The following is a 121,896-nucleotide window of genomic DNA, read 5'->3' as shown; positions in this document are numbered from 1 at the left end:
GGATGCCCTCTATCCCCTCTGTTATTCATTTTCACTTCGGAAGTTTTAAATCGAAATATAAGACAAGATACAGAAATTAGAGGGTTGGGGATAAAGAGTGAAACATATAAATTACAAGCATTTGCTGATGATTTATTATTTATTTTGGAAGATCCCTTAGAGATGATTCCAAAATTGTGGGGGAAATTAGAACAATATGGTGAAGTAGCGGGACTAAAAATTAATAAAGAAAAAACTAAGATAATAGTTAAAAATCTTACGGATAAGCAAAAAATGTCAGAAGTGCCAGAGGTACAGATAGTGAAAAAGGTAAAATATTTGGGTATATATTTATCAGCTAAGTGCTCAATATTAAAAGAAGATAACTACACAAGATTATTGAAACAAATATAGACCTGGAAAAGTGGAAGAAATTAAAACTGTCATTATTAGGAACAATAGCTACAGTTAAAATGAATATATTGCCTAAGTTTTTATTTCTGTTTCAGACAATTCCGATAAAACTTGGGGAAAATTTTTTTCAAGAGTTGAATTCATTAGTTTTGAAGTTTGTATGGCAAGGAAAGAAAGCTAGAATAAAGATGAAAACCTTGCAAGATACTAAGGAAAATGGAGGCTTTGGCCTACCTGAGTGGGCTTTGTATTGTCAAGCGTCTGTATTAACATGGGTGAAAGAATGGATAATGCTTAGGAATAAAAGGTTGTTATATTTGGAGGGACATGACTTACAGTTGGGGTGGCACGCTTTTTTGTGGTATGGGGGAAAAAATCCATGGGTATTTTCAAAATCACTGTATTAGAAATGCTTTGATAACAGTATGGGAAAAAATTAAAATGAAAATATACCGGTATGTAAAAATTCCAGGGTAGTTATCAACAATTGGAGCTTTCTCACACACAAATTTGTTAGATTTTGAAAAAACTTGGACATATAGAGATATTTTAAATATTGATGGGACATTAAAATTGAAACAAGAGCTGGAACATCAGGGCATCAACATGTCATGGTGGGTACGCTTACAAATACAAAATAGATATGAAAAAGATATGAAATTGGATTTTATAAAGAACAAAATGTATTTGATAAGATATTATTAACTTCAGATGAGAAATTAATTAAGAAAATGTATAATTTTTTGTTAACTTTAGAGATGGAAAGTGAACAAATTAAAGGGACAATGATAAGGTGGGCGGAAAACTTTGGTTATAATATAGAATTAGAAAAATGGCAAAAGTTGTGGGAGACAAATTATAAACTGACAATGTCAACTGCGTATAAAGAAAATTTGTATAAAATGTTTTATAGATGGCACTTACCTCCAGCAAAACTAGCAAAAATGTTTAAAAATGTATCAGGTAAATGTTGGAAATGTAAACATAACTTAGGTACATATTATCATATCTGGTGGACATGTGACAAGGTGAAGGCTTATTGGAAAAAAAATACATGCTTGGCTAGAAAAAAATATTAGGAGAACATGTAGTATTTAATCCTGAATTTTTTTTATTAGGTATAGTACCAGAAAAGATTAATAAGCAAAAATTATACTTGGTTTTACATATTGTAACCGCAGCAAGAATAAGTTATGCGCAATGTTGGAAAAATGAACAAATACCTTCAGAAGAGGAGGTAATAAAAAAGATACTGGAATGCGCAGAGATGGATAGACTAACTATGAGGCTGAAAGATAAAGAAGAAACAGAATATTACCAAAGCTGGAATTTATTCTACAAATGGTTAGAAGAGAGAACCAAAGAATAGGACTTGATTATGTATTAGCGTTTTATGAATCCAGATCGCACCCTGTTTGAAAAACTAACATATGTATGTAGAAGTTAAAAAACAATAAAAAACTTTATAACAAAAAACCCCCAAAAGACCAAGAAGAATGAAGGGCAAACTCACCATGGAGTCCATGGAATCAGCACCTGCACAGCTATTCTCCAATCCCACTAAAGCAGACATGTTAAACACAAGGCCCGGGGGCCGGATCCGGCCCGCGAAGTGGTTTCATGTGGCCCGCGAAGCCATCCTGGAAACAGTGAGGAAACGGCCCCCACTGCCTTGGCCCTGGCCCAGAGACCCTCCTTCTGCCAGAGACCCTCAGATCTGTCCCACTCCTGCCCAGGCCCCCATAGGCACCCTTGATGCGAATGATGTAGAGCTGACCACGCCCACCCAGTCAGCCATACGCACTCTAGCCACGCCCACCCAGTAGGCCACGCCCACCCTGGCCATACCCACCCGGCCCCCTGAGGGCAACCGCAATTCTGATGCGACCCTCAATGAAATTGAGTTTGACACCCCTGCACTAAAGAGTTCTCAAATCAGCCCCTATCTTCACTGTTGTCTGTGAATGTTGAATGCAGGATAGGGAATGCAGTACTGTGTTGTGAGCTGACCAAAGCTCCCTCTAGTGGTGCTATAAGAGACTTGCAAATACCTGCCTTGAGTTAAAGCAGGTCCCTACAATATCTAAACATCCCTAAATGTTTAATGTCTAATATACTATCCACCGCTTTATTTTTCAAAATACAAATTGCATTAAAGGGCATCACACCATCCAGTTTTACTGAAAAACAGAAGGTGGAAAGAAGAATAGCAAAACAAAGCACTGTGACTTTTACCAGAAAGTAAAAGAGGCAAAGGAAGCAGAAGGTACCCGATGCACATCAGTTTATGTATGTATGCATTTATTTGTATCCCTTTCTTATTTTCACAAATAACACAAGGTGGTGAACATACACACCTTCCTCCTCCTCCTCCTTTCCCAACAACAACCCTGGGAGGTGAATTGGGCTGAGAGAGAATTACCCAAGGTCACCCACCTGGTGTTCATGGGTAAAGGTGGGACCAGTTTTCAGTAAAACTGGATGGTGTGATGCCCTTTAATGCAATTTGTATTTTGAAAAATAAAGCGGTGGATAGTATATTAGACATTGTGTAGAGAGAGTTTCCTCCTTTAAATTTCTGGGAGTCTACCTCTGTGAAGATCTGACCTGGAAAGTTAACACAACCCAGGTGGCTAGAAAGGCCCAACAGAAGCTTCACTTTCTTAGGATCTTGCGGAAGAACAGGGTAGAACAACAGCTAATGACCCTCTTTTACCGGTCTACCATAGAGAGCGTCCTCTCGTATGGTATTGTGGTTTGGTATGCTGGTCTGACAGCCGCGGATAGGAAAGTATTACAGAGGGTAGTGAGCACAGCAGAAGACATTGTGGGCTGTTCCCTGACACCACTGGATGACATCGCCAGGGCTCGCTGCCTTGGAAGAGTGAGGAAGATTCTCAGGGATGACTCACACCCTGGACGGTATCTCTTTACTCTCCTACCATCCGGTAGGAGATATAGGAATATAGCCAGCCGTACCAACAGGCTGAAAAATAGCTTTTATCCGTGGGCTGTTAGGCTTTTAAATGGGACATAATCTTATGCAGAATTGACTTGGGAGGCCGGTGTGTGGTGTAGTTGGTTCACATAGTGTGGTGGGATGGAGGGTTTGTTGTCACTGTGTGTTGGGGGGAGAGAGCACAGGGGGAGGCTCAGCTAATCTCAATGTACACATGTTGTACTTTGACAATAAAGGTTTATTTATTTAACTCACGTCTCCTGGTTTCTAGTCTGATTTCTAGCAGGCTAGCTAGATCTTTTTTTCCAGTCAAGGGATGTTGGGGGGGGGGGAAAGCGAGACGAACCTCCCCCCCCCCCCAAAAAAACCCGCAATTTTTTGCTAGGAGCTGAGGGGACAGAAAGATTATCCCACTGATCCTTCAGCCATTTCACAGTCTGCCAGCCGTTCTGTCTCGGCTGGGCCAAAGGGCTGGCTTTGAATGGGCGGAGGATGACCCTCGGAAGAGGGGCAGCGCTGCCCTCTGCCTTGGCCTATAATTGGCCGTTCTTCCTTTCCCGCCCTCCCTGGTAGAGCCTGGATAGAGACCCAAAGCAGGCGCCAGGAGGAGCCGACAGTTATTGCTGCTAGCCCGCCTCCTCCGCTCTTTTCCTAGAGAAGAGACGGGCCTCTCCTCGCCTCGGACTCCGCCGCTCCACCAACCAGGGACGGACGCAGACTAGAGTTGCTGGGACCCGGGTACGAGCGGTGGGTGTTTCCGCTTTTTGAGGTGGGGGGGGGGGAGGTGAAGAATCGCGCGCGCGCAGACCCAAACAGCCCGCCATTGTTTGCAAGCATAGAAAAGTTCCCAGCTCCGGAGGAGCTCCGGAGCCCCTAATTCAGGGGTCTTCAAACTTGGCCCTTTTAGGACTTGTGGACTTCAACTCCCAGAATTCCTCAGCCAGCCATGCTGGCTGAGGAATTCTGGGAGTTGAAGTCCACAAGTCCTAAAAGGGCCAAGTTTGAAGACCCCTGCGCCTAATTCATCCGTCATCCGTAGCCCCGCTCGCTGCCACACCGGTGGGAGTATCATTCTCAGCCCGGAGACCCTCTCGGGCAACTCCGCGAACGCGCACAAACGCGGAACTTTGCAAAATGCTTGGCCGGGCCACTAATTACTGGGGTTTCCAAAAGGCTGTCCTTCTGCGATTGCTGGGGCGGCCGTCCTTGTTTTGATAACATGTTGGAAGGGCGAGCACCGGAGACCCGCTGGGAGTTGAGTTTCAATTGGAACCAACGATTCTACCAAATTGTCACCAGCTCTGATCGTGCAGAGCCGACCCAGGGTCCCTCGTGTCTAATTTGAAGGCTGGCTCCACAAGCACCCTAATCCTGGGTTAATAAATGTAGTTGCTGTATCCACTGCACATGGTCTTTCCAAAGCAGTTAACTACATGATGTGATAATCTGAGTCTTCGGAGAAGGGCGGGATATAAATGTAATAAAAATAAATAAAATAAATAAAAATAATCTGAACCATGCTGGCCGTTTTAACCAAGTTGTGGGAACCCACTCAAGATTTTGGAGCAGGACAAAGTTTTGCAGAATCAGTCTGGTGCGTGACTGGGGAGATGGGACTGTTCAAAGGAATTAACTGATACAGCACATAGAGTAATAGACAGGTGAATTTAGTCTAATGGGTAGCCTCCTGAGCTAAATAATTCAGAATGCTTTGTAGTTGCTGGCTGTTGAGCTCTCAAAATCTGTAACTCAGAACCAGTTGGGGAACTCACTCTGGTCTCGCTGTTTTTCCACTGTCCATCTGTTCTTAAAGAGAAGCACTTTTGCTCTGAGGCTATTATTGCCCGACTTCAGCTGTCAAAGGCCCAGTGTATACAGGTAGTCCTTGACTTACAACAGTTCATTTAGTGACAGTTCAAAGTTACAACAGTGCCCAAAAAAGGGACTTATGACCACTTTTCACACTTACAACTTTGCAGCATCCCTGTAGTCATGTGATCAAACTTCAGGGGCAACTGGTTCATATTTATGTCGGTTGCAGTGTCCTAGAGTCATGTGGTCACCTTTTCCAACCTTTTGGCAAGCAAAATCAATGGGGTATCAGACTCACTTAACAACCGTGTTACTAAATTAACAATTGCAGTGATTCACTTAACAATTGTGGCAAGAAAGATCGTCAAATGGAGCAAAATTCACTTAACAAATGTTTCACTTAGCAACCAAAATTTTGGGCGCTATTGTGGTTGTATGCCAAGAACTATTTGTACTTCTGAGCCCAGCCAGTCGATTTATCCCTTTGATTAAAAAGAAATTAGTCCTGAGCTTGCAAAGAGCTGTTCCAGGCAAGAAGTTGATAAGCTAATATTATAGAAACTCTAATTGTCAAGCATTCTCAAAGACCAATCTATCAATGTCAGTCGTGTGTCATCACAGATGGGCTTATACATTATGCTTAAATTGGCTACTGAAGTAATTCATTTTCTGAGTTTATGTGTTGAAACATAACTGGATAGACGGAGTTTGCATAACAGACTGAGTTACCCTAAAAGCTAATCAAAATTAACAGTAATCAAGCTTTCCTTACTGTGTGCTTGCAACTGTAAGGTCTTTATCTTTAACTGAGCCAATCATGAATGTTGTGCAAACTCAGCCAGAGATTATTGCGCTGTTCATTTCAATGATGTTTGGGAAAATAAGCAAAAGGATGAGTCCTTGCCAAGCTTACAGGGAAAAGGAGCACAATATGGACAATGTTAGTGGTGACTAACATTGGCTTGGCTTCAGGACGAAGTGAGAGGTAAGGTTAAGCCAAGCCATGCCACCTCAGTGGGATGAAGACCGTGATGCTCAGCCTAGGCCAGCTTTTCTTAGCCTTGGCAGCTTGAAGATCTGTGGATTTCAACTCCCAGAATTCCCCAGCCAGCAAACCTGGAAAGTCTCAAAATCAACTGTAAGAGTTTATTTGATTTCTCACTGCCTACAGTGTACCGAATGGAGGAATTCTCAGGCTACAACTGAAAATTGCTTACAGAGGATAATTTTATCTTTTATTTCAGTTTCTTGCTCTTATGGTCTTTCCCCAGTTTTTCCCTTGCAGTTTTATTGGTGAAAGGAACAAAGTCAAAGGGGAGAGGAAAAGAATAAAGTCAAAGAGAAAAGCAAGTAAACATGACTAGGCATGTCCAGTTAATCCACAAGCTAATTATTTAATCATCACTATGTTGGTTTGTCCCTTTCAGAAACAAGGTACAAAGGCCAATGGTAATGTAGCTAGGTGAAGGGGATTGGATGCAAGCCCTACAACCCTAAACACAGTTACCTGTTGGAGGAGGTTGGCTTTATGTGCTTACGTGGCAAATGTATATTCAGAGGTGAAACTCTGAAGCATTTTTTATGTGCCCCAGCAATGGAGCTATTGGACTGATGCTTTGCATCTTGCTTTTTGTGTACCTTTCTGAGATTAAATGCCAATACTCATTCCTAGGAACACTACAGCCTAGTGTTTCTAGCCCTGATTAATTTTATTTATTTGCTTTATAGAAAAATGAAACAGACACTTTCCTTAATTTTTGTCACATGCATCTGACAGAGAATTCTGAGTTTATTAATCTTACATTTTAGTTAAATACAACCAAGCAGACTTCTGGTGCCTGTATATTGTATATTCCAATCATTCAAAATGATTATTGTCTCAGAAATAGCAACATAGTTGGGTCTAGGGCTCCATGCTTTGAGATCTTGTCTATTTCTGGCAATGTGACCTCTTGCTATCCCTATGCTCAAATATCTCATTTATTTCTCCCCTCCAGTTATTCCAATGATGATCTTCTGGACTTTGAGTGTCGTGACTGTTCTGTCTTATCCCTTGGAGTCAAAGGGAAGACTGCCTTGCAGGCTTCTTCAATCAACATAACTGGAGGGCTCATTTGCAATGCTTATTGTAGGTATCTCCTACTTTTCCCCTGCAGACCCTTCTGCAAAATGGTACCAACGAAGCTACGTGTGGCGGTAATTGGGGCAGGAGCGGCAGGACTGTGCGCCGCCCGGCACATCCTTGCCTCTTCTGAGACTTTTGCTCCGCCGGTGGTGTTTGAGGCCTCAGATCGCTTGGGAGGCACCTGGATTTACACAGAGGAGAAAGAAGATGCCATGGGAAGAACCATCCACTCCAGCATGTATCGTGACCTCAGGTAGTCACCCAAGGGTGCTGCAGCCTCTCTGCACTTTGGGATGGGTTCTTTATGCCCTTCTCTACCAGTGTACTAGACAGCCTAGGAAGAGGCCTCAGGCAGCTGTTCTTTAAATGCAAAAAAGAATGGAATCTGGGCAGGGGAGAGGAGTGGAATGCAGTGCGGAAAGTGTGCTTTATCCTGCTTCTGCTCCTAGGACCAACCTGCCCAAGGAATCAATGGCCTTTCCAGATTTCCCCTTTGACCCATCACTGCCTTCATTCCTGCACCACTCGGATGTTCTGGCCTACCTGGATAGCTATGCAGAGCAGTCTGGAGTCTGTGACCATATCAGGGTGAGAGATGATTGGGCTGTTAAAAGCAGGGCATGGCAGAGCAAAAAGAGGCACGTGCACCCTGGGGGAGGATGGGAGCACAATAAGTTGCCACGGTTTGTTTCTAGATCTTTCAATGCAATACAGATTAAATGCTGCACCTCTTCATATTATTATCACGGTTGGTTGCACAGTGAGCCAGATGTTTAGAAGGGATTTGGCATTTTTATATGCTTATCAAGCCCTTCCCAAAGAGCTGAAATTATTATTTTTATCCTGAGATTGATGATAGATAGATAGATGATAGATAGATAGATAGATAGATAGATGATAGATAGATAGATAGATAGATAGATAGATAGATAGATAGATAGATAGATAGATGAGAGCGAGCGAGAGAGTCAAGAGAGTTAAGGCAGCAAACATATGTGATACACCTGCCTCCTATTTTCCCCACAATAACACCCCTCTGAGATGGACTGGGCTGAGAGAGAGTAAATGGACCAAGTCATCCAGTTGGCTTTCATGTCTAAGGGAGGCATATAATTCACAGCATCCTGGTTTCTGCCCCAGCGCCTTCACCACTACACCATTAGTTTTGCCGCAGAATATTCAGAGCCTTACAGATCCAGAGCTAGCTGGTTTCTGGGAACTCACCTGTTCTCTTCCATTTTTTCTTCACTAGTTCCAATGGCAAGTGGAGGAGGTCAGGCCTGTTGAGAGGGATGCAGGCAGCCTAAGTGGCTGGGAAGTCACAGCAACAGTGCAGCACCCAGAGTCAACTCAGCAAGTCAAAGAGCACTTTGATGCCGTCATGGTCTGCACTGGGTAAGTCCTAGTTGAGCTGGGCTGGGGCAGGGATGGTGCTTTTGATAAGTAGAGAAGAAGCAATAAATTAATAGCCTGTGAAGTTTTTGCTGTTCTTGTTGTTGCTTTGCTGGGAGGTCAAGATTCAAAGAGAGAGTAGAGAGTGAAGATGACTAACCTCCTCATGATTGCTGCAAGATCATGTTAGAATGAATGAAAGGCCAGGCAAATCACTTGATGCTTTTGTAAATCAAGAAAGAAAAGTAGAATGTGCTGTGATGCTTGACATGTCTCTGTTCTCCAACCTCCATCCTAATAGTTTTATTTCTGCAGCCATTACACTCTCCCATTTATACCTCCCATTCCTGGGTTGGACACTTTCCAAGGTAAGCTTTAAATCTTCCTTATTCTTTAGTGACAAGGGTGAACTTGCGGCTGGATCAAGTTAAAAACATCAGGTCCAGCATTTTACTTCCTCCATTGTCCAATTAATTGAAATAGTCTAGAGACTTATTTAACAGACAATCTACTTATTACATTGTCCAACCAGGGGCCCCTGGAAAATGCTTAACCCGAGGAAGAAGGCTGTAGGCTTTTTTTCTGTTATTGTTTAGACTTAGGCTGCCTCTAAAAGATAATGTTCCATGTAGCACAGCCCAGTGCCTAATAGTCAATTTTACACACACACACACACACACACACACACACACACACACACACACACAGACACACACACACACCTGTCATAAATGTCCTTGAACTTATTTAAAGCCAATGACCACCCTTATGTCTTAAGCAGCCAGTTCCATGAACTTAGTCCTGCATTGCATATTCATACTTTGTTCATGGATTTTCCTTTTTGTGATTGGTTTGTTTTTTGTTGCAGTGCAGAGTTACACGAGACAGCCATTTTAAAGATGCCATCCTTATCTTAAAATAATTTTAAAACAGAGCAATAGGCACAGGTTGGATATGTGTTGTACCCTATGCAAGAATGCCAACATTACTTGCCAACATTTTTTCCCTCTGTCTTCCCAGGCCGTATTCTGCACAGCCACTCCTACCGCTATCCAGAGCCCTTTGCCAACCAATCTGTAGTGCTGGTAGGTGCTGGTCCATCAGGAGTTGACCTGGCCTTGCAACTCTCTGATGTAGCTGCTCAAGTAGTGCTCAGCCATAAAAGGCAACATGTGTGTGGGCTGCCCAAGGATGTGATACAGGTACCCCCACTTTTGAAGGTGGGGCAAAAGACAATGGTATTCACTGACAGCTCCAAGATGCCAGCTGATGTCTTGATTCTCTGTACAGGCTACAAGTACAACTTCCCCTTCTTGGACTTGGCCAAATTGGGCTTACAAGAGACAGATTATGGAGTGGGCCCCCTGTACCAGCATTTACTGCCCCCCCAGCACCCTTCGCTTTTCTTGATCGGCCTTTGTCAGCACATCTGTCCTTTCCCACACTTCCACTGCCAGGTGCTATTTGCACTGGCTGTGCTAAGTGGGCGCTGTTCCCTCCCTTCTGCGGCTGATATGGAGGCTGAAGTCCAAAGACAGTTGGGACAACATTTGAAGAATGGAGGGTTGGCCCGGTACTTCCTGAAGATGAGGGAACAACAGTGGAGCTATATGGAGGAGCTAGCTCACCTTGCTGGATTCACACCTGTGCCACCTGCTGTCCAACAAATTTATGAAGATACCCATGCCAGCCGTCTCTGCAGTGTGAGCACCTATCGTAGCAGAAACTATCGGCTATTGGGCCCCAGTGCTTGGGAGTTGGTGCAGGATTGTGGTGAGAATTGCATAAAGACTGGAGATCCAAAATAAGGACCTTAGAATGCTCCACGTGGCATTCTTCTCTCTTCCTCTGTGTGGTTTTCCTTCTAAGGCCCAACTGCAGTCAGGGAAATGGGGCCAAGAACTGCCAGGTGAGAAAGAGAAAGAACCAAATCCCCTCATGGCATCACTGAAATACAAGAAAGAGCTTTTGTAGGGGAAAGTTGAAGCAGATCATAAAGAGGGACAAATAATTTATATTCCATCTGAAAGAAAAGGGGGCAAACCACACACGCACACACACACACACACACACACACACATACATATATATATATATATATATATATATATATATATATATATATATTTCAAATGTTAACTATTTAGATTACCTTGCTAGGCTGGCTGAAGACGACTAAGGAGTCAGAAATGCATCTCAGTTTCCCTTTAATTCTTTGTTAGTAAATTTTACACATATATATATATATATATATACATACATACATATATACATATATACATATATACATATATACATATATATATATATATATATATATATATATATACATATATATACATATATATACATATATATATATGTATATGTCAAATGCTTGTTAACTATTTTTTAGATTACCTTGCTAGGCCCCAAACATGGGACAAATCTTTCTTTCCTGTGTCAGCCTATCCTGAAGGCCATCGACAGGCAGTAGTCACACCGGTGACAGCTCATATTTGTGTAAATTTTAAATTGCTAACAAAGAATTAAGGGAGACTGATATGCATTTCAAACTTATTAGTTTTCATCAGTCAGCCATACCCTTCTGAGATTCGAACCTGGGCTGATTACACATTAGGCAGTTGTTTTCACCTCTAAGCCACAGGATCTCTCTCGCTCTGTTAGCTGAGAATATATACATATATATACATATATACGTATATATACATATATATATATATATACATATATACGTATATATGCATACATATATATATATACATACATATATACATATACATATACATATATATATATATATATATTTATATATATATATATATACACACATACACACACATATACATATACATATATGTTAAATGCTTGTTAACTATTTTAGTTAACTATATATATATATATATAGTTGGTCTGTCTATAGCCAAACTACAATTGACAAAGCTCAGGGTCATGTTTAAAAAGTCAGGAGGAAAACTGCAATCGTGGCTAGTTTGATTGGCTTTGCACAACTAGCCAATCCCAGTTTTGATTAGTACAGTATGGTGTGACCTCTAACCAGAGAGTGCCCAGCCTAAGCTTTCTGGTGTGCTTTGTGACTGGGTGAAGCTAGAAAGCCAGGTCTTTAAAAACCCACTGTGCATCACACTTTATAATTTATACTGCTTATCACAGTCCAGAAAATGTTTGCCCTTTGTGCGCCATATAAATAGAAATAAAGAAAACCTGATTCCAATGAAAATGAGAAAAAGAAATTCAGTAACCTCCAGTCCATATAAGTTGCCTTGGGTTCGTGACAGAGAGGGGAAGCATAGAAGGGAAGAGGCAGAACACAGTTTTATAGCAGTGCTTTAATTATGGGAGCTACAAAATTCTTCAGGTGATGTCCAATTGAGGGGACAGAAACGGAGAATAAATCAAAATTGTAATCTCACTGAAATGAATACAATTCATATATTAAACCATTCCTGTTTCAAAAGGCCTTAGAGCAATTACAGAATACTTTTAATAAAAAAGAGAAAAATGTGTCTGGGCCAGGTTCACACAAGTTCCTGGTTACTAAACTGACTCTTTTCTGTATTTGCACCAAACAATACATTAACCTATAAACTAATCACATGGGCTGGCTTTCCATACCATGATAAGCCATGGAAAACTAATCGTTTCACAATAGCCAAACTTAGCAATGTTGTGCAAATGAAGCTCCAAGAACTTTAACAGAAGTCATTGAGCCAGCGTACAAATACAAACATTGCCTGAGCTTCTGTGAAGCTTGGCTTTTACATTCATGCATGCACAATGTTGTTTATCCTGTATGAAGAAAAGAGAAAGAACATCAGTGGCAATATTAAAAGAAGTCAAGTGTCTTTTGTATTGTGCTTGAGCCTTGGTCCCTAGATAGTTTTTTGAATAAAAATATGGAATTGGTTTTCTACTGTCATCTGGGATGGTTTTCCCATTTCCAGTCCACAATGTATAGCGCTAGAATTCCCTGGTGATCTTCCACGTGTATTAACAAGGCCTGGCCCTGTTTCACTTCCCACTTCGGATGAGACCCGCTAGGTGCTGCCATTTTCTTAACACAGTGTTTCTCAACCTTAGCAGCTTTAAGATGCATGAACATCAACTCCCAGAACTCTTTTGCTGGCTGGAGAATTTGGGGAATTGAAGTCCTCACATCTTAAAATTGCCAAAGTGGAGAAACACTGAGTTAAGCATATAGCCAGCACTACTGTGGCCATAGGCCTTTGAACTATGGTGCTGGAGAAGACTCCTGCGAGTCCCTTGGACTGCAAGGCGATCAAACCAGTCAGTCCTAGAGGAGATCAACCCTGACTGCTCTTTAGAAGGCCAGATCCTGAAGCTAAAACTCAAATACTTTGGCCACCTAATGAGAAGGAAGGACTCATTGGAGAAGAGCCTAATGCTGGGAAAGGTTGAGGGCAATAGAAGAAGGGGACGACAGAGAATGAGATGGCTGGATGGAGTCACTGAAGCAGTAGGCGTGAGCTTAAATGGACTCCAGAAGATGGTAGAGGACAGGAAGGCCTGGAGGAACGTTGTCCATAGGGTCGCGATGGCTCAGACACGACTTTGCAGCTAACAACAACACTGTGGCCATAATGAGAGTCATTTTTTCATTCCATGTCTGCATTTGTCTGTGTGCATGCATGCACATGAATGCAAAATAACAGATAAAATTAAATTGTCCTTAATGCCTGATGACTTACCTAAAAATATCCATGCACAACAGTGGGTTCCACGATGATGCCAGAAAACAGTCTATAGATCTCATCTGGTGAATAGGGCTTTACAAACTACCCATTACAACAGCCACTTTTGCCAATGGAGAAACTTCTCAACACAACTGCTGTGTGTGTGTCCTCTATGCTCTCAAAACTTTACCCTTAGCCCAGGGGGTATCCAACCCCCAGGTTGTGGACCAGCACTGGGCCGTGGCATGCCAACAATCAGGCACTGCAAACAAGCAAAGCACCATTTGCAGGATGCAGGCAGTACACGAAACCACACCCCCTCCAGTCCACAGAATAACCTCTATCCACAGAACCAGTTCCTGGTGCTCAAAAGCTTGGAGGCTGCTGTCTTAGCCCAAAAATTGTGCATCCTTGATTTAAAAGCTACAGCTTGGGTGGAAAAGCTGTCCTGTTGCAGTGGCCTCTTCCTTGTTCAAGACGCAGAGGGAGGTTGTGTTTCCAAGGGCTGGCCAGCCAGCATTACTTCTTCTACGTAGACACAGTGTGAACCCCGGCTCCTAAGAAAAGGTTCTAGGGGTACTTGTCGTTGGAAGGTCTCAGTGGTAAAATAATAGGCCAGAGGATCTAGGGCAGCATTCACACAGGATAAGAGCAGGACATATCTGTACGCCTGAACTAAATACTTTCCATTCAACTCTGGTACAAGAAAGCAAAGTACTGTCAAATGGTAGGGCAAGAAGCAACCCAGAAAGATGACCACATTCGTCACTACCATTAATCTGATCTTGGATATATTGATCAGTTCCATCTCCACACTTACACTCTGGTGGAAAACATGCAGCAAATTATAGGAGGAAGTTACCGTGACAACCAATGTAATGGCATAGCATAGCACCATAGCACTGGAAATACCAGCATTTGTGATATATTGAGGATTTTCATCAAAGCAGAGAGTGCTGTTGGGTTTTGTAGCATTCCTGGCAGTAAAGTATGTGGGAATGGCTCCCCCAATACTCAAGGTCCATATACCCACACAGATGTACTTGGCTTGTCGACGTATGGCCTGTGCCCAGGAGCTGAGTGGAAAGCGCACAGCCATCCAGCGGTCTGAGCTGATGCAAGTCAGAAGGAAGATGCTGCCATACATGTTAACCAAGAGTAGCAGGCCTGCCACTTCACATGTGGTTTGAGATAGCTGGGGTTGCCAGCCATAGTAGTATATCCTCAGAGGCATTGATGCCAACAGCAGAAGATCGCAGACTGCTAGATTCTTCATGTAGATGGTGGTGATGGAGCGAACAACATCTCCGAAGATAAAAATGTACAGAGCTGTGGAGTTCAGCAGGAGGCCTATCATAAAGATTAGTGAGTAGCTACTGGCAAAGACCAGATCATGTACTCTGGCACAGTTGCTGCAGTTGCTGAAATTCATCTTTAAATGTCTAGCAGCAGATCCACACTTTGCAGTCTTAAAAAAAAATCATATATCCTGGCTAGCATGAAACAGGTGATGCCTTCCTCCTAGTTGAAAAAAAATATTTGCAATGTATATTATATTTGTGAGACTACAATTGCCAAGGTCAGATACTTATTTTTCATATATTGTCTGCGTGAGAGACTTTATAAAGTTCCACAAATTGTGTCATTGCCTTAAGGTTTCATTCTAAAGTTCCATACAACCAAATATTTCCTGACTTATAAATATTAGTTTTCCTTCTTATTCTTTCTGCTTAAGTCTAATCTATTTCAAACTAAGCTCCCTGCAGCCTTGTTCATGCAACAATATTGGGGCTAAGGACAATCTATTTTGTGCCACTTGTGAGAAATTTACCCCAGGTTTCAAGGTGGAACTTTTCTTCCAAAATAATGGTTCTTCTTAGTCATCCCCCACTGCACTCTTTTAGACTTTACTTCTGAAACCTGAACAGTCTTTGGACGCCTTAAAACAAACCCTCTAAACTTCACCAATCAGACAGGAAGCTGTGGCATTGGAAATGGAAATTTAGCTAACTGCCTAAGTTTTTAAGGGCAAAGTTCAGCTATTTCATAGATCTAATCTTTGTGTTGCAGAATGATGCAGAGGAAAAAGTAAGCGAGAGGTGGCATTTAACATAGCAAAAAAGGAAGGGAAAAAAGTTAATAGTTAAAGAAATAAAGCCTGATTGGGAAGCAGTCCAATAGTGATCAACAAATATTCATATAGTCCGACAAAAAAACAGAGGCCAATATAGATTTATGGTCCCTGAATCTATAAAGCAGGGAAAAGCCAAGAGAATGTCTGGTTTAGTTCTATCCAATGAAAGCAGCAAAGCGTGCATTGGGGTTGAGATCTTGCAAAGGAGCTAGACACCCACACATTACAGCCAGAATTTCTCAGTGGGTAGCTAGATCATAGACATCTCAATTCTTTAGTTGATCTAGAATATGCCAAGAAGTTTCTTGCAGAGATTCAACAGAAGTGGGTAATGGGTTTTAACTGCCACAGCCCCATAAAGTTGGAGGGCTATCCAATTGGTCCACAATATTTGCTGAATAAATTAAAATCTTGAGTTTTCTGCCTGACCTTCAGTTAATAATTCACAGTATAAAATAGGAACTCGATTCCCATCCTTCAGACTTTTAAAATCCAAGAGTTCAAGCAGCTTTTCAAAGCCATGTGTTTTGAGTGCCATTGCATGACTTATACTATCTCAGACAAGTGACTGTCTAGCCTCTTCTTAAAAATCTCCAGTGATGGAGCGCCCACGATTTCTGGAGTCAAGCTATTCCATTGGTTAATTGTCCTCACTGTCAGGAAGTTTCTCCTTAATTCCAGGTTGCTTCTCTCTCTGATAAGTTTCCAACCATTATTTCTTGTCCTGCCCTCTGGTGCTTTGGTGAATAATGTGACCCCCTCTTCTTTGTAGCAGCCCCTCAAATACTGGAATACTGCTATCACATTTCCCCTATTTCTTCTTTTCTTTAGACTTCACTAGCCAAACCCAAGTTCTGCAGCTATTCTTTATATGTTTTAGTCTCCAGGCCTTTGATCATCTCAGTTGCTCTTCTCTGATTTTTTTTCCAAACTCTCAACATCTTTTTTGTGATATGGTGACCAAAATTGGCTGCAGTATTCCAGGTGTGATCTTACTAGGGTTTTATAGCGGTACTAATACTTCGCATGTTCTTGATTCTATGCCTCTGTTTATACAACCCAGGATTGTATTAGCTTTTTTGGTTGCTGTTGCACACTGCTGGCTCATAGTCAAGTGGTCGTCCCCTAGGACTCCAAGGTCCTCTCACAGTTACTGTTTTTAAGCCAGGTCTTGCCTAATCTGTACTTGTAAGGTTGTACCTTTGATTTTTCCTGCTTAAATGTAAGACTTTGCTTTTCTCCAGATTGAAATTCCACATTGAAAATTGTAAGTTACAGCATTCAGTTTATAGTGAACAGGATAGATGGCCATCTCAAGTTTAAACAACATTTCAGATTTTTAAGAAGAGATCAGACAGCCATTTGTCTGAGATGGCATAGATTCTCCTGCTTGAGCAGGGGGCTGGACTAGAAGATCTCCAAGGTCCCTTCCAGCTCTATTCTATTCTATTCTATTCTATTCTATTCTATTCTATTCTATTCTATTCTATTCTATTCTATTCTATTCTATTCTATTCTATTCTATTCTATTCTATTCTATTCTATTCTATTCTTGACTAATTGGTATACATCATCTTTGTAAAAAAGATGGCTGATCCTTAGGATATGCCATCCTATAAGTTTGTAGGCTTTAGCCAGAATTTGTTGTTTCTCTCTTTATGGCTTGCCCAAAACGGTCCAATCATTTCCTCACACTTAAGACTGTCATAGCATCCTCACAGTGCCCAAATTTTGATCACATGACTGTGAGGATGCTATGACAATCTTAAGTGTGAGGAAATGATTGAACCGTTTTGGGCAAGCCATAAAGAGAGAAACAACAAATTCTGGCTAAATCCAATCAGCCCGTAGCTCCCAGCCTGCAGCTACCAACATCCTGTGGCTGTATCTTATAGCAACACAATTATTATGATTTGTTGCACACTTAGCCAGATGTTCAGGCTGGATTTGGCATTTTTATCCATTTATTATTGGTAATCCATGATTAAAGTCACAATCTAAGACTGTTGGAAGCATAATAATTCAAATCCTTAAGGTAGCATCTGAGAATTCAGGCAGTTCCTAGCAGAGTCTCTCTTTTTTGTAGCATTATGGTATTTAGGTCCAATATGTTCAAAATTTCCAAATATCAAGGGAGTCCTTTAGGTATTGCTCTGAGGAGTCCATTCATAATTGGTATAACAGATTTCTTTTCCATAAAGACTCAGCTTTGATCTGCGAGTCTTGGTATTTTGTATTTTTTTCCAAATTACATTTTCCCCTCAATCCTAGCATCATATGGTATAAGTAACATCAATGAGCTATACTTTATTTTCAGTAACTTATATCAGGCATGTTATGAACAAGATGCCTGTCTGTCTGGATCTTAAAATCCATAAGAGCTCATCCATTTTTCAAAAACCTCTCAGCTTGATGGTCCCAGTGGTTCTTGCTATATTCAAATCCAAACCTCTAGCAAAATTTCTAATGGATAATTATGGCAACGTGGTCATGATGTTTCTTGTAATCAGTTTGTCTAATTTTGTTGCAGGCACTGATTAGATGGCTAGTTGTTTCACCCTTTCCACTACAAAGTCGACATTTGCTGTTGTTTCTAACATGCTTAATGTTCACTTTCATGGAATTAGTCAATTAAGCTTGTTCTTGAGCTGCTAAAACAACCCTTCAGTTTCTTTCTTTTACACTGATATTAACCAACCTTATCTGTGGTTTTTATTGACTTTTCAATGTATTGATCATCCATTGGCTTGTTCTTTCACTTAACAAATTGGTTTTTCAATAGTTTCTTTTCTATATTCAACTTTGACTAAACTGGTTCTATACTTGGCAATGACTGAAGTACAGAAGCGGCTGAGGCAAGCCATACAAATTCTGCCTAAATACAATCAAAGTTCTACTCTTTTAAGCGGCTTGTAGTAGTTCCAAGCCAGCACCCCTCTCCTTGTGACTTTTGTCTTCACATTATATACTGTTAGAGCTATCATTGTCCTAAAAAAAGAAGAAAAGCCCGACTCCATTTTTCCCCTCTGTCGTGCATAATTTTATATCATATCCCAACCTTCCCTTACCTTTAAATTAGAAGATTTATTTTTTTCTTGAAATTTAAAATATAAGGATATTATAGTTACTGTACTCTTTTCTGCATCTTTCCCAGCTCTGCTAGATATTTTTCATAACTAGTCATTGCATTATTTCTGGATTGTTTGGCCAACATGTCAGTTAACCATTATTAGTTACTCTAAGGTAGTAGTAGTTCCTCAAATAATTTAGTTTTCATGAAGAATCACTGGAAAATCCTTCTTCAACTTTCAGGGTTTCATGGATTAAGTCACTGATCTTTTCCCTATTCAGCTATATACTGGATTCAACTAATATTAGAATTTTAGGGTAGAGCAAGATATTATGACTTGAGCTAACTTTTTTTTAACCCCAATAGTACCCATGAGTCAGAAATTTGAGCTGGTTCACACACCACAATAAACAGTAGAATACAATTTCTGCAATGTAATTTACATAATAGCATGTAATTAGCTATAGCTAATGCAATTACAACATAGTGACATAATAACATATAATATTAACAATAGCGTGGCTTCATATGATGAGTTGATTTGCATAACATGCTAAGACAATGGTTGGATTTGAACATCAATGCTATATTACAAATTCCTCAATTCCATTTTAGCTTAGAGCATTGAAAAAAAGACAGCCAGACATTTCTGAAGTAGACTGTCAAAAAGGCCCAGACTTAATCTTTTATTCTGAGCAGTTCTGTAACCCTATTTTGGGAGCCATATTAGCTGGCTTAACCGCTGGTTTATTTCTGGGGAAAGCTAATTTCTGATGCCTTGACAAAATGCTCCCTCATATCCCTCAAGAAACATCCTTATTCTTTACAGCCACTACTTTCTTTGCATAGAACCCCTCAAGGAAATGTCTATGGAGATTCTCAATCATCCACAGTGGTTGTCTCAGCTGAACTGAAGAAACTTCCTTTTAAGGAAAAAACCAAGAAAGACCTGTTGCCTTTTGAAAAGCACCTTTGGGACACTCAAGGAAATCTGTCTGAAATTTGTTATAAACTGCACCATTTGGACTTCTACTACTGAACATTTCATCTGACACTATTTCGACTTGAAAAAGTTATGGTATTACATCTCTGATTAGGGGGAAAAGAACCATTTAAGAATAACCATTACAATCCAAGGTATCTCTGTCTACTTAACACAGAGTGACTATGTAAGTCAGGGGGGAAATCTCTCTATGGATCTTAAAGCAACCTCTCCTTCAGGTATTCCCTTAATCAGAACATCTATCTTCTCCTTTCTTTCCCAAAAACTTACTCACAGATATTCACATCCTGGAATGACAGGTCATAAGAGCAAGGAGCTGCTTGAAGAGATCACCTGCATGTATATCTTCAGCACAATCATCTTCCTTCCTGCTGTTTAAAATTTAAAGCTGAAGAAAACCACACTCCACCTCCTATGATAGAAACCGCATTCTCAGAAGTCATTTCAGTACTTGTGCCAATTGAGTTACATTTTTCAAAACATTTTCTGTAAACTATTTACTGGTGGGGGGAGGTAAAAGATCTCCAGGTTGAAACTTCGCAAGGCATCACATTAGAACCATTCTATTAATAGGAAAGGATTCCTTCCTTAAGAAGACCCTAAGAGTCACACAAGCTTCTAGCAGAATTACAAACCCTCGTCTTAGACAGGAATCTATCTTCAAATATTCAATGGCCTAATTTGCACAACCTGGTCACTAAACCCAGTATTATGCTAAGTCCACTAAGCCTGGTGTGGGCATAGGGGGATGCCACAACTCTGTCTTTTTTGTATGTGTTATGTCATTGTCAGGTGCAAAGTAGGACTATACGTTAAGTTGCAATTCAAAAAGATTTACTGCTTAAGCCTATACACAAGAATCTAGTCAATTATAGTTCATATCTGAATTGGTGCCAGGTAATGGTCAATGGGATTCAAGAGAGGCTGGATTATTTGTGACAATGTAAGTACTCTAAGTTGATGACACATTGAACTCTGACGCAGAGCTCTGCCTGCTCTTCTCCTATTTGTAAATACGCAAGGGACAGAATTTGCACTGTGACTTTATGATATATTTTAGTCATTTTGATGAAATTTCATCACCTATGCATCACTAAGGTGAAAATTGACTATACCTAACATATTAGATAAATACAGCATGACACACCTAAATGTATTGGTTTTAAATAACTTTATTAGATTTTAAAATAAAGAGATAAAAACTTACAAGAGCCAATTATAAAGGTGGGATATAAAATAAATAGATAAAGATAGAACATAGACAAAAAAGAATGAAAACAAAAGCAAAAGTGCAGAAATAAAAAGAAATACAAAGAATGACTTTTTTCTTTTACAACAGGTATAAGTATAAAGGTAAAGGTAAAGGTTCCCCCACTGGGACGAGTAACAGGCGCTTACTCTGTTACGCGGCACTCGGGATTCAAACCGCCAAACTGCCGACCTTCTGATTGACAAGCTCAGCATCCTAACCCACTGAGCCACCACATCCCTGATATAAGTATAAATGTACATTAAACATTCTAAGCTACAAGTTTACTCATTTTTCTACTATCTATTATTATTTCTATTTGTCAAAATCATATATCATAATATTTTCTGCTTCACAGAGGGAGCTTACACAATTAAAAGTATTACGAGAATGCAGCCATATGAATTTGGTTAAAAGAGGATATTCTTTGTTCCCTTTCCACAGTATACTTTTGCCAGCAATCAGTTCCAAAGAAATCAGTTTGAGATATTAATGTAGCTCATGGCTGGATAAAATCAATAGTTTCTAAAAGTTTTTTGAGATAGGGGCCTAAACAGCCAGAAGTTAACTCAAGAAACTCAGAAAGATACTGATTTGCAGCATCTAATAGAGCACACCATCTGCCTGAACAATAGTTGCAATAATCATATGAATTTCTTAAGTATTCTTATTAGCTGTGAAAGTTTCAGCAACCTGTAAAAAACAATTATTTTCTTAAAATTGGAAAAAGTATGTTTTCCCTCCTGTTATTATTATTTAAACAACTGACACTTCCTTCTACCCATAGAGATTGAATGCAAGCAGAGTGCCTTTTCAGAATCAACATTTAAGCAATCTATTATTAAAGAGCAAACTAAAAGATCCAGTGATTGTAATAATCACGAAAAACAAATTAATAATACACAGAACATTCAAAAAGCAAAACAATTTCCTGTCAAACTTAAGATATAGAATTTATTTATTATCTTATTCAAAGGGCATCCAAGACTGTGCCAAATGAGAATAAAGTCCTTGAAGTCATATTTCTCACAACCAAAAGCTACTAGACGGGCTGCAAAATTCCGAAGCTTGTTAAATGGCAACAAAAGTATGATGGCCTTACTATAGCCTGCTCACCACCCATTTTAGGGAAAAACTTTCATTCAGAAAAATTGTAAGCCATGTAATAATAATAATAAAAAATAACACACTATGATCAAAAACCCAGATTAATTAATATCCTTGCAAGCTGTTTTGGACCAACTGAAGTATCCGAACTATTCTGGACTAACAGCAGTGCAACAAAGCTGAGATACATTATATTCACAGCTCAGCTGTGGTGTAGCTGAAACTATTTCAAAGCTATAGTTCTGTTATCTGCCATCATTCTGCATCACTTTTCCTCCCAGGTTTTTGACTTTTGGTTATCTAAGAGCTGATTCTGTAAGCTTGATTCTTGCTTTGAAAGCCAGATATGAAGTGTCAAGACTGCTGGATTTCTTTTCCCTTCTCTCCCTCTGTCTCTTTTTTTTTTTGTAAAACAAAAGGGTTTTATTTCTAGACAACCTGCAGGGGTGGGTCTGGGCTGGGTCTGTGGTTGTCAGCCCTTTGAGGCAGACCAGATCAAGAAGCAGACACTGCACAAAGTAATAATGCTACTTTATTGTTGTAGAATATTTTAACAGAGAGAGCCAGTTTGGTGTAGTGGTTAAGTAAGAAATCAGGAAACCAAGAAAGCTAGTCCTGCCTTAGGCATAAAGCCAATTAGGTTACCTTGGGCAACTTACACTCTCTCAGCCCTAGGAACAGGGCTTTTTTTCTCATTGAACGCTCAGAACGGAGTTCCGGCACCTTTTTTGGATGGAACCTGGTAGGGCAGGCAAGGCGGGTTGTATAACATGTGTCAGTTCCGGCACCTTTTTCTTTTACAAAAAAAGCACTGCCTAGGAAGGAAACAGTGGCAAACCACTTCTGAAAAATATTGCCAAGAAAATGGCAAAACTTGTCCAGAATAAGACACAATTAAACAGAAGAAAAAATATTAAGAGAATTTTAAAAACCTGCCCTTTTTAAAGGGCCAATAGGTCAAAGCTGGGCTGTTCTGAATCTGTCTCATACTTTCTATTTTCTCAGGGCTAATAATTGTACATTCTCTGCCAACCCTTTCTCACGGACACAACTAAATTTCCCTATGGTGATTTTCACCTCTTCTCCTCCTCAGCTCAGTTTCACAGGAAGTGAAGACAGTTGTAAATCATCTTCAAATTGCATTTGGGAAGTGAAAATGGAGCTGGGGTAGAAGGGCCTTTGATTTAATCAAGAGTAGAAATTTCCTTGACCAACATAACCAGAACTCACATAAGAGGGATGGTATTAAGGTCACATGAAGTGTTAGATCTGCTTTATACTGCTTTGGCAAGACCACATTTGGAATACTGTGTCCATTTTGGGTAACATGATATAAAAACAGTATTGCAACTCTGGAAAGAGTGCAGAGAAGAGCAACAAAGATGGTTGCTCTAAAACATACGATGAATGGCTGCAGGAAGAGGGATGTCAACGCTGTTAACATCGAATGTTATTGCTTGACATGAGATGAAGAAGTAGCTATTTCATATGTTAAACTTGTGTATTGCTTTAAGACTTGTGTATTGTTTTAGTTTAAAATTGGTGCGAGGGAAGAGTAGGAATTCACTTTGAAGGCCATTTGTCTCTCTAAAGAAGATAAGACTTTGGTGGTTCTTCTAACGGAAGGGAAGCTGATTCTTTAAATTAATTGGAGAATATGATTAATAACAAAATTAGAAATATTGTGTAGTGGGTCCGACGCAAGAGAGACGCCAGCCGGTGTGTGAGTTCAGCTCTTTATTGGAAGGGGAAGTGAACTGGGGAATGAGGGCTACCTGACCTCCTTATATTATTATTATATTATTATTACCTATAAAGCCCTACATGGCCTGGGTCTGGGGTATTTGAGGGAACACCTGCTGCCGGCATCAAACGCCCTTCGCCCAGTGCGCTCCCACAGGGAGGGTCTGCTCAGGGTTCCGCCGGTAAGAGATTGCCGGCGGGTGACACCCAGGGATAGGGCCTTCTCGGTGGGAGCGCCTGCCCTCTGGAACCAGCTGCCGGTGGAGCTGAGGACTGCCCCCGACCTCCGATCATTCCGCCGGGGCCTGAAGACCTGGCTCTTTGACCTCTCGGGCCCAGGCTGAGGAGTAAATTATTTTAATTGGGGTTTTTAATAATACAGGGTTGATTTAATATTTTTTAAATTGGTTTTTAACTTTTGTATGCTTGATTTTTAACTCCCTGTAAACCGCCCTGAGTCCTCAGGGAAAGGGCGGTATATAAATGCAATAAAATATTAAAAATATTAAATATTAAAAATATTATATACCGGGCCAGGTAAGCTAACAGCCAATGGGGTTGGCCCTAGGTTTCCCGCCGAAACTGTCCAGGCCAACGCCCCCTGGTGGCTGTTGCTATGCAGGTGCCTGCATACATAACAAGAAAGGTGGAAAATTGTGTTTAATTATATTGTGCAAGGGGCGGAGATTTCAGATTCCAGCTTCCTTTGAGCAAGCATTTGCCGGTGTATTAGGCTAATAAAGGACTTTTAAGGTAAACAATGCTTCAGAGTCACTTGAAAAGCCCATACATCGGAAACTTGACAAGGGTATATCTAGTCTAATGAAGAGAAGGACTTGGAGTGACAGAGTAGCAGTCTTCCAACATTTGAGGGGCTGTCACAGAGAAGAAGGGGACCACATTACTCTCCAAAGCCCCTGAGCTCAGGACAGGAAGTTAAAGGATGGAAGCTTATCAAGGAGAACCAGCCTGGAACTAAGGAGAAATTTCCTGACTGAAAACAATTAATCAGTGCAACAACTTCCCTCCGGAAGTTGTGGGTGTGGAGATTTTTAAGAAGAGATTGGATAGTCATCTGTCTAGAAGGTTATAGAGTTTCCTGCTTGAGCAGGAGGTTGAACTAGAAGAAGAACTCTGTTATTCTAGATTCAGATCTGGACAATCCTTCTAGACATCTCTTGCAACATTATTAATGTCTTTTGCATGTATAATTTTTTGATGATTTTTAACCTATAAAAGGTAAAGGTAAAGGTTCCCCAGCACATGCGTGCTAGTCGTTTCTGACTCTAGGGGCCGGTGCTCATCTCCGTTTCAAAGCCGAAGAGCCAGCGCTTGTCCCAGGACGTCTCCGTGGTCATGTGGCCAGCATGACTAGACGCCAAAGGCGCACGGAACGCTGTTACCTTCCCACCGGAGTGGTCCCTATTTTTCTACTTGCATTTTTACGTGCTTTCGAATTGCTAGGTTGGCAAAAGCTGGGACGAGTAACAGGCGCTCACTCTGTTACGCGGCACTCGGGATTCGACCCGCCAAACTGCCAACCTTCTGATCGACAAGCTCAGCGTCCTAACGCATTGAGCCACCACGTCCCTATTTTAACCTATAAATCACCCCAAATCACTTAGATAGTAAGATGGGCAGTGCTTAAATTTGATAACTAAATAAAATAAAAACAGTAGGCTACTGTGAATTCCACAAACAAAGAAAAATTTCTTCTTCCTCTCTATCACTTCCACAGAATTCCCTCAGTCATATTTAATCAGATTCATAGGTTTTCCTCCACCTGTGATCCAGCCACTTTCCAGTTTTCTTCATTTTAGCTCCAACATCAAGGATTACAGATTTTTCATGATGCATTTTGTGTTGATTGATGATTTTTTTTACTCTGTTGCCAGCTGCCTTGTTTGTTTTTTGCCCAGCTAGATGGTGCATACCTTTTAAAAATATAAAAACATAAATAACTCTTGTGTTTGTAATAATCTGTACCAGCTTGGCAAGGTATAGCATTGGCTGCTGATTGGCTTTTACATGAGTATGCTAAGTTTCTGCTTGAAGATTTTGCATACTAATCTTTTGCAGACTAGTCCTACCTAACACTTACTTAAAATGAATTTTACTTTCAAATAAGGCTAAATTGCTAAGCTGCTATTTTGGAGGATTAAATACATATAATTGGATCCTGCTATATTTTCCTTCAGAATGAAAGAACAATCTCTCATTTTTCTTATCCTGCTAAGACATAGCTGGCAGAATTCAGAACCCAGAATTAAAGGACCCAGCTCTATCATTGGATTAGGTCTTGTTACCACTCTCGGCTCAGAAATGCAATGTCTCAAATGCCCTTGCAAAAATTGGTAGTTTTATTTCCTTTTAGACTTACATTGAAGGAGCAAATGGCATTAGCTAAACTAAGAAGTTAACACACACTGTTCAACTTTTCTAGCTGTCTTAGGGAAGCAGTTAAAATGCAAGGACAGCCATAATATAACATTTTAATTTAATTTTTAATTTAATAATATTTATATACCGCCCTTCTCCCTGAGGACTCAGGGCGGTTTACAGGGCAGAATAAAATACTGAATACAAACGTTAAAAAGAGATTAAATAATTGCCCATGTTAAAACAGTTGACATAGAATTCTAAAACACCAAGTTAAAAATTAAGACAATAGAAAACCCCATAATAAAACATTATACAGCACTCAGGAAAATCATACTTCCCCCCTCCTCAAGTGAAATCCAGGGTAAACCTTTTGGCCTTCTGAAAGGGCCTGAAGACCTGGCTCTGTCAACTGGTGTGGGGCCCCAATGGGAATGTGTCATTAGGGAAGTGATTAATAGATTAAGACCCACCGCCTTCCTGTGTACCTCTTGCTCCCTTCCTCCCCATCTTTGTTAATTTTAAATCAAAGTGATGTTACTATTGTTTTAATGTTTTCTATTGGTGTTTTATTGATTAATTGTATCCTGCCTAGAGCAGGGGTTTTCAACTAGCGGTACGGGTACCACCTGTGGTACATTTGCACCTGGCAGGTGGTACACGACCATCCTAGAAAAGTGGTAGTGGGGGAGGGAAATAAGCTGGATTGGTGGCAGCACCGCACAAGCCTGAGCAAGAGATGACTGGAGCAGCAGGGCTATCAGGGCTCAGCGGAAGCGCCAGGATCAGTGCCACTTTCCAGCTGATCGGGGCTGTCAGGGCTCAGGGGAAGCACTAGCATCAGCGCCAGGCTCCAGCTGGAGCTTGGCGCCGATCCTGGTGCTTCTGCTGAGCCCTGAAGAAGCACTATTCAGCTGGAAAGCAGCACTGATCCTGGCACTTCTGCTGAGCCCAAAAGAAGCACCGATCAGCTGGAATGTTGCAGCATCTCCAGGGTCTTGTGATTTACATTTAGATGCTTGGCAACTGATTCGTATTTATGACGGTCACAGTGTCCCAGGGTCATGTGAAGTGACCAAAACCTGCTGCAACCACCCAGCAGATGGGGGCAGGGGGAATAAAAACCAAACACCCACCCCCACCCACCCCTGCTGCCAATCCTCAACAGAAATGCTCACAACAATGAAAATCTCGGACAGGAGGAAAAGTGCCACCGGGCGGGCAGGCAAGTGTCTTGCTCGGCTGTGGCTTGGGGGGGTACTTTTTTCAGTGCCATTGTAACTTCGAACAGTCACTAAGCGAACTGTTGTAAGTCGAGAACTACCTGTACTTCATCACTTTTTTCTTTGGTCATTAAGTTTTTGATACCTTGCTAGGCAACTGCTGGTACTTGTATATTGCCATATCCTAAAAGTGGTACAATGAGTGAAAAGGTTGAAAAGCCTTGACCTAGAGTTACTGTATGAGCCCTTCCGTTGCCATATAAAATAGATTGTCTCACCTTACTTCAGACCCTGCTCAGATTTTATGCCTTCTGGATGCAATTGAGGACTTGGAAGCCTGGCAGAGTCACACGACCCCTTTGTGCCAAGTCAGTCTGTGTGCCACGGTTCATGCGCCGCACCAGGTTCTTCTCAAAGAGCAATGGATGATAAGCACCCAGTGTGCAGGCTACATCAGAGAAATTCTGGTAATAGTGGCACTGATGGGATTGCCGTTGAGATGGTAGGAATTCATACACATGGACAAGTTCACATAAGGACATCATTAGCACTGTTCCTAAAGATTGGGGAGAGAATGAGAGAGATAAGGAAATAAAGTGATTAGTACACAAGGAACTCCAGGACTGGGAAGTTCATTACCAAGATCAGATAAGAGTTCTGTCAGTTATGGCTTTCTCTTCATCTGGATTGAAATATTGATGAGATCTCCTGTGAGCATATGCAAAATGACTCTTTCATTGGCTATAGAGGCATCTATAGAATCCAGGATAGGGACGTGGTGGCTCAGTGGGTTAGGACGCTGAGCTTGTCGATCAGAAGGCCGGCAGTTTGGCGAGTCGAATCCTGAGTGCCACGTAACAGAGTGAGCACCTGTTACTCGTCCCAGCTTCTGCCAACCTAGCCGTTCGAAAGCACGTAAAAATGCAAGTAGAAAAATAGGGACCACTACGGTGGGAAGGTAACAGCATTCCGTGTGCCTCGGACAAGCGCTGGCTCTTCAGCTTTGAAACGGAGATGAGCACCGGCCTCTAGAGTTGGAAACGACTAGCAAGCATGTGCAGGGGAACCTTATAGAATCCAATGCTTATTAAAATGATGAATGAAAGGTTATACCATGCAAGCTCCGGTCCTTTTGTTGATATGTACAATATCATGACCAATATACAGTATAAAAGAGATGGTCTGGGTGTGGCTTCGACTTAATTCTGCTTTCACCATTTGAACCCTACCCCGTGCTTATACCTCTGATTAGCTTGGTCCATACAATATGCTTAACTAGATCAAAAATGGGTTAGATTCAGCTACATGTGGAATCTAGCAATAGAGGTGAAATGCTATATATTACTATATAGATGGCAGCAATAATAATAATAATAATAATAATAATAATAATAATAATAATAATAATAATAATAATAATAATAATAATAATAAAAAAGTTGGAAGGGACCTTGGAGGTCATCTAGTCCAACTCCCTGCTCAGGCAGGAAACCCTATACCATTTCAGGCAAATGGCTGTCCAGTCTCTTCTTAAAAACCTCCAGTGTTGGAGCATTCACCACCTCTGGAGGCAGGTTGTTCCACTGGTTAATTGTTCTGTCAGGAAGTTTCTCCTTAGTTCTAGGTTGCTTCTCTCCTTGACTAGTTTCCATCCGTTGCTTCTTGTCCTGCTTTCAGGTGCTTTGGAGAATAGCTTGACTCCCTCTTCTTTGTGGTAGCCCCTGAGCTATTGGAACACTGCTATCATGTCACCCCTCACCCTTCTCTTCATTAAACTACACATACCCAATTCCAGCAACCATTCCCTATATGTTTTAGCCTCCAGCCCCCTAATCATCTTTGTTGCTCTTTTCTATACCCTTTCTAGAGTCTCGACATCTTTTTTACATCGTGGTGACCAAAACTGGATGCAGTATTCCAGGTGTGGCCTTACCAAAGCATTGTAAAGTGGTATTAGTACTTCACTTGATCTTGATTCTATCCCTCTGTTAATGCAGCCTAGCACTGTGTTGGCTTTTTTGGCAGCTGCAGCACACTGCTGGTTCATATTGAAGTGATTGTCTACTAGGACTCCGAGATCCCTCTCACAGTTACTACTATTGAGCAAGGTACCACCTATACTATACATGTGCATTTGATTTTTCCTGCCTAAATGTAGCACCTTACTTTTTTCACCATTGAATTTCATTTTGTTAGATAGCGCCCAGTGTTCGAGTCTGTCCAGATCCTCCTGTATTTTAAGCCTATCTTCTGGAGTATTGGCTATTCCTGCCAGCTTGGTGTCGTCTGCAAAGTTGATGAGTTCCCCATCTATCCCCTCATCCAAATCATTAATGAAGATATTGAAGAGCACTGGGCCCAGAACAGAGCCCTGGGGCACCCCACTACACACTTTTTTCCATGTAGATGCGGTTCCATTGAGGACCACACGCTGAGTATAAAAAATATAAAAGTTGTCTCTGTTTGCTGCCTTTAATGGTCATCTGGACTTTTGCAATTCAAATCTGGTAATCGTAGGCTGGCATATTATGTAAATATAGCAACGTTTTGCTAACCCAGATTTAGTGTGTTATGTGAACTCAGAATAATAGAGGTGGAAGGGACCTTGGAGGTCTTGTCCAACCCACTACTCCAGCAGGAGACCCTATACCAATCCAGACAAGTGGCTGGCCAGTCTCTTCTTAAAAGCACCCACAACTTCTGAAGGCAAGCAGTTCCACTGGTTAATTGTTCTTACTGTTAGGAAATTTCTCCTTAGTTCTTGGTTGCTTCTCTCCTTCTTTCAATCCATTGTTTCTTGTCTTCTGGTGCTTCTTTGTGGCAGCCTCTCAAATATTGAACCACTGCTATATGTCACCCCTAGTTCTTCCTTTCACTACACTAGACATACCCAATTCAGCTATTGTCACTAAATAATTTCAGGTTTACCTCCAACTGCTCCCCCCCCCGGGCTATAATTAGCAGAAAGAGCTTCTTGGGATTAAGGAAGGAATGCCTTCCAGATACTTTTGAGCCACAAAGTCTCAGTCTAGGAAGTCAACAGGACAAGTCTCTTGGCACTTAGGGTTTTGGTTCAGGAAGTTTGATCAAAATGAAGTATGGGACAAGGAATGCAAAACAGTAACTTTAAGGCCACAGGTATGAAGAGAGTGACTATTTTGAAACAGCAAGTGTAGAAAGCAGTTGCAAGCAAATACAAAGGGTGTAATAGTTGAGGCTACAGAGAAAGCATTAGGCTGAATAACTTCCTTTCTTACTTACCCAACAGGCCTGAAGAGGGAGGATTGCGCTGCACCAGCTCATCTGCCCCTCCTTGCACCAGCTCCCAGAGCTCCCACTGTAGCCGAGGATGCAATAGATGGAACAGCTGCCAGGGTCTTTTGGTTCTCAAGGTACGGAAGGGTTCAAAGAGGGGATATTCAGGAGACTTGTACCACTGGGAATGAAAAAGACAAATCTCTCAGGATAGAACATCACTGCCTCGCCAGTTCCAAAGACCGAAGTTATATTTCATCTCCAGGTTTCCCCAAATTCAGTAGAGAGGTCAAGTAGCTGGTAACAATATGATGGCTGCAATAGCACTTTGCTCTTAACCTAGTTGCTGAATTAATTGAATTTCTTGGTGGGTTTACATAGTTATCCCTCCATTTACTGCCACAATTGAGCTCAACATTTCCACTGCTAAGCAAGACAATATTTAAGTGAATTTTGACCCCTTTTACGACAGTTTTTAAGGGAATCACTGCAGCTGCTAAGCTAGTAGCATGGTTGTTAAGTGAATCTGGCTTCCCCATTGACTTTGCTGTCAGAAAGTCGCAAAAGGTGATTGCATGCCCCCAGGACACTGTAACTGTCATAAATACGAGTCAGTTGCCAAGCATCCAAATGTTGATCATGTGACCATGAGGATGCTGCAATGGTCATATGTGTGAAAAACCTTCATGTCACTTTTTTCACTTAATCACTAAATGAATGGTTATAAGTCAAGGACTACCTGGGCTGAAATATAGACATACCAAATGGCCTGAGTTCACAAACATCATAAAACAAAACAATCCTCCTACAAAATTTAACATGTTTTTCAACAATGAAAGTTTTCAAGTTCTTTCCTGAAAGTGGAGAGAGTGAATTTGCAGAGGACTTTTGAAGGCATCTCAGAAGGATAAAGGAATGGAAAAGGTTTTCTCTGCAGGAACAACCCTTTTCATTCTACTTGAAGCCCGTTTTATTTACTTTTAGAAAGAGTTGACATATCTCTTTAATTTAGCTTTTTTAATATCATTTGGATAGTTTTAGTGCTTCTAAAAGTGGGAAAGCACATTCATTCATTAGATTTATATCCCATTTTTTATTTAGAATCTCAAGGCAAAATTCATAGCTCTCTTTTGTCCAATTTTTTACTACAGTGACTATAATGTAAGGCTGATTGGGCCGTTTATTCCCACCCAGATCAAAGTCATCTAGTGAACCTTTATACCTAGGTGTGGACTGGAATTTGGATGTCCAACTCCAACAAAAGGGTCCATTTATCCCTTATGTTTTACCAAATATGATCTTTTTTTAATTGTCCAAGTTGGAGTCTGTAACTCCATTTTCTAACTGTGAGATCACTAATTATGCTTTTGGAAAAAAAGAAGAAATCACATTCATGAAACATAAATTATTTTATGCACCTGCTAAGTTAGAGAAAGCATACGTTAAATTAATATACTTGAATTAGTTCATGTTTTTTATTTATTCATTCAATCAATTTCTATAGCTGTCCAATTCAACCAAGTGACTTTGGTTTTGTCTTTTTCTGAATCTACAGCTGAAGGTCGGTTGCTAAAGGTCAGTTGTAATTAGATGCCTGAGAATAAAATATAATGCTTTGCAAATGTCCAATACTGAGCAGAGTGCACAACAAAGACTTATGAGGTTTCCTTGGTTGCTTAATGTTTTTATGGATTAACATATACAGTGGTACCTTGGCACTTATCATTAATTGGTTCCTGGAGGCACAAAGAGTATCAAAAATGATGAGTACCAAACACATTTTTCTATAAAGAATTATGTAGTGAGTCACAAGGTGGCCGACACCAACAAGTTCTAGCTTGTGCATTAAGTACCAATCAAATGATGAGTACTGGGACAAAATCTTTGCATCAAAATGCATTGAGTACCAAATTTGATGAGTTTCAAAGGAGTAAAGTACCAAGATACCACTGTAAATAAAGATTGTTGTAAGAATAGAGATGTATTATTTAATATTTCAGTATTTTTGTAAGGACACATGGTTTTGGTTAAAAGTCAAAATGATTTTGCAGCAAACGTAGATACACTATATCAGCGGTCTCCAAACTGTCCAACTTGGTGGACCAGCAAATACGGTGGGGGAGGGAATGGTTTTGCATGCGTGTGCACCTCTTTCACAAACGCAGCTTGGTGGACATGCATTTACCCACCACTTCCATGGCCTGGTTTTAAATGGGCTGCAGCCCAGTAGCAGGCCACAGACTGGGGGTTGGGGACCCCTGCACTGTATGATGCAACCAGAAGCATGGATCTGGAAATTAAAGTATCAAAGACCAAGATAGTTGTATTTTATATAAATGTCTCTCCACTATATTCACCCAGATAAACACATTTCCACATGTGTTGGCCTAAATCTATGTCAATTAAAACTCTGGCCAAGTTTGGTTTCATTCCAATCCAACAGAAAGGAAATAGTACTTATATCTAGGTCCATTTTCAATCACCATACAGTTCATTTATTCTGTTCATCTATTCTGTTCTCAGTGACTCTGGATAGTTTACAACTGAAAAGTAAAAAGCTGCAAAAGACTGCTTCTATATACCTCCAATGGAAAAAAAAATACTTAGGAGGAACAAAGAACACCATACTTCATTCTTTTTCTATAACTTGTTGAATCTCTCTAATCCCCTACAGAAAAGGAACATTTCATACCATAGTGTCATATTTTTTAAATTAGACTTTGGACCTGATTTTTTTCATGCTTGGGTTTATTGTTTTTAGGATAACAATCTATTTTAAGTATTATGTTGGTGTCATGTATGTATTGTGGGAAGAATCCAGAGAAAGAAATATTTGGGGAAATATTGAAAAGACAGAATATATTTCCCCAAAGGACTTTAAAGGCAGAAACCAACCCTCCCACAAGTCTCTCTGCCCCAAATAGAAACCAGATCTGCAGAAATGCAGATGTGATAATCTTGTCAAAAGGATTGGAGCCAGGAAATTTGGATTAGAAAGAAAGATCCCGAGAATCAACAATCCCTCACACCAAAAATCCAACAGTCATCAGCCACAGCCCAAGGGAAGCAGGATATGATCTTTGAAACATAACAGGATTCACCTACCACCATCAGAATACCAGAAAGGCACACTCAGACACAGGTCAAAGTTCATGCCACAGGAAGAACTCCAAATACAAAGCCCAAGGGAGGTATAAAAGGCCACCACTCCCTGTTACATGTGGTCAGTTTTTCCAGAGCCATCTTTCTGTCTGGCTCTCCTCTTCACTAAACTACAACCTTCTTTCTAAAGCAGTCTCCATGTTGTTAATTCCCAGCTTGGACTGGGCCCTGATGAAGATTTTTCTTTCAACAGTATGTATGTATGCACAGATCCCTTTCTGTCTCAGACTACAGATATTAAAGAGACTATGTTCATACAACATAGACAATTGTTGTCAGGTAGTCCTCAACTTATAACAGTTCATTTAGTGACTGTTCAAAATTACAAAGGCATTGAAAAAAGTGACTTATGACAGTTTTTCACATTTACAACCATTGCAGCATCCCCATGGTCACATGATCAAAATGTGGACACTTGGCAGTTGACTCATATTTATGACAGTTGCAGTGTCCCGGAGTCAAGTCACCTTTTGTGACTTTCTGACAAGCAAAGTCAATAGGGAAACCAGATTCACTTAACAACCATGTCACTAACTTAACAACTGCAGTGATTCACTTAACAACTATCTCAAGAAAGGTCGTAAAAGGGTGCAAAATTCAACTCTCTCACTTAGCAACAGAAATTTTGGGCTCAATATTTTGGTTGTAAGTAAGGACTACCCGTATATTATAGCTTAAGAAGTTTGCCTGGCTCACACAAGATGCTACAATAACATTGGGAACCACAAGTTACCCCAGCCCCATTTTAACCTAGGCTAGCACATAATGTGATCCTAACTAGAGAATCTCACCTCTTCTAGATTCCCAGGGTAAGGGGCTGGATCCCATGCAACTAGCGTTCCCTGGGCATAGAGTAGTCCATCTAGAAAATGCTGCTTTGGAGAAGTCATCAGCTGTGAAGAAGAATGTGAATGAGAACATTTTTTTACCCACACATTCAAGTCAACCATGCAGTTGTGAGGAAAATAATCTAGTGACATTCATGGCAAGCCTGGCCAATTCATCAGAATAAGCGTACTTCCCCTTCATTTAGAAATAACTTAGAAACAATCAGAAGAATATCCTACATTTTGCAAGAATTGCCCAGAAGCACCTTATATATTTGCATAGAGTAAAGGTAAAAAGTAAAGGTTCCCTCGCACATGTGTGCTAGTCGTTTCCGACTCTAGGGGCTGGTGCTCATCTCCGTTTCAAAGCCGAAGAGACAGCGCTTGTCCAAGGACGTCTCTGTGGTCATGTGACCGGCATGACTAGATGCCAGAGGCGCACGGAAAGCTGTTACCTTCCCACTGTAGTGGTCCCTATTTTTCTACTTGCATTTTTACGTGCTTTCGAACTGCTAGGTTGGCAGAAGCTGGGACAAGTAACAGGCGCTCACTCTGTTACGCGGCACTTGGGATTCAACCCGCCAAACTGCCGACCTTCAGATCGACAAGCTCAGCTTCCTAACCCACTGAGCCACCGCGTCCCTCATTTGCATAGAGGGAGAGCCCCAAATGTCAGATTCAGCTTCCTTTGTGATATACATTTTTTCTACCCTTTCATAGTTGTGCTGCTCCATTCTAAGCAATTTGCCCTAATTCCTTTAGTTGAGAATGCTAAATGCCGACATCTTCACATTGTACTTTGCAGATTTGCTGGAACTCATTTGACTAGGTCCAAATAACATTCATTCAACTTCTCTTGGAACTCCTTAAGGTAATAATTAATACATATTCTGAAGGCTGCTATGCTGATAATTTTCTGGCCTTGATATTTGACTTTGAACTATGGGTTGGATTCCAGGCATATTCAGCAAAATGCCAGGCAGAAATAGAGAAAACATCTCAGCACTATCTCCCAACAGTCCACCTTATATTGAAAACCACTGCTATAGTTTCAGAGGAGAAGATTTTTTTTAGAACAATGATCAAAGATCTATTGAAGAATATCAAAATGCAGCTAGTGAAGAATATCAAAATGCAATACTAACACCAGCAGCATTCATGACCTTAATAGCAATAAAATGTAAACTATCTCAATTATGATAAAACTTAAATGTATTTATATGAGTCCTATGCAGTTATATTTGGCATTAAATTGGAATTAATACTGTAATAAATCAATTAATTGATGGTGAAGTAAATGTTGAGTTTCATTTTTTCCAATTTTTTTTATTAAGGATTAAAAATGAAAAAAATAAAAATCAATACAAAATTTGCAAAATAGAAAAAAAGTATAAGAAAAAAGAAAAGTACAAAAAAAGAAAGAAGAAATATTTCTTCCTTCTTCCCAACAAGTAAAAACAATTTTAGTAGCTTATCTCCATCTCTAAATACAAAGTGAATGTTGAGCTTCAGGCATCCACTCTTGATATGTGAGACATAAACATCATCAATGACTTCTCACAAATACCTTAAATTATAAGAGGTTTTGGCACAATAGTGACAATGGTTGCATGATCAAAGTCCTGACCCTTTTTAACACATGTATGTGTGCAATGCATGCAAAAATGGGCAGGGTTTTGATCATGCAGTCAAAGCCACCATCGTGACTTTTCTGACTGCTTTATACCCTTGGATATGGAAATTTTAGCCTCTGTTACTTAATTAAAGATTATGTATTGGGATCATATTCTAATTCTTTTCAAATAGCCAGATCAAGGTTTATATTAAAAATGATTAAGGGAAAATTAGTAGAGATGGGTTTGAAGCATCTGCTCATGTAGGTTAACTCCAGGTAAAGCAATCTTTACAGTGATGGAGAATCTCTGCCAGGTTTCAGGAGGTTTTATAACCCCACAGTAATCCCAGTAACCTAGCAACCAGATCCCAAACCACAAGCCTTGCAGGTCTCTCCTTATATCAGCTAAAAACAAATGCAGGTAAGTGAGTGATAGCTCTCAGTGCCAGAAGGAAAAATCAAGCACAGGCAACTGAATCTGGGCCTCTATTAGAGAAAGGCTGGATAAAACCCCAAACTTGTCCTTGAAATCATGGCATCTCTTAAATGAGTCATCTCAGTTGGCCTTTGGATGAAGGGGTTTCTGTTTCAGTAATGATGTCTCATTGAAGGATCCGGAGGATGATAGATTGATACAAGTCATGTATTCTTCCATAACTCTCTGTGAAAGCTTTAGGATATAGAAACTTCACTGTGGGAAATCCAAATCAAGACAAGGAGGAATTTCCTGACTGTGATCACAAATAGCCTGCCTCCTAGAGTTGGACATGTACCATCACAGGAAATTTTCAAGCAAAGGTTGAATAGCTTATTTGTTTGGGTTAGCATAAGGATTACTGCCCTGGGCAAAGAGAGGGACTAGAACAGTGTAACTCAAAACTTGGCTTTTTTAAAGAAGCATAGACTTCACATAGACTTCAATTTCCAGAATTCTCCAGTCCACATACTGAAGTAGGAGACCTCTAAGTCTTCTGGAGTAAAAGACACCTGAAATCTTCTAACCTAATGACCCTAGGCACCTCACTTTTTCCTCTCAAGACAAAGTAATGCACATTCTATCTTGTAATTAAAGGTATACAGTGTAATTTGCCTACTTCTGTCATAACAGCTGGGTCTGTAATTGTCTGTAATTGTCTGTAATTGTCTATAATAGGTCTGTAATTATCTGAATCTGATTTTATATCTTTCCTATATATTGATATATTTGAGGACAGTTAGCCAAATATATTGAAGTAACAATGTAAGTTATAAAATATGATGCATATGAAAATGGCTAGAACTTCAATCACATTGGTACCTGGCCACCATCTTCACTTTTTTGACTATCTAAGGATACCTCTGATCTAATAGTGTAACGAATTGAAGCCACTGTGTTTCGTGGCAAACAAATGAAATTAAACCATTGGATTTTCTCTGCCTCAGCTCAGTCTGGCCCTCCAAAGTTTATTACCAACCTGGGAATTCACAAGGCGGACTGTTGTTTTTGTGCCCACATCATGTTCATAGCCAGCAGTTGGGGCTCCATTGAAACGAAGAACAGCATCATGGGCATCTGAGAAAATGAAAAAATAAGGGTAAGAGAGAGTAAAAGTAGGTAGATCCGATCCCTAGGTCATCCCTCCCTGATCTGGCTTTATTTTACAATAACATTCCCTTTCTCAGAGCAAGATGAGGTGGAGAAAACAGCCACATTGCTGATGTGGCCTGACCTCCTTTATTCAATGTCCCTGCTAACCAGAGCTACATTAAAATCTTTGCAAGCCCTGGGGCTTGCATTGCCTTCTTCCTAGGGTTGAGAGAGAGAGAGAGTAATTAGGCAAGGTCACCCAAATAGTTTTTGTACCAATGTCAGAATTAGAACCTGGGTTTTCTCAATCTTAATCAATCAAGTTAACCACTAAACTAAATTGGCTGTCCCATGTGTATGCATTAGTGTTATGCGTGTGGGGGTGCATTAGAATTCTTTTTAATATGTTCTTTGTAAACTCATTGTGCTCATTGTTCCATTTATAATTCACATTTGGCTAACAATCTGGTTTTTAGGTTATGAAGCCCTGATATACAATAAAACAGGAGGTGGGCACAATTGTCGCTATGTTGTTACTAGTGTTGAACTATGTTAATATATATTCTGTTTTATATCCATATGGTTAATATAGATATATAATGCTGCATGAGTACCTATATGAAAAGTGGAGTATCTGAGACTCACTCAAAGCAAGCCATAGAGGCAGAATGAATTGTCCAGTGATAGTTTCTCGAGGATGGAATGGAACAAATATTTCCAAGAAGTTAATGTTTGTGTCATGTAAAAAATACAAGCATTAAGATTTTTAAAACTACAAGAGATGGTTCTTAAACATGAAGTGGTTCCCATAATGAGAGAATTGATACTTTCAAGTGAAGTGGGATGAAACAATGGTACTCAAGTGGAAATGTAAAAGGAGACATGAGAAAAATGCTACAGTGAGATTGGTCGAGCCTTATTGGAAGTTATGCAAGTGGATGGGAGCTGTAATTTCAGAGCCATCAAATAAGTTGAAATATTTTGCATGGTGGAACTCAAATCTAGTTTGGCTAGCTAGATATTGCATTGGATAGTTTGCTTAGGGTGTCTATATGTGAGGCAGTAAAGCTTTTAGAATAGGAAAGGAACAAGAAAAGTAACAAAGCTTCATTTGTGTTGTGAGTCTCTGGAGAAGTAAAGACAACAATTGGTCCTGTTACACAGAATTTCTCAAAACTGTTAAGTGCCATCTAACCCAGAGGTCCCCAACCTTTTGGGCACCAGCGACTGGTTACGTGGTAAGAGATTTTTCCGTGGACCAGAGGGGGCATGGTTTTAGGTGCTGCCTGCATCCCGTGGATGGGGCTTTGCTTGTTTGTGCGGACCGGTTGCTGGCATGCTGCAGCCCAGTACTGGTCCACGGACCAGGAGTTGGGGACCCCTGATCTAACCTACAGTTTTTAAGTGTCTCACCAGACTGAATGACCATTTGCTGAAGCTGCTGTTTTCTCTACTCCTCCATTCACCACAGAATTTGGAACTCTTCCCAATCTATGGGCTGAGTATGTAACTCTCCAAACACACTCCCATCCATCCTTCCCGTTTGTTTATTCTGCCCACAGTAATATTCAGAACAGCTTCAGGAACTCCACAGTATTGATAATGTGCCAGTTTGTATAAACTTATTGATGTTGTTTGTATGTTGAGGATTGTTACTAGAATCTTTTATTATTCTGTATCAGAATAAAACCCTTTTCTAAAACTTTCCTCGTCATTGGTCCATTCTTCTGAGGAAAAATCAGGGATTGCAATGTCTTAACTGGACAGGCCTCTTCTAAAGAAACTCTAGAACTATCATGGTATTCACTAGACACCTGTCTCTTTAAACTCCCCCCCCCCTTTCACTATTGTTTCTCAGTGGCAGAAAAAGCACACTTTTTCACTTTATCCCCTTGCGACTAGAAGGAGCTGCTTGCAGATTAGCCTGCTGTCTTCAATTAACTAACCTTGCAAATTTTTCACCACCCACAGCCTGTTCATACACATTGCCAGGGCTGTGAATTCACACCACCTACCCAATACCCTTGACAGCTTTCCAGCCCTCAAAAAGTTCTAATTTTTCCTGATCAGTTTGCAAACATGATTTTTCCTTCACAGCAAGTTTATACATCCTACAATATAACAGACAAGAAAATGATAATACAACACTTGTCCACCCTAGATCACCAGGACCAGATGGACTACATCACAGTTCTGAAAATGCTGGCAGAGGTCATCTTGGAGCCATCAAACCATATTTTTAAAAGATCCTGGAGCACCGGAGAACTACCAGATGACTGGAAAAAAAGCTGTGGTGGTTTCCATCTTCAATAAAAAGGGGGGGAAATGATTCCAGGAAACTACAGACCAATCAGCCTGACATCAATACTTGGAAAGATCCTGGAAAAGATAATCAAGCAACGGATCTGCGAACACCTAGAAGCAAGCAAAGCTATTACAAGAAGCCAACATGAGTTTATCAAAACCAGATCATGCCAAACAAATCTTATTGTATTATTTGATAAAGTGACTAAATTAGTGGATTAGTGAAATGCTGTGGACATAGTATACATGAACCTCAGTAAGGCATCTGACAAGGTAGTCCACAATTTATTTGGTAAGATAGAAAAATGTGACATAGACAGCATCACTACTAGGTGGATTCATAACTGGCTGACAAACTGCATTCAATGTGTAGTCCTCAAAGGAACTAGACCTATATGGAGGGAAGTATGCAATATCCCAAAGTTTGTTTTAGGTCCAGTACTCTTCAACATCTTCATAAATGATTTAGATGACAGGATAGAAGGGGAATTCATCAAATTTGCAGACTACACCAAGCTAGGGAGATAATCAACACTTTTGAAGATAGGCTCAAGATCCCGAAGGATCTTGACAGCCTTGAACACTACCTAACAAAATGCAATTCAGTGGTGAGAAATGTAGGGTTTTACACTTAGGCAAGAAAAACCAAATGGTATATCTGGCTCAACAGCAGCAATTGTGAAAGGGTTCTAGGACTCCTAGTAGACAACCACTTAAATATAAGCCAGTAATGTGCTGCAGCTGCCAAAAAGCCAAAGCAGTCCTAGGCTGCATCAACAGAGGAATATCAAGATAATGTGTCTTAGTACCACTATATAATGCCTTGGTAATACCACACTGCATCCAGTTCTGGTTACCATGGTACAAAAAAGATGTTGAGACTCTAGAAAGAGTGCAGAGAAGAACAACAAAGGTGATTAAGGGTCTACAGGCTAAAATATGTAATGCAGGAGCTGTGCATGTCTAGTCTAACCAAGAGAAGGATTGGGGTGACATGATAGCAATCTTCCAATATTTGAGAGATTGTCACAAAGAGGAAGGGGACAACCTATTTTCCAAGTACAGGAGGGCAAGTTAAGAAGTAACAAATGGAAACTTATCAAAGAGTGATCCAACCTAAAACTTTCAACTCTAGTATTCTGTATATTTCTCAAATATTTGTTCCACTTCTTTTAGACTGGCAGTGTATAGGCTGTTTCTATTTTCCCAGTTGGAGTAACATGATGTGCATCAACATATCCCCTTCAAAAGACATTGGTCCTAGTTTGGGCACACTTTGCTGCTTCTGGACCTAGCTATATATTTTGAAATATTTTATTTCTCAGAATATTGCCCAAATTCCTACCGATGGTAGTGGCAGTATCATGGTTTGGACCTGTTTTGTGCCTCTGAACCAAAATGGCACACCAGTCACTAAAAGCAAAGATTCAGATTTTATCACATGCAAATATGGAGCTTTGGATGATTGTCCTCAATAAGTAAGTGAACAAGAATAATGTTTTTATGCATTTATTTAATTGGGTTCTCCTTATCTAATTTTAGGACATATTCATATTTATGCAGAAATATATTCACAGCCATTATTAAGCACTAGATTCACTTAATAAAAGAAAGAAACCAATAATCTTAACCAAGCTTAGTGTATTGTGCAAAAGCTACACGAATCTTTACCTATTTTGCCACAAAAGCTCATGGGAAGACAATCACAGATTCACTTTAACTGGTTAAGTTAAAAAAATCCCAATACATGGATGAAGAGTTTTAATTATAATGATCTAACTAGTGGTGTATTAAAAAATAATAGTTTTGATATTGAATCCTGGGTGGGTGGGTGCGTGGGTGGGTGGGACTTAACAGGAACTGGGAGTATCCAGATCAGAAAGAATAATCCCAAAGAAATGAGAATGATTTTCATCATCCAAATAGCAGTGAGCTAGAAACAGGTTTTCTATTCTACGCGTAGAACAAGCTAGAAAGGAAAGATGGAGCACCTACTGCAATATACATTTGTATTCTTTGGCTCTTCCATAAAAAGAAGATAATAACATTTTAATACAACCATGAAATATAGCATTTGTTTAAGAAGAATATATTTACCAACTGTATAGGGAAGATTAAGTAGACTGAGTCACAACCACCCCATGGGAATATTTTATTTTTCCTTTAACACTCACCAATCTCATTGCCCAATCCTGAGCCCAACATGGAGCCAGCCGAGCTCACAACTGCACATGTCTTCAGGTGACCAAGATCTTCTGCCAAACTCCTCTGAGGCAGCATATCTCTCCATTCTGGTTCTGCAAAGGGTCCTTCATCACTCAACACAGTGGACACATTCACATGGCTTTTGAGCTGGCACAAGAGGTCCATCCCACTTAGATGTTGATTGCCTGGGTGCAGCCCAGCACCTGAGGGCACATGATACTTGTTCCTTGTTTGATAGTTCTGGAAGATTTGTTTAAGACGAGGGCTCAGTACTTCGGATGAAAGCTTTTTCTGCCACACAGGCCATGGTAAGGGCTGTGCTGGGAGGATGGAATGAGATATCTTCCTGAATTGTAGAAATCCAGCAAGCACCTTCTCAAGACGTTGCCAGAACTTCTTGATTCTGGAGAAGAAGGAATCTTCTGTCAGAGTCTGTGCTGTAATTTCTAAGTTCCGGTTGACTGATCCAGCAGCCAAGAGGAGCTTCAGAGTTTTGTTTCTCTCTGAGGAAATTTGGATGTCCTGGAAGACTGTTCTCGTAAAGTTGGAGGGCACTCCTGGGTCACGGGAACCCAAATGCAGCATTAGCCTTGACTGTAGGCAAACTAAGCTCAGTATAGTCAGACATAGCACAGCAAAAGTCAGCCAAATGCGGTTTGTCCCCCACTTCCAAGGTGGTTGTGCACACCATAAGGTATTCCCAGACCTGTGGAGAGATGGGCAACACAAGGTCAGCCAATCTTGATTAGCATCTGATTGGTTCTACTACCACAATATGTAGCATTGGCTGTTTCTATAATGTCACTTTAATTACAAAATAAATTATGATAAGAAATGACCTGCTAAAGCAAATGAGAAAAATTCATCTCATCTGAAATCTAATATTCCAGTGGCCAATCAGATCGTTCCAGAAAGCCAACTGTGGAAGAGAAAGTGAAAGTGTCAAAATTGCAGCCCAGGGACTATACGTGACACAGCATCATCAATCTGGGGGCCTCCAGAATGGATGTAGCCAAAGAAAACTATTGTTCCTCTTCTTTTTGCATGTTTGAGAATTTAGGGAAATAAGATACAAAATGGATGTCATCAGCCTCACAGATATCAAAGGTACATATTTCACTTCCACCATAAAAACAGCACTAGGATCTGCTTACTTTTGATTTACAAACTTCTACATGCAGTGCAAAGTCAAGAGTGGTCTTTGAGCCAACTGATATGAACACATCTCTAGCATGAATGGAACTACCTTTTCCGGACTGATTTTCTGCAGTTATATATTTTCCATATGCGCATGTTGATTTCAGTTAACTAAAATGGCTAGATTTGCATGTTCTGTGTCGTTTGAAACACACTGCCATATATCTGAGAGGGGAAAAAATGGCTCTAAACTCTATGGTTTGAAATGAAAGCTTTTCATGAAGTACTGGTCCCTTGTCATATTTCTAGAGTTGCAGCATGCTGGAATCAATAATACCACAGGGGCAACACTACAAAAATCCCTCCCTCCCCGCATTTCTACTGTTTGTGTAAAATGCATGTGAGACAAAGATTGATTTGTCCAACAGGACTTGTCAGAAAGAACAAGGAGGAGAAGGGGGACACCCAAATTTTGAATATCAAAAATTATTTCTATCTAGATTTAGACACTGGTTTACAGACTGAATCAAGAGACTGCGGTTTCTAAAATCAAACATTCCTAGTCCAGGTGCCATTGTGGGAGAAGAATGATCATCCAGTTCCCCTTGAACAGACAGGTCAAAAGATTCAAAAGGAAGAATAAAACCGGTAGAAGAATCCCCATCATGACTGAAGCTTCATTTTTAAAGAAAACTTGTTTCGAACAGGAAATGAATCAAAAGGTACAATCTATGTGTCAATCTTATTTATGAACTGGAAAGCCCCATGTTTCTGTGGCATTTTAATCATTGTAGATAGTTATGTGGTTGATAAATTTATTATTTTTTCATTCCTGAGGGCAGTCAGAATTGAACACATATTTTGAATACATATTGTGAAGATATTTTAGCAGCTTTTTTAATATAATGAAAAGCCCCAATATTTCTGGCTTTTGCATTAGCAGTTTGATCGTACAGATGTTTGTTCTTATTCATAGCTCCTATCTGACATGGAGTAATCAGAAACACATAATGACCAAGAGTTTACACAAAACACACTAAACTAAATTGTGGGTTTGTGTTTCACTTTAACAAAACCCCACTACTTTCTTAGTGTATTGTATAAATCAGGTCATCTATTAAACTGTAGCAGGTCTATTTGGTTCAGGGCTAGCTATAAATTACTGTCAAATAAATATATAAATAAAGGCTATAGAGTGGAAATAACATGCTGTGTGAACACAACCATGTTGTTAAAACAGGAGTTGGGGCTTGCAGTGTTGTGTGAAACCACTCATGGTTCAGAAATATTCAATACCGCTTTTGCAAAAAATCAATCTTATCTTTGGAGGTGGGGTGATTCGTTTGCTTTTTTTTTCTTTTCTTTTTTTTGTAGAATGTTAACAACCCTGTGAGATTGTCTGGTAGCCATAATGTATCACAATGCCCCAAAATACGTTTGACATTCCCGCTCCACCCCTTCCCTCCCCGAAAGGATTTTGAGCAAGAAACGACCTGAAATAAGAGGAGAGATCCTAATGGAGGGATGGCGGGCTAAGGGGCTCGAAGCTGAAGCTAGGATCCGATGTGAGGCCTCTGGATGGTGAGATGGAAACAGCAAGTGCCCTTTTGGGAGGGATGCTAAAGCTCGAAGGGACCGCCTTGCGCTGCAACTGTGGACTGTGCTGGGGATCGCCTCTGCTCCCCCTCCCCCCGCACCTTATTTTCCTTGCTCTCGGCAAGTCCCGACCCAGAAGGATGGGGGGGGTGACGGGGGGCGGCGGCCAGGAGGTTTTCTGTCTGAGGAGCCCCTGCACCGGGCGGACAAGGAGTCGGGGAAGGAATTGGAGACGCAGCCTGGCCTTGCTGGGATGCAGCAGAGGTAGGGCTCGTTGCAGAAGCTTCCAGTCCCATCCCAGCACTCTTACAGCTCGTCTCCCTCAGGAACCATCTCTGGTCTCCAGCTCAGGAAAGCCCTAGCCGGGCGACCGGCAGCCGGATAACCGCGCCCCACGCTTCTATTTCGGAGACGGGAGAGAGGCCGTCAGCCCAGTGGAGACAGCAAAGAGAGGGGTCCTTGCCTCGGGGCCCAGACAAATACTCCCACCAGGTTACTCAGGTGGAAAGTCACCCCGTTACTCAGACTCGGGAAGGTCTCTAGGCTGCAGGGGCGAGAAACGGTCCTCTGGGCTGCTGGCCTCCTGGTCCTTTGGGTTTTGCTCCTCTCTCTTTAGGGTCTCCAGGAGTTCCCCTTGCTGAGGTAGGAGGCAGTCAACAGTATAGCTCTTAAGGCTTACCTTCTCCACATCAGCATCTCCTCAGTGGCTCTAAACCGCAGTGTGGTCCAGAGGGAACGTTTCTGGATCACAAGGAGGTAGACTACAGGAGACAAGTGGCACTACTGAGAGCCAGCTGTTCTTCTGTCATCTGCAAAGTCATCTGGATCCCCACTTCTCCCAGGAACAAGCAGAGTCTCAAGATGAGGGTGAAGGTTCGTTTTCCCGAGCTTGTGGATTGGTTTCCGAATGTTTTTTACCAAGCTAGGTAGGGTTTTCACTGGAGTTTAGGGAATGTCAGCTTTCTTCTGTTTGTAAGGGCTTCGTATGATCAGTAGCTCTTGTGAGAGGTCAGTTGTGAGTCATCGGTGGGAGCTTGTGATGGGTTTTGTGATGGGGAGGTTACATCAGGTGAGGGTCATAGGGAGGTGAAGTGATGTGGGGAGAGGCTTGCATGGGTTGGTTGAGGGTCAATGTTGTCTCTGGTTGGCTGTATGGGTTCATAGGCTGGTTGTAGGTCAGTGTGTCTGTTGAAGAAATTGCTTGTGGAATGCCAGGCTTTGATGAACTCCGCAGTGGTCGGGTAGCCAATGATTTTTGTGTTGTTCCAGTCAAACTGGTGCTGTTTGGTGTCGGTGTGGGTAGAGATTAAGGATTTGGGATTGTGGTGTTTGACTGCCAGCTGGTGTTCATGGATCCTGTTTAATTGACATGGTATTTGTCCCACACAGAATTGATCCCAATGCTTACAGTTGATTTTGTAGATTACAGTTTCTTTCGTCATTCTATATCTTGTCTTTGTTTCTGGATAATTCCTGGTGGGGTGTGGGTATGGGTTTGTGGGCTATTCCTATTCCTAGAGGTTGGAGAATTCTGGCTATCATTTCCAATACCCCTTTTGTGTCTGGTAGGGTTAGTTTTTGCGTGGTGGTTGGCTAGGTGGTATGTTGTGGTTTGGATGCTGTGTGTTGGAATACAAAGTTTTTGTGATAGCTGAGAAAGCCATCAAGCAGCTGTTTCTCTTCCACTTTTCTTAGTGTTGACGTGCTGCAGTGTGTCCTGACCCTTCTGAAGAGGGCCTGGACATAAGTTGTGTGCAGTGGGTAGTTGCTTGTGGAGCTAGAGACTCTAAAGAGGAGTGCTTGGCATCCAAAGAAGGTGGTCCTTCTCAGGGAAGCCTGCAGCAACAAACCTGAAACTGCTCTCCCCAAAATTTGTGCTGAGGGCAGGTAAGCAGCTTTTGTCCCCTCTGTTTCAACTAGCATGTTTAGGAATACTTAAACTACAGCCTTATTTTAATTTCCAGTGTGTATTTCACTGAGAAGTTACAAAGCTTTGCCACTGTTGTTCAGGAAGCACCACTGCAATAGGGACTCCCTCCACTTGCAAAAGGAGGGAGCAAGAGAAAAAGAAGCATTTTTTCCCTTCATCTAAGCAGCAAAGAGACCCTTTAGGAGACAACGTACATATGAAAAGACAGTAAGAAAAGGAACAATCTTGCAAAAAAAAATTAAGGCAAAAAAAGCTAAACAGGCATAAAATATATTTCACTAAATCTAATTTATATGGAGAGCTATCATTTAATATAGTGCTCTGTACCTTTCTCTTTGCAAATATTTATTACCAACTTAAGTGCCCTGCTTTATGAATTGCCTTTTCTACTTAAAACTTTTTGCCTGTTTTTGAAGATGTTATAAAACATCACCATTTTCTCAAACTTCTTCTCTATTTTGCTCTTACTTCATATATTTGCTCCATTCATTTTTGCCTAAATAATTGCATTGAATCTATATTCATTCAGCACAACTTAGTTCTGAGCCTATTTCTTTTGGCATTATCAATAGATTTAGATAGTCCATTCCCACTGCAATCCACTTTCCTTTGTATCAAACTCTCACTTCCATATTACAAAGGGGTAAAAGCCAGTGGTGAGATTCAAATATGTGAACAATTGTTTGTCTTTGTGGATGCCGCTTCCGAAAGTCCGTTCTGGGCCTGGGCAACAAAAAATAAGCTACTGGTTCTGCTGAACTGGTACAAACTGGCTGAATCCCACCACTGGTAGAAGCACACTGATGTATACAGTACACCTCCCCCCCCCAGTAAATGTCATAACTCAAACCTAATATAGGCAGTAACAGTTCATTTCGTGACCTTTCAAAGTTACATCACTGAAAAATGTGGCTTATGACCGTTTTTCACTTAAGACCATTGCAGCATCTCCATGGTGACATGATCAAAATTTAGATGCTTGGCAACTGACTCATGACAGCTGCAGTGTCCCGGTGTCATGTGATCACCTTTTGTGACCTTCTGAGAAGCAGTGTCAATGGGGAAGCCAAATTCAGTTAACAACTGTGTTACTAATTTAACAACTACGATTCACTTAATAACCGTGGAAAGGTCATAAAATGGGGAAAATTCACATAACTGTCTTGCTTAGCAACAAAAATTTGGGACTCCGCTGTGGTCATAAGTCAAGGACTACCCGTAGACACTCCGGTCTTTCCTGTGAAGAGATAACACACACCCCTCCATCCTCCTTTTAACAGAATCCAGCAGAAGTATTTCATGTTTGCATTCACAGTAGTTTTTGGAAGAACTCTGCATCTCCATGTGCATGGATGAGGATCTACAGGCACCCATATGACCAGCAGTAATTTTCCAGCAATTTTGTGTTGTTGTTTTTTTTTTAGGTGAAGGCATCCTCAAAATGCTTAGCAAAATGACCCCTCATCTCATGTCATGTTCTTTATGTCTCTGAACTCCCATGCCAGTTGTGCCTTCTCTTATTCCAGCATATACAGGTGGGAGAAAAGTAAAGTGCCAATCATTAAGCTAGAAGAAAAGGTCAGCCACTAAGACGATGTATCAGAATAGATATTTGCTAATAATTTACAAAACAGAAACATACATTATAGGTAAAATTCACAACAGAGACAAGATCTCTCAGTCATATTCTTTTGCCAACATGCGATTATGTGTCATCTGTGAAAATGACCATCCGGTTCTGGCAAACTGCTTCAGTCTCCCACTGAAAAAAGCTGCCACAGAAGGAACTCAGTAGCCTTGAGTCGAGGGGAGCAGAACGGCTGCCACAGATGGCCAAGAGTGGGCCTGTTTCACAGCTCTGTGTTCTTCAGCTACTGCGTCCAGCCATGCAACGGTCCTTGTTCTCTTCTACTGGTTGTTTCTGGTCGAATAGTGCAGCTTGGCTTCTTGCAAGAAGTTTTGGAAGGCAGGTTCTTCACGGCTTTCCTCTGTCACTATAGTAGAATAAATGAAGAGGTGTGTTAAGAAAGTGAGTCTCACTAATGCCTCAGGACCCAAAATGCCCTAGTACAAGGGCCGGCAACCCAAAACAGTGAAAGAGCCACTCGGAACCAGTTCCCTCAGAAAAGAAAAAACTTGGAGCCGCAAAGAAGGGTGCGCATGCACGCGCATGCGCAAAACAACAGGCTCCAACTCTTCCCCCCAGGAAACAAGAGGTTCACGGACCGGTTTTCACGCTGCCTTCCAGCTGCTGCCACTACTGCTGCAAACTGGAAAGGGCGATTCGTAGCTTCGGAAGCCCCCTAAGCAGGAAAGCGTGTCCCGATGAAGCCTTTTCCTACCAGGCTTTGCTGCAAAACCCCACATCGTCCAGGGCCCCCGTGATCGCCCAACAAGTGACCCAACAGTTAGCACACCTTTCTCGGCCTGCAAAACGCCACAAGCGCAGCAAACACCCTCTCCGAAGGGAACCAGGAACCCTTCCGCTCCCTAAACCCAACGATTGGCGAATGGCGTCGGCTGGTCTTCTCGCTCCCTTCCCTCCCTCCCTCCCTCTGCCGCCTGCCATTCCCGTGTCACCTTTACTCCTCGCCTTTACCTTTGCTAAGCCTGCCCATGACAAGTTTGAAGAGGGTGCGGGCAAATTTCACGAGGCCGCGCTTGCACCACTTCCCACACCAGCTCATGGCTCCCGAGGAGGAAGGGCCTGGCTTCTCTTCTGCTAGCTAGCCCGAAAAGTCCTCGCCAACTTCGAGAGCACAAAACTCCCAACTGAAGCCGGGTGGGGGGAAAGGGAGGTGGCCCTTTCGCTGCCACTTCCCCGGACGCCGGGCTTCCCGTGCGAAGCTTGCAGCCTTGGGAGGCACCTGCGCGGCAGCGGCGGCGAGTCTCCCTGGCGATGGGCGCTGGGTCACGGCGCCGTTTTCAGCCCGGGCGCCATTTTCAGCCCGGGCGCCACCAGCCGCCTGAGCGCCCTGCCCCTCCCCCCAGGGCCTCCAAACCGCTGCCACCGGTTTGGAGATCATGTTTGACGAAGGCGGAAACTCTGCAAACAGGAGGGTTGAGGAGGGTTGAGGTTTGGAGAGCTGCTCGTTTGGAGATCTGCTGCCACCGTCAAACATGGACGAAGGCGGAAGCTCTGCAAATGGGATGGTTGCCGTTGCCCTGTTTGGAGAGTTGCTGCCTTCGTCCGCATTTGAAAGAAACGCGGAAGGGAGCAGCTCTCCAGACGGGGCGCCGGAGGTTTGGAGCTCCTCTACCCATTTGGAGATCTGCCGGCTTTGTCCATGTTTGAGGAAGCCAGCAGCCCTGCAAAAGGGGAGGAGGAGGTTTGGAGAGCTGTGCGTGCAACTCTCCAAACCGCCGCCGGCCGTTTGGAGATCTGCTGGCTTCCTCAAACATGGACGAAGCCGGCAGCCTTGGAAACGGGGCGGAGGAGGTTTGGAGAGCTGCGCGCGCAACTCTCCAAACCGCCGCCGGCCGTTTGGAGATCTGCTGGCTTCCTCAAACATGGACGAAGCCGGCAGCCTTGGAAACGGGGCGGAGGAGGTTTGGAGAGCTGCGCGCGCAGCTCTCCAAACTGCTGTTGCCCAGTTTGGAGAGCTGCTGCCTTCGTTTGCATTTCTTTTGGCCCCGAAAGGCATCAGCTCTCCAAACCTTCGCCGCCCCATTCTCTCAATGGGACTTTTTTGCAGAATGGCAGAGGAGGCCTGGGAGCCGCATGAGACGGCTTAAAGAGCCGCATGCGGCTCCGGAGCCGCGGGTTTGCCGACCCGTGCCCTAGTAGAAACCAGCATCACCATAATCCTTTGTTGAATTGTACAATGAATATAAAACTCTCTCTCTCTCTCTCTGTGTGTGTGTGTGTGTGTGTGTGTGTGTGTGTGTGTGTGTGCGCGTGTGTATTGCATTTCTATGCAACCCATCTCTCTAATACAGTAACTCTGGGCAGCTTACAATATAATAAAAGATAAAAAGGGCACAAAAAAAAACCAATTAAAAAGTTACAAATTAAAAACCAAGATGATGAGCAGCCTGGGCAGAGAATTGTCTCTATCCCATCAGCCACCCGCAATGTAGTGGGTCCCTCTCTGGCCCCCGGCCAAGCGGTAGAGCCAAGTTTTTAGGCTCTTTTGAAAGGCTAGGAGTTTGGAGGTGGATCTCACCTGTGACAGAATATTCCAGAGAGCAGGGACCACAGCAGAAAAGGCTCTTCAGCTGGACTCCACCAGCCAAACCTTTTGGCCAATGGGATCCAAAGTAGGCCCTTTTTACCAAAACAAGCGGGGCAACCCCAGATACCCTGGACCCGTGCCATAAGGGGCTTTAAAGATAATGACTTTATTGTTAGGAATTCTATGTAAGGCAACTGATGGGAAAATGCTGCCACCCTCCCACTTAGCTTGTCTCTTGCAATTTTTAATTCCTCCTATTTCTTCAGAGCTTTAATTACCTTTATGATCAATGTCATCAGTATCACTGTCTTGGGCCTCTTCTTCCTCCTCTTCTGGATCCAAAGTTCCTCGTGTCAAAATCAGTTCTGATGGGCCTAATGAAGATTCTGCCACTGAACCTTTGGACCAAAATCAAACCAAAAAGCAATTTTTGGATTTCTTTCTGTACAGGAGGATGAACACCTTGTCCAGGAGTTCCACGCCAGGTCTCAAACTCTACAAGGTCAGAAGAGGGTGTGTGTACGTGATGCCTAAATGAGGGCTCTGGGCAGCTTTAGAAATTTAGCAAGGCAGCAACAATAGTTGCTTAGTCCTATCACTATAACATAATACCTTGCCAGATGAAGTGCCATATCCCTTAGGTAAATGCCTTAAGTAAGCCAGTGTATACAGATCCCATCAGCAGCCCTTCCTTTTCTTCTGTTCTTCTCTGTGAAACCCAACTATACCCCTCAAATATTTAATGGAGCAGATAAAAGGGACACGGTGGCTCAGTGGGTTAGGACGCTGAGCTTGTCGATCAGGTCGGCAGTTTGGCAGGTCGAATCCCGAGTGCTGCATAACAGAGTGAGCGCCTGTTACTCGTCCCAACGTCTGACAACCTAGCAGTTTGAAAGCACGTAAAAAATGCAAGTAGAAAAATAGGGACCACTATGGTGGGAAGGTAACAGCGTTCCGTGCGCCTTTGGCGTCTAGTCATGCCGGCCACATGACCATGGAGACGTCCTCGGACAAGCGCTGGCTCTTCGGCTTTGAAATGGAGATGAACACCGGCCCCTAGAGTTGGAAACGACTAGCACGCATGTGCGGGGGAACCTTTACCTTTAATGATAATGATAATGATAACTTTATCGTCACTTTGAATGTACACCAATCGGCATACATCAAAATGAAATTTCATTGCATTATGAACCTGAACAAACTTCTAAATATTGCTTGATGGCTTGTTAGCTTATTTATCAATCAAAGTTATATAGTTGCCCATCTCGCCAAAAGTGATTCTGAACAGCACAACAAAATAAATGTAAAAAATTACAGACATAAGAATCCATGCTAATAAATATAATAAAAAAATAAGATACAAACCCTAGGTGATGAGAGGGACAAAAATGCCTACCACAACATTTGAGCCATGTCAGCAAGTGTCCTGTACCTTGGGAGCCCCAGGCCTGATAACATAATGAGCTCTTGAGGCCTATCAGAAGGGATGGAACTAATCTAATTTTGAGGGAAGGATGTTCCATAAGGCAGCCACCATGGCAGAGATGTAGTGGGATCCTAGCTAATGGGACCCACAACATGCCCTCTCTGCTAGATCTGCTAGGGGGGGAGGGGGGGCTGATATAACCAGGTAGAGGCAGTCCTTCAGAAAGCCTGATCCCATGCCATGAAAAGTTAAAAGCGGCATCTTGAATTGGACCTGGAAGCAAACTGGCAGCCAATGCAGCTGATATAGTAATGGTGTAACATGCTGTTTTAGAAGTGCACATAACTGCCCATACCACTGTATTCTGTACCGGCTGAAGCTTACAAATACTTTGCAGGGACGTCTCTGTAGTTTCTCATGTACCTGAAACTGCTGGGCTGTTCTCCATAGCCACAGGCCCCATATCTCTCCGCAAATTTTTCAACTGTTCTTCCTGCTGCTGCTTCTGAGCTGTTTCCTGTAAATGAAGAGAGAGTATTTCAATAACGTATGTTTTTTTCCCTGTGTGTTTGTATCTCAATTTGCTCTCACATTGGAACTTATTTTTCATACTTAGCTAATTAGGTTTAATAAATCCATGTTAAACGAACTGTGCTTTAAAATGTTTAGAGCCAGCCATCATGGTTTATTTAGCATGTCATGAATAAGTAAGTAATGTGTTACCAGTATCTTTTTATTATTCATAGAAAAGACTTCTAGATTCTTCCATAATTGTACATTAACCTTCATCACTGCTTTGAATTCATTTAACAATGGAAAAAGAAAGGCTCTTGGGCCTATACCAGGGGTAGGCTACCCTGGCTCTTTTATGACTCGTGGACTTCAACTCCTAGAATTCCTGAGCCAGCTATGCCAGCTATGCTGGCTCAGGAATTCTGGGAGTTGAAGTCCACGAGTCATAAAAGATCCAAGGTTGCCTACCCCTGGCTTATACCCTCAGGGATTTTGATCTCTTCACCATAGCCCTAGGATTTCCTGCTTGATTTCCTTTTCCCACACTTCTTTTATCAGCTTATAGGTGAATTAGTATTTACATCTGAAGAAATACCTTTTAGAACTCCAATTTCAGATATGAACAACCAGACCCATCTAGAGTTCAAACTAGCTACTAATGATTCTCTGCCTATCATACAGAATCTCCCCAGACTGGCAGCTTTTGTCTGGGAAAGACCAGGCAAAGCTCAAAGGTATTTGGAGGGAGGATCAAACCTCTTATGTTTATATAGGAAATCCAAGTTAATTCCCTGCTTCAGCTCTCCTTCCGCCTGGGGCGGTTGCTCTCCAACATCCAGCAAACAACACAGCAACAAGTATTCAGACACAATTGGGGGTGGGAGGGGCTTATAGCAATACAGCCCAGAGCAACAAAGTATATTCATGCACTTACCAATTTCTTTCTTAGGCGCTCATATTCTGGTCGATATTCTCTGGAAGAAGAAAAAAGGGGGCTTCATGTATTTACTCCTGAGCACTACTGACATGTATCCTAACGGACAACAATTTAGTTACTTGTTAAACTTATATGCCACCCATCTTGCCTGGTGGCAACTCCAGACAGCTTACAATCTATTAGAAACCATTTCATATAATAAAGTTCTTCTCACACGGTCAGCAGTACTGAACGGACATCACCGTTACAAGTAATCAGTGTGCGTACTCACCATTTTATTTACTGCTATAGAAAGAGAGGAAATTCTTCCTATAAGCCTAATATCTGCACCAAGAATGAAGTACCAGGTGGTGCTCCAAGAAAACCCATTGACTTTACAATGCATCAAAATATCTGATATGGAATTGCTTAACAGTTGAGGTGTCTAATACAAACAGAAAATAATTGATTTCTGAAGGGTGTTGTGAAATCTAGTGTATCCATAGGGTACAAATAAACCTAATTGGAAGCATTATTTGCCTAAACTCTCATTTTATTTTTGCGCCTTTGAGCCAGTATGACTTCTGGTGACTGCCTGGACTAGTCCCTGCAGTTTTCTTGGCAAGGGTTTTTGGAAATGGTTTGCCATTGCCTCCTTACTATGGCTGACAAAGTTTGACTGGCCTAAGGTCGTCCAGATGCCTCTGTGCTTAAGATAGAACTAGAACTCCACCGTCTCCCAGTTTCTAGCCTGGTGCCTTACTCAATATACCAAACTGGCTCTCTCTAGTTTCTAGGCAACCTCAAATTCAGTTAAGGTTGGCTGAGTGCAAATTCTCATTTACACTTTGATTCAGGTGACCTGAGGGCACAGATAATCTCTCAAGTGGCTTCAATGGTTTTCGGAGACTGCTAATGATCCTTCCATTTCTCTCCCCCCACCCAATTCTGTCAAAGCTAATACTTCCATCCCCTCCACCATCCTGCCAGAACCAATGAAGCTTCTTGGATGAGAAGTGAAATGTCTTCAAAGAAAAACAAGAAAATCCAGTTGCCTTTTAAAAAAGTATCTTAGAAACTCAAATTCAGTAAGTCCCAAAATTCAGTTATCCCTAAAGATAAAGCACAGCGTACCAGGTTGCCCTTGCTATAGTCCTTCCTTTCCTGAAGAACTCACCTTTCATATTCATCAACAGCTTTGGACAAATGTTCAAAAAATTCATCCATCCCTGTTCCTTGAACAGCAGAAACACCCACAACCTGCAAGAGAAAGTTACTGATAAACTGGATGCCTTTAGAAATGTGGGTTTAAATGAATAAATGTCTTGCTTGAGACTTAACTTCAACCTATCTCTTCCCATTCAGCACCAAAAACTGCATTACTCAATAACTGTCAATGCTGCAAACATTGACATGTTTTTGCACTGACAATGTAAGAGGCAGCCTTTTGCTTTAATTGTTTGGCTTTGAATAACTAAAGCGTGGGAGGAATTCAACCCAGATGTTTTGAGAAGATAAGAGCTGCTTTAAAAGGGAAATGAAACTTCGTGTGCTAAACTAATTGGTGAATGTGATTTATGACGTGTAATTAAGGGAGGGAGATTCTGTATGATATGATGGGTTAAGGGGAGGAGAATTCAGATTCTGGCATCCATCCATGAGTGCCGATGCTCCGTTCTCATTATTATAGACTTTTTGGGAATAAACAATCATGCAGTGTTCTTTGATCTGTCTCATTAATCGGAACCATGACATCAACATTTTTAACAAACCCACCTACATACATAACATATGGCACCGTTTGCAGTACAAAAGAGAGCACCCACCTGAAGTGAGTTGTAAAACTCATCTAAGACAAGACTCATAGAGCGAGTTAAATTACTGGCATAGCTGGTTTCCTGAGTGAGGGCATCTTGAAAAGCTTCAAAGTCCTGCATCCATTCAAGTGCAAAACTATGGTCAATGATGTCTGTCTGAGTTGAAAAATAAAAATAAGGTGTACATTTAAGGAAAATATAGTAACAGCTTCTGCCAAAGAAGTCTTGCCAGAATCTTAGCCATTATACTTTGTTAGCTACTGGCCCAGGAATGAGGACCAATGGTCTCCTAATAATTGCTGGTTCTCTAGAAGTGGTAGGGAAAACAGACTGACTGCTCTTCATTTCATTTGCACAGAAAAGCCATGGTAAGAAATTAAAGACTACAGTATTATCAAAACCCAATAGGCCATCTATGAACTATTGTGATCAATTCAAAACTTCATCTTTCAAGAAGGAAACAAACAAACTGAAGCCTGTTCTGAGGAGCATAAAGAAGATACTTGGAAGTCTCAAAGTTCACTTTTGCAAATAATGGTAAAAAGATAAGGTTATTCATCACGATCAGGAGAAGCAAAATTAAACCACCGGAAGAGTTGACATTGGAAAATTTATTCTCTGTGCTCCAAAGGACAGCATTTAAGATTAATGGTTGAGAATCTCAGCAGATTTTAATGAAATATTAAGACAGTGACTCAGCAAGCTTTCAGGACCCTAGTCATATCTGAACCTGGGTTTTTCAGATTCTTGATCATTTTAGTATCATTCTCAACCCTTTTTCAGATCTTCAATATTCCTTGTGAGATGGATTGATTGAGTACAGCATTTCAAATTTTAATTTATTAATTAAATTCATTGGCTGCCCATCTTACCACAGGGTAACTCTGGGCGGTTTACAATATTAAAAGGATAAAATTATATAAAATCTATACACAATAAAAACAAAATAGTATAAAAATACAAATACTCAACCCTAACTAAAAGATGGGGAGGGAGAAAGTAGGACGAGCGGGGGGGGAGGGAGATGATTCTCTAAATTTAATCTGTCAACCACTCCCCAATGTGAAGTCCCCCTCCCCCGCTGGGGCCCCAAGCCAACTGGCAGAGCCAGCTCTTTAAGCTCTTGTGTCAGGACTGAAGCTCATTCCAGGAGAGCAAGATGTTCCAAAGGGCAGGAGCAATGGGAGAGAAGGCCCCACTCCTAGACCCTGCAGGAATACCCTGGCCGATGGGGACCGCAGAAAGCCTTCTCTGCCAGGACGGGTGTGGCGGGTCAATCCCACTGGGATGAGACGGTCCCTCAAATGTGTTTACAGCAACAGTTATCTAACACAGGGCTTTTCAACTTTTTCACCCATTGTACCACTTTTAGGATATGGCAACATCTGAGTACCACCAGTCGCCTAGCAAGGTGTCAAAAACTTGATGACCCCCCCCAAAAAAAGGAAAAAAGTGATGAAGTACAGGTAATCCTCGACTTACAACAGTTCGCTTTGTGACTATTCGAAGTTACAATGGCACTGAAAAAAAGTGCCCCGCAAGCCACAGCCAAGCAAAACACCTGCCTGCCCGCCTGGCGGTGCTCTTCCTCCTGTCTGAGGTTTTCATTGTTGTGAGCATTTCTGTTGAGGATTGGCAGTGGGGGTGTGGTGTTTCATTTTTATTCCCCCCATCTGCTGGGTGGTTGCAGCAGGTTTTGGTCACTTCACATGACCCTGGGACACTGTCACCATCATAAATATGAATCAGTTGCCAAGCATCTGAATGTAAATCACAAGACCCTGGAGATGCTGTAACATTCCAGCTGATCGTTGCTTCTTCTGGGCTCAGCAGAAGTGCCAGGATCTGTGCTGAGCTCCAGCTGGAGACTGGCGCTGATCCTGTTGCTTCCGCTGAGCCCTGACAGCCCTGCAGCTCCAGCTGTCTCTCCCTCAGGCTTGTGTGGTGCTGCCACCAGTTCAGCTCATTCCCCTCCCCTGCTACCACTTTTCTAGGATGGTCGCGTACCACCTGCCAGGTGCCAATGTACCACAGGTGGTACCCGTACCACTGGTTGAAAAGCCCTGATCTAACAACATTGTGCTATTGATAGTTTAAATTCTCTGTCCCTCCTCAAACGTTGGAACCTGGCCTTTTCGCAGCATTTATACATTGCTGACATTTCATAAAGATATCTAAAACAATCTCAAGGTGACTGTCCTGATTACTCAACATCAATGAGATTCCAATGATATAATCCGTTAAGATTACTTTGCCCTACGTCTCATTTTGTATTTACTGACACTGACGTGTTTGCCACTTAATGACCACTGTGTATTTTTTCTTCAAAACCGTTTTCTTTTTCTTGGGAGATAATGGAAAACATGAGTAACCACAACAACAATAGGTAATACCCTAAATATAAGTTGGATATCACAACTTACCTTACATTTTTGTTGTTTCTTTTAAGAGAAATGTCACAGCAAGTGACAGCATCTTAACTGAACTTAACTGATCTCAAAAAAGTTAAATAGGACTAAGTCTGGTTAATATTTCAATGGGAGACAAACCTGGGAATCCCACAGCTGCATTTAAAATGGGAAGTGAAATTTCTCTCTCTCTCCCGCCCCCCCCCCAAATTCTGGAACAAGGCAATAGCACATCTATTAAACTGCTAAAATTATATAGACATCTCCACATCCTCATCAGGCGTTGAATTTGAATAGATAGCCTTCACTTTTTTTAAAAAAAAGAGAAACAAGAAGGTATGGTAGAAAGACAGTGTTGGTTTAATATTAAGAGATAATCTCATTAACATCTAGCATGTAATATGGACTCTGGAACACCCCACTCACCTTGTTCATGACCACTATAAATGGGAGCTTTGTTTTGTATAGGATGCTGGAAAAAAAGAGTGGATGATCAGAGATAAAAAGGTGACCCAGATATGAAAAGAATACAGCTGGAAGGGACCTTTGAGGTCTTCTAGTCCAGCCTCCTGCTCGAGTAATACGAAACAGTTTGTTGTTTTAATATTTTTACTGAAAAAGAACTTTATACAAAATTCAAAACTACAGAAACATAAGCAAAACAGGAAAAATGATATGAAATAAAAAGGTTATAGACAGCAAAAGACAAAGGAAAGATATCTAAGGAAGTAACTGCAATACAGCCATAATGATTGCCATCTCCAAATTATATACCGCAATATCCTTCCTCTCATAAACAATCCTTTTTAATCAGTTAATCCCCAAATCATCATTTTTGTCCATTTACAGCAAAAAGTTTATAAAGGGTTTCCAGTCTTTTACAAAATTGTTGTTCCCTCCTTAATCAAAGGCATGCAATTGTTAACATTCCACAATTCTGCCTTTTAATCCTTGAGACTAGAGAATGGTGGTTGTAGTATCTGGCAAACTAATGGTAACTAGTTATGTGCCCTGAAGGTAGATGATACAGTAACTTTGATGAACTTCATAAGTTTTCATCTTGGTAAATCCTAGCCAAATGAATACTGCTTTTGGTTTCATGTGTATGGCACAAATTAAAAAATGGCAGATGAACTAACAATTGAAGTTGCTAATCAGAACACAGGAATTTGCTCAATACACAATGGCTTTCACTAAAGCATCACTTGGGAGAATTATTAATATTTTAAAGATAACAAATTGCGCTATAATACTCCACTGCATTCTGTTCTAAAGTATATACCCTAAAAAAATTTTTTGATGGAATTATAAAACTATATAACAAAAATAACTTTTTGATTGAAAGAAAAACTGAAAAAAGAAATAACTGCTGACATCTAGTGGAGACTCAAGAGAATAGAACACTAACAAGGACTCAGAAATTGGCAGAATGCCTAGAAACAAAGAAAAAGTTGTTCCTTTGAATTGCAAATAACCTTGAAGACAGCTGGGAACAAAGGAAGAGCCAGATATAAGATTAAAAAGTGTTTGAAAGAAAAACAAAACAAAACAAAAACACCTGCACTGTTGCTTAAATCTAAGAACTGTTTATGGAAAAGAAAAACCTTGGCTTTTTGGCTAATCCTTTAGAGGAGAATTTGTAGGAAGGATTTAAAGTGGCTTAACCTACTGAACTGTAATTTTGACTGACTGATAAATTGACTTTTGAATTAAAACATTGACGAAAGATTATTTGAAGGGGGGAGACAACATGGATATCACATACGTATCAAAAAATGACAGAATGCCACATTCAATATTTTCTCCTGAAGGACGTAGCCTGGAAAATCAAGGGCCTCCAGAAGCAATGCTTCCAAGCTAAATACTTTCCAGGAGGAAATATATGTAATGTTAGGACAAATACAAATGACAATAGACTCAAACCATGAAGAAATCTGAAACAACTTTGATGATTTAAATAAGCATATTTCCAATCTAAATTTACAATTAAAAAACACCCAGGAAATAACAACAAAGGCACAAATAAATTAGATGGCAGACAACAAATTAGAACAGTATGATCAAATTGATGAAACAACAGAGGAAAAGAATTACAATTTGACACAAACAGGAAAAAATCTTTAAGGTTCTGATACAACAAGAAAAATGGAATTATCAGGAGAACCATCAAAGTTTGGGAGACAGAAAGTATTTATCTTACTTATTTCATCTTTTGTATTCCCAACATCATTTGTAAAAATACAGGAACTGCTGGGTAAGCGGATTACATCAACTTGGAAAATTACTCGGCAAAAGAAGAAGACAGAGACAGATACAAGGGATTTGACTCCCCCTACCAGATGGACTATTACGTGAATAAACATTTGTTTGAATATGGCTAAAAGAACAAAGAATTTTGAACACAAAGGGGCCTTATAACAAAAAGGATAAGAGACTTAAGTAATATAGTATGTTTTATAATATATGAAATGTTAAAAATAGTAGCTTGATGCAACTTTTATTAATATATAAATGAAATATAAACTGATTAAAAAGGATGTTATATCTAGATATTATAAGATAGATAAATAGTATTTTTTATAATGCATGATATAAAATAATGGGAGGATGTACCTAAATGGGAAAATTTGGATAGTTAGATGACTAATATGAAGAAATTATGACTGATAAGAATTGGATTGAATATAAGGAAATTTAAGCGAACAAAAATTATAAAAATAGGATGTATGCTGAACTAGTGAGATGATTGTTATGAGAATAATATAAGCTAAAAAAAAGCAATATATATATAATTATTTGTATAAATATAAAAATGCCTATATCTAATCATTTATATATTGAAAATATTAAGAATTATATTTTGGCTAAGGTTGAAGGAGAATACAAACGCGAGAAGGGAAGATCAAAGAAATGTATCATTAATTTATTAATTATGGAATTATCAAATTTAATTATTGATTGTTAATTAATTATTATTGTCCTTTTTTCTTGTTAAAATATAAACCAAGACAACACGCTGTACACCAGGCACTGGAGCTTGTTATAGTTAAAAACTAATAAAATATCTATATAAAAAGAAAGTCTGGGGGGAACAAGAATTGCATTAGAATTTTTTTTAAAAACCAGACCTTTATCCACACAAAAAAAGAGGAATTGTGGAAAAGTGCTTCCTACCTGCAGGCATATAGCATGTTAGACATGAAGGTGATAGGATTAGTGCTGCGAGATGTGTCCATCACATAAACCACCACCGATGGAAAACAGGAAGCCTAAACAGATATAGCGGGATTACTGTTTACAAAGCATAGAATGTTTTCCCCATCCTTAATTAACTCCTAACATCAGATAAGTAGAAGTCACTAACCAGGGCTTCTGTGATGATAGTACCAGAGGCAGACCAAGTAAACACTTCAATCTGCCCAGGTGTATCTATTAAGACATACCTGCAAGAGAAAAAAATGCTTTCATACACTCAGAATATACAGAAGACATTTTATTAGAGATTGCACACACTGGAGCTAAACAGTAGTATGTACTTTGTCCATTGCTGTCTCAGAAATTCTAGCAAGAGCTACTACCCACAGAGACAAGAGACAAGTTCAGGTTTAATTATTTTTTCGTTTCAAAACAAAGGATGAATTTGTGAACCATTTTCCTTATCAAATCAATGTAAATGAACATTTTAGTCCAAGACCACAGTTTTAGGAGAGATGGCGTAATTAGTTGCTCAAAGGAATATTTCTAAAATATTTCATATGTCACTCCCACCCTCTTTAAATCTTTTTTTATTCATTTAGGAATTGAGGACAGGAAGGCCTGGAGGAATGTTGTCCATGGGGTCACGATGGGTTGGACACAACTTCGCAGCTAACAACAGGAATTGAGAGGACTCTGAGCACTCATTTCAAAATATTCCAAGTCACCAAAAAAATAACCAAACCACCAAACATTTACACCCATGTGTGGGGAAAAAAAGGTATGGGGGGGGGACTACTCTCAGTATTTTGTGACTGAACATAAAATAATTTTCATAATTTCAAATGTATCCATAGCTTTCCAAAAAAGCTGGAGAACCCCACCACTTGTTAAGTCATCATAACTGATGACTGGACAGCTTCTTTCCCAAAGAGGACTTGCCACATGCTTTCTAGTATATGAAACTCATTTTAAAATAATGTTGAACACCATTTTTAAAATCACCATCCCTTAGTTTTACAACCCTGGGTCCTTTTGATATATCTGAGCTTTTGACATGCTGGGTATTTGAGTATGTATTCTAATTTTAGACCCAGGATTTTGAGCAATATTACCTGATTATTTCCTCTAATTTATTTTTTTCATTTTATCATTTTGTGAGCTGCACAAGTTAAACAGCAAGATAATGTTAACAAGATCTATAAAGAACAAAGGTAACTTTTCCTATGTAAAGGCAGATCTGTTTAGGATAAGGAGTGCATGGATGATCCCTCTAAAAACAGGAGCCTCGCGGTAGCCACCCCCTCCCTCCCAATATCAAATTTATCACTCACTGGGATGCAGTCTGTCTTTTTTCAATGAACTTCATCACCTGATAACAATTAAAGAGAAAATATAGTTTGCATACAGGAATAAAACTGGAGTTTGCAAAAGAGCTACTAAAACAAGAGGTCCATAGTATAACAGAATTACTGTAGTGACATTCTTCAACTTTACAGTTATATTGGCACTTCTTCAAACTTTAGCATTGACTAGACAACTCACAATCCCTTGGGTCATCAGAGATATTTCCGTACCAGTTTCCTCTATATCTTCAATGTATTGGGATAGATTCAGAGATCTATCTGCTTGGAAATAGTTCATGCTGAACTGTGTAGAATAGTCAAACATCAGCATAGGAAATGTTTTATGACATAATATGTAATGACTTAATGTCTTATGACATTTTGTATTATAAAATGTTTTATAAAATTTTCCAAATTTCAATTCCATAGGAGTAATTGGTCCCAGATTTTGGACACATTATAAGTTAGCACATTTGAAGATATTGTTGTTCAAATGTTGTCCTATGAAGCACATTTTCATCCAGTTAAATGTTACGGGAACAAGAATTTTAGCAGTATATATATTGCTGGTGCAGTTGTTAGAATGCAGTTTTGCAGGCCAACTCTGCCCACAGCTAGGAGTTCAATCCCAATAGGGCTCAAGGTTGGCTCAGCGTTCCAAGACAGTAAAATGAAGACCCAGACTGTTGGTGGCAATATGCTGACCGCCTAGAGAGTACAATAAAACTCTATGGGGGCAGTATATATTATAAGTCTAAATGCTATTGCTATATTTTATTTTTTATTTTATTTTAATCCCATTTATATCCCGCCCTTCTCCGAAGACTCAGGGCGGCTTACAATTTAAGCACAAACCAATGTGCTTAGCAATATATATATGGCCCAGAATAATGAAATTTTCAGAAAAGAATATTCAGCAGCTTACCAATATGATATACTGCACACCAGCAAAATCAGTTAAGTAAGCACGTACCTGGTCAAATCTTGTAGCAAAGAGATTGAGGGACGTCACAATGCCACCATTTGGGCCCAGTGAATATCTGGAGCTAGGTCAGGAAAAGTTGAAAAAATCCAAATCACTGGGGTCAGAATATTCCCCAGAGCAATTCCACAAGAGATGAATAGGAAGCTATATTTCAATAACAAGCTGCAGAACATCATCACTCTTTCTTATTCAGAAAGTTTTATGCATCCAACAAAGTTTTGGATATAGAGTCAGACATGAATGGAACAGCATATACATCCAACAATATACACACAGATAAATAAAAAAACAATAATGGTACCATTTGGAAAAAAATAATGCAAGGATACTGCTTCATGACTTCTTTGTAATTCACTGTGTCCCGAATATCTAAAAAAAAGGAAAATTATACAAAGCCTGATTCAAAACAAAGTTAAAAGAAATGTATCTTATTGTTGGTTTACTGTTCTCTTTGAATATATCGAATAGAACATGATTTACCTTTAAATATAACACCACCACCCCCAATTTTTCCTTTCTCAATACTTGTTCCATCATCTTAAACGCAGCTCTAATATTCCCCTAAGGCTCTCTATCAGGTAATCATGGAAATTGTAATCCAAACACACAAGATTTCCAATCCATCCTATGGAACTTTCAGCAAAGATTTTAAATATTGGACTATAGACTAATGTATTCATGTCTAATCAAGTCTAGTCATCCATTCATATTAATGTGGTCCAATTCAACTTAAATCAATTCCTTAAAACAAAATAAAATCTACCATTTATTCCTTTGTTCTATACAGAATGAGACTGCAAATAGCGAGCCGCTCCAATTATACTTGGCAATCATAAAGAGAGCTATTCACCTTCTCACATCTTACAGCAACTCCATTCAGTTGGCGGCGGTAAAGGTACCTGGAATAGCATCTGAATGCTATTCAATGGCACCTACAACTAGGGGAAGGTGAAATAGCATCCATGCCCATATGGGTGGCCATGGTTAAACGTGTGGCAGCTTACACCCACTGTGCAGTTGCTTGGTTATCTGCAGTCCTTAATTCTACTCTAAACTAAAGGTTTACATATTTGTGCTTTATAGCAAAACTAATTAATACTCTCATATTTTTCTGAAAGGCAAAAATGTTGGCGAAGCATGTTGACGACCACCCTATGTACTCACCGATATTGGCCTGGAAAGGCAGCTCGTAAACTGCGGGGTCCAGATTGATGACATACGGAGGAGAATTCTTACTATGCAGGTAGGCAATAAGTCTCTATGGAAAACAAACTGTAGGTCAGCTCAGATGAAGCGAGCAGGGGAACCAAGCAGCCCTCTTAGGGCTTCTTTCCCCCGGGCCAATCCCTTTTCCCGCTCCGCCCGCACCTGCACCAGCGCCGTCTTGCCAGAGCCAGCCATTCCCAGAACCAGGACGCATATCGGGGCTCCGGATGGAGAACTTGCTGCCCCACCGGCAGCTGCCATTTTGCCGCCGTTTCATCCGCTTTCTTTGACTTCCGGGGCTTTCCTTTGCTTAAAAAAATGGAAAGGAAACCAAGCTTTTGACCATAGAGATACGAAATAAATAATAATGAGAAGTTGGAAAAAAGAAGAACGGCTCCATAACATTGGTGGGCTGGAGAAGCCATGGGAACTATTCGAATAGTTTTCCTCTCCACTGACCAGGTTTCTCCTCTAGCAAAATTAGGCTGCCGAACAATACCGCTATATTGTTCTGCTCCTCCGTATCGTCCCTTAGAGAATATTTTTCAAAAAGGCCACCTTGACATCGGCAGCGGCCTGAGTCTTGCTCCGCCTCATTCTTCTCTGAGAGGAGAGAACGGCCGTTCCGCATTTTCTCTCTCTACAAGCAGGGGTGGGGGAACAATGGCCCTATTATGACTTGTGGACTTCAACTCCCAGAATTCTTGAGCCAGCGTGGCTGGCTCAGGAATTCTGGGAGTTGAAGTCCACAAGTAATAGGGCCCTCGGTTCCCCACCCCTGCACAGTATTCCTGATGAACTTTGAACCACCAAACATTTTCACCATAGAGCTGCGATAGTTAGACTGGACCAATCGGCCATTATAATGTACTATATCGTCACGGGTGGCCGGGGAGGGGTGTTCTAATTCTAAGATTTCCAATTCTAAGGAAAGGCCGCGGCGGCAGGAAATTATGTTCTCAGCGGGTAGCGAGAATGGGGAAGGGGAGGCCCCAACTGGGCCTCTGCGTTGTGACACACTTTGCGTCACCTAGGCAACCAGGAAGGGGAAACAATCGCCGCTCCTCTTTCCGCTTCCTCTGAGGCTCGAAGGCGAGAGCTGCTCGGCTGGGTGCTGTTTACGGGACTTCCTCCTTTACGTTTCCTTGATCTCGGGACACCGCGCCGGACCGCTGCGCAGGAAAATAACCTGTCGCAAAGGTGAGTCATTACGGCCGTCTGCCGGGATGGAGGTCGGAGCTCTGCCGTTCCCTCCCGAGGGTCCGTTAGGAAGCCAGGCTCGTGGCCGTTGGCCAGAGAGGAGCGAAGATTGCGTACTTTAGCCGGCCGCCCACTCGTTCTGCCCTGGGAACCGTCGGCTCTCGCCTGTTTCCTCTCTTTTGTTAGGACCGACTCACATTTGTACGTTTCCCCTAATTTACCTGATTGTTAAATTGTTACTGTGGAATTTCGGCAGCAGGGGTCGGCAACCTTGGCTCTTTTATGACTCGCGGACTTCAACTCCCAGAATTCCTGAGCCAGCTATGCTGGCTCAGGAATTCTGGGAGTTGAAGTCCGCGAGTCATAAAAGAGCCAAGGTTGCCGACCCCTGGTTATTATAACGCATTATTATTTACTGCATTATTTTGTGCCTTCGGGTCGGTTTTTGATTCCTGGGGTCCGCCTGAACTGCAGTTTTTTTTGGCAAGGTTTTTCGGAAGTGGTTTGCGATTACAGGTAGTCCTCGACTTACAACAGTTCACTTAGTGACCATTCAAAGTTACAACGGCACTGAAAAAAAATGTGACTTATGGCCGTTTTTCACAGTTGCGACTTTTGTAGCATCCCCATGGTCAAGTGATCAACATTCAGATGCTTGGCAACTGGCTCATATTTATGGCAGTTGCTGTGCGCCACGGTCATGTGATCACCTTTTGTGACCTTCTGACAAGCAAAGTCAATGGGAAGCCAAGTTCACTTAACAACCAGGTTACTAACTTATGAACTGCGATGATTCACGAAACAACTGTGGCAAGAAAGGTGATAAAATGGGGCAAAAATCCCTTAACAAATGTCTCACTTAACAACATAATTTTTGGCCTCCATTGTGTTTGTAAGTCAAGGACTACCTGTGACTGACCCAAGGTTTCTCGGATGGCTTTGTATCTGAAGTGGAATTAAAATTCATGATCTTCCCATTTCCATCCTGATGCATTAACCAGTGCATTAAAGTGGTTCTTCTATGGCATATAGCTCTCAAAATTTTAGGTAATATGCATAGAGCAGTGTTTCTCAACCTCGGCAGTTTGAAGATGGGTGGACTTCAATTCCCAGAATTCCCCCGCCAACCATTTTCAAGCTGCCAAGGTTGAGAAACATTGCCCCCCCAACAATTTGAATCTTCATTTTACCTACCTTGGAAGGATGGAAGTCTGAGTCAACCTTCCTCCATTCATAATTTTCATAGCTTGCCTTTCAGCAAGGTGCACAACATGTAGCCAGTTGAAAAATAATTAAAACTTAAGATAACCAATAGTTACATGCCTTTGTATAGTAAAAATTTAGAAAAAGCATAGTTAATGAAATCAATCAGTTTATGGCTACAAAACTCAAGTTCCATGCCCTTCCAAAATTGCCAGTAAAATACGTTGTTAAAATCTGTAAAAGAGTAACATTTTAAATCTACATGTAACTAGATGATTTATGCATATTGAATAGGGGATTGAATAGAGGTTAGAAGGCCTCTCTTCAGTTCAAGGATTACAATAGGTATCAGTTCTGAAGAAAGTGCATTTATTTAATTTCAACTCCAATTCAAGGTTCTACTTAGTTAGAATTGAATTGTTTCATTGGGGGGGGGGCGCTCTGGAAAGGTTTTTTGAAGTCACCAAGGAACTCAATAAAGGACTGAAGAACTGAACTTCTCTACTTATAATTTCTGCTTATATGCCATTTCCAATAATAAACATACTGATTATCACCTGAAGTTGTTTTGACACTTTTGCTGCAGTGCTTTGCAGGTCATTGAACTAAACCATTTTCTGATCTTTGATGATATATTGAACCACATGTTGACCACATGGACTTAGTTCGCTTACTCAGTAGAACACAGAAAAAGCAGACCAATATTAAAAGTAATGAAGCTTAGTATGTGCAAACGCATTTGCTAGATTTATAAGGGGGTTCATGAGGTACTCCATGAATAGTGATGCTTTCTCCTCTTCTCAGAGCTAACAAGTAGAAGGACAGTCCTTGGACATCATGGAGCCATTCATGGGCCAGGTACTGATTTGAGATGAAAGGGATGAAGCCTTCTGCCAAGGCTGTTATGGAAGAGGAGAAGAAAGGTATAGATGAGTTTTGGAAAAAACTTCATAGTGTGAGCATAATGGAACTTACAGATTTTATTTATGTATAACGTGTACTATTTTTATGTTTTTATTGGATATATTGTAAACAATTGGGAATGTTTGGGGAAATCTGGTGGTAAATTAGAACCATAAGTGAATGAATAATAATCATGTGACAAATATATTCAGTGTCTCTCTCCTTAGAAAGAATTTGGAATATATCATATTTTCTTGCTCTCTCTTGATTAGAGAGTTGTGAGTTTGTAATGATTTGTTAAAATCATGTTCATCTATAGCAGTTCCAGGTAGAAATAGATACTGTCCTTTCTCTGTGAGTGTAAATTACCGATTTTGTCACTTTGCTTCTTTTTAATTTAGTAATTTTAAACTTAAATTATATTTAAATCTAAGAATGTGTCAGAGTTTGATTATAAAAGGGAAAAGAAAAGGAAGCAAAAGAAAATGTTGTTAGTTGCGAAGTCGTGTCCGACCCATCGCGACCCTATGGACAATGTTCCTCCAGGCCTTCCTGTCCTCTACCATCTTCTGGAGTCCAGTTAAGCTCACGCCTACTGCTTCAGTGACTCCATCCAGCCACCTCATTCTCTGTCGTCCCCTTCTTCTATTGCCCTCAATCTTTCCCAGCATTAGGCTCTTCTCCAGTGAGTCCTTCCTCCTCATTAGGTGGCCAAAGTATTTGAGTTTTAGCTTCAGGATCTGGCCTTCTAAAGAGCAGTCAGGGTTGATCTCCTCCAAAAGAAAATAGTCTAGTTTTATTTACAATGTAACTGCAGTGATGGATGCTTTAGCTGGCTAACTAATTGACTCATACTTGAAATCATGGGTTCAAATAATAAGATTGCTTCTTTTTGACATTTTGCATAGCCACTTTGTAATTAGTCTTATTTTGTGTTAAATTTAATCTTAAGAGAGACTAGGTAAACAACTACAAAATGTAAATATTATTTGATTAATGTTTTTATTAGGAGAGTTGGTTTGATATAATGGTTAAGGTTAAGATTAATTCTGTAAATTGTATGCCCATCTTGGGCATGATGTCACGTAGGTGATTTTGGGCTAGTTATTTTCTCTTAGCTATGGCAAAGAAGGAAGCGGACACTTCTAAAAAGTTGTAGGGATTAGATCCAAGAAGTCACCAAAAGTCAACATTGGCCTGAAGGTGCACAGATGCACAAAATCATTCAGGCTATAGTTGCATATGTCTTGAGCCTATATTTGCTTTTTTAAATCTGTAAATATAAAAAAGGTATCTTGGTATCTCTCCCAAGCTGGAGATTCCCACTCCAAGTCAAAGCATAGGATGGAACAAGATGATGAAGAAGACTACAGGCAACTTCCCAAAAAGAAGCAAAAAGTTTCTGGTGAGTAGAATAGTATTCCCAATTCTCTGCTTGGCATAGATTAGGTGACCCCTATATATTTGTTTCCTTTGATGGCTTCCAGCTGATCCAATCAGTGGACTGATACTCTTGCTTTTTCTTCTATCTTTCCCTAATGCCAATTTGAGGATTTTCAGTATTTAAGTGAGTTTTTTCCCCCAGATATAAAAGAAAAATCTCACATTTGCTTGCCTTTCTCCCAGGAAAAAGACAGTCAGTGGGAAAACAACCTAATTTGAAGTCCCCAAAGTGCTCTAGAAAGCCAGAACCATCAGCATATGTAGCAGGTAAGATGCAGAATCCCATATAAAGTCCTTGTAAGGAAGAATATATGAGTATTGTAGGAATAACAATTAAGAACTATCACAGTTTAGGACTTAATATTATTGGAAAGGGGGTCATACACCTTTCCACTTCCCAGTAGAATTGAAAAAGGAGACTTGGCACTTATATATGCAGCCAAAAAAGGATAACTATACTACCAAAGGCTTAGTAATACTGTCTATACAAATGCAGTACTAGAGATACCTACATAAAGATATAAGAAGAGAATCCTACCTAGTTCTTTCCAGGCAAAGGTCTGTGGAGATTCTCAGTCATCCAGGTCATGGTTTTTTGTATTGTATTTGTATTATATTTGTATTATATTTTGATATTTATTGCCCTGTACACTGCCCTGAGTCCTTCGGGAGAAGGGCGGTATAAAAATTTAATAAATAAATAAATGGTTATACCAAAGGTGCTTTTTTCAAACAGCAGCTGGACTTCTTTGATTTTCCTTGAAGACATTTCATTTCATTTCTCCTCCAAGCTGTGGGGAAGGATTTATGATGCTACTTCAATGGAATAGAATGACAAAGTTGCTTCTCTTCTCTGTCTGTGGTGAAAGTTGCTCCTACCGGATCTTTTTGTGGATTTGACAAAGGCCCAGTTGGGATATCCGCAAGTTTTGAGTGCTTCATTGATGTGTTTTTGTTCTTTCTCTTTTTTCCTTCTGCTACAAGAAAAGAGCTTGCCCACTCCAAAGACAAAACACCCAGGCACAAATAGTGCAGTGCTGCTGTATATGCAGTGTAATGCAGTGAGGCATGTGCAGACTTGTACATTGGGGAAACAAAATCTCCTGTTTACAATGCAGTCCTTTCAGCAGTCCCAAGATGGTTCCATACTCATTTGCACTCTGAATCAGGTACTCTGAAAACATAGATTAACCCCCAGGTGATTTTAATGACTCTCATAATGTTAACAACTGGCTGACTGAAAAGAGTATAAAACCTTCCTTTCCCAGTTAGAACTGAAGAAGCTTCTCGGAGAAGCAAAACATCTTCAAGAAAAAGCAAGAAAGTCATTTGAAGAAAAAAAACACCTTTGGGACATTTTCAGGCAAAGCTATTTTTGCAGAAAATTGCAAAACAATTTTATTTTGGAAAGCAAGGTGTTCTAGACACATATGGAACCAATACAAATTTTCTCTAATGTTCATTAGAACTCATTCCTATGCATGTCAAATTGCAGCCTAAATCTTTCCGAGACAATAGCCTAATCATCTTGTAGCTGACAAAAGACATATCAAGTCCAGTAATGCTTTACCAAATTTGTCTATGGTAATTCTCAATCAAATTCTTTACCAAATTCTTGTTTGATAGAGGAACACATTGGGAGATACTGGGTTGTCTTTTGCTGGAAATTATTTGACACAACTGGCTCTCTATTAATGCTGTAAGTTGGATCCTGAATTCATCAAGGTTTGATCTAGAATCACTGCCGAGATCATTTGAAATTCATTGGCTCTGCTTCCATAAGCAGGACATGAACTTTGTTCCTTTGCAGTGGCTGGAATGTAGAAGTACTCTGCTTCTAAACCAGGAAGTAGCCCATTCAAGCATAATGAACACATGCTTCCTTTGCTTGTCCTAGATCTCCCAGCCTACTGCACCATGCCTGATTTTGTATTCATATTCCCCTCTTTACTTGCCACTTCTCTAAACTAAACTGCCCCTGACCATTTTTATTGTGATGGAGGTGCTTTAACCCTGCCATTTTGGTGGTTCTGTTCTGACCTTGTTGCTCTTTAAAAGGAAAGCCCAGTTGGGTTACCTACAAAGAAGATTAAAATGTTGAATCATCACCATCCTGTGCTCTGGCAGGAAGCTTAGAAGAGCAGTGGTACTTGGAGATTCTGGACAAGGGCCGTGTATCTTGCCCAATCTGCCGATCTGTAGTGAGGAAGACAGTGGAAGGATTGAAAAAGCATATGGCAAATTGCCACCAGGTGAGGAGATGGGAAATACAATCCTTAGGAATTCTGTTATGCCATCAAAAAAAGGTCCAGCTGTTCCAACATTTCATCTTTAGTCTGGGTGATCAGACGGTTATTTCCCTAACACATCCCAAACCATGTTTCCTTTGTCTTTTGAAGTTCTGGTTAGTGTACAATGGCTTACGTATAATGAAAATGGTCAGGATGAGATAATACATTAGAATTCTAGCTTTCTATGTTTTTCGGGTGGGCTCCTCCCTCTTTATTGATTTTTTTTTGAACTAAAAAATACCAAATATGTATTTCTTCATGCAGAAGAGATCCAAAAGTTTATCATTTCGATTGCTTATTTCCAGTTTTCACCTTCTTTTTACCATAACTGCACAATGTAAAAAAGTGCAATAGCATGATAAACATGTCTAAAGATATTAGTTTTCAGCTTTATTTTAAAATTTGGTTCTCCAAAGTGAAATTACATTTTATTGTTAATGTATGTTGAATGAATATTCCCTGGTAAGTCATTATTAGTTCAGATTCAACAATGCAATTGTAATACTGGGACTTTTCCCCTTTATGTATTGTTTCTTTATTGAATTGCATTTGCCTTTAAGTTCAAAATCCATATTCTGAAATGTATACATGTGTGCAAGAAAGGTGTTTTAGGTGAAGCTCCTCTAAATTATATAGAATGAAGATATTCTATAATGCTAAGATTGGACATCGTTCAGTACCATTGAATGGAGGGAGAGGTAGGATAGCACATAATTATTGCAGCTTAAACTCTCAGCTGTCTTAACACTTTCTATTCCTAGGAGATGTTCACATGTCAGCACTGTGGGAAACAATTGCGGTCTCTTGCAGGAATGAAGTATCACATCATGGCAGATCACAACAGCCTGGTATGGTGCAAAGAATATATGTATAAAAAGTCTTTTCTAGGAAGGACCTTTGGGCTACTAAGATAGTCAACTTGAACATTTATGCTACCCAGCACTTGGAAAATGGGTGTGACACCCACCCACCCCCAACCCCCCAACAACAGTTTGTTGCATTGCTAAAATAATAGCTCAGTACTTTGTTCAGAAACCCCTGTCAGGTCACATGCCTCAGCAGTTCTGAAAACCAAGAAATTTCTCATGTAGCCCAGTTGGGAGAATGGACTAAGATCCAAGGTCCTCCTGACTGACTTGCAAGATTTTCATCTTTCATTGCCTACCTTGTTTTTTCTTTGTAAGTAAACTTCCTTTGGTTTGCTGTAAATGATAGCCTTAGATTAATTTTCCCCTTCTCTGCTTTTATGCAGCCAATTAGGAAGGAAGCCGGCCAGTTAGATAAGCAGAGTGAGCGTGAATGTTTGCGGAGAGTCCTGAAGCGCATGGGCAAGCTCAAGTGCACAAGAGAGGTGAGCTTTGGCTACTAAGGCTGAGGGACATCTTTACAGCTCAAATGGACTTTCCCAAGTCCTAAGAAGATTATCTTTGCCTGTTCTTGAGGGGAGTGGTGGGCCAGTGGATTAGACTTGTCTTCCAGATTTCTGTCCATAGGTGGGGGAAAATTTATGCACCTGGTTTTTTTCCTCTCTCTCTTGACTCAGGAACTGACCACTGTTTTTCTCTGCCTTCTTCTACAGGGATGTACAGGCAGCTTCACCAGCATAATGGGGTATCTCTACCATACACAGAAATGTGGAAAAGCAGCTGCCGAACTGGAGAAGATGGCTTTAAAATGCCATCACTGCAATAAAGCATATCGGTCCAAGGCAGGCCTTGTTTACCACTTGAAGTCTGAGCATGGACCTGTGAGTTCTTTGGGTAGTGAAACTGGGGAGAATGGGGGGGAACTGATAAGCTTCTGAGCGCCTTTTAATCTGTGTCTGGATTTCTTCACCTTGACAAGTCATCACAAGGATTTCAAGTCTTCACACCACCCCCAGAAGCTTGTAAGCCGCCCTGAGTCTTCGGAGAAGGGCGGGATATAAATGTAATTAAAGAAAGAAAGAAAGAAAGAAAGATAATTGTGGAGTGGGGAGGAAAAAGCCGAGGACCACGATAGTATTCAGAAATGTTGTTGTGTCATAGTATTTCTGACTCAATAATAAGATTCAGTTCTTATCATTCAACTCTCTTCCCAGGTCTTTGAATAGTGTAAACGATTGGCTTTTCTTGTCAGGTGTCATTTCTCCACGAAGACAGCAGGCCAACCCATATGAAGGACTCAAGCATGGAATCAAACAGCATAGGTAGAATCCAGAGGAAGTCTGCTAAGGTGGCTGCCTACTACCTGCATGAATTGGCCAATGAAGAACTTGTAAAGGAGTGGCCAAAGAGGAAAGTCTTGCAGGATCTTGTTCCTGATGATCGGAAGGTACAAGATTTGCATGTTCTATAAAGAGGAATACGTCCAAGGTCTGTGTAGCTAAGAAATGAAAGACCACAAGTAAAAATTCTTAACTGCTTGAGAGGAGCAAACCGGTGCTTGGGGCACATCGTTTTATTGCAGTTTTGTAACTTCAGGTCAGTGGAGCATCCATGGCAACAGTTCTATTGCAGGCTATGACTGTACAAAGTTCTGGGAAGAGCTGCTTTTCCTTATTCCTTCAGACAGTGATTGGGCCATTCCAGGATGAGAGGGACATTTGCAGTTCTTGAAATATAATTTGCCCTGTTTTTGAGATTACCTTATGAAATAATCCTAAATCTTTGTTCATAACTGAGTATCCAAGCTGATTTATTTGCATCTTTCTTGGAATGTTGCACACATGGAGAGAAGCAAAGGGACACTATAGATTTGCTATCAAATCCTCGGGAATTAGACCTGAACTAAATAGAAGATTGTTAAACTATTAAATCACACAGAGTTAGTGCAAGTCAGGCTTTGTTTAAATTATATGTACAAAAGCAGCTCTTCTATGACTCGAAGTAACATTTTCCATTCTTTCTATGGGGTATGCAAGACTATTTGGGGTGATGTTTATGGTTAGAATTTATCACTGGAAGGATTTTGTGCATCGTTCCCAAGACTTTGGTGACTAGCATTTGTCTGTCCCTTTTCTTGAGGAAGTTGTTAGTTCTTAGTGTGGTTTTGTCTTGGGACTCATGATTTTTTTTTAAAATGTAGTGTTTTTTTAGAATTGTAAACTACTTAGAGTCTTTTTAGAAATTGGGCATCTTGAAATGTAATAAATAACCCATTCCAGTTGGCTATAGCCTTGCTAACAGTTTCTATCTTTTATGTTAGATTTTTAAAACCCTAAGTCCTAACTCCTAACCCTAATAGGCATAGTTGCTGGGATATGGTATGGCAAATTGAAATTCATCTGCCTGAATGTATGCTGTCAGCTCGATTAGGCATTGATCTTGCCTGACATCAAAGCTCTTTAAGAGGGGATGATTGACTTGAACACAGTAGGTAGAAAGGGCAGCTTCATGTACAAAGACTGTACAGAGATGACAGCATCAGCTCCTGAACTCTAGTTTTTGCTTTTGTTCTGTTCTCCTGTCTCAGCTGAAATATACTCGGCCGGGGATGCCTGCTGTGAGCCAGGAGGTTCTGTGCAAGTGGAGGTCAGAAATAAAGACATACAGACGGGTCCATTGCCCCAACCAGGTAACCATAGCCCCTGCCAGGTAAGATTGAATTTGGTGAGCAGGAAAGTATGGTTTGCAGTTGAAACTATTATTTTTTCTCATGGCAATGTCATTAGAAATGTAGTCGTGATTAATTGATCCGATGGAACAGTTTTATTCTATTTCCAAACTGGCCCAATACATAAGAAACATCTGTGGAAAACCTGCAGATCTGTGAACCTTTTATTACTTTCTGTCATGTATCCTTTACAGGCACAAAGGAAAGCCTCTCTCCATAAGCACACCAACTAATTAATGATCGTTATAGCTTGTGTGAAATCCTTTTTCCTCATAGTTATCAGCCTAGGTCGCTCAGTCTTTACATAGTGACCTTATTTCTGTTTTGTTTCTCTCAAGGGTTGTGAGTGTGTCTACAGCAGCATCTCTGGTCTTAAGGCCCATCTGGGCAATTGCACCCTGGTATGTATCAGTAGACAAGCTGTATGGAGGCCTTCTCCACTGTTGCCAAGAAAAGTCCTAGGCAGAACCAGGGGAAAACCAGGCATACAGTCAGTTCCAATGTATTTTCTGCCAGATCTGTCCTCTCCAAAAGATTCATATTTTGTATGTGAGACTTTGCCCGCTTAAGTGATATCAGTATAGCTCCCTCACTTAGTTTGTGGGAAATATTACCTTTGAGGACAGAAAGATCATTTTATTTTTCCTCCAGGCCATTTCACTCTGGCCTTTTCATGAATAAAAAGGTAAAGGTTCCCTTGCACACGCATGCTAGTCGTTTCCAACTCTAGGGGCCAGTGCTCATCTCCGTTTCAAAGCCGAAGAGCCAGCGCTTGTCCGAGGACGTCTCTGTGGTCACTAGACGCCAAAGGCGCACGGAACACTGTTACCTTCCCACTGTAGTGGTCCCTATTTTTCTACTTGCATTTTTACATGCTTTCGAACTGCTAGGTTGGCAGAAGCTGGGACGAGTAACAGGCGCTCACTCTGTTACGCGGCACTCGTGATTCGACCCGCCAAACTGCCGACCATCTGATCGACAAGCTCAGCGTCCTAACCCACTGAGCCACCGCGTCCCTTTTTTCATGAATAGGGAAAGGTTTATCATGTTTTAAATATGATCAACATGATCCAGAGGAAAGCCACAATATTACAGAATTCACCAGAATAAAACCTCTTGCCCAGTCTCACTTCTTTTCCTTATTGTTCACTGTCATTGCTAGGAATGCTAATGATTTTTGTCTTTCCTCAATTACAGGGTGAGTTTGTGGCTGGGAAGTACAAGTGCTTGCTTTGTGAGAAGGAGTTTGTGTCCGAGAGTGGGGTCAAGTACCATATAAACACTGTGCACTCTGAGGTGAGGAGCTGGTCTCAAAAGCATGGACCTGTTTGCGTTTGCACACACTCCATGGCTTTAAGCCTTTTTTTCTGCCTTTTTTTTCCATGGGTGGGAGAGGGAAAGGGTTCAAACTTTTTCCCTTTTCCTGTGGTATGAGTCGAGGTCATCAGTGTGCGCCCAGTGTTTGTATTGCGCCTCTTCCCCTCAGGACTGGTTTGATAACACAAACAGCACTAAGAGCTTTGAAAAACTGGTAAAGCTGCAGCAAAAGGAAGTTGAACAAAAAAGGCAACGCAAGAAGCACGTGTCCAGTCGGAGCCGTAAGAAGAAGCTGCGGAACGCCACTCCAAAGAAATCACCCAGGCTAGCACCAGATCAGAACCAACGGCAGGAGGTCAAAGTCAGCCATTCTAAGATGGCAGACTGTGAAAGTAGGAGCCTGGAAGAAGAGGATTCTCTCCCTTTGAAGTTCAGTCACCGAAGGGCGAAGAAATAGCCTCCTGCAGGAATTTCTGCTTTGCAGGACAGGTACAGCAGGAGCATCTTACACTTAGGGAGCATGTACTTAGCAAAACCTGGGGGAAGGAGGAGAGAGGAGAGAGGGGATTGGTTTGAGGAGTGAAATCAAACTACTAACAGTCCTGCTAGTTACTACTTGGCAACTTTAAGAGGTATGGACTTTGCTGGCTGAGGAATTTTGGGAATTGGAAGTCCATACCTCTTTAAATTGCCATGATTGAGAAATGCTGTAACAGATGAAATCTGGCCATTTGGAAATAGTAAATTTTCCCACATTTTTCAGAGACATTCCATTGCACACTACAGGAGAAAATGTATTAAGTTCTCAAATATAATATATAAGAATTTAGCAGGGATAGGACTTGGGAATCAATAGATCTCAATCGTTTACCCTGCTCCCCAAATCCTGACTTCAACTACTTAAGGCTTTTTTCCTTTGAAATGTTTCAGCATCTGCAGTTCCTAACGCTGGAAAGAGAGCTATCTTGGGAAGGAGAAGGGGGAATGTTCCATCTACCCTAAGAGACAGATATAAGTAAATTGGAATAGATGTAAAATTTTTCCATGGTCAACAGTCCACATTTTCTTTTTAAGGGACCGTTAAAAGTGATTGCAGTTACAGTTTTGACACTTGGAAATACTAAAGACATGTTTCTCAATCACAGGCACCTGGAAACAGGAAAGAGAAGAGATTCTTGACTTGAATTCACCTCTTGCAAGTTCAGTGAAGGTAGAGAGCAGAGTATCTGGGAGAAGAACTGGTCAACAGCATGAGTAAGAAGACTTTCCTGAAATTCCAGTGTTCCAGTCTAGTTGCAGTAAAACAAGATCTTTTACATACTGTTATATATTGAGCCAGGTGCTTGCACAGGATTAACTTGCAACATAAGCTTATGAAATATTATATCACATAGAAAATAAAGTTACTAATCACTCTAGTTGTGTGTTGTTTTTTTTAGTGTCAAAATTATAATTTACTGTTACTATATAATAAAAAGCAAACAAGAATTCCTTCCAATGAATTTAATACAGGAGTAGAGAATCTACATAAATGAGCTGCACTCATCTAGTGAGTGATTACATTTAACTCAAATTGATCTGGCCTTGTTTGTGGTTAAGTTCCCTTGTATTATGCAAAAGTATTTCCTGAGTAATTGATGGAGCTTTTTTGGGAACTCTTTTCTCTTCCCACCTCATAGAGTTTCATGCCCTCCTCCCCACCCCTCTATCACGGGTCAGTCATTTTCCCCATAGATCTCCTTCAGGAAGCAGCCAATCCAGGGCCTTTCTATGCGGAAGCCATGTGGTTCCACCCTGAAAGTGGGTGCCATTTTGGGAGCAGGCCCCATGCGAACAGGGAAGATGCACTAGGTCTTCCTGATTCTTCTCCACCACTGAGGCATCCCATGCTCCACCTAACAACCTGCACAGTTGCTTAACCACAACAGCAAAAGCAGGGATTAGGATCATGAAGTGAGGCAATCACGTGAGTGCTTCACTTAATAATGAGCACAGCCTGCAAACATAATTGGCAAGCTCTATGGTCCTACATCATATGTAGTAATGCTAGTAAAGCTCCCCAAGGGAGTACACAAGGGGATTATTTCTCTTGACAGGCCAACGTAACTTGAGAGGTTTTTATTCAGGAACCCTTGCAGATAACAATTTAGCCTCAAGTTAAGGAGTTCCAACATATTACGGGTATTGGGAAGGTCCTTGTTTGGGATAATTAAAAATCAGAGCAGCATGTCATGAAAGCATTAACCCCACTCAATAGGTCTGGCATTACTTTCCCCTTTCTTTAAAACAGTCCCCAACAGGACTGCTATGTCAGCTTTATCCCTCGGCCTCCATGGATTATATATTAACCTGTCCTTCCCTTTGTATACCGAGTCTTTCTCTGGCAATGTGAAACTGTAATCATGCAGTAGAACAAATTCTCTTGGGCAAAGTATTCAGTCAAGCCCAATTGGTTCGCATTACAATTTTATTAGCCTCGGGAAAAGAATAATCAGACAACATAAACGAACAAGTTAAACACTAAATGATCTAAACAAAGAGCTATTAAATCTATTAGTATATGTAGGCTACATGAATCAGTGCAGAATTCCATAAAAATGACTCCTGTGATAATGGAAAAGAGGAATTTGATGCCCACTCATATTCACACATGCTCAGGGCTTTTTTTCTCATAGAACGCTCAGAACGGAGTTCCGGCACCTTTTTTGGATGGAACCTTGTAGGGTAGGCAAGGCGGGTTATATGACATGTGTGAGTTCCGGCACCTTTTTCTTTTACAAAAAAAGCACTGCACATGCTTAACTTGATTTCTGAATGAATATGCTACATTTGCAAAGCCTAAGGGCTGATACTAACCATACACCCTATGCCAGACATGTCAAACACAAGGCCAGATCCGGCCCGTGAAGTGGTATCATGTGGCCCGCGAAGCCATCCTGGAAACTGAGGGAACGGCCCCCACTGCCTTGGCCCTGGCCCAGAGACCCTCCTTCTGCCAGAGATCCTCAGATCTGTCCCACTCCTGCCCAGGCCCCCATAGGCACCATTGATGCGAACGATGTAGAGCTGGCCACGCCCACCCAGTAAGCCATATGCACTCTAGCCACGCCCACCCAGTAGGCCACGCCCACCCAGGCCATACCCACCCGGCCCCCTGAGGGCAACTGCAATGCTGATGCGGCCCTCAATGAAATTGAGTTTGACACCCCTGCCCTATGCTGTGTCAATGCATTTTCTATTCCTTTATTGACTTAATAGCAGCTGAGATACTGTTTTAGAGGGCAGGTTTCTGAAACTGAGATACTTGCATGTAAACTGACATATGGGAGATGAAAAGCAATAATCCTCCAACTGTATAGAAGGGATAAATTTGAGGATATTTTCAATGCTATCCTGGTAGGAGATGTTCATCCTGCTGGTGTGCCTGGAGGATGCTTGGTACTGTCAGTGTTTGGGTTGAAGAATCCTAAGTGAAGGAATGAGGGGGCTGGTTTCACTTAGCAGTCATGAATGGGGTTGGTGATCCAACCACTTTAATTTTTATCAGTTTATTATAAGAAAAGTTATAACCTCAGCTTTTTGCTTTATATTTCTATTAATTCAAACCATTTCTATAACTACAAAGTCAAACCTCAAAATCGAAATTTCACTATTTTCTGTTTTGAGAATAAAATCTAGAAGTAGTTTCCAAATGGAAAAAAAAACCTAGATAAATTCTTTTTAATTAAAGCAGTCATTTTTGCCTTCTCCTCAACTCCATCAATGTGGGAGTTGATAGATCTTTCCATCTTTGTGCAAATAAAAGTCTTGCTGCTGTCAACATATATAATAACAAAGTTCCTTTTTTCCCCAAGTCCTTTATCCAGCAAACCAAAAGACTTCTTGTTTCAGTTTTATATTTATTTTAAGAATCCTCTGAATTAAAATAAAGATTTGGTCTCAATATTTCTTTGTTTTGTCACAGGTCCCCCAACGATGGTAGAAAGTACCCTTTTCAGAAATACATTTCCAACATACATTTGAAATTTCTTCACACATCGTTGACCATTTCTCGGGCATTATGTACTAAAGGATGCATCATTTTGAAACAGATTGTAGTTCAACATAAACTTCATTTCTCCACATTTTTTCCTATTGATCAAGCATTATATTGCAACCAAAGTTCTTTGCCCATTGAATCAGTCTTTTAACAGTTCACGTTTTGGTCACTTTCTAATTGGATTACTGCAGGGGTTTATAAACTTTATTCCTCCTTCCAAAAATAAAACCAGACCAATTAATCATGTTGTGCCAGTCCCTCCATTAAGTGTTCCAAATGTCCTAATTGTCTTGGCTGAATGCAGTTTCTCTGGCCATTACATTTCACTCCTCCTGCAGCGCAAGGCCAGAAGCTCTACCACTCAACCGGCCACGCAGATAGGCCAAGTCCTGCAAACAGTCGTGCTCTCGCCACAGCTGCTCCAATTGTTTCTGCAATCGGTGCTTATGCTCCTGCAGCTTCTGAGCTCGCTGGACCAGCTGGTGCAACTCCTTCTTCAGCTCCTTATTCTGCTGGCAAACTGTCTGGCTGTGCTCTTGAAGGCACTGCAAGGCCAACTGTTGCACCTGCTGAGCCAAGCCCTCCACTTCCTGCCCTGCCTCCTGTTCCTGGGCGATCTTCTCTCTCAAGGCTCTTATCTTGGCTGCCTCCAAGTGCTGCACATGCTGCTTCTGCGCAGCTGCCAACTCCTTCTGCAGCTGCCGAATGTGGGAGGTCTGCTCTTGTTTCAGGGTTTGCACCTCACGCAGTCCCTCCAATTCAGAGCTGAGACGGGCCAGCTCAGCTTCCTTCTGGAGCAGCTGTTCCCGCAGAGCTTCCTCTTGCTCCTGGGAATGGGCAATCACTTCTTGGTGCTGTTGCTGGATTTGGTGCAGCAATTCCTGGTTCTCTTCACTTAGAGAAACCACCACACCCTGGCGCCTTCGGGCTCGCTTGGCTAGGTAGCCGGCAAACTCCCGGCTCTCATTCTGGAGGTCTTGTGCCTCTTGCTGGAGGAAGTCATATTGTGCCCTCAGCTGTGCCCTCCTCCCTCTCAAATCCTCCAGGTTTCGGCAAACGCTCTCATATTCCTGTTGTACTGGCAGCAGCAAGGCGTTGTCTGGCACGGATTCCACGGTGTCCCCAGCGGTGGCCCTTGAAGCTGTGAGCTTGGGCCTGGCTGGCTGTGCTTTCTTTTTCTTTTGGGGCTTCGGAGCCATCACCTTGCCTGGAGGGCTGGAAAGCAGATGGACATGATGTAAAGGTCAAAGCAGGGAGAAAAACCTTAACCCAGATAATAATAATAATAATAATAATAATAATAATAATAATAATAATAATAATAATAATAATAATAATAATAATAATAATAATAATAATGATAATGATACTAATAGTAATAGTAATAGTAATAGTAATAATAATAATAATAATGTTGGAAGGGACCTTGGAGGTCATCTAGTCCAACCCCCTACTCAGGCAGGAAACCCTATACCATTTCAGACAAATGGCTGTCCAGTCTCTTCTTAAAAACTTCCAGTGTTGGAGCATTCACCACCTCTGGAGGCAGGTTGTTCCACTGGTTAATTGTTCTAACTGTCAGGAAGTTTCTCCTTAGTTCTAAGTTGCTTCTCTCCTTGACTAGTTTCCATCCGTTGCTTCTTGTCCTGCCTTCAGGTGCTTTGGAGAATAGCTTGGCTCCCTCTTCTTTGTGGCAGCCCCAGAGATATTGGAACACTGCTATCATGTCACCCCTCACCCTTCTCTTCATTAAACTAGTTAGTTTAATTAGTTTAAGAAAAGGGAAGAACAAGAGCAATCGCTCTAACAATATCGACCGTGCTAAGGCTGAAGCCCGTGCAGAAACCCTCTTCTAATTTCTGTGGGATTCAGGCGCAGCAGTGGAAGAGCTGGGCCAGGCAGAACTAAAGGGATTCTAAAGATGGAAGAAGATATGAGTGAAAAGCCAGAAGGCTTCATACAGCAGCTTATGAAGGGGAAAGTTAGTATGAAGGAGGTGATATGGAAGGGGGTGTTCTGCTGGGGGGTGGGGGTGGGGTAGAAGCTCAACGAAAAGTCTGTAAGGAGCCTACCTGAAAGTTCTTTTGCAGCTCTGAACAAATCCCTTCTGTGTTTTCTTGTTGCTTAGTGCCTGGGAGGGGGTGGAGCCAGGGGGAGGAGGGAAGACTAACTTTCTTTCATAACCATCTGGTGACTCAGGAGCCAAGACTGAAAATTCATCCTTCCAAGCTGTGTGGCTTATTACATCAGCTGCTGCTAAGCTGAGGATTTGGGTGACAATACATTTCTGTACATACACAATAGATATTCAGCCTGGCCAAATCTTACTGCCCTTGCAACATCGAGGGAGCAAGGCTTTGTGTACTTCTTGAAGCTTCTCCATTTGAGGGGTCCTTGGTGCTCTCTGAGCTTGGTTGCTTTCTTGTAGATGTTTCATTATCCAAACTAGGTCACATCATCAGGGCTGCACTGCACAGCATTGATGATGTGACCTAGTTTGGGTAATGAAATGCCTGCAAGACAATAACCAAGCTCAAGAGACCACCAAGGACCCCTAAGCTACAGCCCTAAGCTACAAATATTCTCCTTTATTGGCTTCTCCATCTGTTCAGCCATTTGTTGGGAGGTGGAATGAAAATTCTCTCTCTCTCTCTCTCTCTCTCTCTCTCTCTCTCTCTCTCTCTCTCTCTCTCTCTCTCTCTCTCTCCCTCCCTCCCTCCCTCCCTCCCTCCCTCCCTCCCTCCCTCTCTCTCTCTGCTTCTGGGAGTTCTTGAGGGTAGAGTTTAGGCCTTCTAAGAGGCTCTCTATGTTGCAGGACCTTTTTAAATATGGATATTTAAGACTCCCAATTATCATGTGAATATTTAGGGTGCAACCGACCACTGGAAAGAAAGCCATAAGCCCCAATAACTGTAGAGTAAAGAATAGTGCAAAGTTAGCAAAGGAATTTGAGGGGCACTGTCTGTCACAATAGGTAGTGGATAAATCAATATAATCCTTCCAGGTTTGATATTTACAGTCTTGGATTGCAGTGCTGTTTTTCCTTTTTGCTAAAGTGCTGGAGTTTGGCTCCATGTAGGCTGGCAAAAGAGATATTTCATTTGCAAATTGCAGTTATTTTATCCACCAGGTGATAACCCTTATAGTTAATTTATATTTCTGTTCTAATTTATTCTTAACAGGAAATTACACATTTTAAGGTAGCATTCCTTTTCCCCCTTTATTCTGTTCATTAAGAGCTGTGGCATTTTCTTGGGCTTGCTCGCAACCTTATCTGATCCGATCTAATATCTGATATGATGTTATCTAAGCCTCTCTCATGGTGGTTTTAAATAACCTCCAGCTATCCAGGAGAAATATCAGTCTTTTAACTCTTTTATTTCTTTTGAAGCAAGTACTTTAAGAAGTTTCTTCTATGATTAGTAATCACATTAATAGTGGTTGGTCCAGTGGTGGGATTCAAATATGTGAACAACTGGTTATCTATGTGGATGCTGCTTCCAGATGTCCATTCTGGGCCTGGGCAACAAAAAAAAAGCTAACAGTTCTGCCAAAGTGGTGTGAACCAGCTTTATCCCACCCACTGGGTTGGTCCCACCCTGGGATGGCAAAGAGGTCTTCTAGTAGAAATATTTCAACAGTTCCACTATTAACTGATGCAGTCCTCAGGCCTTCCTGCCACAACTTCCATCTGCTATTTCAGCAGAAACTATGAGTCCAGAATGATCTTCAGATTACATACCAAGTCCTTCTGGGCAGCACTTCCCCCGTTACCTACACCACAACCTTCATTAGAAAACAGATATTGGAAATTACTGTAGGTGGAAAGTTGTCAAGAATGGCTGAGTTCATGTAGGGTTTTCAGGAGGTGTGCTACTGTCTCCTTCAAGGTGAAGAATGTTATTCAAAGAAGCATGAACAGCCTCCTGAATCCAGCTACACACACCCTGCTTGGACAAGCCAAGAAGGGCAGGGGTCAAGCCAGGTTGAATGTGGCAACATTCCAACCAGAGAAGAACTTCTCTGACACTTCAGGTTCAAAAGAATCACAGATAATTTTGTATGACATTGCTCCACACATCACAGTAGACTCTGCCAGCTGGTTTCCAAACGAGAGTGGATATGAGCATCTTTATCTGCTAAGAAACCAGCAACTTTAGCTGTGGTTTGGAACTGTGGTTTGCCCATCCTTCTCTAGAAGGCTCTGGGTTTCATAGAACAGGTTTGTAGGTCCAGAGTCTGGATGCAGTAAGTGCAAAGAATTGATATTTTTTGCTCTTATTCTTCATTATAGACTCAGACATGAGTTCTTACCAATGTTCAGTGGCCGCTGCTGGTTCTAGATTTGGTTTGATGTCCACCTTCAAAATCTAAAATTGCCCAATAACTTACCAAAGCCACATTTTTTAAAAAGCCCTTGAGCTTACAGCTTACTAACTCACACCATTCTGAATTAACTTTGCATAAAGTTGCAGTAACGCTTAGTCTTTTTATTCAAGAGGCATACAAAGGAGGCTAAAATATCCTCAGACTCTCCTCTGCAAGGTATATGCACCCAAAACCAAGTTTCAATTCAAGCAGCTAATATGTAACAAAATTGGTTTTCAGTGTGATGTTGGCTTTCCCCAATTCTCCTGCTTTTCCTTGTTTTCTGCAGGAAATTCCTTTTAATATTTGGACTTATGCCCAAATCATTTCGAGCTGGAATTCCTTAAGTTCAGGAACACCCTCTCAGCTGTGGCAGGAGCAGCATCCCTAAGGGCAGCATGATACATGCATGATACAGACACTGAAGCCCTGGCTTTTTCGTACATGCCCCGTGACATCATCCATATATACTGAAAGGGACCAAAATTGCAACCCGTGACTTCTTTCATTACTCTGAGAAAAGCAGCAGCCCCTGCAGCTTCCCATGCGTGGCAGTTCTCAGGATGATTTTTTTCAGCTTAATCTCCAACACAAGAGGGCTGTTATATGGATAAAAGTGGAGGAGTGATATTATGCAGGTAGTCTTTGATTACCAATGGTAATTGGGACCAGGAATTCTGTCACTAAGCAACACGGTAATAAGGTGTGTGATGTCATGAACATTTGACACCTTATGACAGCAGTTCAGGGAGTTCCAGTTACTGTTATTAGAGAATCTTTCAAGTTTGCAACCTCCTGCAGTAACATTGATGGCTATTTGCAATATACTGCTGGTTTCCCCATTGACTTTGCTTGTCAGAAGCCGGCAGTGAAGGTTGCAAATGGCAATCACACAACTGTGGGATACAGTACTCTGATGTCATAACTGCAAGCTGGTTGCCAAGCCCAAAGCACAATCACATGATCACAGGGATGCTGAAATGGCAACTATGAGAATTCACTGTAAGTACCACTAATTCAATGTCTTTTTAACATTCAGTAACCGAGGGGACATTAAAGGAGGACAACCATATACTGTAAATGTCTTAAAGTAGCATATATTCTGCTAACCAAACAAATGCACCCTATATCACATCCATCTCTTGTATTTTTAAGTTTTTTTTCTTAAAACTTTATATTCAGTTATATACATGTGGAGTTTTGGACAAGAATGTTCAAAACATTTATATTTTCTAGGCTGAAAAGTTGGTATGTTTGTTAGAGGACTTTGCACCAAGCAACTATCTTTGCTTATTTGTTTATTTGTTCTTCCCATCTTCTAATAAATTCTGGGTGGCTATCAATTAAAAGAGCTGACCAGATTAGGGTATTCAGGCAAGGGTTGGCCTGTAATAACAACTCACGAGTAATCTGTCTTCAGGGAATGCTAGTAAATAAAGAGATGATTAGTAAGTTATTTGTTGCATCTGTAATGTAAACTCAGAACCGACTCATGACATTTTTATGCCTAAGTCAGATTGGCAAATGGTGTTTCTATCCCTCCAACATTAAATTAACTAGTAACTGCAAAGATACTAAATTATACATATATACATATACATATACATATACATATACATATACATATACATATACATATACATATACATATACATATATATAGCTGACTCAGGAATTCTGGGAGTTGAAGTCCATGAGTCATAAAAGAGCCGAGGTTGCCTACCCCTGAACTACCCAAACCCATTTTAGCCTAGTCTCATGTGCTGGGTAAATCCATGATGTGAGAATCCAAATTATAGACAGCTGAGCTTCCTCTGACTCTCAGTCAGGCTAGGCCACAGGTCTGCAACCTGCGGCTCCGGAGCCACGTGCGGCTCTTTCAGCCATCTCCTGTGGCTCCCAGTCCTCTGCCATGTGCAGTCCAAAAAAAAAGTGGGACTAAAAAAGTTCAACCAATCAATTCAAACTTCTCATGGAAAAAAAAACACCTTGTGAAGCTTGAATTGATTGGTTGAAGTTCTTTGGTTTGTGGGACCTCCCACAAACCTCTTTTCTTCCTCGGACTGCACATGGCGGCAGCAGAGGAAGAGACAGGAGGACTGCTGGAAAGTTGAGTGGGTCGGTCAGATGGGGCGTTCCAGGGAGGGGGAGTTCTCTGTGTGTGTGTGTGTGTCCTCTTCCTTTGGGCCAAAGACGGAGAGCACAGTGGCTACCACGCCGGTCTGGAGCACCTCCAGCATCTCTCAGCGAGTGCACTAGGCCACCCCAACAGCAGCAGCCATCGCCGGAACAATTCCTCAGCCCTTGGGGCCCACTGCTGCCATGGGGGCCAGCCCAGGAATTTGTTTCTGCGGGGGAGGCGGAGGCTGACAGAGATGCGGCAGACCTCCAGCGTCTCTCTCACCGCCACCTCCACCGCTACTGTCGGCTTCCGCTACGGCCGAACCCGGGCAGCCTCCTCCACCCCCAGCAGTGGCATCCGGATGTTTTCCGGTTTCATCGGAACCAAGCAGCAAGTGGAAAATTTAGCAGTAGCAGCACTACCGGGAGCTGTTTCAATCGGCCCCTTCATTGCCAAGCATCCCCATAGAAGTCAATGGAGGCGCCGCGGCTGGCCTTTCGAGTGAATGAGAGCGAGAGAGAAGCTTTTCCAAACAAAACGTGAGTGAATGAGAGCGGAGGGGGCAGGGTAGGTGCATATCTTGCCTTGGCTCCACTCTTCAGTCAAACCCTGTTCTGCGCATGCTGTTTCAGGTTGCTGACCCCTGGGCTAGGCCGTTATTTCTTAATGATGTCTCTGCACCAGCTTGCTAATATAACTATTCTTCCTGTTGTCAGTAGAGGGTGCAATACACCCAAAATTACTGCTTCCCCAACAAATAGGATTGAGAGAGAATGAAAATGATTTGAGCAACTGGAGATCTACCGTTAGCTTAAGCAAGAAAATAGATAATTTCTAGAAAGAAAGAAAGAAAGAAAGAAAGAAAGAAAGAAAGAAAGAAAGAAAGAAAGAAAGAAAGAAAGAAAGAAAGAAAGAAAGAAAGAAAGAAAGAAAGAAAGAAAGAAAGAAAGAAAGAAAGAAAGAAAGAAAGAAAGAAAGAAAGAAAGAAAGAAAGAAAGAAAGAAAGAAAGAAAGAAAGAAAGAAAGAAAGAAAGAAAGAAAGAAAGAAAGAAAGAAAGAAAGAAAGAAAGAAAGAAAGAACAGAACTGTCATTATGTCAGTCTTTACAGGGCACAGCATTTTCTCTTCCTCCAGTCAGCTGAGCAAAGGAACAAAGCTTCATATCACTAAGTGGTCTCTTGATTAATCATTGATGCTTTGAAAGACACCAAGATCAGAAACCAGACCCTTTTAGATGCCCCTTAAAGGAGGATTGGGAAACTGAGAAGACCTGTTGAAGCCAGACTAAATAAGACAATGGCTTTTTTTAAAAAACTATCCATATGGTGTTGTAACAACAACTTGCAACTGAACATCGGCAAGACGAAAGAGATGGTGCTAGACTTCCGGAGGAGAAAGGAGGAACCTGCCCCACTTTACATCGGGGAGAACTGTGTGGAGAGAGTTTCCTCCTTTAAAATTCTGGGAGTCTACCTCTGCGAAGATCTGACCTGGAAAGTTAATACAACCCAGGTGGCCAGAAAGGCCCAACAGAGACTTCACTTTCTTAGGGTCTTGCGGAAGAACAGGGTAGAACAACAGCTAATGACCCTCTTTTACCGGTCTACTATAGAGCGAGTCCTCTCGTATGGTATTGTGGTTTGGTATGCTGGTCTGACAGCCGCAGATAGGAAAGTATTACAGAGGGTGGTGAGCACAGCACAAGAAATTGTGGGCTGTCCCCTGACACCACTGGATGACATCGCCAGGGCTCGCTGCCTTGGAAGAGTGAGGAAAATTCTCAGGGATGACTCACACCCTGGACGGTATCTCTTTACTCTCCTACCATCCGGTAGGAGATATAGGAATATAGCCAGCCGTACCAACAGGCTGAAGAACAGCTTTTATCCATGGGCTGTTAGGCTTTTGAATGGGAAATAATTTAATATAATATAATATAAACTTAATAATATAAAGTTTATGCATAACTGACTTGCGAGGCCGGTGCGTTGTGCAATTAGCTCACATGGTGTAATAAGATGGAGGGTTTGTGTCACTGTAAGTTGGGGGTGGGGGCATGAAGGGAGGCTCAGCCAATCTCAATGTATACATGGTTGTACTTTGACAATAAAGGTTCATTCATTCATTAAATGTCTGGTTTTATTTTGCATTTATTTGTATGTTTGTTTTAGAGTTAGCCTAGTTATTAGTGTGGCATAGTATCAATTGTTGAAACTCCCTTAGCAGCTCAATTGCCTGTAAGCTGAAAACAAACTGTACTGATGGAGACCTCAAAAGTCATGTAATAATTTATGTAGGTGGGGAAATCTATAAATGTATAATATCCAGAGGATAGCTGCTGGAGATGTACTGTATTCTGATAAAAAGCACATGTACACAATACATGCATGTATATGTGTACATGCACCACAGATGTACATATAAAATTTTGGCAAGATGTGTATTTGTGTAGCAACATCTTTTAAAAATAAAGTTGCTATAAAATGGGTATAGAAAGATATACAGTCATTAAATGTAACACAGAACAGGTTTCTTCATTGAGAATATTTTTAGGAATAGACAAATGTGTTTTTATGAAGCTTGTCACTTACAGTATATGTCTTGAACTTGTGTAAAGTTTTTTCATTACTGGATATAAATGCTTTATTACAGTACTTTGCTTTTTTTCTTTTTGCTGATTTTATTTCTAAAGTAGTGCTATTTTATGTTATTTCCTTATGTATTTGTGTCTATATGTGTAATTTTTTTAAAAAAAATCCTCTCTAGTTCTCTGCCATCTCAGAAAATCTAGTGTGAAATCAATAGAGAATATTTGTAGCTCAATGTGAAGTCCTTAGGGCTCCTCTGAGCTTGTGTGTTTTCTTGCAGGTGTTTCATAACCCATCTAGGTAATATGGTGTAAATCTTGGGTGGTTAAAACAAACAACCGTACCTTGCTTAAACAGTTTCCACGTGACACCTCCCACTAGTTGATAGCAGCTACAAAGAGGGCAGAAGCAGCTGGTAGGGCATCAAGTCAAGACAGACCGTCTGCCTTTTTTGGCCCCTCCAGGCGTCTTTCCCTTCCGGAGTGCATGTCTCAACAAGTGGGCCTCCCCTGACAGTTCTCTCATCCTACGACGCTCAGGATTTCCCCCCATTTCCGATGCCTGCTCCAGATGTGTCTTGCTGCAAAAAAATACTCCAAGAACGCCCTAGGCATGATTGCAGGGGTCGCCCTGCTCCATAGGCGGCGTCTTCTCCCGTGCAGCCCAGCTCAGCCCAGCCCAGCCCAGCCCTGCTTGCTCAGGGACGGGCTTTTGCTGCCTGGGTCTCCCGCAGACTCAAACCAACCATTGTTCCCTGGGCCGAGGGCGGAGCGCCGGCACACGGCCAGGAGGAAGAGGGGGCGTCCAAGACGCCGCTTGCCCGATCGACAGTATTCAGCGGCTTATGACTTGGCGTGGCTGGCAGGAGCGGCGGGGTTGAGTCGACTCTGCCGCCGCCGCCACAGACCCGCTAGCGGATTTCGGTTACAACAGCAGCAGCAGCAGCAGCAGCAGCAGAAGCAGCGCGGAGATTCCTGGCGGCTTTGGGCCCGCCAGATGGAGCCGCCAAGCGGCGGAGGAGCAGGTGGCGGTTGGGCGACGAGCTCCGGCGCCACTGCTGACTGGGGGAGCGTGGCGCTCGTCCCTGCGGCGGACACTGCGGTTCCATCCGCGCGTCCCTCGCCACCTTGAGCGCCCCGGAGACGGCCGTCAAGACCCGCTTGTCGCGGGGTTCCCGACGAACTCGAAGCCGCGCCGACACCCCGCCCGACTCGATGAGCAGCTGCTGCATCTGGCCGCGGTCATGGCTCCAATTCCCACGTACCTCAATCCGGCCGCCGTCCTGGTCCTGGTCAGCTGCGACCTGTGCCTTGTGCGCGCAAGTAAGTGTAGGAGTGGGGTGTGGGTGGGAGAATCTCCCCAGTGGGTCTGGACCGGCGACCGAGATCCCCACTCTGAGATCCCCCTTATGGCAACTTCTTCCAGCGCTTCCTCTTTCGGCGCCCTTTCGGACCAGCCCACTTCGCGGTCACTAGCCTTGGTGCTGAACTGGATCCCCTTGTGCTTTCCCGCTTCAGGGGCCACCTATAAGGGATAGTGTGACTCTGCTTTAGAGAGAGGGGCTCAGGCCTGCCTGTCTGCCCGTGCTTCTACAGTGAGATGGTTAGAGACAGCTGTGTCACTGGACAAAAGAACAAAGTCCCTTTGGGACATTTCAGTTGTATGAGGTTTGGAAGCAAGAAAGACCCTCAACACCTGAGTTGCCTTGTTCTCATCTCAGAACTTCCCCGCACAACCCTTCCTTTGGCCCAGCGTCAAAATCTCAGCCAATTTCATTAGAATAAAAGCTTGACTCAAGGTTGTGGCCATTTGGCCTTGCTAGGTCTTGTCTGAAGTCTTCATCCAAGTGCTCTTGCCTCTGCCAGCTGCAAAGTTTTTTTTTTTAAGAAGTATGTACTTGGCACCTTGCAACAAACACCAGAGTCCATGCCCACATTCATCTCAATTTCTGAGCCACCGAGAGACAGGGAATCTGACACTTGGCAGAAAGGAAACAATCATTCGCTCCACTCCGCTAGCTTGAGATACTGGTTCAAGGCCCACATGAATCACAACCCCACTCACATACACATACACAGTAGTACATATTACTGGTGCAGGCTACCTCACTTTTTTTTAGCCCTAGCTTATATATATGAAATGCTATTTGCTGCCTCTGAAAAGTGTGTGGGGGGGAGGCAAACAGAAGTATGTGCTAAGATAATGGCTCAGGCAGTGGAGAGGAAAGAAAGACTAATGGTATATCAATGCATTCCTCCTATGTAGGGACATAGAGGCTGAGACCAAAGTCCTGGGTCTGTCAAAAGATGGATCTTGTACAGCCTTTTGTATCTCAGAGCAGCATTTGGCTTAAAAGGTGCCCACTCCCATTCCAACAAATATATTCTGGAGTTATTCTTCTTGCTTGTTCTGTGCTGGTTGCCAAGTATATCTTCTTGACAGTGTTAACATTTTTATGAATGCAACTAAGGTAGAGTGGCACTATTCATTTGGTTTTATAGCTTATAATAAACCATATGCAATCTGCTAGGAAACTATTGGTTTTGGTTTTCTAGCATAACCAAGCGGAATGGATTCACACACATTTAAATAAAATTGTAAAGCATCTACATTAGCAAAGCAATTATACTCCTGGCACAATTTTGTTTCTAGTACAATTATCAGAATTTCTAGTCCACTTTAACTGGCCAAACTGGTTAAAAATTCTGGAAGTTTTAATATTACACATCTGGAGATCATGTTGCAGAAATAACTGCACTGACAATAAAAACCTAAGAAATCTAATTCCCACTTAGTTTGTAAATCATCCTGTTGCAGAGATAACTGCATTGACAATAATAACTTAGTAACTCCCAGGCATTAATTTTTGGATAGTTATATTCCTCTTTACAATTAGTATCTTCAAATGCTTTATATTTATAAAATAGAGTTAAAAATCAGACATTTAAAAGCCTCGAAAATTTGGCCAGCTAAGCCAGGGATTCGGTGAAGATGAGCACATGGTGACATTGAGAAATTCAGCTGGACAGGAACAGGTAACCGAAGTGATCAAGAAAGGCAGGTCTGTTGCTCAAGGAAGAATAGGACAAGGACCAGCAAAGGGACAAAGCTGGACACAGTAGTGATACAAATGGCTTCATTAATGAAAAGTGTGAAATATGAGAGTGTAGCAGAGTTCAAGTAACAGCTAATGGGTGTGATGCCCCATTTGTCAGAAGACCAGCAACAGATAATAAAGTGAAAACAGCTGATGCAGTAAATGTGCTACAGGCCAAATTTGCAAGGTTCTTGGTGTTAGTATATTTCCATTAGGAGATCTGGAAAGGATCCAAACTCAGAAGCAGATGAAAAGAGGCATTTCTAACCAACATATTAGATCTCTGTCTTTCTCTCACACACAAGCAGTGTGAAGCCTTTATGTAGTTTCCTCCCAGCATTTACTTCCTTAACTTTCACTTCCCTCTAAAAAATGTTGACCTGTGCTGCATTTGGATACCCTTTCTGACTTTCCAAGGAAATGAATTAGAAAACAAAATGAATATGTAAGCAAAAAGCAGCTAGAAACATTTTGATCTTTGGAATTCAATGATTCAGTGTGATTTATAGGATAAAATTTTGCAGGATGTTCTGATTCAGAGTTCAAATCAGACAGATAGCCAAGTTGCCTCCCCCTCCCCCACTCACCCCTCATGCCAATCAATTCCCATCCAGGTTTTCAAACTGATACTCAACAAAATGGTTACTAAGCACATTCAATGCTCGTAATTTTTATGAATTTAGAATTTAGGAAGAAAGTAGGATTCTGCTGGTTCTTCCCATTTCTGCTCTCTCTTAATACACAATGTTCTTGCTTAGTTTCTATGTTTCTATTCATCACATTAATCTACTGTTAAAGGAATAGATTTAAATAATGTGACTTGCTTTTAAACAAAAAAAATGTGTTGTTAAATGTATACCCTGGATTTCACAATCACAAAGCAGCCTTCCTTGTAGCAAAACAAATCTTTTCCACAGAGGATCTGCCCTCTGGAATGATCTCTCCCACCATCACCCCAAATAGGATCTAAAAAGCATTAAAAACTCAACTTTTCCCTTGGTGTTGGGGCCAGGTTGATTAGAGGTACTGCTGTAATGTGTTTTGTGGGTTCCTGATTACCTATTAATTGCAGTTGAGGTTTTAACTAAATAATAATAATAATAATAATAATAATAATAATAATAATAATAATAATAATAATAATAATAATAATAATAATTAGTAGTAGTAGTAGTAGTAGTAGTAGTAGTAGTGGTAGTAGTAGTAGTTGGAAGGTACCTTGCAGGTCATCTAGTCCAACCCCCTGCTCAGGCAGGAAACCCCATACCATTTCAGACAAATGGCTGTCCAGTCTCTTCTTAAAAACCTCCAGTGTTGGAGCATTCACCACTTCTGGAGGCAGGTTGTTCCACTGGTTAATTGTTCTAACTGTCAGGAAGTTTCTCCTTAGTTCTAGGTTGCTTCTCTCCCTGACTAGTTTCCATCCATTGCTTCTTGTCCTGCTTTCAGGTGCTTTTGAGAATAGCTTGACTCCCTCTTCTTTGTGGCAGCCCCTGAGATATTGGAACACTGCTATCATGTCACCCCTCACCCTTCACTTCGTTAAACTACACATACCCAATTCCAGCAACCGTTCCCTATATGTTTTAGCCTCCAGACCTCTAATCATCTTTGTTGCTCTTCTCTGTACTCTTTCTAGAGTCTCGACATCTTTTTTTACATTTGTTTGGCTTCTTGTACATTGCTCAGAATTACAGTTGTCCAAGTTGACCAACCATACAAATCTCTTAGAAAACAAAAATGTAACTTAAAAACCAAAAACAAAACCCCCACAAAAGAAGGAAATCAATTGCATCAGGTTTTGCCTCTCCCTGAGAAGTTCCTTCATTGGCTATGGCCAGTGCTTTTTTTGTAAAAGAAAAAGGTGCCGGAACTCACACATGTCATGCAACCTGCCTTGCCTATCCTACAAGGTTCCATCCAAAAAAGGTGCTGGAACTCTATTCTGAGTGTTCTGTGAGAAAAAAAGCCCTGGCTATGGCAGATGGAACCCTATTACCTTGCTTTAAAGGCAGTTCAACCAGGTTTTGCTTCTTCTCCCTTTCAAACCCCCTCTGCCTTTGACAAGAAGGTGGCAGAGGAAGAGATATAGCTCATTGGGACATTACGACTGGGCCTCTGTGTACTTTCTGTAGGCCTCAAAAAGCCTTTCTTGCAGAAGGGTAGAAAAGAAATGCTGCAAATAAATAGAAGCTACATATTCAGCATGACAATATTAAATGCAGTACTATTTATTGACATTCATAATAAATTCCTGTCGCTGCTATTTCTAGGTGGGCAGTATTTCTGGAACTCAGCTTCACATCTGCTCAAATGGCTAAGGCACAAACTCCTGAGGATGCCTGAGCGAGAGACCAAGAAAGGCATCTATGTTCCCCCAAAAACAAGGCAGGGGCACCCTCCACTGTCCTGGATTGGCTAGTGGAGAAAGCCCCGAAGTTTTCTTCTTTTGGGAGCTGGGAAGAGTCCAGACATTCACCAGTTGCCTCACTTCAGGTTCTCAAGGTCAGCAGTGCCATGTCTTGAGAAGCTTAGCATTCCTTCAGTGAAGAAAAATCCCCTTGCCCTCTGCCTTAGCCATGCATATTTTTCATCTGGAAAGTGGGAAGAGAAGGAACAGCCACCCAGACCCAGTGAAGTCTGTTGGTAAACGTTAGCTGCCGGCACTACTGCATTCCTGGCTGGCACACCATACACTGCTGCCAGCCTCCCATTAGCAAATTAACACTTGCTGGAGAACAGAGTTGACTCCACCTATGTCCTTGGCCTGGCAGGCTTGCACTGGGCTACTATGGGCTTCTAGCCAGGCTGATGTACAGAAAAGCTGAATACCATGAATATCAAGTAGCTTTGATAGTAGCCAAATGGGTGGCATCTTTAAAAACCCTCCTTAAGGAATAATGGTAGCTTTTGAGGCTGGGCCTTACTTCTGGATCAGTTCAAGAAGGCCGTGTTTGCACATCTAGCTAAAATTGGTGAGTGATAGCCTTGGTTAGGCTTTTTTGTTGTTTAGTGTGTTGTGCAAACCCACCCTGTTTCATTACTTTATAACCGTGCAAATCTAAAAACTGGATTAATTCAATAACCAGGTTAAGCATGCTGTGTGGAGTTATACTGACTGGAGCAGAAAGGAAATTGCCTCTCTGCTCAAACTGCAGCACTCTGAAGCTAAGTTGTACACTTAATTACGAGCAATGGAAGAGAGCAGCCAGTGAGCGTTCTCCACCAATAACTTTCTTGCATCCCATAGATCGGCCCCCATCGCCTGTCAACGTGACTGTCACACAGCTGAAGGCAAACTCAGCCACCGTCTCCTGGGATGTGCCAGAAGGAGACGTCATAATTGGCTATGCCATTTCACAGCAGGTGAGCTCGCGTTGAGGCACTCCCAGAAGGAAGCCCGTCATTCCTCAGGGGACCAAGTAGCATCAAACCTTTACACCCCAACCCAGCCAGAACCTTCCCGTTTCTAACTCCTCTGTGGGCTGTCACTTTCTTCAGTTCAGATGCATCCCCCCCAGATGAGGATTAATCAGTCCCTTAGAGTAGCAGTAACTCTCCTTAAGCCGCCTGGTGGAAGGAGGCAAGGTGAGCCTCAGGGCTTGTCCCACAGCCTGGCTGGCCTCCTGCTTTAACAACCTTCCTGGTTCTGGCAGCGACAAGATGGGCAAATGCAACGATTCATCCGGGAGGTGAACACCACAAACAGGGCCTGTGTACTCTGGGATCTGGCAGAGGATGCAGACTACATCATTCAGGTCCAGAGCATTGGCCTCCACGGAGAGAGTCAGGCTAGCAAGAGAGTCCATTTTCGCACGTTAAAGCAAAGTGACCGACTTCCATCCAACAGCTCAAACCAAGGTAAGCGAGACCCATTGTTAATTAGTCTGGTGTCATCAACCCAGGTTTTACTCATTATGCCAGCATAAACGATTGTCTGCCATATCAAACTTACTCCAGCAACACCTCATATCTTTTCCAAGGTTATTTTTTAGTAACTTCTCTGATCGCATCCATCCCCTTTATCCATTGTCTTCTCCTTTTTCTGCTTGCTTCAACTTGCTTAGCTTTTTTATGTCAATCATTAACCCCCTGCTAAAGTTGGCTATGTGGCTTCAAGAAGGCCGGTCTCTGCATTGCATTCTCTCACCACCAGCATCCAGCTCATCCCAATGAGAAACAAAGCCCTGCAATGTCAGCTCCCCGCCCCCCATCTGCTACTTTGTAATGTTCTCTTCGTCACTCCCCGGCTGCATACGTGTAATTCTTACGAACCAAAGGATAATTAGTGAAAGATGGTCTTTCCTAGCTCTCTGTCAAGGGAGATGACCTGTTCTAAATGTGAAACAAAGCAACTATGGAGGCACTGAGGAATCCTTGTCTTACTTAGTAATGTGAATGACCCCCTTGCCAACTTCCAGCCTTATGTTTCTACAGGAGACATCACAATGGAGGGGCTGGACAAAGAGCGGCAGCTGCAGACGGGGGAGATTATTATCATTGTGGTTGTGCTGCTTATGTGGGCAGGTGAGTTTTCCTGGGTTCTCTGGATTTAGGCAGGATTGTGGCTGGAAGTCAAGTGCTTACTTGGCATGCACAAAGTTGCTTTTCTACAGTACGTCTTTAGGATTGGCTATTACTTTGGTCCAGGGCTATTGGAGCAGAAAAAAATATCTTCTACAAGTTCCTGGCAGCAAGTGTTTGCAAAATTATTAGATATTTGATGTTCAGGCAAGGTAGTCCTTAAATTATGACCAAAATTGAGCCCAAAATTTCTATTGCTAAGCAAGACAGTTGTTAAGTGAGTTTTGCCCCATTTTATGACCTTTCTTGCCCCAGTTGTTAAGTGAATCACTGCAGCTGTTAAGTTAGTAACACACTTAACTGAATCTGATTTTCCCATTGACTTGGCTTGTCAGAAGGCTGTAAAAGGGGATCACATGACCCCAGGACACTGAAACCATCAGAAATACATGCCAGTTGCCAAGTGTCCAAGTTTTGATCATGTGGCCATGGGGGTGCTGCAGGTGTCATGTGAAAACAGTCATGTCACTTTTTTCACTGCTGTTATAGCTTCAAATGGCCACTAAATGAATGGTTGTAAGTTGAGGACAAACTGTATCAGCATTTGATATCTTGTAAATTTTGCTCAACCTGCCAACATTCAACATTTATCATTAGTGTGATTTCTAGCCCATCAGATACTCATGGCCAAATTTAAAATCTATAACGTATCATAGAAACTTTATCTGAATCCTTAGCAAAAGCAATAGCACTTAGACTTATATACCGCTTCACAGTGCTTTACAGCCTTTTCTAAGCAGTTTACAGAGTCAGCATATTGCCCCCAACAATCTGGATCCTTATTTTACCGACCTCAGATGGATGGAAGACTGAGTCAATCTTGAACCGGTCATAATCAAACTGTCGAACTGCAGGCAGCTGGCAGTCAGCAGAAGTAGCCAGCAGTACTGTATTCTAACCACTGCACCACCACGGCTAAGAAAAACTATTGCAACTATTACCGTAGATACATTTGACCAATTTAGATGCTAAAACTAGAAATATAAAACCATTATTAAAGCACAGAAGACAAAAAGGAGTAGTAGCTGATTGTCTGTTAAATAACGAGATCTCCTTATTGTGTTGTATACAAATTCCAGATCTTTTGTACATTCTATGTCATAATATACAACAGTGGATGATAGTGTGTGTGTGTGTGTGTGTGTGTGTGTGAGAGAGAGAGAGAGAGAGAGAGAAGGTTAGAGTACTGCACAAATCAAATCTTCTCAGTTAATTTGTGGTTTCACGTATTATGCAAAACCCAGAAAAAATGGTTAAATTCAGTAATGAGGATAAAGCATAGACAGAGTTGATGTTTTTCCAGGCTGACTACAGTGCTTTAATTCAATGCATTTTTTTCCAATGAGTATTTTTCCATAACATTTTTAGGTTACTGCTTGTTCACATACTTAGTTTGCAAATTAAGTAATTTGAATTCTTGAAGCATCTGTGTTTCTTTTGTTTTCCCTTAGTTGCCTAATTTTTCCCCAAACTGTCAGATCCTATTTGAAGAGCATGTTTGTTCTTTTTTCTCTAGTATGTGGTCCTTGTACTGTTTTTTTTAATCCTTATTTATCATAATAATCATTCTTACATATAATTGTCTATGAATGAACAATGATTCTACCAGACATGATCAAACATCATTTAATGTATCTTTTTCTAAACATTGCAAATGTTATTTTTATAGCAAATCATTATATTTGCGTTTTGAAAGGAAATGGATTATTTGAAGAAACTCTATTAAGTCTTGCAAACTGCATGTGAATCCCAGATCCTTTTTCTATTATTTCTATATGCTTTTTGTGCCTGTTCTCGATACTTGCATCCTTGTTCCAAACATTAATCCATTGTTTACATTTGTATTACGTATCCTTTAAATATGTAAATTACTATGGAGATGGCCATTAGCAACTTTGTCGAGTACAATACTTCATGTCCTGATTTCTTGCGATTGCATCCACTGCATGATAGGTCTCATTTGGCCTCCCCAGTTTTGAAGGGTGACATTTTCCTGTGTCACACAATCCATTCTCTGCAGATATTGAGTATTCAAAGGCTGGCTTCTTCTGACAAGTCTGTACCTTTCTCCCTTCCACCCTCTCTTCCACCAACTGTGTTTCTTAACCCTCTCCCCCATCCTTAAAAGTCCAATACAATTGGCTATCCTTCCCTGTTAATTGAGAGGGAAAGGGCCTCTGTTCAGAACTTTCATTTTAGAACTTTTAAGGTAATGGATTAGCCACTCTTGGAATTGAATGCTGTAACAACGAGCAGTTCACTGTGATCTAAGCACAGTGGGTGGGTGGAAGATTAGATACTGTTGTGGAAGACTCGGCTTCAGAAAAAGTCGGCTTCTATTCTTCTGACCCTTTATCTGACTCCAAAGGAAGAAGGGCCTTTCAGCTCTGTTCGGTGTCTATAGCATTCAGCCTAGGAATGGTCAGTTCACAAGTCATTTAATTCCTGGAGATGTTAATAATTATTATAAAAAGAATGGAAGCCAGAATGGAAATGAAAGCAACATTATAAACTCTGCAAATGTAAAGTTAAACATTTCTAAATTAATCCAAACCCAAATATTTCTTTCCTTGTCCAAACAAAAATATGGTACAGGTAGTCCTTGACTTACAACCATTAGCCAATTGGCTGTCGAAGTTACAATGGCACTAAAGAAAGTAACATATGACCATTTTTCACATGACCATTGCAGCATCCCATGGTCATGTGATCAAAATTCAGCCCCTTGGCAACTGGCATGTATTTATGACGGTTGCAGTGTCCTACGGTCATGTGATCATCTTTTGGGACCTTCTGACAAGCAGTCAGTGGGGAAGCCAGATTCATTTAACAAACTGTGTTACTAACTTAACTGCAGTTATTCACTTAGGAAAGGTTACAAAATGGGGCAAAACTCACTTAAAAACTGTGTTGCTTAGCAACAGAGATTTTGGGCTCAATTGCGATCGTAAGTTGAGGACTACCTGTATGTGGATCATGCTTCTAACTTACAGTACTGCACTCTAAAAGCTTCTTTCTTCTTCAAGATGTCATCAACTCATTTGCAGGTAAAAGAGAGAGGGCAAGAGAAAAGCTAGGCTAGAGATTTTGATCTCATAACTTGATAATGCATAATGGAAATAAAATCAATATGAATGATAATTCCCCGTGTCCTTATTGAAGACTATGCCAATTTTTTATGTTCCTTCTCTTTAAATGATAAACTAGAGTCTCTAGACCAGGGGTAGGCAACCTTGGCTCTTTTATGACTCGTGGACTTCAACTCCCAGAATTCCTGAGCCAGCTTGAAGTCCACGACTCATAAAAGAGCCAAGGTTGCCTACCCATGGTCTAGACAATTCTCAAGGGCTATAGGAACAGATGGATTTTATTCTTTTAAAACATTTTTAGTTTAAAACTGTTTCCACAGAGAGGAAACAGATATGTGATGGGGGAAGATATTTCTTTATCCTCATTCAATATCCGTTTGCACATTATTCACCAGTTGCTCCGTTATAATGCTTGGGTACTTGCCCCTTGAAAGACTAGTTTGGCTCTATGTAAAAACGGGGATGAAGATTTGGGTGTTTCTCTCTGCCCATTTCTAAGGGATATCTAAGGGAACACCTGCTGCCAGCATGAAAGTTCCCTTCGTCCTGTGCGCTCCCACAGGGAGGGCCTTCTCAGGGTGCCAGCGGTAAAAGATTGCCAGCGGATAACACCCAGGGGGAGGGCCTTCTCTGTGGGTGTGCCTGCCCGCTGGAACCAGCTGCCCGCGGAGCTTAGGGCTGCCCCCAACCTTCGTTCATTTCGCTGGGACCTGAAGACCTGGCTCTTTGAGCTTTCCGGCCCAGGCTGAGAATTTTAATTGTAGTTTTTATTTTTTTTCAAGGATTTGATTTAATCTTTTTTAATTGTTTTTAACTTTTGTATTGATTTTTGTTTTAAATACCCTGTAAACCGCCCTGAGTCCTTCGGGAAAGGGTGGTATATAAATCCAATAAAATAAAAAATAAAATAAATAAATAATTTTTAGAGGTTTTTTTAAAAGTATTTAAAATCACGATCACTAACCTCTACATTTCTGTCTAAAAAAATTTTAGGTTCACAAGCAGTTTTATAAACATAATATTTAATCACTTCCATTTATATTGCCTGGTTTAGACCTTTGATAGTGTATGCCTTCACAAAGTTTTGTGTTTCTGCTTTGGGCAAACTGTAACATTTTAAAAAGGAGAGCAAAGCAAGAAATAGTCTGGTAGGAATATACAGCATGTGATAAATGGAAGTTCTGTGGAACCAATGATCCAGCTTTGCCCTCTGTATGACACTATTCTATCATTTAATACCATGTATGGCATGATTGCACCTGCTCTTGATTGGCAATCTTTAATAGATAGAAACATGTGAACTCTCAAAAGGAGCTTTCACAATTTCCAATTCCTCACCTGAGACAAGCTCAGGTTTCCATGTAGATTTCACACATTGCACTAAGCATAGCTTTTCAAATGAAGAGAATACTGGAATTTGAGCTTCCCTGGTTCATCTTTCTCTTTCTTTTCTTTCTTTCTTTTTCTTTTTTCTTTCTTTCTTTCTTTTTCTTTTTTCTTTCTTTCTTTCTTTCTTTCTTTCTTTCTTTCTTTCTTTCTTTCTTTCTTTCTTCTTTCTTTCTTCTTTCTTTCTTTCTTTCTTTCTTTCTCTTTCTTTCTCTTTCTTTCTTTCTTTTTCTTTTTTCCTTCCTTCCTCCCTCCCTTCCTTCCTTCCTTCCTTCCTCAGCTGTGATCGCACTCTTCTGCAAGCAATATGACATCATTAAGGACAACGATTCCAACAATAATAAAGAGAAGACCAAGCCTTCCTCAGAACATAGCACTCCAGAGCGGCCCACGGGGGGGCTACTACGTAGCAAGGTAAATACTGTTACTGGGCAAAGAAGGGATGAGCAAGGGGTACAAGATGGATCTCGTTTCAGATGGACTGAAATTGGAAGGGAGAGGTTCACAAGCACACTGGGCCCCCAAGAGGACCTGTAACACAAGGTAAGAGACTTTGCTAGAGGTACCAGCATCATTGTTTACTACAATTATTATATGCCATATTCTCAATCTTTACTCTTCACTAAGCTATAATGCAGGGCTTTATTTCACTTAGGATGTAATGTGAATCTAATTCATATTTAATATATTATGTTTGATTGCAGTCAGCCAGATGTTTAGATTGGATTTGGCATTTTTGTCCATCTATTGGGCCTTTTCTACAGAGTTCGGATAGGCCGATGTTTAATAATATTAAAAGTGTTGTCACAGGAACCAAGTAAATATTTTCTCTAATTCTTTCTCTTCTATTATTATTCTGTTGGAAATATGGTTTGATATGTTGTAGGAGAGAAAAATAAATATCTAAAAATGAACTATCTGAAAACTTCTCTGGCCAACCTTAGAGCAAGCAATGCATGGTTAAAAATCACACAATATGGTACTTTGGAGAGTTAAAAAAAAGAATATGTTATCAGAGTAATCTAGAGGAGTACAGGAAGTGGTGTTACATCAAGGCAGATTATTGTGTTGCCATTGTGGTTAAACATCTGAACTGACACTTTTCAGCTTGGATGAGTCCTCCAGTCATAGATCAACTTCCATCAGCCCACTCCACTGCGCCCAGTAATGATAATGGTAGGTGGTAGGAGTTGCACTAATATGAAATGGGCATAGTGGAAACAACTGAAGAAAGGGAAGAGATTTAAAGTAAGAGGGAAAGCACTATTCTTAGTATAAACAATGCAAGTATTTGTTTAGTTCTAAGGGACTGTAAAGGGACGTGGTGGCTCAGTGGGTTAGGACGCTCAGCTTGTCGATCAGAAGATCGGCAGTTTGGCGGGTCGAATCCCAAGTGCCATGTAACAGAGTGAGCGCCTGTTACTCATCCCAGCTTCTGCCAACCTAGCAGTTCGAAAGCATGTAAAAATGCAAATAGAAAAATAGGGACCACTCCGATGGGAAGGTAACAGTGTTCCGTGAGCCTTTGGCGTCTAGTCATGACCACATGACCACGGAGACGTCCTCGGATAAGCCCTGGCTCTTCGGCTTTGTAACGGAGATGAGCACCGGCCCCTAGAGTTGGAAATGACTAGCATGCATGTGCGGGGGAACCTTTACCTTTACCTTTTAAGGCTCCTCAAAAAAAGATGAATTTTGAAAAGAAATCTGAAAATAGGAAGGTAACATTTTCAAACCAATATGGAATGAGGAAGAAAGAGTGAAATCTCTGCTCATCCAGCAAGTTTCCGGAGTGTTTATCCAAACAGCTCCCACAGACTGGCAGTAACAGTATGATGGATGAGCAGATTTAAAAAAAAATCTCAGTTGTAAATAATTTACAAGTTTCCCTCCCCATCTTGAAGAAGTATTTGAGTGATCATTATACTGTAACATTAAAAGCAGAGTTTAATTAACCAAATATAATTAATTTTACCACTATATACAGAAAGAAACTCATACTTTACTCATCTGTACTCTTTCATTACCTTCTTGCATCTTGGAAATAAGGAGGAAAGAATCTTTTCAATATAACAGCTATAGAGAGAAAAGGACAGAGAGATGGATACTTCAATGTATCAATGGAAGATGAGAAAATGTATATAGGAGGAAGTGCAAAGGAGAGGGAGAACAATATAATTATTAAAGAAACACTTATTTTAACATTGCAGGATGAGAATGTACCCATAGAGTGGAAAAACTGTTATTCTTATCTATTATTAAACATTATTCTTCTTAAGATTGCCTGAAGAGAATCAAGAAACTCCAGTATAGGAGAACAAAGGATAAGTTTTTGCTGACACATGCTTTGCCTCCTATTTATACCTGTGACCCATGTTCAGCTTTTCAGGTCAAGATGGCCTCTTACCCGTACATTTATATAGTTTTTAAATGTGTGCAATCACTTTACATTATCATTATTTCAGTATTATCATATATTATCTATTATATCATCTATCATTATCCTTACCTTATTATTTATCTTACTCTGTGCTACTAATTGCCTTTTGCTGTTCTATTATTTGAATGCTTTCAAATGGTGCAATCATTTTGTATGGGCCCAGGAATTATTAGCTATTGGGTGGATTAATAAAATAGTGTGTGAGTGACGCTGGATCATATTAAAGGATCTTTTGTCCTGCATTCTGTTGTCAGAGAAGACAGGCATTTATATGAAACTGATAGTAGAATATAAGGACAACCGAATACTCTCCCCCATCCATTTGAATATACTGCTTTCCAAACTGGTTAGTTAGGCATAATGACTAGCAGCCCTAGTTTAACATACATGATTATATAAAATCATTTTTATAAGTAGTCTATGTTGGTAACAAATTGGTTCATCTTTTGCTTGAAAATTCCATGTTTTCATTTAGTATCTAGTTAGTTAACATATCAATGAACTGGGCTTGACTTCTGCTAGATATATACACAAACATTCCATATCTCAACTTGCGTTTGGTAAATTATTTATTTATTTATTGATGGGATTTATATCCCGCCCTATCTCCGGAAGGACTCAGGGCGGCTAACAACAAAACATATAATAAGTACAGAAATCAAGATAAAAATAAATTGAAATCATCTGTGCAATAAATTACAATTAAAGAATTAAAAAATAAATTAAAAATTCTAAATATAAATTAATTAAAATGCACATGATCCAGGCACAATACTGCAGCAAGCTACAGTCACGTGATTGCCATTTGAAGCCTTCCCTGTCGGCTTTTCACATGTAAAGTCAATAGGGAGGGGGCAGAGAAAGTCATATTTCTCCTATAAGTCACTCCCACCACTTTTCCCCCAAGGACACCCACTATGGAGTACAAGATCTCAGGGATTCTCTGCTTGCCCACACTCCATAGCAGCCCCTTCTGGCCAACCTGTATCTGTAGGACCTGGCTGCAGCTTCTACCAGCCCACCAATGCTCAGATATGCCCACCTACAGCCAGCCAGCCATGCTTTGCAGTGTCCAGCTACAGCATCCCCCCATGATCCATAGTGTCTGCCCATGGCACCCCTTCAAGATACATGCACCATTACCCCATGCACCTTGCTTAAGACTCCCATCTTTTTTCCAATTAGCAACCTGAAGTTATGATGGCAACCGGGACTGCCAGGATGTCTGTCACTAAGCAATGAGGTCACATGACACTGAGGTTTATGACCGCATCACTTAGCGATGGAAATTCTTGCCCCAATTGCCTTGTAACCCAAGGACTACCTCTACCCTGCAATAAGAGTTTAGGTGACTTTGACCCTTTGATAGACTCTCTTCATTCAAATCTCTTCTGTTGTTGAGTGCAACAGAGGAACAGAATCAATCAAAGAAATCAAGTGGGCAGAAAGGGAATAGTAAGTTGAAGTTTAGAGGAGGATCAGTTACAACTGCACTTTTTTTTAACTTATTACCCTAAACATCTCTCTCTCATACAGAAGAAATCACTATCTATCAATATCATTGAAGTATAGCTGTTGCCACACAGGCTCGAACGAAGCACTCCAGAAGGCTGCTGGAACATTGCTGGGCCCTGGGTCTGGCTCTTCACCTGCATGCAAAGAATTAAAGCTTCTTGCCCTGAAGGAGGTATCTGCATGGAGCCAGCTGCCAAGACAAGGTGCATGTAGAAGCTGGCCTCTAACTAACCTCTCGTCCTGAAGTTGTAATAGAAACAAGTCTGGGCCGCAAGGAACAGCCAGCTGCAGAAGCCTTCAAACCAGCAGCAGGAAGCACCGTGAAGTGCTAACCTGGGAACAGACTTCAGTGAAGACTTCCTTCCTGCTGACGTGGGAAGCAGCATTATACTGGGCCACATTTTCTTTCAACCCTGAATGAGAACCTAAAGCATGGCCTGCAGTCCTAAAACCCAGGCTCTATGTCTCCTGAAGTGGCAGAAAAACAAACTGCATCTTGAAACGAATGATGGATACAAGGAACACAAAGGTTTTCAACCTATCCAGTAGTCTGTTTTCATCAAAGAGTGGAGAAAAAGATGAACTCTAGATTGTCCTTATCACCCCATCCCAACCATTAGTGACAATTTAATTCCAGAGCCGATTCAGAAAATATCATGTTACTTTGAAGAGCAGTAGAAGGAAGCATCATCATTGTGAGCTTCTAGAGTTACCTTCTCTTTCAGAGTACTTACCACCTACTATCAGAATTGCCATAAGCTATCAGTTCTTTGTAAGGTTGTTTTGCTCCTGTAATCTACCTTGTGCCAACAACTCTTGTGCCATACAAATGTGCCAAATATCCCCAAATCTATACCCCAATTGAGAAGACTATTCCCTATTCCTGTGCATCTATCCCTCACCAGAGCCACAAAGAGAGGAGCTGAAAGAATGTCGTCTTACATACTAACTAGTGGAAGAGCCACATTTATACAATATTGTCACCAGCTAGCATTTCCTATTTGTAACAAGCTCCTAGTCAAATTGGTAATGCCAGCAGAGAATCATATCTCATTCCCAAAACCAAGCCTGAAACCAGGAAGCAGCCACATGAATCACCGGTGGCACAAAAATACCAGCAGCATTCCTTGTCTTCCAAGAATCCTAGGGATTCCTCAGCTAAGAGTATTGCGCTCTAGACAGTAGAGCAGGGCATGATTGCATAGGAGACCAGAAGAGCTATGGAACCAGCATCCATTTATCCTTCACATGTTACTGACTGTAGGGTCAGGCAAATGTGCCATTCAGATATTTTCCTATAAAAAATGCTGACACACATGAAAAATGAGGCAGAATTGCCTTGTACGTTGGTAAGAGTGAAAATTTTCACTGCTGGTGAATTCTCTAGCTAATGGTCATAGCTGAGCTGGTACCTGAAATCATATCAACATTTACATTTGGCAAAACTAAGCCAATTGCATTGCCGTAACACAGAGAACGATCATATACTGCTTTTTATAGCATTGAAGCCACAGACATATATAGTTATCCCCTCCCATCATCTCTTTTGGCTACAAAATACTGGAAAAAAATATTCTAGTGAATTTAAAACCTAAAAAATAAAATCCACATCTGCGTTTACATAACAGACACCCAAAATAACCAGCATTTCATCCCAATCATTTATACAAAGTCATATTAGTTTGTGGTTCAGCAGGAAGAGCAAACCCGCAAAATGAGACTGAACCTCAGTCATGGATATTCATATTCTTAGAACGTATTTAATATTAGAGTCAAATAATTTTCATTTTCAAAAGGCAAGAGAAACTTTTGGCTTTGGCTATGAGGGTCTACCTAAAACAAGTCTCAAAACTGGAAAGAAAAAGGTGCATTCATTATAATGACCATACTTGTGTGTGCACACTCTTCTCTAGGAATTGCTTCAAACAGACCAACTAAAATGTATTGTAGCAGATGTGTGTGTATGGGGGTGGGGGCAATTGCTTGGTCCACAACATACATTTTAGTCCCAAACAGCTTGACCAAGCATCTCCTTTTTGGCCTCAAGTAATGAGAATGACTTGAAATCGAGAGTTGATAAGGATGTTCATTAACAAACCCCATTCATTGTTTTATTGCTTCAAAGTACCCAGTAACATATAGTATATACAATTTCTTGATCCCCTCCTGGAAGCAAGTGTCCATGCTGAGACTAGAGGATTTCATAATCATAATCATAATAGTAAAGTTGGAAGGGACCTTGGACGTCATCTAGTCCAACCCCCTGCTCAGGCAGGAAACCCTATACCAAAAATTTATCAGAATTATCAGAACTCTGAAAGATCCATGAGTTTCCTCTCCTGTAAAGACTCAAAAGACTGTTACCTAAGAGGATCAATTAGAGAGGGAATGTAGAAAGAACTCACTGAAGAAGAATCAACTCTGCTTGGAGACACTAACAAAGACCAAACAATTTCATTTCATGTAGACCGAGAGATACCACGACGCAGTCAAAGGCCAGATGCTGCTTCTGCCCCTCCATCAGAATGGTCAAGAAAATAGAGACGTATTTTGTCTAGGGAGAAAGCAAACTTTGTAATATGGAATATTATGCAGGAATTGACTCCCAGGGGGACAGCCTTCCCAACACCTCCCTCTCCCTTGTTCATCAATCTAAGATGAAGCAAGTGAAAGAAAAAAATTGCCCAAATACAACTGTAGAAATATTTATTTACCTTTAAAAATGACATTAAAAATTAAATCTTTTGCTACAAAGCTGTGATTTGGCAGTGATGAGTAATTGGGGGCAAGGGATCACCCTCTCAAGTGAAACAGAAGCCAGAACATTTCTACATCCACAAGGCTTCCCACCCCAATTCAACAGGGCAAGAAATGAACTACAAATCTGATTGCTTTTGCTACATAGCACCTACCTCTTGATTCAGGGCAATGCCTTAGTATAAAAAGTGTATCTATTGCCTTTACCAAGCACAGGAGTTCTGGCATCCTTGCAGAATATGGGTTTTTGAGTAGAACCAATGAAGTCCCTGGAGAACTCTTGATGCTTTCAGTAGGTATTGATTTTAAGTTCTGAACAATACAAACTTATTCAAGGCAAGGGAGTCTGTGGCTGGAGAGAAGGAAATCAGCCTGTTCTTTATGCATTGCAGGTAACAAAAGGGTGCTGGAGATGAATAGTGATGACAGCAACAGGTGATTTAAAACAGTGTCCCTGGAGGCAGGCAATTGCTGGGAGGACTGCATCCCCAGGCTGCCACTGAGTGGAACTGTGTGACTGGGGAGCTCCCAAAGGCAAGGCTCCCTGCATCTGAAATACAAAGTTAGCAATAACACTACTGAGGGGAATGGTGCCCTTTTCCAGTTCAGGCACAGAGTGAGTAAAACAAGGAAGAACAAACTTTAGAAAAAAAATGACTAGAGCTCTCACACTGAAGTCAAGAAAGGGCAATAATGGACATCATGGACATGGCAAAACATAAAACACTAGCCATGTTTTTATAAAGGTAAACCTGGGAATGTGTTGACAGCAAAGTTAGACAGAGAGATTATTACCTGTGGTGGGGCAGCCCCCCTCCTCCATGCAGCTTTGAAGTGGAAAACAAAGACATGTTAGGGCTAACCTATTCCTAGCCACCCGCACAGCTGCCAGGGTTTCTTAGTCTTGCAGTCACAGGGGATTCCAGTCATGCATTTCCCAGCCATGAGACCTCCTGGACTCTGGCCTCCCAGACTGACCCTGACATGGGCTTCAAATGCCTACCCAGAGAAGGCTTCATTAAGATCTCCTTCCTCATCGTCTTCATCCTAGAGAAAGAGATTATTATCCAACTCGGACTCATCCATTCTCCCAAGATTAGCACGGCTATGGCTTTCCTCTGATACGCTGACCTGTTTCCAATACTGGGAACCTTTCTTGGCCATCATAGCCAATGTGTTGCATGCAAAATAAGGGGGAAAGGAGCTAAGGACATGAACAATACAATACCTCAAAGTCTGTTTTGAATGGGGGGCTGCCCAGGGGTGTCCTGACTGGCTGACAAGTGGTTTCTATGGGGCACATTGGCCTTGGAAGGTGCCTTTCTTCCTCCTTGGAGCCTGAAGAGAAAAGATAGCCTGCAACTGATTTTCCTTTCCAGCTTCATAATAATACTGAAAGTTCCTCTGAGGATGTGAAGAGTCCCCCTCCTCTCATCACTGTCCATCCTTTGGCTAGCCCTCTAAGCTTCACAGGTTAGCCAGATCTGATTCAGGGAATTAATCCTTCCTCCTGCACTTCACTTCCCTCTGCATTGGAGAAAGGCAAGGAGTTCGGTCAAAATGTGCCTCTCAATAACAACTGTAGGAACGTGTACCTATCATTCATACCTGCCTGTGTAGCTTGCCAGAGATCCAAGGCCACTTGGAAGGCCTGTGCCACAGTGAGAGTCACAGCCTGGGCCTGCAAGGTGAGATGAGGAAAGAAAACACGAGTAGAGAAAATACACAGGAGGAGCAGGTCAAGCGGAAACCAACATGAAAATTCACACCTCCTAAGGCACAGGCAACCAGGGCTGTCTCCTCAAGACAAACCATAGGATTCAGATGAGCCTGAGAACAAGTCCTCCTCCCTCCCTACTGAAGTCACAGGAACTCACAATCTTCTTCTTAGGTGATAGAAAAGCATGGCATTCAAGTGCACCGCTTTGAGGGTTCTGTGCCACATAGGCAAAGACTTTGTTCTGCAGCTTGTCTGTGGTACAGTAGGAAATCCTGCAAAAAAAATAAATAAATAAAAGGCTGGGCTTGTTTCTTATCAGCCTGCACAAAGGGTAGAGGCAGTCTACGCCAAAATCAGGAAAGGGCTCAGAATAAGACATGTTTGCTAATGAAGACACAATCGGAATAGGACGAAAGAACCACATGAATTGTTGGGGTATGGATAATTTGCCAGTTAGGCAAGAGCAAAAGTAAGTTTCCACACCTGACATGAGGCCCAATGGTTTGTTGCAAGAAGTTTTTTGAATTGCTACCGCGATCTTGGGAGCAAACATTTGGAGGAGGTATTTGTGACTTTTTAGAAAATGCTTTTAAATAGTAACACCGTGAACCTGTTAGGTTTAGTTGTGGTAGAGGTTAATGCCATAGAAAAGGGCTCCTTAGATTAAAAAAAACCTTTTGATAGGAGTCTTGCCTGTTTTTCAGCCCTGGCTTGACCCACTTCTCACAGCGCATCTCCTATTGTATCATTTCAACATCAAATAGAGCCCTCGGCATAAAAAAAAGTAGGTCACTTCTTGCAACAGCAAAGGATTCCTAGCAGAAATGAGCAACAGAAGTTGAAATGCAAAAAGCCCATGAAAAAATGGGAGAGGGAAAGAGTATGCAGGTATGAAAAGCATATTTCCTAAATTAGCAATAAAAAAGGTGGAAAGTCCAAAGGTGATTGGACTTAACCAGTAGGCTCCTCTGCATAGAAATGCATTTTTGAAATGGAAAGGAAATGTTTCTGGGCAGGCTCAGGAGAGGTTCCAAATTAGCCCCAATTTAGATTTTTATACTGTACAACATGCCATGCACATATAGATATTCATGTGGCCTCTGCATGCACATTAGCCAGTCATTGATGCTTCTTGATATATCATACAGGAACATCTATCCGTTTATCGGTAGTGTTCTACCAAGAATTTAGTTTCCTTGCATGAACCCATACCTGTAAATGGAGATGGTTTCAATTGTTTCCTTGGTCTCAGCATCTTGCAGAGAGAGGCCCCTGGGTGACACAGTCAGAATCATCTTCTGGAACTTCTTAGGCCCCACCCGAGCCTGAGGATAAAAGGAAGTGGATCAAGAAACAATTGTGGAGGTGAATGTAAATCTGTCTCTTTTGGGTCAAATCCCGTATTCAAATCCAGCAAACTGTTACGAAGTAATGCATCCACAAAGCCCATGTGAAGATTTGGATTACATTTACGGCTCGTCTTTGACTTACAGCTGATCCTTAGCGACCGTTTGAAGTTACAATGCACTCCAAAGAAAAAAGGACTTATGATCCAGATTCGAAGTTTTGATGTCCACGACCACAGTCACATGACCACATTTTGGGTGTTCAGCAAACAGCCTGCATTTATGCTCATTTGCCCATTCTGCAGCTACATGACCACAATTTATATTTCCATCAGACAGTGCTCCATAGTGAACAATGAGTTCACTTAATGTCTATTTCATTCACTTACAACCACCACGTTCACTTAACTACCACAAAAAACATAAAGTTGGGCACAATCATGCATTGACCCACTTTACCATTATTACAACTTAATTACAGGCTCAATTTATTTATTTATTTATTTATTTATTTATTTATTTATTTATTTATTTATTTATTTATTTATTTAATGTATTGGCTGCCCGTCTTACCATAAGGTAACACTGAGCAGCTTACAGACAGAAACATATCTGCATTAAAACAAGAGTAAATTAAATTATGGTCATCAGTCGAGGACTTCCTGTATTCACCACTACCCTTCAAATTCTATTCATACACTATATGTGAATACTGATCTATTTAGCTAAAATAGCTAATATTGTACCTCTAAACTTGTAAAGAATTTAAAAATCAAAACAGCAATCTACAAAGCTGATAAAAAGAATGGGAACTGCCACCCATTTTCTCCTCTCCAGTTTGAAGAGTCAAGCTTTAATCATCCCACCTCTGAGCAAAGCTTGTTTATGAAGTCCTGAGGCATAAAAGTCTTTGTAATTCTGCCAGCCTGTATTACAAGAACACCACAATAAGAAGAGAAATACATCTTTTACCATGGCAATGATTCGATGGATGGCACCTGCTGCCATATCCTCCCCTTTGGGTTTCTCCACCAATGTCATGCCTAGGTACTTCAGGGAAAAACTCATGCCTTCCAAGAGGGGTTCACGCATGTCAGCCCAGGATTCTGGGAGTTCTGCAAAGCAAGGCAAAAATAATTTAGTAGAGCAGGGGTCTTCAAACTTGGCCCTTTTATGATTTGTGGACTTCAACTCCCAGAATTCCTCAGCCAGCGTGCCTGGCTGAGGAGTTCTGAGAGTTGAAATCCACAAGTCATAAAAAGGCCAAATTCGAAGACCCCTATAGTAGAGGAATGCTATGTCAATCTCTCAGAAGCAGCAGGTATTTTATCACAACTCTACTTATAAAATACAGAGGCTTTCTCTAGAGACTTTTTGGTTTTTGCAAACTTTTGGGCCCTTCAATTTTCCTCATATGTAGGTGGGGCTGTAAACAGAAAAACAATTACATATTTCTTCCACAAATTATGTCAAGTTGGAATTGAAGGCTACAGAACCCACCATTTCCCTCAAAATAACAAAAGTAGTCTCAAATTGCAAAGTCTAGCTTCCATCATTATGCACAGACAAAATGGATGAAACTCACAGCACATCAACACATGCTACTTTTGACATCTGTACATATCCACCTTGTGAACATCTCTGATTGGAAGTAATTAATAGCTGGACCAAATCAAAAGCATTTTAGGGGCTGTGTTTCTATGTTTCTACTACTGTCCCTCTCACTATGAGGATATAGAGCAGATGAAAAAGATTAATCAAGTATAACTACCATCCACAGATGAAAGACCTATCATCAGTTTTAAAAAGTGGAAAGCATCTAAAAAATCTTCCTGCCTTTGCTCCTATTTCCCTCATCTGTCACTGCACTGAGCTTGGTTCAACTCTAAAAACCTTTTCCTTGGTGCAAGATAGGCACCAAAGTCAGCCCTGATGAAATTTTGAAGGATGCCATTTATTCCACTGTTTAGTTTAACTAGCAACAAATATTAGTGCCTTTTGGATTTTAAAGCCACAAACATGACAAGATAATAAAGCAGGTTACATTAGTACTGAACTGTTTTCTTTAAAAATGAAAGTTATTGTAAACAAAGAGGGAAAGAGATCCGAAATCAAAGCTAACCAAACTGTGCATCAGTTAAGTCCTTCACTAACCTGACTGAGGATATTGTACAAACCTGGTGCAACACTGGGTAGCCCACAAGCAGCTATCCAGCCCAGGGAACTGAGATATAGAGTAGGATTTGAATCCCCAGCACAGTGTTAGCCCCACTGTGTTGGGGAGAAGTCTGCCTTGGTTCTTCCATTCAGGTGGCCCAAGGGGAGCTAACATCGGTAGATGGGATAGGGATAGGGATAGGGATAGGGATAGGGATAGGGATAGGGATAGGGATAGGGATAGGGATAGGGATAGAATAGAATAGAATTCTGGAAGGGACCTTGGAGGTCTTCTAGTCCAGCCCCCTGCTCAAGCAGGAGAACCTCATGCGTTCTCTGTGGGCGCGCCGGCCCTTTGGAACCATCTTCCCACGGAGCTTAGGACTGCCCCCGACCTTCGCTCATTTCACAGGGATTTGAAAACTTGGCTTTTTGAGCTGTCTGGCCCAGACTGAGGGTTTTTTGTTGTTGTTAGCTGCGAAGTCGTGTCCAACCCATCGCGACCCTATGGACAACATTCCTCCAGGCCTTCCTGTCCTCTACCATCTTCTGGAGTCCATTTAAACTCACGCCTACTGCTTCAGTGACTCCATCCAGCCACCTCATTCTCTGTCGTCCCCTTCTTCTATTGCCCTCGATCTTTCCCAGCATTAGGCTCTTCTCCAGTGAGTCCTTCCTTCTCATTAGGTGGCCAAAGTATTTGAGTTTTAGCTTCAGGATCTGGCCTTCTAAAGAGCAGTCGGGATTGATCTCCTCTAGGACTGACCGGTTTGATCGCCTTGCAGTCCAAGGGACTCGCAGGAGTCTTCTCCAGCACCATAGTTCAAAGGCCTCAATTCTTTGGCGCTCAGCCTTTCTTATGGTCCAGCTTTCACTGCCATACATTGCAACTGGGAAAACCATAGCCTTGACTATACGCACTTTTGTTGACAGGGTGATGTCTCTGCTTTTTAGTGTGCTGTCTAGATTTGCCATGGCTTTCCTCCCCAGGAGCAAGCGTCTTTTAATTTCTTGGCTACAGTCCCCATCTGCAGTGATCTTGGAGCCCAGGAAAATAAAATCTGTCACTACCTCCATTTCTTCCCCATCTATTTGCCAGGACTTGAGAGGGCCAGATGCCATGATCTTGGTTTTCTTAATGTTAAGTTTCAACCCAAGTTTTGCACTCTCCTTCTTCACCCGCAACAAGAGGCTCTTTAGTTCTTCTTCACTTTCTGCCATTAGAGTGGTTTTAATTATTTATTAATGGGGTTTTAGTTTAAATTCAGGGACTTAATTTAATTTTAGTTTTAATCGATTTTAACTTTGTATGTATGTATTTTTAATTTTTCCCTGTAAACCGCCCTGAGTCCTACGGGAATAGGGCAGTATACAAGTTTAAATAATAATAATAATAATAATAATAATAATAATAATAATAATAATAATAATAATAATAATAATAATAATAATAATAATAATAATAATAACCTGTCCTATAGCATTTCAGACAAACGTCTCCTCCCTACAGTCTCCTTCCCTTGGGGCTGCAGCTCAGCTGGAGAGGATGGAGCGCCACTAATTAATTTCGCGCTCCAGAAAAAGCAGCACTCCCCCACCCCTCCGCTCCGCTCCGTCCCTCGAGGTCCTAGCAATGTTCCCCGCCCTTCCAGTCCCGTGGACATTCGCGTCGCCGGGGCAGGCTCTACAAGCGCACGGCTAAGAGTCCCCGAGCACCCCACGAGAAGGGAACCAAGGAAGAGCGGCCGTGGGGAAAGGAGGAGTAAGCTTCGTTGCGCGTCCTCCTGTCTCCTAGCAACCACGGCGCTACACCTGCAACGCCCAGTAAGGCGCTTTCTCGGACTAACCTTGTCTGTGGCGACGGAGGCGGGCAACGCCCAAGCGGTGGCGGGCGAGGCTGGGACTCCGGAGCACCGCTCGTCCCGCAGCCCGGAGCGCTTCCATCACTAGAAAGAGAGGAGCCTCGGGCTGGGTCTTGGACGCTCTACCGGCGGTGGGTGGGACTTCTCTACGTCGATGCACCTTGCCTTCGGGTAGAGCCAGCACGCATGCGCTGCGATCGAGACAAGGCTTTTTTTTCTACAACGAGGCAGATACAGTAGTAGTCTATTAAAAAGCACCTGAGGAAGTTGTAGTTGCATTTTTTCCCCCTCCAAGGAGATTGGAAGTAAGAATTGCATGTGGGAATCTTGGGAGCAAATGGCATTTTTAGTGCTGTAATTTGGTAACGGCGACCAACTGGAATAGATTTTTGTTGTATTTCACACACAGTCTTGTCCCACAGAATTTAAAGAGTGTAACACCAAGATCGTAAACGTTGTTCCTATTAACAATATAACAGTTTCCAAACTAACAATGCAAATGTTATAAACAGGTTTGCTGTCACAGAATTGGAACATGTCATTTAGGCTGCTATTTCTAAAGCAGGTCAACTTCAAGACGTGGAATAACAACAACAACAAGTTGGAAGGGACCTTGGAGGTCATCTAGACCAACCTCCTGCTCAGTCAAGAAACCCTATACCATTTCAGACAAATGGCTGTCCAGTCTCTTCTTAAAAACTTCCAGTGTTGGAGCATTCACAACTTGGGGAGGCAGGTTGTTCCACTGATTAATTGTTCTGTCATGAAATTTCTCCTTAGTTCTAGGTTCCTTCTCTTTTTGGTTAGTTTCCATCCATTGCTTCTTGTCTTGCCTTCAGGTGCTTTGGAGAATAGCTTGACTCCAACTTCTTTGTGGCAGCCCCTGAGATATTGGAACACTACTATCATGTCACCCCTCGCCCTTCTCTTCATTAAACTAGACCTACCCAATTCCAGCAACTGTTCCTTATATGTTTTAGCTCCAATCCCCTGCTCATCTTTGTTGCTCTTCTCTGTACTCTTTCTAGAGTCTCAACATCTTTTTTTACATTGTGACCAAAACTCAATGCAGTATTCCAAGTGTGGCCTTACCAAGGCATTGTAAAGTGATATTAACACTTCACATGATCTTGATTCTATCCCTCTGTTAATGCAGCCTAGCACAATGTTGGCTTTTTTGGCAGCTGCAGCGCACTGCTGGCTCATATTTAAATGATTGTCAACTAGGACTCTGAGATCCCTCTCACAATTACTAGTATTGAACAAGGTACCATCTACATTGTACCTGTGCATTTGGTTTGTCTTGCCTAAATGCAGAGCCTTACTTTTTTCACCATTAGATTTCATTTTGTTAGATAGCACCCTATGTTCAAGTCTGTCAAGATCCTTCTGTATCTTAAGCCTATCTTCTGGAATGTTGGATATCTCTGCCAGCTTGGTGTTATCTGCAGATTTGATAGTTCTCCATCTATCCCCTCATCCAAACGAAGAGCATTGGGCCCAGAACATAGCCCTGGGGCACCCAAATACACACTTCCCTCCATGTAGATGCAACTTCAACTTTCAGAATTTCCCAGCCAGCAGGTGGATTTAGGCCATCAATTCCAACCCCTTGCTTAGGGCAGGAATCCTCATTAAAGCATCCTAGAGGGCCTAGGAGCATCTCGATTCCATATGAATAAATCCAATGAAGGGGAGTCCAACTCCAAATAATTGGCTCCACTGTCAAGCTACTCTTACTATTAAGTTGTTTTTTCCAACATTTAATCAGAATTTGCCTCCCTGTAACTTAAATCCACTTTTCTCTGTCTTGTGCTCCAGAATCAGAAAAAACAAATCCTGTCTCTGACCTTTTATTTGATGTCCTTTCAAGTATTTGAAAAGTGTTACTGTATCTCTTCTCAGTCATCTTTTCCCAAACCTAAACTGTGTTCAGTTTTCCCCCATTCAATAGTTCCCCATCTCTTGGCCATACTTGTTTCCCCTCTATGAACCCATTTCAATTTCTCTGAATATAGAACTGGATTCTGTATTTCAAGTGGGATCTGACCTAAGTGGAACAGGTGGTTGGGGTTAGGGTTTCTTGTGGTCTGAAAATTATACTTCAGAATTAGAAAGGAACAATCTGAAGTTCTGATGGCATTGTTTTCTGTGATGTGATAAAGTTAAGGTTAATATAGACTTTAAGAATCATTATATTAGAAGTGCCATATTAAAAATATGGAACAGATATAAATACAGATTGTGCCAAACACTTTATGGGTTCTCAGCACAAGAAGCATTTTATGGAAAATAAATGATTGGTAAAGAAAATTTGTTAACTTATCAAGAGAACAGCAACATGGAGAATATAAGATGAAACCAAAAGAGCAATTTGTGCAGAGGATTTAGTTATCAATGATACACAGCCAATGTCCATATGCACATATGGATAATAAGATATTTGGAATTAAACAGAAGGCAAAATTTAAAGTTGAATGATTTACAAATGATGAACACATAACAGGTAAAATGTATAAATTTTTATTGAAATTTGAAATGGAAGAAGTAAAAGATTGTATAAAAAATGGGCTAAGAACTAGAGAAGATACATGAAACAACATCTTCAAAGAAATAAAATTCACACGGGAAGAAGAAAACATTAACCTTCCTAGATATCCTTGTCAACAGAGAAAATGGCAGCAAATTAAAAACAGAAGTCCGATCCACATTAGTGAAGTGCTCCTTGACCAAAGTAACAACCTAACCTCTGACCAGAAGAGCTGTGAAAGAACATTATTCAAACAAGCACAAACACACTGCAGCAGCCAAGAATATCAGAAAAAGTAAACAGATTGCTTATGCAACATCTTTCAACAAAATGGATACCCACAAAACTTCACCAAAAAGTGCCTGACCACTATAGCACAACCAACAAAATAGAAGAGAATAATTGCAACTAGGGGTTAAATGGTGAGATGCTAGCACTGATGATGTTACCTAATTAGGTAATGAAATATCTGCCAGAAAAGAATGAAGCTTAGAAAACTTCAAGGATTCCACAATCAATGCAAGGATAAAAAGGATAAAAAATATCCATTAAAAACATCTCAAAAACAGCCAACAGACTATTATAACCACATAGCATCATCACAGCACACAAACCAACTAAAGTCCTCAAAAACATCTTAATCAAAAAACCAAGTAAAAACAAAAAACATCTACAAAATACATGTAAGGACTATAACAGGAGACATCTACAAAATACAGTGTAAGGATTATAACAACCACTATGTAGGACAAACGCACAGAAGATGCTGTGTGGTTGTAATCATTAGCAGATGTAATAGCAGAATACATCCATGAACACCAACTAGGGAGCAGATATTATGAAAACACCTTAATTTCACAACACATGCCAGACTTAATTATAGTTTCAACTGGGAAACTATGAGTATCCTAGAACAAGCTAAATCCAGAAATGACAGGGAATTCCTGGAAGCTTGACACTGGGACAATTGGACTTCAATAGACATATAGAGATAAATTATATTCACACACCATTCAAAAGAGACAATAAAAAAGCTAATAAGGAATCAAAAAGAGCAGAACACATCCTCTCCAGCAACCAACCTAGATAAGCAGGTGTAACACATCAGACAATCAAGCAGATTAACAAGCATAAAACAATACCCTAATCAAGGAAGAACCATGGAGAAAACCACACCTTCACCAACCTGATAGGACAAGCTACTGTATATAAACGGAGTAAACCCCAAACTCACTCGCATTGATGTTATTACCCAATCAAGTAATGAAATGTCTCAGAATAACTACCCTGAACTAGGTACTTTGTCTTCTATTGATATCCCTTTGTCTAATATTCCTGAATAGCACTTATCTTGGAATCACATAAGCAGGGAGATCGACTCCCCTCCGCCCTGTGCGCGCCCACAGAGAGGGCCTCCTCAGGGTGCCTCCTGTCAAGGAATGTCGACTGGTGGCCCCCAGGGGGAGGGCCTTCTCTGTGGGTGCTCCGGCGTTATGGAACCAACTGCCGGTTGAGCTCCGGATGGCATCAGACCTCCGATCCTTCCGTCGCGGGTTGAAGACCCATTTATTTGAACTAGCGGGTCTGGCCTGATGGGGGTACTTGGGTTTTTTATAGGTTTGTTTTATTATTCTGGTTTTAACTTGGGCATTAATTTAATTATCTTTTAATGTTTGTACTGTTGTTTATATTTATGCCCTGTGAACCGCCCTGAGTCCCTTTGGGAGAAGGGCGGTATAAAAATCTCAATAAATCTAAATCTAAATCTAAATCATCCCAACCTTTCTTTTTCTAATAGATAACCCTAACCCTCAGCCATAGAAACCCATAGTTAGGTACTCTGCCCCAGCCAATCTTCTTTACCCCAGCCAATCTGCCCCAGCCAATCTATAAGAAAAAAAAATGGAGGAAAGAAATGCTATTTTCAGCTCCTGGAGGAAAGGTGTGATATGAAACTAATGAACAAATAAATGTCTCAATTATTTTCAAGATGCTTATAGATTGATCCTTTATATTAATGTTATCAGGTAATGATGTTTGGCTGATCTATGGTTTGCAGAATATTCCTCTTTCTCTGCTTTTTGAAGATATACATTAGCTCTCCAGTCATTTGGTACTTCAACAATTCTCCATGATTCTCAAAGTTAATATCTAAGGAATGCAGCCAACAGACCATTAGCTAGTGCCTATCCCAGGTCCTTGGTAAGGACTCGATAGGTAGATAAAAATGCCAGATCCAGTCTGAACATCTGCCTGACTGTGTGATGATCAATAATAAAAGTTGGAACCCTCTGCTCAGGCAGGAAACCCTACCATTTCAGACAAATGCCTGTCCAGTCTCTTCTTAAAAACTTCCAGCATTCACTTGGAGCATTCAGCGTTTCTGGAAGCAGGTTGTTCCACTAGTTAATTGTTCTAACTGTCAGGAAGTTTCTCCTTAGTTCTAGGATGCTTCTCTCCTTGATTAGTTTCCATCCGTTATCAACAAGCATAATCATTCTAGGTACTATGGCCAGACAGGAAAAACTGCCTACAGTAATGGAGGGCCTGCTGCTAATTATTGAAGACACTACAAGGTTAGAGTGTCTGGCTTTATATACAACAGTCACCAATGTTTATATTTATCTGTTTTTATTTAGACTCATGAAAACTAGGATTTCACTTTCTAGGAAAACTCTTCCTTAGGAAAACTCTCCCTTAGTGATAGAAAAAAAATATGCTTTGTGAATTTTGGAGGGTACAGTCATGGGCATCTCCAACATGACTCAACCCCTAGCTTGTTTGGTCAGTGGCAAACTGCTAAGAATTATTTGGAGGGCACCTGCTTGCTATTCTGAGGGGAGATGAAAAGGGCTGCTTGAAGGCTGGGGAGCCTGTCACTTAAGGGTGACAAAATTGGGTAAGAAGGACTACAGAATAACAGAATAGTGTTGGAAGGAATCTTAGAGGTCATCTAGTTCAACCCCTACGTGAGCAGGAGACCCTATACCATTTCAGACAAATGGCTGTCCAGTCTCTTCTTTAAAGCCTCCAGTATTGGGGTACCCACAACTTCTGAAAGCAACCCATTTCACTGGTTGATTATTCTCATCGTTAGGAAATTTCTCCTTAGTTTTAGGTTGCTTCTCTCCTTGATTAGTTTCCATCCATTGGTTCCTGTTTTGCCTTCTGGTGTTTTGGAAAATAGGTTGACCCCCTCTTCTTTGTGTCAGCCCCTCAAATATTGGAACACTGCTATATCTCCCCTCATCGTTTTCACTAGATAGACATACCCAAAACCTGTAATTGATTTTCCTGTTTTATTCTCTACCTCTAAATCATCTTTGTTGGTCTTCTCTGCACTTTTTCCGGTCTCAACATTTTTTTTATATCATGGTGAACAAAACTGGACGCAGTATTCCACGTGTGGTCTTACTAAGGCGTTGTAAAGTGGTACTAATACATCACGTGATCTTG

General features: G+C 41.3%; 7 protein-coding genes and 1 long non-coding RNA gene across 12 annotated transcripts; 3 read left to right on the top strand and 5 right to left on the bottom strand.

The window, feature by feature from the left end:
* Nucleotides 1–3,924: 3,924 nt before the first annotated feature.
* On the top strand, nt 3,925–10,714 carry LOC308660172 (uncharacterized protein). 3 transcript variants are annotated; one of them, XM_081314395.1, is made up of 6 exons: nt 3,925–4,099; nt 7,162–7,542; nt 7,739–7,877; nt 8,542–8,684; nt 8,997–9,049; nt 9,702–10,714. In XM_081314395.1, exons 2-6 carry the CDS (start codon nt 7,334–7,336, stop codon nt 10,487–10,489), a joined length of 1,332 nt encoding a protein of 443 aa, XP_081170521.1. In that variant the 5' UTR covers nt 3,925–4,099; nt 7,162–7,333; the 3' UTR covers nt 10,490–10,714. The 3 variants fall into 3 exon arrangements, with proteins under 3 accessions (XP_081170521.1, XP_081170522.1, XP_081170523.1); XM_081314396.1 differs by having other exon boundaries at nt 3,994–4,090; XM_081314397.1 differs by having other exon boundaries at nt 4,063–4,099; nt 7,321–7,542.
* Nucleotides 10,715–13,868: 3,154 nt separating this feature from the next.
* Nucleotides 13,869–14,828, bottom strand: LOC308659443 (lysophosphatidic acid receptor 6-like; the record flags this gene model as incomplete). Its single annotated transcript, XM_081313048.1, has 1 exon — nt 13,869–14,828. One exon carries the CDS (start codon nt 14,826–14,828, stop codon nt 13,869–13,871), a length of 960 nt encoding a protein of 319 aa, XP_081169174.1.
* Nucleotides 14,829–25,502: 10,674 nt separating this feature from the next.
* LOC308659437 (beta-galactoside alpha-2,6-sialyltransferase 1-like) lies at nt 25,503–42,824 on the bottom strand (the record flags this gene model as incomplete). Its single annotated transcript, XM_081313038.1, has 6 exons — nt 25,503–25,636; nt 27,583–27,860; nt 30,566–30,740; nt 34,513–34,614; nt 37,618–37,715; nt 42,209–42,824. The coding sequence occupies 5 exons, from the start codon at nt 42,822–42,824 to the stop codon at nt 27,607–27,609; spliced, it is 1,245 nt and encodes a 414-aa protein (XP_081169164.1). The 3' UTR covers nt 25,503–25,636; nt 27,583–27,606.
* A 5,675-nt stretch (nt 42,825–48,499) lies between these two features.
* Nucleotides 48,500–65,367, bottom strand: GPN1 (GPN-loop GTPase 1). The gene is made up of 15 exons (XM_081312744.1): nt 65,349–65,367; nt 65,052–65,198; nt 64,848–64,941; nt 64,013–64,052; nt 63,672–63,738; nt 62,687–62,724; nt 61,522–61,600; nt 61,332–61,426; nt 58,584–58,629; nt 55,759–55,905; nt 55,110–55,192; nt 53,951–53,990; nt 52,927–53,020; nt 51,356–51,475; nt 48,500–48,896 (listed from the first exon to the last, which is right to left on the bottom strand). Exons 2-15 carry the CDS (start codon nt 65,148–65,150, stop codon nt 48,811–48,813), a joined length of 1,128 nt encoding a protein of 375 aa, XP_081168870.1. The 5' UTR covers nt 65,151–65,198; nt 65,349–65,367; the 3' UTR covers nt 48,500–48,810.
* Nucleotides 65,368–65,935: 568 nt separating this feature from the next.
* ZNF512 (zinc finger protein 512) lies at nt 65,936–78,258 on the top strand. Of its 3 annotated transcripts, none has more exons than XM_081312610.1 (14): nt 65,936–66,089; nt 68,097–68,215; nt 69,508–69,600; nt 69,822–69,905; nt 71,766–71,890; nt 72,691–72,777; nt 73,182–73,280; nt 73,509–73,676; nt 74,048–74,242; nt 75,383–75,484; nt 75,862–75,924; nt 76,721–76,819; nt 77,010–77,329; nt 77,986–78,258. In XM_081312610.1, the coding sequence occupies exons 2-13, from the start codon at nt 68,164–68,166 to the stop codon at nt 77,295–77,297; spliced, it is 1,455 nt and encodes a 484-aa protein (XP_081168736.1). In that variant the 5' UTR covers nt 65,936–66,089; nt 68,097–68,163; the 3' UTR covers nt 77,298–77,329; nt 77,986–78,258. The 3 variants fall into 3 exon arrangements, with proteins under 3 accessions (XP_081168736.1, XP_081168737.1, XP_081168738.1); XM_081312611.1 differs by lacking the exon at nt 77,986–78,258 and adding an exon at nt 77,771–77,979; XM_081312612.1 differs by lacking the exon at nt 77,986–78,258 and having other exon boundaries at nt 75,383–75,504; nt 77,010–77,247.
* A 12,942-nt stretch (nt 78,259–91,200) lies between these two features.
* FNDC4 (fibronectin type III domain containing 4) lies at nt 91,201–106,125 on the top strand (the record flags this gene model as incomplete). Its single annotated transcript, XM_081313712.1, has 6 exons — nt 91,201–91,279; nt 96,305–96,420; nt 96,711–96,915; nt 97,492–97,581; nt 102,394–102,527; nt 106,090–106,125. 6 exons carry the CDS (start codon nt 91,201–91,203, stop codon nt 106,123–106,125), a joined length of 660 nt encoding a protein of 219 aa, XP_081169838.1.
* A 3,498-nt stretch (nt 106,126–109,623) lies between these two features.
* Nucleotides 109,624–110,269, bottom strand: LOC308662198. The gene is made up of 3 exons (XR_014025125.1): nt 110,054–110,269; nt 109,829–109,872; nt 109,624–109,652 (listed from the first exon to the last, which is right to left on the bottom strand). It is a non-coding gene; the product is annotated as an uncharacterized lncRNA (long non-coding RNA).
* A 111-nt stretch (nt 110,270–110,380) lies between these two features.
* LOC308659431 (low density lipoprotein receptor adapter protein 1-like) lies at nt 110,381–115,992 on the bottom strand (the record flags this gene model as incomplete). Its single annotated transcript, XM_081313024.1, has 5 exons — nt 110,381–110,506; nt 110,703–110,817; nt 111,758–111,870; nt 112,864–113,006; nt 115,896–115,992. 5 exons carry the CDS (start codon nt 115,990–115,992, stop codon nt 110,381–110,383), a joined length of 594 nt encoding a protein of 197 aa, XP_081169150.1.
* Nucleotides 115,993–121,896: the final 5,904 nt, after the last annotated feature.

This window comes from Vipera berus (genome assembly GCF_964194415.1).
Source record: "Vipera berus genome assembly, chromosome: 1".
NCBI lineage: Eukaryota > Metazoa > Chordata > Lepidosauria > Squamata > Viperidae > Vipera > Vipera berus.
Note: the sequence above shows the minus strand (reverse complement) of the source record. Positions and strands in the feature narration are given on the sequence as shown.

Coding starts and splice junctions, on each gene's coding strand:
- ZNF512 (XM_081312610.1), top strand. CDS start 68,164: ATGAAAGGGATGAAGCCTTCTGCCAAGGCTGTTATGGAAGAGGAGAAG. Junction 74,243..75,382: donor TTGTTCCTGATGATCGGAAG/GTACAAGATTTG, acceptor CTCCTGTCTCAG/CTGAAATATACTCGGCCGGG. Junction 76,820..77,009: donor TAAACACTGTGCACTCTGAG/GTGAGGAGCTGG, acceptor TCTTCCCCTCAG/GACTGGTTTGATAACACAAA.
- LOC308660172 (XM_081314395.1), top strand. CDS start 7,334: ATGGTACCAACGAAGCTACGTGTGGCGGTAATTGGGGCAGGAGCGGCA. Junction 7,878..8,541: donor GAGTCTGTGACCATATCAGG/GTGAGAGATGAT, acceptor TTTCTTCACTAG/TTCCAATGGCAAGTGGAGGA. Junction 8,685..8,996: donor GCCGTCATGGTCTGCACTGG/GTAAGTCCTAGT, acceptor TTATTTCTGCAG/CCATTACACTCTCCCATTTA.
- GPN1 (XM_081312744.1), bottom strand. CDS start 65,150: ATGGCAGCTGCCGGTGGGGCAGCAAGTTCTCCATCCGGAGCCCCGATA. Junction 53,021..53,950: donor AGCGCCTAAGAAAGAAATTG/GTAAGTGCATGA, acceptor CTTCATTTACAG/GAAACAGCTCAGAAGCAGCA. Junction 51,476..52,926: donor GAACAGCCCAGCAGTTTCAG/GTACATGAGAAA, acceptor TTTGGTCCAAAG/GTTCAGTGGCAGAATCTTCA.